This window comes from Trifolium pratense, linkage group LG3, assembly GCF_020283565.1.
Source record: "Trifolium pratense cultivar HEN17-A07 linkage group LG3, ARS_RC_1.1, whole genome shotgun sequence".
NCBI lineage: Eukaryota > Viridiplantae > Streptophyta > Magnoliopsida > Fabales > Fabaceae > Trifolium > Trifolium pratense.
In genome coordinates this window covers 11,445,548-11,584,302 of record NC_060061.1, presented here as the reverse complement: position 1 = coordinate 11,584,302, position 138,755 = coordinate 11,445,548, and the positions used below count along the sequence as shown (strand labels likewise).

General features: G+C 32.4%; 15 protein-coding genes and 3 long non-coding RNA genes across 28 annotated transcripts; 6 read left to right on the top strand and 12 right to left on the bottom strand.

Annotated features, from left to right (window-relative positions):
- The first annotated feature begins 12,162 nt into the window (after positions 1–12,162).
- On the top strand, positions 12,163–14,571 carry LOC123914275 (cytochrome P450 78A5-like). The gene is made up of 2 exons (XM_045965366.1): positions 12,163–13,222; positions 13,657–14,571. The coding sequence occupies exons 1-2, from the start codon at positions 12,242–12,244 to the stop codon at positions 14,269–14,271; spliced, it is 1,596 nt and encodes a 531-aa protein (XP_045821322.1). The 5' UTR covers positions 12,163–12,241; the 3' UTR covers positions 14,272–14,571.
- Positions 14,572–20,472: 5,901 nt separating this feature from the next.
- Positions 20,473–22,712, top strand: LOC123914274 (REF/SRPP-like protein At1g67360). Its single transcript, XM_045965365.1, has 3 exons — positions 20,473–20,732; positions 20,821–21,051; positions 21,933–22,712. Exons 1-3 carry the CDS (start codon positions 20,715–20,717, stop codon positions 22,428–22,430), a joined length of 747 nt encoding a protein of 248 aa, XP_045821321.1. The 5' UTR covers positions 20,473–20,714; the 3' UTR covers positions 22,431–22,712.
- A 2,167-nt stretch (positions 22,713–24,879) lies between these two features.
- Positions 24,880–26,487, bottom strand: LOC123914273. The gene is made up of 2 exons (XR_006811788.1): positions 26,117–26,487; positions 24,880–25,079 (listed from the first exon to the last, which is right to left on the bottom strand). It is a non-coding gene; the product is annotated as an uncharacterized LOC123914273 (long non-coding RNA).
- Positions 26,488–31,310: 4,823 nt separating this feature from the next.
- On the bottom strand, positions 31,311–33,259 carry LOC123914272 (F-box protein At1g67340). Its single transcript, XM_045965363.1, has 3 exons — positions 32,724–33,259; positions 32,473–32,635; positions 31,311–32,363 (listed from the first exon to the last, which is right to left on the bottom strand). The coding sequence occupies exons 1-3, from the start codon at positions 32,975–32,977 to the stop codon at positions 31,635–31,637; spliced, it is 1,146 nt and encodes a 381-aa protein (XP_045821319.1). The 5' UTR covers positions 32,978–33,259; the 3' UTR covers positions 31,311–31,634.
- A 25,839-nt stretch (positions 33,260–59,098) lies between these two features.
- Positions 59,099–62,421, bottom strand: LOC123914271. 2 transcript variants are annotated; one of them, XR_006811787.1, is made up of 5 exons: positions 61,962–62,421; positions 61,303–61,456; positions 60,250–61,077; positions 60,061–60,152; positions 59,099–59,435 (listed from the first exon to the last, which is right to left on the bottom strand). It is a non-coding gene; the product is annotated as an uncharacterized LOC123914271 (long non-coding RNA). The 2 variants fall into 2 exon arrangements; XR_006811786.1 differs by having other exon boundaries at positions 60,250–61,456.
- A 9,653-nt stretch (positions 62,422–72,074) lies between these two features.
- Positions 72,075–73,362, bottom strand: LOC123914270 (probable methyltransferase At1g27930). Its single transcript, XM_045965362.1, has one exon. It carries the CDS (start codon positions 73,122–73,124, stop codon positions 72,231–72,233), a length of 894 nt encoding a protein of 297 aa, XP_045821318.1. The 5' UTR covers positions 73,125–73,362; the 3' UTR covers positions 72,075–72,230.
- A 3,657-nt stretch (positions 73,363–77,019) lies between these two features.
- LOC123914268 (squamosa promoter-binding-like protein 2) lies at positions 77,020–81,030 on the bottom strand. Of its 2 annotated transcripts, none has more exons than XM_045965361.1 (5): positions 80,811–81,027; positions 79,066–79,703; positions 78,823–78,953; positions 77,773–77,985; positions 77,020–77,648 (listed from the first exon to the last, which is right to left on the bottom strand). In XM_045965361.1, the coding sequence occupies exons 2-5, from the start codon at positions 79,671–79,673 to the stop codon at positions 77,347–77,349; spliced, it is 1,254 nt and encodes a 417-aa protein (XP_045821317.1). In that variant the 5' UTR covers positions 79,674–79,703; positions 80,811–81,027; the 3' UTR covers positions 77,020–77,346. The 2 variants fall into 2 exon arrangements, with proteins under 2 accessions (XP_045821317.1, XP_045821316.1); XM_045965360.1 differs by having other exon boundaries at positions 77,021–77,648; positions 77,773–77,988; positions 80,811–81,030.
- An 835-nt stretch (positions 81,031–81,865) lies between these two features.
- Positions 81,866–87,573, bottom strand: LOC123914267 (protein HEAT STRESS TOLERANT DWD 1). Of its 2 annotated transcripts, XM_045965359.1 has the most exons (12): positions 87,219–87,573; positions 86,970–87,121; positions 86,504–86,582; positions 85,969–86,145; positions 85,778–85,876; positions 84,057–84,216; positions 83,842–83,948; positions 83,565–83,704; positions 83,405–83,477; positions 82,845–82,963; positions 82,583–82,700; positions 81,866–82,245 (listed from the first exon to the last, which is right to left on the bottom strand). In XM_045965359.1, exons 1-12 carry the CDS (start codon positions 87,270–87,272, stop codon positions 82,096–82,098), a joined length of 1,428 nt encoding a protein of 475 aa, XP_045821315.1. In that variant the 5' UTR covers positions 87,273–87,573; the 3' UTR covers positions 81,866–82,095. The 2 variants fall into 2 exon arrangements, with proteins under 2 accessions (XP_045821315.1, XP_045821314.1); XM_045965358.1 differs by having other exon boundaries at positions 83,405–83,704; positions 87,219–87,383.
- A 6,550-nt stretch (positions 87,574–94,123) lies between these two features.
- On the top strand, positions 94,124–94,705 carry LOC123914265 (60S ribosomal protein L30). The gene has a single exon (XM_045965356.1). The coding sequence runs from the start codon at positions 94,204–94,206 to the stop codon at positions 94,540–94,542; it is 339 nt and encodes a 112-aa protein (XP_045821312.1). The 5' UTR covers positions 94,124–94,203; the 3' UTR covers positions 94,543–94,705.
- A 214-nt stretch (positions 94,706–94,919) lies between these two features.
- Positions 94,920–96,855, bottom strand: LOC123914266 (stress-associated endoplasmic reticulum protein 2-like). The gene is made up of 3 exons (XM_045965357.1): positions 96,664–96,855; positions 95,959–96,115; positions 94,920–95,110 (listed from the first exon to the last, which is right to left on the bottom strand). Exons 1-3 carry the CDS (start codon positions 96,664–96,666, stop codon positions 95,064–95,066), a joined length of 207 nt encoding a protein of 68 aa, XP_045821313.1. The 5' UTR covers positions 96,667–96,855; the 3' UTR covers positions 94,920–95,063.
- A 2,340-nt stretch (positions 96,856–99,195) lies between these two features.
- Positions 99,196–101,266, top strand: LOC123914264 (nuclear transport factor 2A-like). Its single transcript, XM_045965355.1, has 2 exons — positions 99,196–99,540; positions 100,851–101,266. Exons 1-2 carry the CDS (start codon positions 99,244–99,246, stop codon positions 100,923–100,925), a joined length of 372 nt encoding a protein of 123 aa, XP_045821311.1. The 5' UTR covers positions 99,196–99,243; the 3' UTR covers positions 100,926–101,266.
- A 1,202-nt stretch (positions 101,267–102,468) lies between these two features.
- LOC123914263 (calmodulin-binding transcription activator 4) lies at positions 102,469–110,589 on the bottom strand. 2 transcript variants are annotated; one of them, XM_045965352.1, is made up of 13 exons: positions 110,217–110,589; positions 109,563–109,694; positions 108,894–109,009; positions 108,171–108,259; positions 107,876–107,921; positions 107,317–107,764; positions 105,935–106,035; positions 105,723–105,816; positions 105,390–105,613; positions 104,354–105,027; positions 103,489–104,071; positions 103,015–103,314; positions 102,469–102,743 (listed from the first exon to the last, which is right to left on the bottom strand). In XM_045965352.1, the coding sequence occupies exons 1-13, from the start codon at positions 110,230–110,232 to the stop codon at positions 102,657–102,659; spliced, it is 2,910 nt and encodes a 969-aa protein (XP_045821308.1). In that variant the 5' UTR covers positions 110,233–110,589; the 3' UTR covers positions 102,469–102,656. The 2 variants fall into 2 exon arrangements, with proteins under 2 accessions (XP_045821308.1, XP_045821310.1); XM_045965354.1 differs by having other exon boundaries at positions 105,723–105,813.
- A 1,708-nt stretch (positions 110,590–112,297) lies between these two features.
- LOC123914261 lies at positions 112,298–112,746 on the bottom strand. Its single transcript, XM_045965351.1, has one exon. It carries the CDS (start codon positions 112,635–112,637, stop codon positions 112,428–112,430), a length of 210 nt encoding a protein of 69 aa, XP_045821307.1. The 5' UTR covers positions 112,638–112,746; the 3' UTR covers positions 112,298–112,427.
- Positions 112,747–113,431: 685 nt separating this feature from the next.
- On the top strand, positions 113,432–113,885 carry LOC123914260. Its single transcript, XM_045965350.1, has one exon. The coding sequence runs from the start codon at positions 113,521–113,523 to the stop codon at positions 113,731–113,733; it is 213 nt and encodes a 70-aa protein (XP_045821306.1). The 5' UTR covers positions 113,432–113,520; the 3' UTR covers positions 113,734–113,885.
- Positions 113,886–116,127: 2,242 nt separating this feature from the next.
- Positions 116,128–116,484, top strand: LOC123914262. Its single transcript, XR_006811785.1, has 2 exons — positions 116,128–116,383; positions 116,442–116,484. It is a non-coding gene; the product is annotated as an uncharacterized LOC123914262 (long non-coding RNA).
- Positions 116,291–119,283, bottom strand: LOC123914258. The gene is made up of 2 exons (XM_045965349.1): positions 118,542–119,283; positions 116,291–116,787 (listed from the first exon to the last, which is right to left on the bottom strand). Exons 1-2 carry the CDS (start codon positions 118,930–118,932, stop codon positions 116,774–116,776), a joined length of 405 nt encoding a protein of 134 aa, XP_045821305.1. The 5' UTR covers positions 118,933–119,283; the 3' UTR covers positions 116,291–116,773.
- Positions 119,284–121,677: 2,394 nt separating this feature from the next.
- Positions 121,678–128,981, bottom strand: LOC123914256 (MADS-box transcription factor 1-like). Of its 3 annotated transcripts, none has more exons than XM_045965341.1 (9): positions 128,721–128,981; positions 125,193–125,271; positions 124,557–124,624; positions 124,353–124,452; positions 124,217–124,258; positions 124,077–124,118; positions 123,824–123,969; positions 122,206–122,250; positions 121,678–121,943 (listed from the first exon to the last, which is right to left on the bottom strand). In XM_045965341.1, exons 1-9 carry the CDS (start codon positions 128,903–128,905, stop codon positions 121,913–121,915), a joined length of 738 nt encoding a protein of 245 aa, XP_045821297.1. In that variant the 5' UTR covers positions 128,906–128,981; the 3' UTR covers positions 121,678–121,912. The 3 variants fall into 3 exon arrangements, with proteins under 3 accessions (XP_045821297.1, XP_045821299.1, XP_045821298.1); XM_045965343.1 differs by having other exon boundaries at positions 122,206–122,218; XM_045965342.1 differs by having other exon boundaries at positions 123,824–123,966.
- LOC123914257 (MADS-box transcription factor 1-like) lies at positions 121,678–135,011 on the bottom strand. 5 transcript variants are annotated; one of them, XM_045965347.1, is made up of 9 exons: positions 134,573–134,830; positions 131,916–131,994; positions 131,280–131,347; positions 131,074–131,173; positions 130,953–130,994; positions 130,815–130,856; positions 130,561–130,710; positions 129,693–129,774; positions 121,678–121,906 (listed from the first exon to the last, which is right to left on the bottom strand). In XM_045965347.1, the coding sequence occupies exons 1-8, from the start codon at positions 134,755–134,757 to the stop codon at positions 129,724–129,726; spliced, it is 717 nt and encodes a 238-aa protein (XP_045821303.1). In that variant the 5' UTR covers positions 134,758–134,830; the 3' UTR covers positions 121,678–121,906; positions 129,693–129,723. The 5 variants fall into 5 exon arrangements, with proteins under 5 accessions (XP_045821303.1, XP_045821301.1, XP_045821300.1 ...); XM_045965345.1 differs by lacking the exon at positions 121,678–121,906 and having other exon boundaries at positions 129,463–129,774; positions 130,565–130,707; positions 134,573–135,011; XM_045965344.1 differs by lacking the exon at positions 121,678–121,906 and having other exon boundaries at positions 129,463–129,774; positions 130,565–130,710; positions 134,573–135,003.
- Between the last annotated feature and the right edge of the window lie 3,744 nt (positions 135,012–138,755).

Here is a 138,755-nt window from a genome sequence, read left to right as displayed (position 1 = left end):
AAGGTCATCCTTGTCGGGGAGATGCTATGCCCTTCCTGAGCCAAAGTATCTCCTTTCCAATAATTGGATCGAGCACGTGTGCCCGCGTGCTCTCCGTTGTCTTGCTGTCGGGCTCGTTGCTTGAGGATCCGAGCAGCCTCTTTTGAGAGTATGTTTTTTTTTTTTTTTTTTTTAGTTCGGCAATAACTTAGCTGTAATATTGTTTTAATTTTTGGGCGTTCCAAGGTCGAGGAAGTTTCTTTCCTCGAAGATCCTCGAGATAATACGCGCCATTTTCTGTTTTGTCAATGACGCGATATGGTCCTTCCCAGTTGGCCGCCAATTTACCATCCTGGGAGTCCTTAGCATTTCGTCTTAAGACGAGGCTGCCCACTTCAAATTCTCTTTTGATGACTTTGACGTCATGTCGGGCAGCTATTTTTTGTTTAAGGGTGGCTTCCCGAAGGGATGCCCCCGTGCGGATCTCTTCGACGAGATCAAGCTCTTCACGGAGAGCTTCGTCGTTCATTTCTTCTTCGAGCGGTTGCTCGGTTCGGCGAGATGGCTCGCCCACCTCCACGGGGATGACTGCTTCTGTTCCATATACCATTCTAAATGGAGTCTCCCCGGTTGTGGAGTGTGGTGTTGTGCGATAGGCCCAAAGGACGCTTTCGAGCTCCTCGACCCATTTCTTTTTATTTTGGTCCAGTCTTCGTCTTAGGCCGCGCAGGATTACTCTGTTGGCGGCCTCGGCTTGCCCGTTAGTTTGGGGATGTTCCACGGAAGTGAAATGTTGTTTGGTCCCCAGGGCAGCGAGGAAGTCTTGGAATCCCTTGTCCGTGAATTGTGTCCCGTTGTCCGTGACGACGGCTTGTGGTATCCCAAACCGGCAGAGTACGTCGCGTTTGAAGAAACGGAGTATCCTGAACGATGTTATGTCGGAGAGAGGTTCAGCCTCTACCCATTTGGTAAAGTAGTCCACGGCGACTATTAGAAATTTATTTTGGTGGAGTCCCTTTGTGAAGGGGCCAAGTATGTCCATGCCCCACCAAGCGAAGGGCCATGGTGACGACAAAGATTTGAGTTCGTGGGGAGGAGCTAGGTGCATGTCCCCGTGTCGTTGACATTTGTCGCATTTCTTCACATGGTCCTTTGCGTCTTGCTGCATGGTGGGCCAGTAGTATCCTGCTCGAAGAGCTTTCCTGGCCAGCGATCTTCCTCCCAGATGCTGGGCGTTGATTCCCTCGTGTACCTCGCGCAAGATATAGTCGACCGTTTCCTCGTCGACACATTTAAGGAGTGGGATTGAGAATCCTCTTCTATATAACTTTCCGTCGAGGACGACATATGCGCATGCTCGACGTCTAATTATTGCTGCCTCTTTCTGATCGTCAGGGAGGGTTCCATTCGCGAGGAAATTGTATACGGGGGTCATCCAGCAGTTTTGGTCGCCAATGACATTTATGTCGAGGACGTTGCTCGCCTTCTCGATGCTTGGTCGGGGGAGTACTTCCTGAATGACGGATTTGTTTCCGCCTTTCTTTTTTGTGCTCGCCAGTTTGGACAGGATATCTGCCCGTTTGTTGTGCTCGCGCGGAACGTGTTGCACCTCCACGGATTCGAACTTAGTGATTTTTTCCTTCACTAATGCTAGGTATTCAGAGAGATTATCATTTTTGGCTTGATATTCTCCCAATACTTGTGAGGCAACAAGTTGTGAGTCTGTGAAAATTTTTACTTCTTTTGCCTCCATGTCCTCGGCCAACCGTAGCCCTGCTAGGAAGGCTTCGTATTCTGCTTGGTTATTTGATGTCGGGAAGGATAGTGCTAGGGACACTTCGATGATGATCCCATTTTCGTTTTCCAGGATAATTCCTGCCCCTGCTCCCGTGGAGCTTGACGCTCCGTCGACGAATATTGTCCATTTGTCTGCCTCGCTTGTCGAGGAGGCTGGACTCGTCATTTCGGCCACAAAGTCTGCTAGGACTTGTGATTTTAGCGCTTTCCTGCTTTCGTAACGAATGTCGAATTCGGAAAGCTCGAGGGACCATTTGAGCATCCTGCCCGCCATGTCTGGTCGACCAAGCAATGATTTGATGGGTTGGTCGGTTCGTACTATGATTGTGTGTGCTAGGAAGTAGTGACGTAGTCTTCTTGCTGCGTTGATCAAGGCGAGGGCCACCTTTTCGATTTGTGTATATCTGAGTTCGGGCCCCTGTAGAGCCTTGCTCGTGAAGTACACTGGTTTTTGTCCTTCCGTTGTTTCGCGGACAAGGGCTGCGCTGACGGCCTCGGATGTGACGGAGAGGTAGATGTATAACACTTCCTCGACATCCGGGCGCGAGAGGACTGGGGTTTCGGACAGGGCCTTCTTAAGATGTTGGAGGGCCTGCTCGCACTCGTCCGTCCATTCGAACACAGCTTCTTTCCTTAGTAATTTGAAAAGTGGTAATGCGTGTTGAGCAGATTTTGCTACGAAGCGAGACAATGAGGTCAGCATTCCGTTCAAGGTTTGTATGGATTTTTTGTTGCTCGGAGTTGGGAGCTCCGTAAATGCACGACATTTGTCGGGGTTGGCTTCGATTCCTCGTTCTGTTAGGTAGAATCCGAGGAACTTTCCTGCTCGTACCCCGAAGGTGCACTTTTCTGGGTTGAATCGCATGTTGTGTTTTCTGGCCTGCTCGAAGACCTTACGTAGGTGGGCGGTATGGTCGATTTCCTCGTGGGATTTTACGATCATGTCGTCCATGTAGACTTCGAGCATGTCGCCTATTTCTGCCCGGAATACTTTGTTCATCATCCGCTGGTATGTAGCACCAGCGTTTTTTAGACCGAAGGGCATTACGTTGTAGTAATAGTTGCCCGACTCGGTCATGAAAGCTGTTTTTCCCCTGTCGGCCACAGCCATTGGGATTTGGTTGTATCCTGAATATGCATCCATAAAAGACAATAATTTAAAGCCAGAAGAATTATCGACTAATTTATCAATGCAAGGTAAAGGATAGGAATCTTTAGGGCAAGCCCTATTGAGATCGGTATAGTCAACACACATGCGCCATTTTCCATTAGATTTTTTAACTAGTACAACGTTTGACAACCAGGTAGTGTATCTGGCTTCAGAAATAAAATTTGCCTCTAGGAGGTCTTTTACAGCTTTTTCAGCAGCCTCCGCTTTTTCGGGAGACTGCCTACGCCTACGTTGCACTACAGCACTAGCAAGTGGGTCGACAGTAAGTTGATGACAAGCGATGTTTGGATCCAGCCCGGGCATGTCGGCAGCGTGCCATGCGAACAAGTCAGCATTTTCTCTAAGGCAGGCTTTCAGCTGCTTCCTCGCCAACTCGGGGAGCCCTGTCCCAATCTTGACTCCTTTTTCTGGATCCTCGCCAAACTGGACTATCTCGAAATCTCCATCTGGAATGGGGCGATAATGTTCTTTGCTCGCCTCGTCGTCCTCCTTCTCCTCCTTCTTTAACTTTTTCTCCTCCTTATGCTCTTTCTTGGAGGTGCGGCTGTCGAGGTCAACAGAGCTCACATTTGGGGCTGGCAGACTTGATGATGCTTCCGGGGAAGGCTTTGATGGCGCTTCCGAGGAGGGTTTTTGCTTTTTCGGCTCAGGAGCTTTGCCGATGAAGTTGTTGCCTTTGGAGGCTGCGTCAAAGCACCTTCTTGCAGCTTCAATGTCCCCGTGTAGAGTAGCAACCTGCCCTTTGTGAGTATAATACTTCATCTTCAAGTGGGCAGTGGAGGGGACAGCAACCAGGTCTGCTATGGCCGTCCTGCCGATGATGCACTGGTAGAGGCAAGGGCAGTCCACGACCAAGAATTTCACCCTGATCGACTTAGCAGTCTCTTCGGAGCCAAAGGTGACGATCAGGTCGACATAACCCCAAGGCCTAGTAGTTGCTCCATTGAATCCTGTGAGATCTGAGCCCAAGTACGGGGTGAGATGTGTCTCGTCCAGCTGTAAGGTCCTGAACAAACTGGCGTACATGATGTCGCAGGAGCTCCCCGGATCGATGAGGACCCGACGAACGTCCATGTTGGCCATGTCTGCCCGGACGAGGAGGGGAATTTGGAAATTGGCTGTCCCACCGGGCAGCTCTTCTCGATAGAAGGCTAAAGGCATTGATCGCCCCTTCGCCTTGTCCAGCGTGGCGTTCATATTCGAGGACGTATTTATGAGATCCTCGAATTTTCTTTTTATTGATCCGACGGTGTGCTTGTCCATGTGACCGCCGGATATGACGAGTGAGTCTGTGAAGTAGTCCCCCGTGGTAAGCGTAGGACTAGTATGGGTGTCCCCAAAACCGCTGGGGATAGCAAAGTCTTCTGGCCGGGAGACGCTCATGGCAATCTGCTTGGTGCCACTCTGCCCGACTGGTGGGGGAACTACCTCTTCGACGGCGCGAGTCTCCGCGGCCTCTGGTCGAGGGTCATTGTTTCTCTTCACGAACTCTCGTAACTGTCCGTTTCTTATTAATATTTCGATAGCATCCTTCAGCTGGATGCAATCGTCGGTCCTGTGACCGTAACTCTTGTGGTATCTGCAATACCTATTCTTGTCTTGGCCGGGCTTCAGGGGAGTCGGCTTAGGCTGTTTTACATTCGCTCTGTTAAACTCAGAGATGTGAACTTCAGCAAAGATTTCTCCCCGTGACTTGACGAGGGGGGTGTATGTGGCGAATGTGCTTGGAGGGCCACGAGATTCACGCCTGTCGCCCCTCCTTCTGTCTCTGCCCCTCTCGCCGCCCCGATCGCCGCCTCTATCATGTCCCCGGTCGCTTCCCCTGTCATCGTTCCTGTGGGTGGACTCGCGGGCAGGGTGGTTGCTCCCAGGTCGGGCAAGGCGAGCGACATCAGCTGCCTGGACCTCCTCGTAGTCGATGTACTTTTGAGCTTTTAGGAGGAGGTCGTCCCAGGTGGGTGGTTTTTCTATGCCCACAGCTTTAGCAAAATCGCTGCCCGGGCGAAGGCCCCTCTGCAGCAAGTATTTCTTCATGTCGTCGGTCGTCTCGACCTGCACAGCCTCTTTGTTGAATCTCTCGACGAAGTTGCGGAGAGTTTCGTCTTCGGCTTGGTATATGGCCTCCAAGGCGTGCACAGTCTTTGGGTGCTTGCGGGAAGCAGTGAAGTGTCTAGAAAACTGTTCAGTAAGATCCCTCCATGAATGGATGGATTGAGGGGGCAGGCTTTGGTACCATGCCATTGCTCCCTTCCTCAGCGTGGTTGGGAACAGTCTGCACCTAATGGCACCGCTAATGTTCCTGAAATCCAGGTTCGCGTTGACATTGGCTATGTGATCGTCGGGGTCGGTCAAACCATCATACGCGGGGAGCGTAGGAGGTCTCTCGAAACCCTTTGGGACGCGCTTCCTTAGAATGTCTGCGGACAGGGGGCATCGGGGATCGCCCTCGTCACTCCCGTTGGGAGAATGGTCCTCGGAAGACCGGGGAGAGTAGTCGCCGGGCATGGGCGTTGGACTGCGAGATTTGCGAGGACGGTAGCTGCCCGACGCGCCATGCTTGGCCATGTTCGCCAATCCTTGAGGTGAATGGCGGCGCGGAGCTTCGTGTTTTCCTTTCTTGCCCGGGGAGAGCCTACCCTCGCGATGTGGAGGAGTGCGGTCCTTCTTCCGAGGAGTAACTTCGACCCTCTCTAAGTCGGGGCGTCGATGTTTGACGACCGCCGGTCGAGGAGGGGAAGGAGTAGCCTGGTGTCTCCGCGGGGGAGAGTTGGTCTTTCTGCGACGCCGGCCTTTCTCCAGCGCGGCGATTCTTTCGCTCTGCTCGTCAAGTCGACGATTTTGAGCCTGCATGGCCTCCGTTGTTTGTTTGAGGGCAGCGATCAAGGCTGCGACCTCAGAGTTGGCCAAGACGGTGGGCTGTTCGGCGTTGTTTGCCGGAGCTTCTTGTTTCAATTGCGGGCGTTTGCCCATCCGACGATCGGTTAGGATCTCGACGTCCTCTTCATCGGAAGAGAGTGAGGCCTCCCGTCCGTCGCGGGAGTCGGTTTCTGGACCGCGTGTCACGGTGGTATCGTCACGCACCGGTGATAGGACGGTGTTATGTTGCGGCGGCGGAGAGGATGGAACGTTGAGGACGTTGTCGTCGCCGGCGTCGGTGTTGAGTTGCTGTGATGAACTAGCCATGATGAAAGTTGTTGAGAGAATCGGTTTTGATCTTTGTTTCTTTATGAAAGATTAAAGAAGGGGAGGAACTCAGTCCCCACAGACGGCGCCACTGATCGTACCTGGTGATCAGAATAGATTGATGGCCGGTCCGTTGAGCAAGCTTCCACACCGAAGGGGGGGGTTTGTACCTGCAGGTGCTCCGATGCCTAAGTCAGCAAGGTGAACAAGAGAGATACAAAGAAGAGAGAGAAAGTAAGGTATAGAATGAATTAGAATACCTGGCTCTCCTGTCTAGGAGAGCTTATATAGTGCCCCCAGCGCTGGGCCAAAGGTTGGTCTATTGGGCCTGGATAACCGGCCCAATAGACTCAACTGCCAAGATAGTCCCTGTATCGTAGGGGAAGGCCGTTATTTGCCTCTATCTTGGTTGGAGCCGTTCCGCTATTCGCGGGTAAGGGATAGGCTCGATGACAGATGCAGTTGGATAATGGAGCACGTGTTAAACGTGCAGCTTAGCTGTTAAGCTAAGGCCGAATGAGTTATTATGCTCGGATAGTCGAGCACGTGATTAGCGTGAAGCTAATCTGTTATGTCGAGCAGAACACGTCAAGGCTGACGTGTCGGGGAAACCTCCCCTTGTTGGGCTGTGCCCCAAATGTCGGGCATAAGTGATTGGGCCAGCTCTTGGCCCAGTCCAGAACAGTAACCAATTAGTGAATTATTACTACTAACTTCTTTCTATTTGTGGTACAATAGGGAGTGGTATAAACAAAATGTACAAGATTGCAACTCAATCCTTGACAAAATTGAAACGATTAATTAACCAGCAAAATGGATTCATGAGCCGTTGGTGCTTGTCGAAAGGAAAGCACGGGAGGCGGCAATGCATATGTATCGGAATAGCGCGGTGGAGCGGTGGAGTGTGCGAGAAAGATATATTGGCGCGTAATAGTTAAGTGCTTGTTGGTTTAATGGTGGCCTTTATGAATTACGGAGGATTTTCAAGTTTTGATAGAAGTTTAGTTCGGTAATTTATAAAAATCACAGTAAAATCATAAGGAGTGGTATCTTAAGCTTCTAATAAAATAAGCGGGGGTGAAACTTTTTTTAAAAAAATTAGATCAAAAATTAAGTTTATATTATATTTTGGTCAAGTGTGAATGATGGACAGCTTGTTTGTAGTGTTCACTATTTTTTTTTTTTAATTCAACTCCTAACCTCTTCATCTTCATTTCCTAACACATTCGTCCTTAGCCACCAAATCATCCGGTATAACTCTCAGTGTTCACTATCGTTAGTTTAGTCTTTTCTTTTGTTTGGTGTATTTTGAAGGAAAATGCTAATTATAGCAACAAAAAATATCACGAAGTATGACTAAATATAATCCGCCAAATCAGGAATTAAATGACATCACGTTTTCCAACTCCTCTATGGTTAAAATGAAAACAATATGTAAGTCACTAGGTTTGGTCTAGTGGTGAGGAGTTTGGGTGGTCCTGAGTTCGATCCTCAGCTCATTGTAAACAAAAAAAAATATGAAAACAATATGTATTGTGAAATTCACGAATTTCAATTTCTTTACATATAGCGGTGCTCTTTATTGAAAGTGTCGGTATTTTCATAAGTAATGACCTATCTAACTTATTTTGAGTATGTTTAGAGTTTTACATGTCTCATTGACATGATCTTTAATTCATTGAAAATTTTAGAGAATCATCTACAAGTTCACTATACCTAAATGAGTAAGGAAATTTACTTCATTTTATCCCTAGAGATCTCATGATCCTTTTGTGTGATAATATGAAAACCTCACACAATAATTACTATATATGTAAGATGTCAATTATAGATAGGCAATGCAAAAGCCATTGCAATGTCATCATGATTGTGAGTGTGACAAACAAGTTCAAGTTTGAAGTTTATTTTCTGATTCCAAGTGGGATGAGTGGATGATATGTACTTGGATACATAAATACTATTACTGATATGATACAACTCATGCATTATTAACTGGGAAAATATCATTCCGTATGATTTTCTGTAACACATGGCGATGAGAAATATCAAATATGGCTTGACTTGACTCATCATATATGATTGCAAAGGATTATTTTCCTTTTTCTATAAACAAAAGAAGAGAGAAGAAAAAGGAAAGCAGAGTAAAGCCTTGCTATAAAACAAGATTTATCATCTTAAAAGATAAAGTCTTTGCATTTTCACCACTCTTTAGATTTATCATGGATTTCAATTTGACGCAGCTTCAAGTAGTTAATCATCCAACGTCACCTAGTTATTCATTTGGACTGTCTGATCTAAAGTCAACGATTGAGATTGCTTATAATTAATTTTGTCTCTATAATTTGGACTGTCTAATCTCAAAATTAATGGCTGAGATTAAAAAAAAGCCAACATGCATCCATTTAAGATATTTACATAAATAAAATAAAAACTTAATTACTGTTTTAGACTCTATTTTTTCTCAACCATTGAATTAGTCTCCTAATTTTAAAATCATTCATTCTTTAGATTTTAGACTAAAAAAAAGGTGGATATGATATATTTTAAATGACGTGTCATACAATTTAATGATATAGAATGATCAACACCATTAAATATGATATATCATTATCTTTCAAAAAGTCAGAAGAACTTAGAATGAATGATTTTAAAATGGAGAAACCAATTTCATAAGCTAGTGAAAATAGGGGACCAAAATTATAATTATATCAAAAAAGAATTTACGATCTTACTTAAATGATATGTTTAATTGCAAATTTGCAATTGTGGCTGCCCATTTTTGTTTAGTGCGATTTTGCCTCCTACATTTTCCCTATTTGTAATTTGGCAATTGGTATCTCCTTTCTAAATAATTTCCGCCCAATTTTATACTTACGTGATCAAATTTATTGACCTCACACTCAATTTTATAAATATATTGTTTGGATGTGACGTCAAAAAAAAAAAGCTATCACTTTAACTTGCATTTGGGAGAAAATTGAGAGGAGCCATCCAATTACAAACAAGAAATACATGACAGACAAAAATCACAAGATTGCAGTTGTTAATTATGTGGGTAAAATTTACTTTTTAAATTCATTATGATGTATAAATATATCAAGTATCAACTTTTAAATTTATAATGAATTTAAAAATAATCTTTTCTTTATATATGGAACACAGGAGAGAATATATATTTGAGGAAAATGCTAGTATAAACACAAATATAAATGATAAGTGTTAGACACGTTCACCCAAACAAGACAAATTAAATAAAAATAAAATAAAATAATATTAATTGATGTGATTATATTATTTAGGTTTGTGCCTGTGCAAGACTTGCTCTCAATAATTGGTAACTAAGCGTGAGTACTGTAAAACATGGTCAGAAAAAGTGAGCATAGGATAGGATGTACAATTTCATTGAAAACAAATTGTACTTGAACCATGTTTGTATTGTGAGGAGGATAGATCATTCCCTCCGGTAACACGGGGAAGTGGAAACTTTATTTGAAGCAAGTTGTGGCTTTACTGGCTTCTCATCAAATCTTTAATCTCAGAGACAATAGATTGTGTGTTCTTGTTCTGCCTACAAAACAACCAGCAGAGACAGCAGAGTCTATAATCTACTACTAGTATGCCCCTAAAATATGATCAAGTGATTAATTAATGCATCATCACCATTTTCATTCCATGCCCTCGTTAACCCTAATTCTCGCATTTCAGATAGTGTCGGATTCACTTGCAAAGTTGAATTGTTTGGGGTAAGATCAACAAGACACCTTCCTCTCTTGGTTCCCTATTTTTTCTGATTTGAAAACAGAATATAGACATTGTAATCCTGGGACAACTTATACAAACAATTTATCATTTATATGAATACGTTAAGACATTTATGTGATAAACTTTTGATCAACACACCTCCTCAAATCTATCATTATTATTGGATTTGGTGCATGCATATAAACAGTGAACGGCTTGATAGCAGGTGGCCAACAGATCGTAAAAAGACTCTGATGCCATTTTAAAATTGAGAGTTTAGTCCAACTCAACGTTACAAAATCGATTTGTAAAGTGAAAATCACGTCTTACTTGTAAACTCATATTCAAACAAACTCAATTCCGATGTGACACTTCTTAACATATAACTTGATTAAATTATTTATTCAATCATGAAACGTTAAGACAGAAGTGCCAACCACCGTATCAATTGTAATTTAAAAACCTTGGGCAACACTTTTATGTTAGTGCTTAAAAGAGAAAAAGAAGGAAATTGATGTACGTGGTTATGTGGAAGGTCATGAGATTTTGACATGTGACATTGACAAAAACACAAATGGACATTGGTGCATTGCTCAGAATATATATTGGTACATGTCACAACCTCTTTATATTGGATTGAAGTACTCTTTATAAGGAACAATTTGAAAAAATCACACATACCAAGGAATCACATTTAACATAATTATTTTCATTTAATACTCTTATAAATTTAAATTTATTCCATATATACCCTCATTTAATTACTCTTTATTCAACTAATTTACTTATTTTTAAATTCTCTCTCATAATAAATAAGGGCATAAGTGAAATTGAACATTTAAAACATTTGAAAATTGGTCAAAGTTTCTTATAAAAAGGACCAAATTTTTTGTCCTAAGTGTTCCTTATAAAAAGGACCGGAGGAAATATGATAAAAGACTTAGTGTCGCATGTGTACGTTAAATTTAGTGCACTATCTACTTTTTGGACTTATATCTCTACAAATGAATTACACATTTTTTTTTTAAATAGTGAGAATCTCAACACCTTTGTACTAGGAATTTGTTTAATGAAATGGAGGGTTGGGAATTTTTTTAATGAAATGGAGGGTCTCAGAGAAAAGTAGACAGAAGGATTTGTTGAAATCAACTCATGTTTGAATGGATCTCATTAATCTTATATTTGTGTCAATTATTTCTCTTATAAATAGATCGACATCCATTGTTTTTGAGAAATTTAGAGGATGTTGACTCATTTGCACCGGGTAATGATTATTTCTATTTTCTTTACCAAAAAATATGACTATTTCTATTTCTCCAAAGAATTAATAGATGTTTCTATTACTATAATTACTATAATTTTGGAGTGATAAATAATATAAATGTTCATTTTTTTTTGGTAGAAAAAATGTTCATATTTTTAAAATGGTCAAATATATTCAGAGATTTTTAAGTTTAAAATTTATAACAAATTGGTCATTTTAATTTTTTAAGTTTCAAATTAATCTTTTAACTTTGTAACAAATTATTACACTCTTATCTTTTTAATGATCATTTGTTACAAAAATGTGCATGTGATTGTTTATTGAGTGATATGACATTGTGCGCTTGGCGGCTGTTACAAAAATACTTACATGATAGTTAGCTAGGAGAATCTATATATGTCTTGAAAATTGTAATCATAGTTTCCTAAAATGCAAACTATTCATTGAGCTTACTTAAACTTAAAAGAGAAACTTAGTACTTAAAAATAAATAAATTAAATGATCAATTTAAAACTTAAAAAACTAAAAAAATCAATTTTTTTTGTCAAGTAGTCTAGTGGCAACAAATTTCACCCTTAAAATGAATAAATGAGGTGTTCATAGTTCGAACATCGATCCTACATATATAATGTGATATCTCTATCAATTGAACTAAGGTCACATGATCAAATTTAAAGATCAATATATTACCAATATGTTAATCTTAAAAATTCCGAAGCTCATTTGGCCTTTTAAAATTAATTAAATTGATTAGACATTTATACATCCAAATTATTCTACTAAACACTCGCACACGATTTACAACAAATATAAACATATACAACCCCTAAATTAAAAATGATTAAGCACACACATGCACAAATAAAAGAATTAAAAAAAAAATAATTAATCACATCATTTAATATTATTTAATTATGTTATTTGTATGTGCGTTTGTTAACCATGGTCACATTCTTAACCAAGGATGCTTAACTTAGGTAGTCACTTTCCAAGCCCTATATATACACCAATGATCCCCACATGATGTATATATAGCCTCATCTCATGACACACACCTTTAACCATTAATTCCTCTTCCACACCTTTAAGCAAAAAAATTCATAAACATGAAACCCACGGTAACATTTCTTTGGCTCCTAATCACAACACTTGTCTTTCATGTTCTTAGATCAATATTTCAAATCACCCTCTCTTGGCCACTAATAATTAATACTCTCTTTATCTCTACCATCCTCTCTATTTCCCTAATTAATTACTGGCTTGTCCCTGGAGGCTTTGCATGGAGGAACTATAACCAAAGCATAAAACTCATTGGGCCCATGGGCTGGCCCATAGTGGGAACTTTACCTCAAATGGGTTCTTTGGCTCACGTAAAACTCGCTTCATTAGCCACTTCTTTGAAAGCGAAGAGGCTAATGATGCTGAGTCTAGGAGCCACACGCGTAGTTATAAGTAGCCACCCTGAAACTGCAAGAGAAATTTTATTTGGATCATCTTTTTCTGACCGTCCGATCAAAGAATCAGCTCGTTTACTTATGTTCGAGCGTGCCATTGGTTTCGCTCCTTCCGGAACCTATTGGAAAAAACTAAGAAGGATTGCAGCCTTTAATATGTTCTCTCCTAGGAGAATTCTCGGCTTAGAGAGTCTTAGACGACGCGTGGTGGATGAAATGGCGGTGAGAGTTTGGAAAGACATGGAGGAGAAAGGGATTGTTGAAGTTAGAGGGATATTGCAAGAAGGGTCTTTTAGCAATATTTTGGAGAGTGTATTTGGTTCCATTAGCAATTTTAATTGTTTGAGTTTAGGAGGAAGTGAAGAGTTGGGGAATATGGTTAAGGAAGGGTATGAGTTAATTGCTAAGTTTAATTTAGAAGATTATTTTCCTTTTAAATTTTTGGATTTTTATGGTGTGAAGAGAAAGTGTCATAAATTGGCGACTAAGGTCACTAGTGTTGTTGGTCAAATGGTGGAAGAAAGAAAAAGATCTCAAGAGTTGCTAATTGTGGAAAATGATTTTCTTAGCACTCTGTTATCTTTACCCAAAGAGGAAAGGTTAGGTGATTCCGATATGGTGGCTATTTTGTGGGTAAGTTTCTAATTCTTCTCTTATCTAACTAAGCATATGCATGTGTAGAAAATTAACTTATTCAATAGATATTAACAAAACTTGATTGGTGGGGGAAATTCCATATTATAAGTCCATTTTTGGAAAAAATATGGATAAAATATGTTCCGGATTGTTTACCATTTTTTATAAGATGCATTTTAATATGTTCCCTCCATATATAGTCCATATAATAAGAACTTACATATAATGTACCAAAAAAAAAACTTAAATATATATATTAAAAAAAAAAGAGTCCATGTTTTCTTAAAAGAAAATTACTACTAAATCATTCTAAGACTCGTGGGCATGCATGCATATATAAATTAATTAAACACCAAGTTAAGTTATTATAATATATTTATTTGATTCTTATAATAGCCATGCATGCAAATGTTTGGTCTTTAATTATGTAGGAAATGATATTTAGAGGAACAGATACAGTTGCTATACTCTTGGAATGGATCATGGCAAGAATGGTTTTACACCAAGACATACAAATGAAAGCCCGCCAAGAGATTGACACGTGCATTGGCCCAAACAGTCACGTGCAAGACTCAGACATTCCTAATCTCCCTTACTTGCAAGCGATAGTAAAGGAAGTGCTCCGGCTACACCCACCAGGCCCGTTATTATCATGGGCCCGTCTTGCTGTCCATGATATCCATGTAGATAAAACCCTAGTGCCAGCTGGCACAACTGCAATGGTAAATATGTGGGCTATATCTCATGACTCTTCTGTATGGGAAGATCCCTTGACTTTTAAGCCGGAGCGATTTCTAAAAGAAGATGTTTCTATTATGGGCTCAGATTTGAGACTTGCACCTTTCGGTGCAGGTCGCAGGGTTTGCCCAGGAAGGGCTTTGGGTTTAGCTACGGTTCATCTTTGGCTCGCACAACTTCTTCACAATTTTGTGTGGCTTCCGATACAACCTATTGATCTTTCAGAAAGTCTTAAGCTTTCTCTTGAAATGAAGAATCCTCTGCGATGTTCAGTAGTTCGTCGTAATCCTATGAATCCAATCATTTAAAATAAGCAATCAAGATTCGTCATCAATATGTTGATATATCATGTTTATTATTAAAAATAATGTCTTATCTCCTTTTCTTTTTTTATCTTTGATATTCCCTTAAAAGTTTAGTGCAATATTTGGTGATGAGTTTTAGTACAATAAAGAAACTTGTCCCTTATTTCACAATTTTAAAAGGGTATATATATATTGAAGAAAAAATAAGTATTGTGAGTTTATTAACGAAATTACGGCTCTTTCAAATTGTAAAATATAAACTGTTGTAATCTTAATTTTAATGTAATGAAGTTGCTTGTGATATTTCTTGCTTCATTTTTTATCTCCATGTTGATATTACAAAAGATTAGAGTCATAAGACATATGTTTTCGTTTCATGCATTTTTTTCCTTGTCAATTAGCCTAGTGGCTATAGACTCATACTTTAAATGTAGAGAAATGAAGAAACTTCATTCGAACCATAGCCTCGGCATACCTTACAAGAGCGTCAATTCAAGTTCAACTCTCACTATTGGTAAATAACCTAAAGATTTTTATCAATTACGTAATTCATTTTGAAAGTATCTCTATCAACACTCTCCACCTTGATAAACTTTTGCCGTTAATTCACCTAAACTTTTAATTTTAAAACAAGACTCATAATTAAGGTAGTCTTTTCAAAACAAAACAGATCAAATATATAGGGATAAACATACATATATTAAAGGATCGGGTTTCCTCGCAGGAACCTACATTCACACATTCATATATTGTAGACCGTTCAATTAACATTGGACGGTCATTGATCAGTCTAGATCTAACTTGTATTTTAAATGATATATATAAATAAATCAAATTTGTCTATTTTCTTAACCGTCTGATCTGAATCAGACGGTCCACATCATCCTAACTGCATAAATGCCGCCTTTTATTGACTATAGTGGATCCATTTTTTATATGAAAGGGGATTATGACATCCAAAATCGATCATTTGCCAAATATATAAAAATATAAAAGCAAGGTCACTTGCCAAATCTTCAGCCTTTATCTTAGTTATAAATTATAATCACATTTCAAAATCAAATCAAAGCAACTACCTTTGGTTCTCTCTATCTTTTTTGTTGTCCATTTGTTATATGATGGTCTTTTATGTAACTGTTAAACGCATTAAATTTTAAAGTTTAAATCTGTGAAAAACACATGTCTATTTTATTTTCAATTTTAACATTGATATGAAACCAATGGAAATTGAGTCGGATATAGTGGGAGAAACTAAATTTCCACGACGCATCGATCTAAAATTCAAATCCTAACTTGGTGAGCTACCTAATATTCCCTCCGTCCCAAAATATAAGCAAAAATGAGTCAAATAAACTTGATGTATTTAGTTCAAAATTTGGACCAAATACATTCATTTTCGTTGACAAACTTTTGCTTATATTTTGGGACGGAGGGAATATTTAATATCCGACATACTCACTCCGGTCTTAATATAAGCAACAAAACAGAAAAATTGTTAGTCTTAAATATTAGCAAAAATTTACTGCAATCATTATGTTTAATGTCATAATTCCAATTTTACCCAAAAGGAGATGAAGTGTTTGCAATTAATTACTTTAATTTAAAACAAAAAGAAGGAGAAAATTGAAAATGGAATACATTTTTTCAATCATTAAATACATTTTACCTACTTTCTTAAAGGAAATGTTTTTTTTATTTTTTACTTACATACAAGACTATAAGAAGTATTTCGAATATAATTACCTCTATTAAAAAAATGTATTAAAAAAAAGGATAATCATAGAAGTATTTGTAAGTACAAACATTATTCAAATAATTTTTCAAATGATTAATGAATTTCAGTTAAAAACAAATACTAATATATATCTTCACAATCACCAAATAGAATTCTCTATTTATTTTTATTTTTTTAAGATAGAGACTATAGAATATCAACTCTTTAACTAATTAATTAAAGTAATTAAAGATATATAGTAAATAGTTAAGTCATGTCCCCAAAGTTTTTGGCTTTTCCATTATTAAATACAGTATCTATATAAATCAATTGTGATTTTCTAGTAGTCTCCTACAGCATAAAAGGCAAAACCCATTTTTAATGATTATTTTCTTATGAACAAAGGCATAGCTCTTTCTCTTTATATTCCTTTTGAAGAAGAAGGAGTACGTACATACATACTCACACTTCCAATAACCTTGTTAATGCTCCACAAATCATTTGTCTTATTGAATTTGGTCCCCATGTAACATGAACTTTAAGTTTACATATTCTTTCATGCTTGTCCTTGTACAATTATTTGATCATTTTACATGCAAAAACTTTACCAAGATTCTGCATTATCCATTAGCCAGGAGTGTTATTATTGATATTAATAAATTTTAGATTATACTTTTATTTTGTTGCCCCTTTGAAATGTCCAATGCATATTCATATAGTGATTTCAATTTTTTTATTTATAATATTGATGTTGCACAGTCACGTTTTTGCTGTTGATAATATTGCATATTCACGTCTTAACCCTTTAATTTATAGGACAACAAGCACTGGTAAAGTTTAGTACAATAATCATTTGTGTTCAATCACTTTATTGTACAATAATTAACTAATGTGGTTGAGAGAGGTGGTAACATCGGTCACTCTCCTTTAGAAGAAGAATGGGTTTGATTTTTTGACTCGCTCATTAGAGAGGCAACCCGACCATGAATAAAATAGATCCTACTCGAAAATCATTCTCGTAGCAGATCAAATTGCCTAAACCACGTCATATATTTGATCGTCCACTTGAAATTAAAGACCTGATTACAGTTGGTTAAGAAAAAAACAAAAAGTTAAAAACTACAACAATTTCAAACATTTTTTTTTTCAAGTAGCTTAGTGGCTAGAAATTTCACCCTTAAGGTGAATAAATGAGATGTCCGAGGTTCGAATCCCGACTCCTGCATATATAATCTGATGTTCCGACCAACTGAGTTAAACTCACATGGACTCAAACACAATTTTTTGATTAGTTACAATTCACATAACTCCTAAAAAAAATTATATTGATACCCTCATAATTTAGGAGACTAATTTAAATTTAGACCAATATGAGTGAGAATTTCCATTGAAAGTGTGACTTATTTGGAGGATATACTAAGCTTGTTTGTTTGTTTGTCTCGAGTGAAGTTGAGGGATAAAGTAGTGGATGGATTGTCAATTTGCAATGTCAATTCAAATAATTCATGGGTTATCTTTCTTTCATGTTTAAAAAGTAAAATATTTGGGTGGAAGAGAGACTATGGAGTTTGAAAGAAATTAGTTTATATGGATAAATTTGAAAATTTCAAAGGTTTTTTCCTATGATATCCGGCAAAATATGTGTCAGACGCAATTTCCAAACTTTGTTATGGTTTGTTGAAGTCTTTGGAGCAGAACCATAGAAGTAATGAGAGTGTGGGAAAATAGATGAGTTCAAAATAAGGTAAACAAAGTAGAAGACAATGTCCTTCAAGTAGATAAAGTAGTGTGTAGCTCAAGTGAAATTTGGTGAGGGTAGACATAATTAAATAAATGCTACATTAATTTGTTTCATAGAAAGCTCTAACAATGAGTTTGAACACAATTATCTATTTTTTTAAAACTAAAGAGGTGCATAGACATCACAAGAAGATATCTCAGCTAGATTGATACTTCAACTTTTCACAATCATCTACCAAACATATTAATAAAAAGTAAGGGGAAAGAAAAAAAATTGAGGGATCGGAATCAAATGGAACATATAATACAAACATATAAGTGAGATGACCTATAAATCGAATGTCTTAAGGTTTTTGGTGAAGATGTGATGTTAAAGTCGCTTGTGTTGTGGTTGCTCTTAACCCAATGCGTTGATCCGACTCAATGAGGCTCCCTTTCACGGCATAATCAGAACCCAATTTGACTTGATAGAGGGGTAATAAGAGAGTGGTGATGAATCGCAGACACAAAGAGTCTCACAAGGGGATATGTTGAACAACATAAATCTAATGTCTTAAAATGTGGTGTTAAAGTCACTTCCGTGATTGCTTTTAGCCCAATTATTCAAATTTAACAATTTTTTTTGGTCTTCAACCATCACAAACCAAAATTTTAATTTTATCAGGCAAAAACTCAATCGTTATCTCCTTTTAATCGAATACCTTATTATTTTTTCCTTTTTGTCTGAGTCAACAACAAGTCATCCAAATCACAATAAAACAACAATGCGTCTCTTTGCTAAAAAGATTGCTATTGAAAGTTAAATAGCATAATCCAATTTTATTTAATTTTTTTATAAATGAATTGGTCAAAATTATTCTAACTTATACTGATATTGTTTAAGTTATTTGCCAACCTTATCCATCTTCATGGCACTAAGACATCTCTTTGGGATTGGGATAGGATGGAGGAGACAATGAGATATGGCTGCAAATACTTACAAAGGTTGAGCCTGTGTTTCAGGAAAATTTCTCATCGCACTACCCCATTTTCTCACCACACCCCTGGAAATTCCATTTTTGCCCTTGCTCAAAAAATTCGGAACGCATTTTCCGAATTTTTTTTGCCTTCAAAAACAACTTCGGAATGTGTTTTCCGAATTTTTTTCAAATTTGAACTAAAAAAATTCGGAAAACGCGTTCCGAATTTTTTGAGCAAGGGCAAAAATGAAATTTCCAGGGGTGCGGTGAGAAAATGGGTAGTGCGATGAGAAATTTTCGTGTTTCAGATTCATGTATCTTTTAGCAGAATATTTTTGTCTAGAATAAAAAATATCGAGATACGCTACCAATTATTAAATTACATATTTAACTTCTTTTTTTTTATATTGTTAGAAGAAAAAACATGTAAGAGTTAACAGCCCATTCTTGGTTGTAGTCTCATTTCAGAACACGGGCCCAATTCAGTCTAGTAGAGTCCTCGCAACTTAATTAAAGATATTTTTTCTCCCGACTCCCGTGTTTCTTTTATACCTTTGAATTTTCAATTTTGCCCTTAAGAAACTTTGGTTTGTAGAAACCGAAGTTTTTTTTCCTAGAAAACAAATTTCGGTTTCTAAAAACCAAAATTTAAGCTTGATTTGCACTAGAGAAAATTCGGTTTCTGCGAACCGAATTCTTCTGCAAGGGCAAAATTGGAATATTGAGGATATAAAACAATCACGGGGTCGGGAGAGAAAACATCCTAATTAAATACAATAGATTTAAAATTTGTTCAATAAAAATGAAAATTGAAACTGTTAAAATGGCAAAACAAAATGAAACTAATTAAAGGTATTTTAATATTTAAGTATATATGAATATAATAACAATATGTCAAAAATAATCTATATACCCATTATAATATAGGGAAACAGCTATTTTTGTCCCTCAATATATGCAACTTCATTCTAGTCTTTCACAGTGGAAAAACTACTATACGATCCCTGCATTTTGTTAGTTAGTTTAGTCACCGACGTTAAATTTGGCTGTTAAGTCAACAAAAAAGTTGATCTGAAATTTTTTTGGTCACACATCAGCTTGATGAGTCGGCACAAGGGACCAAAGTGAAGAATCAAACAAAAATTTAATTGTTAAAAAATAAAATAGAATACTACCATTTTAGTCCCTGGATGTTTGCATCACTGTCATAGTAGTTCTCGACTCACATAAAAATACAAAATAGTCTTCGACTCTTCAATCGGTTAGTCATATTAGTCCATAGCGTTAATTCTAAAAAAAACTCACGTGTCCGTTTTTTTAATTCACTTTATTAAAAAAATCATAAAAATACATCTTCATCACTTTGTTCATCACCGTTCATCATAAAAATCATAAAATTAAAAGGGACTAAACAAGATGGTTGTAATGGAGAGGTTATGTGGCTGAAGGTGGTGGTTATGTTTCGGACATGAAGGGAAAGATAAATGTAAAAATATTAGCACTCCAACGCTCAAGTCAGTATTTAAAAGAGGGAAATACTAAGGAAATTGGGTAAATTATCATGTACCCTAGGGTTTTGAGATATGTGTGTATCCTAATATGTTTTTATTTTATTTCTTTAGATTTTGAGTTATGCTTGTTATTGTACCCTCTCCGGCCTTATTTATAGGCAAATTTCTCTTGTTTCACGCATATTAAGAAAGTTATTATTTTTACTAAACTACCCCTTACAATACATTAAATTTGCATTGGAATTACAAAAGTAAAGTGTTATTCATAGAACCCGATTCCACCGCATATGAAACCATACATATTTAATTTTTATTTTGTTTATTGCTATTTATTGAGGACATAGGAACTAACGTCAAAACTAACTATATTTTAGTATTTGGATGTTAATACATTTGCCCTTGTCTGTTTCATTTTCATTGCTTTTGTTTTGATTCCAATTTCCACCATAACTCTCTCCTTATAATCAGTAACAAGTCGCAAAACTGTTTCCATTTCAATTCATCGGAAGGAATTTCATAACAATGACCACCACCAAACAGGTTAATTATATATAATTTCCATTGCATGTTATTAGATCTCATAATCATGTAATTAATTACTATTACTATATTCAATTTGTTTGTGCAGAGTGATGGTAATAATGATGATGAAGAACTTAAGCATCTTGGGTTTGTGAAAATTGCTGCTATTCAAGCTTTTGTTTGCATGTCAAGTCTTTATGATTATGCAAAACAGAATTCAGGTCCTTTGAGATCTGCTGTTTGTACCGTTGAAGGTACTGTCACTACCGTTCTTGGTCCTGTTTATCACAAATTCAAGCCTCTCCCTCAAGATCTTCTTGTTTTTTTCGACAACAAGGTCTCTCTCTCTCTCTCTCTCTCTCTCTCTCTCTCTCTGTTCTCATCTCTGTTTTATTGTTTCCTTCTTTTATTAGATGATGATGATGATGATGATAAAAATCAACAACCCTTTTGTTTGTGTGATTTTGTATGCATTTTTTGTTTCTTAATAATTCGTGTTTCCTTTGAAAAGATGAATTTTTTATTCAGATCAGATCTCTTTGTTACGTTCTGCCATGAAAAACAACCATCTCCTTATACCTTAATAGGAACATGAGAGTGAAAGAGACAACATTTTTGTATATAGGAACATATTGTATTTGCATGCATCTATATATAGTAACAATGTTTGTTTTTTATACTACCATGTAACTAAGTCTACTGTCATGAGAAGAAATGTTGCCTTGAAACTTGACATGCATGCAATTTGATTCTTATGCATGCAATTTGATTCTTATGTGTCAACTGCATTTGGCTTGGTGATTGTTAAATATGCTTCGATCAACCTCAAAAGTTAGCTCATAGGGTGAGGTAGCCCTCGCATATTTATACACTTAACTTTTCGGGAACCTAAGGAATATGAGACTTCAAACAAACTCCAACAACACAACTACATATTCAACGGTGATAACATTTTATAAATACTATTAATAAATAAGTTTTAGTCATTGGTTTGTGGGTCGAAATGTTAAAGGCTTGACGAGTTCGAATCCGGTTTAGAATAATTTTTTGTCAAGTTTTACTTACATCTGGTCAAATTTTGGTAATCGGAGAGTTAAGACCTAAAAAATGTAAAGGTTTGAGAAGCCATATGTTTGGCCTCGAAATTTATTGAATGAGAAATTTTGAGACAATGTTAAACAATTTTTGGTTAAAATAGCTTCTATATGATTGTGGCAGGTGGATGAAGCAACCAAAAAATTCGACGAGCATGCTCCGCCTTTTGCGAAACAAGTTGCCAACCAAGCTAAAGATTTGATTCAAGAAGTAACACACAAAGCTGAGAAAACTGTGAAAGAAGCTCAATCTGGTGGAGCAAAAGCAGCTGCAAATTATGTAGCTACAGAATCAAAACAAATAGTTCTAACAGGTTCAGTTAAACTATGGTCAGGTCTTAACCACTATCCACCATTTCATGCAGTGGCAGAATTAGCAGTTCCAACAGTTGCACATTGGTCAGAAAAGTATAACCATGTTGTTAAGGACATTAGTGGAAAGGGTTATGCTGTGGTTGGATATTTGCCTTTGATTCCTATTGATGAAATAGCTAAGGCATTTAAACAAGGAGAAGGTAAGGTTCGTGCAGGTCATGAAAAAGCTTCTAAGAAAGATGTTTCTGATGAGGTTGGATCTTCTCCTGCCATCGCTCTCCAACCTTCAAAAATATATGTGCAGTAGGAGAGAGAAAATTAATAAAAAAGAAGGAAGAGTGAGAAAATGTAAGAGAGTTAGAGTGGGAGAGAAATAATTGAAGGAGAGGATCGAAGATTGAGTAATAGTCCTAGTTATTTTCTTTAAAAGATGTGGTGTGGTTTGAGAAAGCTTAATGTAGAGGGTATGAAGGTATGAATGGAAATTAATGTAAGAAATCATGGAACAAACTATGTAAGCTTAATTTTAATCATGTGTGTGGAACATAATATGATTATGTCAATGCTGAATTAAATGGTCATTAAGCTAGGTTTGTCTTTTTCTTGCATAAAATATTGTTTTGATTATGTTTTGTTCCTATTGATTATACTTTGGGACCAATTGACTTTTGGATCAATTGAGCATTGGTCCATAATGGACTCATAACAGGGTACTTATTTTGCCTTAACAAAACTGATTACTATTTAATTTGAATGACAGAAACAGGCAATTTTAACATAACTTTATCACATGAAAATTTCAGTTTTCACATGAAAAAAATCGTTTCACGGTACCCCCAACCTTATTGCAAGTAGAAGAATAAATGGGCAACCTTGGAGCAACAACATCGTTTACTTCTCCCTCCACACCTTTGTCAACATTCATCTACCCAGCCTGTCTGCCTCCATCTTCATCCATAACTCCTCCTGACACTCTCTCCTAACTTCATCATCTTCAATACTACTTCTAGGAGAGATACATATTAACACTCTAAGAGTGGCTTGCCTTATTCCCTAACATAATTATCCCTTTGAAATTCCATTTTTACCCATGGGGATAAAGGTCAGAACGTAAATTTCAATCTTTTTTTTAGTTTTAAAAAAAGTTCATAACGGCAAAACAAATTCAGAATCTACACTTCGAACTTTATTCTCAAGGACAACAAGAGAATTTCAGGAGATAAGAGAATGATGAAGTGGGTAGGGAGAGAAACCTTCCTTTGGTTTTCACATGCCAGACAATAAATCCCAGTGTGACAAACATGCTATCAGTTGCTTCTCCAAGCTCAACCGAATTTTGCACTTTAAGCCCCATAAATTACTCGGGTCCATAAATTTTACCCTTAAACCTAGATTGAAAATTACATTCCAAATTTAATGTTGGTTCAGAACATAACTTTCGAACCAATTTTACATCGACAAATTTTGGATTTTAGCTTCCGAACCCATCTTATTTCATATATAATCAAAATTACTCTGAAGAAAATAAATTAATCTATTGTTTTGTGTGTTGTGTGAGTGCGAGATAATATCACCGATACTCACTTCAGAAGATCACCGTCGTGAGAGTATCGAGGAACCGATTCAAGTACTTAAGACTAGAGCTGTATATTTAGAAACTACATTAGTTTTATTTAAACACTAGATTTTGGAAAGGAAAAAAAATTAAAACATTTAGTTTCTAACTTGATTAAATCACCAAGGATGTTCCGAGGAACTGATTCAAGCATTACTCAAGACTTAAAAGAAGAAAAACCCTTGATAGAAAACAATTTAAATTTTTGTTCAGAAATAAAAAAGGTAAAAATCACACAACAATAGAAGAAGAGGAAAACTGTGAAACAAAAAAGGAAGAAAGTTTAAATGCCGGGAAGAAATTAGAAAAGGAAAAATAGAGAAGGCTTGCATCTCAAACAGTAAAGCTACTCCCTTCTTATACATCTTTTTCCCTTACCCTCCTCCCTGTGCTTCACTTTCTTCTCTACCGATGATTTTACAATGTCATTGATCCCAGACTTTCATCCAACGGGTTCTGGTAAGCATTAAGATTACTAACAAGCATCCAATGTGCTGACAGTGAAAAAGCGGTCAATTATAAAACGAAACAGATGAAAAAGTGAAAGCAAAACTTAAGTACTGTACTCTACTAGTTGTAATGCTCCCCGATAAATACTAACAAGTGTAATATCTTCTCTCAACTAAGTGAAACAAGTTTTCATCTTCAGCCTTGTTAAAGTTTTGCAGCACTCATGCATTCGGCACATCTACGGTCATTGCATTAAGATTGAACGGTTCATATTTCATATATGGTACTCCCTCAACTAAAATCATAAAAGGACCAAAGTTCCGGGACGGAGGGAGTATATTACACTTGGAAGCATTTACCAGTTATGAAACAGCAACATATTGTTACATTATGTAAAAAGAACTAGCGCAATATTTTGAATTAAATCAACCATATTCAACATAATAAAAAGCAGAAAATATGATATCTTAAACAAGATTGAAACAAATAATCTGACCAACTATGTAAATAAGGAGATGAAACACCTTGGGGATATAAGGTTGGCTTGACTGACGATTGCAGCGGGGGAGTTAACGAGTGAAGTGATAAGAAAGTCGAGGGTTCTAACATACAAGGCCACATCATAACACTAGCATAATATACTAACATACTAAGTTACTAACATTTGCCAGGAAAAGCTATTGGGCAACAATTTAAATCCTCAATGGACAAAAGTTTAATATAACACCATAGTTCTATCGAACCTTTATTTGAAAATACCAATATAGTGCATTACAAACCCGGAATAGTCTATGCAACATGCAATCGGACAGGTAATTAAACAAGGAAATATGACAAAGATTCCCACTTTTTCACTAAGAACGCTTGTGAGTTGAAACAAGTTCAGTACCACTGCAATAAAACACAACAAAAAACCAAAAGAGTGCATAAGCATAACAAAGGTATTGCAATTCTGACTAAACCTACTAATCAAACTTACAACATACTATGTTGGTGTCCAAAAATGGCATTGCTTGAGAAGCAGCTTCTGCTTTCAAGCATTACAATAAAGAAGCAATTTAAAGCAATATAAAATTATCATACATGTCTATCATTAGTTAAAAGGAAAAAAAGAGAGAAATCAAGAAAACAATACAGCAATCCTAAAGTTAACAACCAATAGAATTTATTTGATACATGCAAAGTTTCATCATCAACTCTAATTCTAATAACCAAATCCCTTTTAAGTAAACAACTTAATTTAGCGCTTATAGCATATAAGCAAGTATAATATAAACTATTTCTATAACAAATGATAAAATAAAGTCAAATTGTATTCATATAAGCTATAAGTTGTTTTCATAACCTATTCTAGAGAGCACATGAAAATAAGCCGAAACTAGCTTACAGACACAAAAAATAAGTTATAAGCTCGTGAGGAAAACTGTTACTATACAGTTCCTTTTTTTTTTTTTTTTTCAATATGAGCTTATAAGCTATAAGCCATAAACTCAAAATTTAGCATTGCCAAACAGAGCCTATAGCTTAAAGCTTATAATTTTTTCTTCCAATTTTACCCTATCATCTTACTTGAAAAAAATTAAATATTAATTATATCTTTTTCATATCATTTCGTATGTAAAAGTTATTTCAACGCCATAAGTTATAAGCTAGCTCATAAGCTATAAACTATAGGGTCATCGACTATAAGTTAGCTTATCAGTTATCCGCTATATTTTGTCGGACTCTCCTAAATAGTCGTGCAAGTGCTTATGTCACTACATGAACTCAAATAAGTCAATTGAAACGAGTATCACAGTCCAAAACAGGTTTAACCATCAAATAAACAAATAGATCATCAATGATAATAACATGTAAATCAACCCTTATGCATTTACAAATTTCACATAGAAATAATGATATATATTCGAAATTTGAAGAACAAAAACCTCATTTAGGTGGTTGAGCAGGGTAATGTTGAAGGATATCATCATAAGGATCTCTTCGACCAGCAACTTGACTAATCTGTGCATCCCAAGCAAGCTGAGAATTGTGGCGTTCGAATGTCCAAAACCCATATGGTCGCATAGGGTAACTCCACATTTCCTTCGTCTTTGCGCATCTATCCTTCGTTTTATACACGTGTTCTCTGAATCTACGATCTCTTTCGTTTGGATCTTCCATCAATTTCAAAACTAAATTCTCAGCGAATTCCATTATGAAAGCCATTTTCTCTTCTGGTGAAAATTCCCAAATTCGATTGGTTAGAAACCCTAAATTGTGAAATTAAACCAAGATGAAGAAATTGATAAAAGAGAGTGCGAAAGTGTTTTTTACCTTTGCTTTTATCAGCACAGCGCTACTAGCCAAAGCCACGTAAACCTGAAAATTATTAAGATTTTTTCCCAATTTCTATATTTATTTATTTATTTGAAGATTTTTTAATTTCATTTTTGGGTTAAATGAGTTTTTTTTTGTACTAAGGTTTTTATTTTTTTACGAAATTTTGCACTAGTTAAATGAGTTTTTAATCCATATGAATATATCAATTTCATTTCTAATTCTTTTTTTAAAAAAAACTATTTGAAAAGGGCATTCAAATATTTTTCATAACCAATTTTCTATTATAATTTTTTATTATAATTTTAAATCAACTCATGTGTATCTTTCATATTTTTTATGAGTTTTTTAGATAATTTTAAAATATTATAATTATCTCTTCCACATTTTTTTTTTATCGAAATGTAAATTTTTAAGCATAAAACTCTAAAATTTCTTATTTAATTATTTCTTGTTTATAAATTCTAAACTTTTTCGATGAGTAAACTAGATCGAAGAAAGAAAATGAGGAATATTCGTAAAAAAAACCTAAAGCTATTACTCAATTATAAACCATACTTCAAAAATCATCAACAACTTAATCAGTCTCGCGAAAACCATGTTGCAATTCAGAATAAGAGAAACAATAGCTTCAGGGAAAATTCTTTGATAGACATAAATATAAATAAGAGGTGTTAGGCACACTCACAAAACAAGTAAAAACTAAAGAGAAAAGAAATAAAATGATGTTGATTGATGTGATTATATTATTTTCGTTTTAAATTTTTGGATTATTGTGCGTGTGCCCAAATAAAATATTATTTGGGTTTGTGCCTATGTAAGCCTTCCTCATAGCTTCAGAGGTCGATTACCTTTCAAAGATCTTCAAAAGCTTCAATCTCAACATAATGACCCAAAGCTCAACCATTGTGATATAATCACTACCAAGATTTAACGTAAACTCACAATCATGGATCTGAATTCACTAAAGTCAAAAATATGTACAGTCATGCAGTCGTCACTCTTAAAGTTGTCGGATCTCAAAATCGAACGATTCATATTTCAATTTCAAGTTTTGTGTTTAATAAAAAAATTAAAAGTTTTCTTAAGATCTGAACTGCCTAATATTGATATATGATTCATAAGGAACGACTGCAGCTAAATGTAGCAGTCAGTAACTACATTTAATTCGTTTCCCACAATCATACTCACAAACAAAGTTTCTATTGTATTTGCAAAGGCCCGCCACTATTGTTTATTTTTTAAATGATCAATGTTTATATTGTTGATTTTTTTTTTTGGTTACAAAAAGAGGGCAGAGCCCAAATATATTGTTGATTTTTATTGAGGGTGAAAATCAAATCTTCCATCTTTTTATTATTTGACACATAACTTCGCCACACCTTAATTTTTTTTTTTTACGAAGCCACACCCTAATGTTATATCCCCTAAAATTCATCTATTACTACATTCAAATTTTAAAATCTGGATGTATAAAATCAACTTTTTACGTTTCTCAATTTTAAAATTCGAATGTACAAAATGCTAAAAAAAACAATTATATAAGAGGGGCTCGAACAATGTATAAGGACTGTTGAAATTCTAAAATCCGAAATTATATAAATGATTTTTTTTTTCATCTGGCTTTTAAAATCTAGAAGAAATAAATTTGGCAAAAATTTTAAATATAGAGGATGCACGAGAATTATGGGGGGCGGGAAAAGAAACCATCTTCAACAGTTTGTAACATGTTTTGACATTTGAGCCCAACCTTTAATTTTTTGGAAAATTTGGGCCCAGCCTGTTGCTAAAGACATTTAACAAATTTATGGGATGATTTAACAAAAGACATTTTTTACCTGTTTTTCTAAATACTAAAAAATTACAAAAATAATTATACTACCATGCATTATAAATCTTTTCAAACACTTTCTGACATAAAAAAATACACCATCTTACATTGAATTTCATTATTTTATAGCTATTTTTTAAATTATTATGGACATATAAAGTGAGCTGACATTATCATTAGATCTCATTGAAGGTCATTCAAGACACCACATATATTTGATTTAACAATTTCGGTATTTGACTATTGAGCTAAGACTTATGAGTTACATTAATGATATATCTCCGTAAAGCTATATCTATAAATCGATAAATCAAAATAAAATGAAAAATAATAATCAAAGGCGATGCTCTAACAAAGTTGGTTTGTTCTACCAAACTCTACAATTTTTGGCCTACCTCTTATTTTTGACATAAATTTTGTTTACAAAAGAAGGTATAAGATGGTGACAATCGATGTGGCAATAACTATGACATTCATATTGCAAAGATACCAAATGTAAGAAACAGAAAAGTAGAAAGGTATGAAAGAAAAAACAACAATAAAGTTGTTCCTTATCAAAAAACAATGAAGTTGCTCAAAACTAGTATTTTTTTACAGCAATAAAGTTGCTCAAATAAAGGAACTCATTTTCAATTTAAAGGCATTTGTTAAGAACTATGTCTGCCACCTATGTTTGTGGTGGTAGTTAGCACATAACAAGTAAACTTGTCTCCATACCTGACCCATTAGGAAAATTTGTTTTTTTATGCTTGAATTTTATTGAATCCAACATTCATGTTCCTCCATTCTGATTTTATTTTTCATGTGAATTTTCAGTTTTCAAGTGCATTTTAAATGTGTGTAAAAAAAAAATAGTGCATTTTAAATGAGAGGCTAACTTTTGCTTTTAAACAAAATTAATTTAACCTTTTTTTTTTTTTGGTTTTTGGCTCAACTCCTAGTTCACATCACAAATGCCTAATTTGTTTCCCGGGGACCAAAAAAATATACCTAACCATGTTATAAAAAAATACCAAACTATATTTTCATTTTATTCTTATCTGTAGTATTTTTTTAGGGCCAAAATTATTCTATTTTGTTTGATAAGAATAATTCCAAACAATGGGCCTAATTATTCAATTGGGCCAGAGTCACCCATTAACGCATATAGGGTGTCAATAAGAATTAATTGAATAATTAACATTTTGGGAAGAATAAGTGCGCTCCCACCACCATCCCATTACCTTAATCCCAAACCAATTAGATTAATAATTAAGTTGTCTCCCCCATTTGACATTATTAATCTATAATCCATGTAAAATGGAATCAATTACTATTTAAACTTATATATGGCATGACTCCAGCCAGATAAGCTGCTGCAAAACAATCTCTATGATATCCATATATGTTAATCCCACATAAACAACTCTCAATTAGATGTGGGAATATCTCATGCAAACCGATCGACAGAGGCTTGCGGTTTAGTTTAAGTCGGTCTCAAATCAAACTTAGATTTTGAATTTTTTAATTAAATCAGATTTCAATTGATAAAGTCTAACTCGATCCAACTTATTTACATTCATACTTTAACGGCATGTTTAATTTTCTTGTTTTATTATCTATTTTTAAAATTCCTTATAGGGTAGTCACTAAATATGCTTGATTCCTTTTGCCATAAAAAAAAACACAATAATAATTAAAGCTAGATTAAAGCAAGTCATGGAAGGGCTAGTTTTGTCTATAATTGTGTGGGGGTCATACGTATATTTCATTGGGCAATTTTTGTGAATTATTATAGAATTATAGACAGCTACTATAGCTCTTATGGGACTTCTTTAAAAATGTCATTTATTAATTTATTTATTTTTTTTTGACTTATAAAAATGTCATTTATTAATTTTCTTATTAATAATAGTATCTGATTTTATTTTTTAAATGAAAGTTCGTTAATGTGGTTTTAATCCTAAACCTTACCAAATTACTTATATAAATGATAGGGTCAAAAGGCTTTGGCATATATCTCTAGATAGTTTAGGGAGTTTCAAAATACCAGCAACATAGTATTCTTTACATGAACAACATTCTTTACATGAATAATACTGAATATTAACCAATTAAGCTTTTCAGGAACTTGTTAGGTCATCCAAATGTCTGGACCCTAATGCTATTATCCAGATGTAAAATATCATATTTTCCAGATAATTAGTACCATTAAAAGTCCAAAAGTACTTTAAAATTTGATTAAACTAAACTAAACAAAACAGAAGTACAATAAAACACTAATCCTTGTACACATGTTGAAACTACAGAGAGATGCAAACACATCTCATACAAGTACCATCAAGACTTGATAGACTCTTGAACTACTTATGTTACATATGAACACTTTATTCCTTAAAGCTACAATCCAATTGGTTTGAATTAGATGGATAATCACATGTAAACTTTTACTAGTCCTTATTTATTTTGTTTCTCAAGCAAAATAAAAAGGGAAACTCGTTATATATATTGAGATTTGAGAGACACGGCTCATACGTTACCAAATCCCTAATTTTCATGGGTGTATTTGATCTGCTAAAAAATAAGGGATCAAATCGAACAACTTTTATTGTATCATGTTGTATCATGTTTAAATTAGAAACTGATTATTGGGAGTGAAAAAACAGGTAACTAATTTTTGGTCAGATGTAGTTTACAAACTTGTTCAAAACCAAAATATTAGTTTATAATTCAATAAAATTTCTTTCCACTATACTCAACTGATTTTTATATTAAAAAGCCAGTAAACTTTTCATCTATTATTGGAAGCTAAAGAAATATATTTTCAAAACCTATAAAAAGAAAATTCAACCCATACACCTAAATTTACAATGCAAATAATTCATAGTCTTAAAAAGATTTTTCATAGAACATTATTTTATTATCAATGCTGAAATTTATTAATTATTAATTTAATATAATTAAACAGATATAAAACTGAACGCAGAATTATGTCTTTAAGAATTGAAATTCCGATTAACCGTTCGATTCATTTGGCACAAAAATTTCAAGGAAACAAAAAAGAAGAAAAGAAAAGGGAAATCAACCCATTTAATTTTTTTGGGAGAATTTTCCTTCCAACTATACAGGGAAAAAAGGAAGACATGTACCAATGTACGATTGTACGTATACAAATACCTTTTTTATACGGCCAAATAAATCAGGTATATAATTTCTCAAACACCTCAACAAAAATGGATTCATTTCGCCGTTAGAACAACCGTGCGAATTAACCTCCGTTACAGTTACCATAACCATAATCCTATTCCGAAAATTTTCTAACTATCTTCCATAACCATTACCTCACGGTCGCCGTCATCTTCACCGTCGTCTTCACCATCCTCATCAAGCCACCGTTCCACCGGAGCACACTCCGCCTTATGTCGAAACTTCCAATCAAGCGCTTGACAAGCGCGTGAACAATAATTCACCGCACCACAAACGGAACACCTTCGAAACTCATGTTTCCGTGTCTCCGGTCTACCACATCCGGCATGTGAACAGAGTCTCAAACCCGAATCAAGCGAATCACTCCGAACCGTGAACCACTCCGTCAAAAACCGACTCGCCGGATGTGGCTCCGGCGCCGGGACATTACATCCAAAATCACTTAACAACGGACATCCAGTCGCCGCAACATATCGAAGCTGTGACTGGAGATTTGAATTAACTAACTGGCGCGCGGCGGCGTTGGTTGATAACACGGCGGCGAGTTCACGTGCGTTTGCTTGAATAAGAAAACGTCTTCCCTCGGAGATATTCTGTTTAACACCGTAACCGTCTTGTAAACAGTGGCCAAGCTCACGCAACGCGTCGATGTGGCCGAGAAAAGCGGCTCTAGCGCAGAGAGCAACTCCGGCACGGAGGTCTTTGTCACTTTTGGTACCGCCGCTGCCGTTGAACTGTATAACTGCAAGCGAGTAAAGAGCACGCGCGTGTGAATTCATTGCTGCTTTCGCCATAAGCGAAGCACCGCTCCCTCTGTTTTGCAAACAGTAAAACCGAATCTGCATAACAAAAAAACAATAACCGTTTCTGTTAGAAATGAATTCATAGATCTCAAACTTTTAATTTAATTTTTTTTCAATTTTAGATTAATTTGATTTTAATACTAACCATGCCTAAAGTATAACACGCTTCAACATTCCCTGCTTCGGCACAGTTTTTGAGAAATTTTTGTGCAGAATCGGACCAATTTTTTGCTCTAATGGAGAAAGTTCTCGGAGAAGCTTTTGATAACACAAGAGAATGAAGTGCTAAACTTTTTAATCTCTTACACCTGTTTCACAAAATCATCAAACTAATTAATTAATCAATTAATTTAACCAAACAAAGCCTTAGAAATGAGAGAAGTTACGAATACTCACGTTAATAAAACGGTTACAAAATCTGAAGGGGAAGTGGCTGTAGAACTAAGCCTACAGAAGATAGAAATAACGATGTCATCTGGTAAAGATTCAAAAAAATCATAATCCGTTGTTGTTGTTGTTGGTTTCTCAGAACATTTCTTCTGTCTCTTTGCATATGAAATAGTCTCTTTTGGTTTTCTCTTATTACCAAATGAACACATCTTTGTCACTATTCCAGATTCTGGGTAATAACTCCCTCTTCTTGTTCTCATATCAGTGTGTGTTGTGTTTTTTCTCTCTTGTTTGAGAGATAAAATGAAATGGGGAAAATACTAATGCAAAGGGTTATATATATAAGAGGGAAATGGGTAATGAGTAATGAATCTCTTAACCCAATAAAAGGTATTGTTGACCCCAGACAACAACAACAGCAACGACACAGCCGAACTCACAAGGTTTTTAAAACATCTTCAAAATATTAAAATAATGTTTTGTTTTTTTTTTTTTAATTATTATCGGACACAACAATAATAATTAAAATATTTAGGTGTGGTGGCAGAACAGAAGTAGTACTAGTACTTAATTAAATTACACAAACGGCCCTAAAGTTGTCGTTTATTTGGGTCAAACGTGGTTGACCAAGATGCGCATAATCTTGGGTGTGAAAAATGTTTAAATACAGTAGTACTCCTCTTTTTTGTACTGCAAAAATGCTTCTCCCTTGTCTGCACGCATTTGATTTTTATTTTGAACACTCTTCTCTCCTTTTCTTTGTCTTTTTATCATCAAAATAAAAAGAGAAATAACTAAAACATTAGATGAGTGTTTAATGAACTCCTCCAGAATTGCGATTATAAGAAGGTCGAAATCACTTGATGTTAGAACTAACTTTGAATTAGATTAACTTCCTCTAGATCGGATCGAATTGTTCGGGGAAGCGGAGTTTGAGACGCAGTGGGATGCGCAAGGATTAACAAACGCTAATCCTAGAAACAAAAAAATAGGTTTGCAACCGTCAAATCTATCAGATAAAAACTCTGGAATTCACCAAAAAAAAATTCCGAAATTCACCATAAAGAGAAAAGAACTCTAAAAAATTTATGATAAACGATAACTTGATTTCTTTTAAATATGTCAGCCTTTAAATAGGTTTGCAATTGAAAAATTAACTAACTAGCTTAATAATCAACTTATCTTAAATTCATTGTTATTTAAATTTAAAAGATAATTATCCTAATAATAACAAACTTTTTAAAAAATATAATACGTAATAAATAATAGCGCTGGAAATAAAATAAAACACACTTAAAAAGATAATAACAACTAATCTTAATGAGCGGGGTTAGAGCTTATTAGTTTCTGATGACGCACAAATTCTTCGATACGTGTAGGCTTGCCTCCTACATCAATTTGATTTTTGGGGAACAATTTTTAATAAAGTTTTATTTATATCGCGGCCGAATAATTATATATCGGAGTTCTTTATTCTAAGAGCCAGAAGATTAAGTGTGTGTTTGGTTTGAGGGAAAAAAAAAAGAAAAAAAAAATCAATAAATGAACGAAAAAAAAGTTAATGAATTTGAAGAAGGGATGAGAAGAGTAAATTGAATTGTCCTCTCTAAATAAGTTTAAGTTTGTTTCAAAAGCGGTTAAATATGTTGCGAGTGTAACAACCAACTTCAGTTATTAGTATTTTCACAAATTCAACTTCACCCCAGGTTTCAAACAACGTACGAGATTCACGGGTGCGCGTGCTTATCACTTCCGGGTTTTGGCGCGTGAAGAAAGTGGCATTGAAGTGGGCAAATTCGGGTAGCGAATCCTGGGCACTGGAAACAGGTTTCAGGGTCAAAATCAAAACTACGATTCAACGACTAGTTCAGTTACACTCGTTTGTTTTTCTGTTTCACTCGTTTATGTTTGCCTTTTCTACTCTCTATATTTATCATCACATCCAATTATGTAAGAAACGTGATGTAGAGAACAAATGTGTGTAATGAAGAATAGTGTATTTTTATCTAGAAAACAAATACTGTCACGAAACTGTTGATGACATACTTTAAATAGAAAAACAATTGATGACATAAATAACGGTGTCTTTTAGCATGAATCTTAAAATTAGTTTATTTTTTTAAGAAAGAATCTTTAAAATTAGTTTACCGAGTGTATAAATGAAACAAAAAAGAAAATCTTTTATCATTTATAATTCTGTTTTTTTATTGGATTAAATGGTCTTTTTATGTGATATATTGATAGATGAGATTTATAGATATTTGTTTTAAAGTGCATGATAAAAGACTCATTAAATTTGTGCATGTTAGACAAAAGCTATTTAATTTATATGTTTAATTTTTTTCTGACGTAAAAAAAAACATATTAATTAAATAACTTTGAATGAATTCTTTATGAACGATAAAAATTGTTTTTGAATGAATTGATTATATAGGATTGATTTTGGTTAAATGTGTGTTGGGATGAGTTATGAATCACCGTGATTTTGTCAAGCTACAAAATGCAGCTTTTGACAATATAACCATGATTTACCGTGATCTTGTCAATTTCATTGCTCATTCAAATAAGTGTTAATTAAGAGCGAGATAAATGCAAAGTGAATACATGATATATATGTCTATACATTTATATAATTCAATTTTAACTCCTCCAAAAATAAAATTTAAAGTGATTTTTATTTGATTATGTGTTCATAAAAGTGAGTTAAACATGTTTTGCGAATGAAGTGGCAACGTTTCTATCTATCTAGTTTATATTGTCCGAAGCTTCTTTCTAGTTTCTACGTTCCATTTTTGTCCTGCCATGCCCATGGGGAGAGAGACCCAGTAGGGTTTGGACTGTCCGCCTCTGAGCGGATTAGATAGACCAGGTCATGGGCTAACGGATAGACGCGAAGTTATAGGTCTTGTGGGCCAGATATTCGGGAGAGCGGGCTCAACCTCCTCTCCTGCATAATTGCGACCACTAGGGGGAAATGCACATATATATATATATATATATATATATATATATATATATATATATATATATATATATATATATATATATAGTGTGCTTGTTATGGACCGATAAAAACCTAGTTTATCCCTTAAGTCTTGAATCCTCTTTGACTCGTAATGACTCGTAATAATAATTCAAGGACTCATAACGATTATTTGATCTTGTAATTTACGGGTGTCGTCTTTAACGACTTCTTCACTACTACACAACAACTCCTTTTTAACGCCTATTCAATCTATTTTTCACAACCTCATAAGGTATATGTCTTATATTTTAAACCTCTCTCATCCAACTCGAGCTAATATTGACTTAAATGTTGAAGTATTTGGAGATACACTTTCCATCATCGTCCTTCATCTCAAATTATAGCCTCTACCTTTCACTGATCCACAATCAATATGAGCCTATATGTTTGATATCACGTTACAGTGACCCCTGTAGAGTTAATTACACTTTGTAATTTTTAAAAAATTACGGTGAATCACCATAATTCTAACATATTCATCGTAAGAAAGTTATATTGATTTATGGTCGTGGGTCAGAACATCCATTGTACCCTTGTTTTATTTCATTATTATTTTTTTACACATGTTATTTCGAAAATCCTTATGGATAAATCCCGAATTTAAAATGGAGCCCTCAAATCATCCTCTAGATGATGATGAATCTTTCAAACACCCTATAATCCCACGAGATCTTTTCAGTTTGGATTAAAGGCTTTCCTACTACGGGACACATGGCGATGGATCTGCAGCTATCCTACATTCATGTATCTCACATAGTAAGAGCTATTTAAATCTCATTTTTGTGTAAAAAAAATATATTTAAATCTTATATCGATAGGTAGTATACAAATAATGTTATCACATTATTTATACACCTCATTATGTATATTCCCATAAAACCAACGTTTGTCCTACAAATGACAAAGCAAATTGACTTTACGCAGTGTAACATCAATTTCTATTTATTAAGAGTGTAACATCAATTTAATTGTTCATATTTAATTTTCATTATTAAGAAATAACAATTACATGTTTAAATCAATCACCAAAAACAAAAAGTATACGCTTGAGTTTAATTAGTAATTCAAGGAAGTTGAAGTGAAACATATTTGTTACATTTTGATCTGATTAAAGCAAAAGATAATGGTCGGGTTCGTCACTTAGTTTGGTTGACAACCATTTGAAATATATGGAAACACAGGAATAATATTATCTTTAAAGGATGATGATTATTTTTTAACTCACTTGGGTTGGTGCATTGGTATTGGCTTGAGACCTGAGAGTGTGATCCTCTTGAGGTCTGAGGTTCGTTTCTCTCTGGTACCAATTTGGGTGGACTAATTTAGTTTTTTCAAAAAAAATATTATCTTCAAAGGAGCCCTGCATTCCGGACGCGTTGTCTCTATTAGAGGATATTAAACTTTTTTCTTGGCTATGGTTTTCTCGTCGTTATGGCTGTAATGCTTGTATTCCATTTCCTAGTTGGTGTTTAGACCCGATGTCTTATATTCAAAGTTCTTGACTTTTTGATGTCAATTGTAAGAGTTTGAGTACCCTCTGTACTGCCTTATAATAATACTCTTTGCTTATAAAAAAAAATATTTGTTACATTTTGGAATTAAATGACTGGCCAACCATAATAGGTGGAGATATCATATTTTACACCTTACTTGTATACAATATTAAAATTAAAATATCTCAATTAGTTAAAAAATAATAGAATACAAAACTACTTGGAAATTTTATTAAAATAGATATATAATTGAATTTGTCCATTATTCATGTTTTTGATTAACCTATGCCAGATTGCCAGTCCATTTTTATTATTTTTTTTGAATGGCAACTATGCCAGTCCAGTAGTCCACTGTGTATCCGGTGAAGGAGTTTAGCAGGCAATCTTGACTTTGTAGGGAATTGGCCATTGGGTCTTCCATTCTTAGCCTTCTAGTTAGTTGGGGGCTGATAAGTAGATCAGGATCAAATTGATCTTTTCGTATTTTAATTGGTTGGCCTTTGATATGTGTTCAATGATTTTGAAATTTGAACAAAACAAAATTTGGACAAATCATGTTGAATTTATTTTGTAACATAGTAATTTCCGTTTATACTTTTTTTTAAAAAAAATTTAAAGGATGAATTATGTTATTGTCAAAAAAAAAAAAGGATGAATTATGTCAGCAAGTCCCAATTTAACTGTCATGTTAAAATTATTAGGCCGAATGTTATGACCCGAATTTGAACTCGGATCTCCTCATTTGTGTGTGTGAGTTTATGATAATTTTACGATTTTATCTATGTAAATAAAATACATTATTCACAAAAAAAAAAAGAATTATACGGTATTCTTTTAAAAATCTCACTTAATTAGATTTATCATAGTGTTTTTTATTACTAAGATTATCATAGTTGACAAACTAACTATTGTATTGATGAGTTCAGTTTTAAGTGTGAATGGATAAGTCATACATTGACAATAAATAAGAAGAATGTTAAATTTATAAGAAATGTAATTCATCAATATGATGCTTTAAGATTTTGGATGAAGACGGCGGCGGATCCACCGCCCAGCGAGCCCGATCACTTGTCCAGGTAAACAATTTGGTATTTTAGGAGTTAGTTTAGGGCGAAAGATTTTTATAGATTAATTTAGGGGGAAAAAACTGATTATTTTATTTGTTGTTCAAAACTAAAATTTTTGTTTAAAATTAAGATTTTGTCCCGACTTTATGAATTTTTTTTATAGTGTGAAGATGAGGTGGCTTGGCTCATAATTTTGTAATCTTGAAGTATTTTAGCCGATGTTTCTCTCGGGATTTCCGGAACTTTCCGACATGATGTATCAACAAATCTAACTTGTTATGACGAGTTTACTTTTTATTTTATATAAACAATATTGTCCTACTTAATTAGATTAATTCGTTATATTTAGCTGATTTAGTTAGTCTTGCTATCTTTTCATGCTTCAACACTCTTGTAATAAAGAAACCATTAAATTAGGATTTAAACATGCTAGATGAGGGTGGGTGCCTTTACATGGTATAATGGTACGTACGGTCACGGTTTGGTGACCACTACGTAATGTGAGTGTGTTCCTTTTGTGATAAACAAGATATGCATCTTATTCGTATTCTATCGAATGTGTCCTTATTTTTTCTTCTCCTTTTCCCGTTTGTGTCTTTTGTTTTTTTCCTGCCATCAAGAAAATCTTACTAGTTACTAGTACCTCTATTCTTCCTCTCCTTTTCCATTTTTTTTATAAGCAAAAGATATTTTATTTTTTAGTTTGATATAATATAAGCAAGATATTTATGTTTCACGCAAGGGAGATTCAAAGGGGAGCAAAGTAGGAGTAATAATGATGATGATATAAACTTCAATTATATACACATAAAAATATTGTTGATAATTAATTTTCATTTTCTGTTTCATTTTTACCACTAGTATCCGACCTACTGAACTACCTAATCTGGTTTGAAGGTCAGTCTAACATCAACTGATTTCAATCCGTTCCAATCGAAATTGTGAGGATTGAATCGTGGTCTTCTAACAAATCTAGCGTCAATCATCACTACCTAAAACTTCAACTAAGATTTTCATTTTATTGCAATGGAAAAATATATCTCTTATTAAAAAATAATAAAAGCCAATGGGGAGTTTGAAATGGAAATGGAAATTGAAATGGAGTGATTGAGATATTGACACTATTAATAACCACAAATGCCTAATCAACAAACTTGTTTGTTGGAAGAGATATGAATAAAAAGGTAAGCTAAGGATGCAATCCAAGTAAAGTCTAAATAAATCCAAAAGAAGAAGAGTATGCAATTTTGCAATTTCATACTACTATACTCCCTTTTTTCACTCTTTCTCATAGAATCTGAATTGCTAGTTAAGGAGAGTATTACGTAGGACCCATATTTTGTTGGGAGGTTTCTGGACAAATAAGTTGTTCCCTATCATTCATACACGGCACTTGTCTAAATATGCCACGTGTAATCATTTTATTATATGGTGTCACTAGTCTCATATGCCACGCAAGACAAATTTTTAAGACTGATCGAGTATGTGCTAAGTGTCGCAAAGACATGCTATGTTTCCTTTGTTCCATCCTTTCATTGTTTTTTTTTTCTTTCTTAAAATTCAAATTAAAGATGAAAACGTATGTTATAATATTAGTATATTACAGCTGCTATTGCTTTTATGTGTTACTATATAGTACATTTTCCCATCTTTGGTAAGGAAGGAATTACAGTTTTCATTCTTGTTTGAGACGCATTGCACTTTTTCTTTTCAATAAAAGCAAAATTACTGAGGTAGTATATATGCAAGGAATATTTTCACAACAAGATAAGGTTTAGTTAGGAGAAACAATATGGTAATTGTTGGAGAGTTGGGGAGCAGGAGCTAAATGTTCTAATGTTAATCACTATTTAGATTGAATGAATATAATGAGATAAAATGGACGGAGTAGAATAGAGTGGACTAATATAGAATAGGGTATAACAGAATAAATCTTTTTTGCATATTTTAGAATTGAGAAGAACAATACCTCATAAATTGGATGAGATCAAAATTGAAAGTACGGATTGTATGTAGGGTTGGGAACAGGTCAGACGGTCTACAGACGCCTTCGGCCTGGCCTGTATAAGTCTGGCCTGTTTATTAAAAATGTCAGACTTAGACTTTTAAAAAAGTCTGTTTACATAAATAAGTCAGACTCATGCTTCTAAAAAAGTCTACAAAGCCTGATAGACCGGCCTGTTTATATTTAATTATTATTATTTATATAATATTATTAATTTTTTTTTGCCAAAGAAAAAATATATTATTATTTAATCATATTTGTTATTTTATTTACTTTTAATTATTGTGCTAATCATTTTATTAGTTTTTTCTTAATGTTGAAGAAATTATAAATATTTAAATGTGAAATAGGCTTTTAAGGCTTGTTTAACCTATTTAAAAAGACTATATAGAGACCTTTATGTAACACATGCTTTTAAATAGGCTACAAGGTCAGGTCAGACTTTAAAAAGACTCAGGCCAGACCAAAATAAATAATATTTGATAGGCCGTAGGCCAGACTCAGGGCTGAAGAAAAATCGTAGGTCAGACTCAGGCCTATCAAGACCTGGCCTGTTCCCAACCCTAGTTGTATGTGATGAAATATATTCTGTTCTATTCTATTTAATTATTATTTTTGAAATCTAAACAATGAGTTTTTTGCTTGTTTGTTCGTGATAATGAATTCCTCATCAAGTCGGTTTGGAGGATGTGGACACACTTGCGCGACCGAGCCACTATTTTACAACTCCTAACCTCGAGTTTGAAAAAGACGAGTGAAGAGAGTATTGAGGATATTTTTTATGATACAATTTTTATTTTATTTTTGGAGGACTTAAAATTGTGTTGGATAAATATTTTTAAAAAATTATTATAAGAATTCTTTAAATTTAATCCATGTTATTATAATATATTTAAAATAAAAAATATATCAATGAAAAGAATTTATTGATCATTCCCTATAATAATATTGTCTCAAAATAATATTTTAAGTATTTCACTGATCTTTTCTCAAACTTCAAACTCGCAAATAAAATATATTTTTTTTTGTCTTAAATGAAGTGGTAATTCAATGAAATTAAATTCATATATAATTGTGAAATTTTGAGTTCGAACACGGGTCACGACATCTAGGGGTGCTCAAATCCAAACCAATCTAAATAAAAACCAAAAACCGATCCAAAAAAACCGAAAACCGCAAAAAACCGAAGTTTTTTGGATGTGTTTGGATGTTCTTTTGTGAAAACCGCTTGATCGGATCGGATTTCGGATTAATTTCTTAAAACCGATCCAAACCGAACCAAACCGTATACATATATTTTAATATTTATTTATCTTTTTATTAGTATAAATATATATATTACATTAACCTTTTTTTTTCATTTTAAATTTTGTTAATTAATTTAATCTATTTTAAATTTTGTTAATACTATATGTTAGTTTAATTTAATTTTTTTTTTACTTTTTATATGTTTCGAATATAATTGGTAATTGTCATTTCAAAATATTAATTTTCAATATATTATATGTTATATTTTACATCAAACTTAATATTTATTTTGTCAAAAATGTCAAACTATTATTTTGTAGCGTTTTTTATAATATTTATATTTATTAAAAAAAATTACAATTTATAATTTGGATATCCAAAAACCGATCCAAATTAAACCGCATAATATTGGATTGGATTGGATCGGATTTTTTTTATTTGTTATCCAAAACCGAACCAAACCGCAAATGAATTTATTTTTGGATCGGATGAGTTTTTGCCTCAAAACCGATCCAAACCGAACCGCGAGCACCCCTAACGACATCCAGTCTAATAATTTCGACATTTTTACCAGTTGAGTATGACTAATGGGGCAACTCACAAATAAAATCTAAAAGACTGCAAACCCATTTTTACTTGATATTTTAAGATAATAGAGTGAGACACCTCTTTTATATTTTAATATTTTCTTTATTTTTAGTCAATGTAAAATTTAACCGTTTAAACTTAAATTCCAAATGAAAATCTAAATTGTGACATTATTATTTGAGAAGATATTTTATTGGTTCAATTTTCTTCGTCCTAAAATCAAACCAAGAGGTTGGGTGAAAGGGAAATCACGGGCAATGCTGTGGATGTCACAATTTTAATTTCTGGACGCCAAGGGATAAAATATTAAAGTTGTGTAATGTCACACGACCCATCCATGATCCATCCAAATAGATTTTCTATATCGGTAGGGTTGACTACGTGCCCCTATTAGTGCCATTCATGATAGAAGCGCATACATTTTGCCATGCATGCATCTGGTATTCAAATTCTATTGGGCTTCCGAATATCTATGTCCCACATATAATTAAATTGTTAATAATTTAAAAATATTGCTAAATAATTTATTAAAAAAATCGTCTGTTAGTTCAGTGGTGATTAACACTGAACTTAGTAGGGAGGATCACAATTCGAACTTTCGCAACTGTGATTGTGAGGGGGCTAAAATCACTTAATGTCAACTGACCCTCGAATTAGATTAAATTGATGGTGAAAAAAAAAATGTTGGCTTCACATATTTCCATAATTTAAAACCTTGAATTCTCTTCCTCTGTTCTGGCGAGTGACTCTTCCGTAAAATCCATGGAAGAAATCGATTCAAATTAGGGAAACCAGTATATCTATTGGGCTTCTGAATATCTATGTCCCACATATATATAAAAGTTTGTGATAGATAAGTAATATGGTAGATTAGAAGTTTATAGGACGGAGGATACTTCTCCGAATCCTACATCGAAGTATTTTTAGGGAAATTTTTTTCTCTATCCCAATTCCTATGGGGGAAAAATCTTGAAATCGGAGCACCAAATAGATAATTTTCATAGAAAACAATCTCGTTAACAGATTCATGAATCGACGTCTTTATAATTAAGGTAGAAGCGATTTTTTTTAAGTGCAAAACTTGTACTATATAATAGACGAGTCAAGGTAAACTCCGGAGGCTAAAAGTTGGGCTTTTATGCAGATATATATAGAGCAGTGGCGGCTTAGCTACGTGTGCGAGATGTGCGACGGCATCGGGCCTCAAAATTTTGAGGGCCTCAACTCAAAATTTTGAGGTCATATAATATTACTTATATATTTTTTATACCTATAAAATATCAGATGTATATTAATAGATTAATTTTTAGGCCCTAAAATAATAGTTATATATTGTTAATGTTCATAAAATATCATGAGTATCAATATATTAGTTATCTATACTCGTAAATATAGTTCTAGTCCATTTTAATCTTTACATAAAATTTAACCTTAGATTAGGAGGTTTATATACAAAGATAATTATTTTGTATTTCTTGTCCATTTGATTTAATGCAATTGATTTAATATTGATAATTTATATGTTTGCAAGAATAAGAATGATTTTTTTATGTTTCTTCAAAAAAAGAATGATTTTTTTATATATATTATATGCAATTTAAATCGACAAATATCTTTTTTTTAAAAAAATTTATATTTTTTTATTAAGGGTCCACTTTTATATTTTGCACAGAGTCTCCTAAAACTCGGAGACGCCCCTGATATAGAGTGGCCAAGTCTAATATGCACAAGCTACTCATGTTGTGTATGGTGCACAAGTCTCGAGTAACATTATAACGAATACGAATTTTACAAAATCGATCGTTGGATTGAAAGATTATATCAAATAGATCATTCATAGGAATTTTTAGAAAAATTGTAAATCATTTGATATGTTATTGAGACCCCTCAAAATTAACTCTTTATGAGTTTTTATTAAATACCGTTAATTTTGATGAGTCTCAATAACATATCAAATGATTTTTAATTTTTCTAAAAAATTTATATGGATGATCTATATGATATAATCTTTCAATCCAACGGTCGATTTTGTAAAATTCGTATTCGTTATAAAGTTATTCAAGACTTGTTCACTTTGCACAATATGAGTAACTTGTTCATGTTAGAAAAAGCCATATAAAGTATAAGATAGTACGAAAGTTTGTCAAAGCTCAAGAAAAATAAGTACCTCTAAAGTGATTTAAACAACTTTTACGTTCTAGCCTAATTGTACTATGTAGGTTATTCCACTTTGGTTTGGGCGTGATTGTAGTTGCTTTTTGTGGATTTCTTTTAGGAGTAGTTTGTCTTCAAGCTAGGTGTTTTTTTGCCTAGGTGTTTCGTTGTTAAACTTTGTGGAATAAGAGTGTCATTAGGTGTTTTTTGTCTGACCTTATATTAAAAAAAAATTCTAAAAAAAATATAAAAAAATGTATTTTCAAGTGAGGGTATTCATTGGAAATATAATGTATCTAGTCTATATTATAGGACAGATACATTAGATTCTTAATGAATTTAAAAACCAAATTTTCGCTTATATAAAGGACCGAAGTGAGTAAATGATTGTAAACTATAATCCATTGTGGACCACCTAATATAAATTATTCACATTATAACTTTCCTAATTTAATTTTCTTTAATATAATTTGGGAGGTAGTTAGGATATACACTTTTGGAGTATGTGTATGTGATCATGGTTTAACGTACAAATATATCAATCTCTTTCCTCATTCCGTACGCTGTTCGATTTATTAAGAAAGATTAAACTAACCAAGTGAAGCAACAAAGATCACTTCATTTTTAAACCACTTCACGGTGCATGCTTTCGTTCATGTATATCTAAATACTAATGATCGAAGTGAAGAGTTTGAAGTTTAACTAGATAACAATGCAGATGATGTTGCTTAAAGCATTTGCCAAATCCCACTTGCTCGTGTTAGGGACCCTCGTGACTGGTTTGAGCATGTGCACGTGATGCCTCTAATGAAAGTTAAACGATCGTTGAGTTGAGTATTGCATAAGTTACATATTGCTTGTTTAACTTGGATTACATAACTAGGATTACATGTACACGTGATTACATAATTAACTAGGAGTACTAGTAATTCCTACCATCACTTCAAACTTGTAACTCTATCGATCTAGAATACTACGTACATTGGTTTTGATTGTAGTATTAGACTTAATTTGTTTAATAAGTGGTGTATGATGCATCCGTCACAAATAATATTAAGATTTTGCTAACGAGTGTCTCGAATAAATAATTTATTCAAAAAGTGAAACATTTTAATTCTCAATGTGTTAACTTCACATAATTCCATAAAAGTTTTACAAAAATTTATTATTGCTATTTAATATGCTTAAAGAGTTTTTCGAGGGCACTCGTTAACATTTTTCATAACATTATAACGAATATGAATTTTACAAAATTCACCGTTGAATTGAAAATTTATATTATGTAGATCATTTATAATTTTTCGTAAAGAAATTAAAAATTATTTGATATGTTATTGAGACCATCAAGATTAATAGTTTATATATATAGTTAGACTTATCTAGTTGGTAACTTGGAATAAAGTCTCTTTCTTATTAATCACTATTCCCTTCGATTTTATACAGTGGTGGATCCGTACCGCCCGACCACTCCAGGCACTTGCCCAGGTTCTGGTGATTTTGTTTTTGGTATTTTATGGGTTAATTTAGAGAAAAATCTATTTTTTTTGTTGTATAAAATTGATATTTTGCACAAACTTTATAAATTTTCTGGCTTTGCCACTGATTTTATATATAAACAAAAATTTATTTTTTTTAGTTTCGATTCAACAACCAATATATTTAATTTAAATTATAAATCACATATATTAATTTTTGAATAAGCCTAAAAAACTAAATTTTGTGCTTATATATAAAATTAGAAAAATCACATACATTTTTATATATAGCACCTGGTGTACCAAATGTAAAACACTATAATTTTTAAAGCAAAAGTGAGGATTAAAACCGCCAAATATAGAAATTTAATTAATTATCACTTGACTATTCTTTTTTTTTTTGACACAATCACTTAACTATTCTTACTAAATTAAAAATTTGTAGAATATTGAAATTGATAATGTAAATGATTAAAGTTTTTTTTGTTAGAATATTATGATATTGGTATGAAGTTTTCACCGTCGTCAGTAATGACTAATCTCCGTCACGAAATTTGTGCAGCATATAAGGTACTTTCTCCCTTACCAACTGCATTTTCTCCGTACGTTTAACTCGTAAAAAGTCAATTTTTTCTTATATATAAAAATTCGAATGGAATACTATTGTATTTGTACCGATAATTCCAATAAGTTTGAACAACAGTTGAGTCTACTTTGAGGTACAGCAGTGAGTCAGAGGTCAACGCGCGATGTTGGGCACGATTATCGGTCCACGTCCATATGCTGCTGCATGCAATCCAAGAATTGTCAGTTTTGTCATTGTATTGTAACTTTTGTGTAATCGATCAGGAACCACTTTAACCCGTACTTGTGTCTAGTAGTACTACTATGAAAATCAAAAGATCTAATGAGATACTGTACACATACCCGTACGTTAGTGTGTATAGCATACGTATTTGACCTACTCGATCGTATTCTTGTGTTTAAATTAATTTTGCTTTAGAGTGAGATGAGATCAAAAGTAGTTCGTAGTACGCACAAATTTCCCTCTATTATTACTAGCCGGTACAGTACAGGTACAGCATGTGAAACTTGCTTTCTTTTTTGTTTGTAAAGTTGCTACGATGTGTACGCTACCTAATATTTCCTGATTCTACGTATTGCCATTTACTACTACTAGGAGTACTATGCAACCAAAATATGGTAGATATTTATTTCATTTCTTGTCTTTTACTGAAAAGCAATTCATTTGGTAGTAAGATTCTTTGAATTTGACTTATTTTTTAACTTATAATGATAACTATACAAATAAATAAATGTTTTTTTTTGTATAAGGAGAGAGAAAGAAAAGGGAAAACAAACAACAAACAAATTATCTAGAAAATAAAGTCTCACTAGCATCAGCTAACACGATGAGACACATTCCATTAAGTGGAATAGCCGCTATAGGAGAATAAATTTCAGGGTTTCGTGCTCCAAGTATGACTAAATAGTCTGCACAGACGTTGCCCTCTCGAAGAATGTGAACAACTTTAACCCTCCGGTCCTTAGCAAAGAGATCATTGATATTGATATTATAAATAATATATGCATATAGTGGTGTCAATCATTAATAAGATATGCTAACAACTTGATAAATAAACGTGTTTATGTTAATTTATAAGTTTTTACTAAAAAAAATTTCATAAGCTATTTTTTTTAACTACCTTGAAAAATTATAATCATACATAAAAATTTATTTATTTGCATAACTTGTTTCATATACACTAAAAAATAAATCAATTCAAATGGACTCTAAAGCGATGTAAAACTAAAACCACTGGTAATGAGGGGTTTATGTGGTATGCTAAACGTCATAGGTTCGTTCTCTATTGTAAACAAAAAAAATGTAATAAAACTACGTACGATTAATACTCCTAAAATAACCGTCACTTTAAAAGTAAAATTTTGTTTTAAAATAAATGGCATGTTCATCTTCCAATATAATATTTTTCAATTATACCCTTTAATTTATAAGACTTACTTTATCTTTTGACAACTTAATTGCAATATATTGAATATGTACGCAAAAATCTTAAACGACATTCATTTTAAGACGGAATGAGTATAATCGAATTTTCCTTTGTTTATATATATCATTTGTAAATTACTGAACTTGGATAAACTACAGTAGAAAACGAGACTTTTTGGGAGTTTTCTTGCCAATTCAACAGATGAATTGATCAATTCTCACGGCATGGCCGTGTAAGGAAGAAGTAAGTTGCTTTATGCCTCCCATTCATGGGACAAGCAATCCTTCTTTAAACTTTACGTGCATGATAAGTGAACTAACTACGTCGACAATTTTAACCACGAATTAACGTACGTACGCAAACAAAAGAAGCTTAGCACCTCCAAAATTTAGCAATAATAAAAACAAATTAATGGAAAAAAATTTGAGGTCTGAAGAATGAACTCAAATTATGTTGAAGTTGACTTGAAGGATATTGCGGTGCAGCAAGTTAAAAATATAAAGACCTATTTATTATCTAAAAAAACTTAAATAATTTAACCATTACCTACACAAGTTAAATGACTTAACTATTACAAACACGAAATTTTGATAAATATCTATTAATTTCATTTAAAAAATAATTTCATACTAGTTCAAAGAAAATGAGCCTAGTCATACTCATAATCATCTTCCCGTAATTTTTAAACTTTTTTTCTCGATGAGTACTTCAATACATATCTTATTTGAACATGTATTGATACACTGTTGATGTGTACGATTTTATTAGGTTCAAAAATACTAATATTTAATATTAAAGAATTTATAAACATATCATAATTGTCCACTTATCATATATATATAGAAGAATTCACATTTTTTTCTTATAAAGCCACAAACAGTGCGGTTTGACTGTTTGGGCCGGTACTTTTGTGGCACGTAGAAACATATACTACCTTTGAAAAGGAACCTTTGCATTTGTTTTGCAATCGAAATGAAAAATGTTTTTGGAAATGATATTATGTGTTCTTAGGGTCCGTTTTGTTGTAAGGAAAAAAAGTGGAACGAAAAAAAATTACATAAGATGAATGGACTTAACCTAAATTTAGATTCAAATTCATTCATCGATTTCTGTAATTTTATTTCCTCCTTCTTTCTTTCATTCAAACCAAACATACCACTAAAGCATATAGAACTGTTAGGATAAGGCCACATCAATGGTTTTATATTATCTAAAACCATTGATGTGGCCTTATCCTAACAAGAACTTAATAAACAACAACTAATAAAATTGTTTTTACATCTTTCCATGCAACTTATTTCAAGAAAAACGCACAAAAACATATTTTAAATTATCATGTTTTATTTTTTCTTAATAAGTATGATTTTTGTTTTTTCCCTTATAATTTGGGATGTAGGGAGCAACCTTTTGTTTTTTTGGTACATAAATTCAAATTACGTTTAAAGTGATTGATTTAGTTTATAGTATTAATAAGTAAATAATATATTGTTAATGAATAAATCAAAGGTATACATCATAATAAATCATGAAGTCAATAGAATCACAACTCTTGATCACTTTACACTTAATCCTTGAATTTAATATCTCATATATACAATTATTTAATTTTTTTACTACTAGATCAAATTTATTGACTTTACTATGAATAATGCTACCAAGTACCAACACATATTTTTCAACAAACTATTATTTATAATTTTTTTAATAAACTGTTATTTATAAATTAGTAGAAATGTTAAAATGTGTATATTAGAGTGCATTGCTAGTATTTAATGTACTAGTATACTTTCTCTGTTTGACAATATGTGTGGCTTTTAATTTTTTACATTTTTAAAGAAAAATTATTAGTTGTGTTGATTTTAATAATAAAATGAGTTTATTTACTAAAATACCCTTAGTGATAGTAATTAATAGAGAAATTTGGTGAATTGAGAAGTAATAAGTAAAAGTAGTTTATTAAAAAATAATAAAAAATATGTTGTCTTTATATTTTAAAAGGACAAATAAATTGAGACAGAAAAAGTTCAAAAGAAACGTCTATTGTAAGATAGAGTCGTAGAGAATTTTTCTCATGTATGAGAACTTCTAATCAAAAACAAAATAGCTAGATAAGGTTAAGATGGTGAGTGAGTGGAAGACGATCATTGCAATATTCAAGCCTCATCTCTACAATGCTCACATAGACCAGTCCATTGCAAGTGGTGGGGAATATTCATGTACCTTAACCTATAGCTAGCGAGCTAGCTAGGCTCAACATATATTTCTTCAAATTGGTCAAGAAGAAGAAAAAGAAATAAGTAAAATCCAAGAAATAATAATTAGACAAGTACTTTGTATATTAGAGTTGAGCACAGACCCGCAATCCGACTGGAAACCGACATAATCGCCAACATGTGAAAGTATTCAGTCGGGTGCAGGTTTGGTCTTGAGTCAACGATTGTGAAAGATCTATTATGAACAGTTGTATGCGAGCGGGTGCGAGTCTCTAAAAATTCATCTATTTACAAGAAACCGACCGAACAATTACTAAAATGTAATTTTTTCCCCCTAGTTTCGGGCACCTCCTCTCTTAATCTTTTATATTATTCGCTTTGTTGTTTTTATCTATCTTTGATAGAGGAGAAAAATGTTTATTTTACAAGATTTAGCTTGTAACATGTTGATAAAGGAGATGTGAAAGATAATATTATATATTTATCTTAAGTTTTACTTCATCTACTTGATCTATTATTATTCTCGATGTATCTATAAATTTGAAACAAAATAACTACATATTTCCCTTTTTGTTGTATCACATTTTGTATGAAATATTTAACTATTTGAAGAATATGAATTTTTTAATCAATCAAGTTTTGGATGTAACAACAAAGTTTTAAGCTCACACTTTAAAATCGAATGGTTATACCCGTCACTCGTATGACTCGACACCCGAACAAATCAAAGATGTAAACTATCGGAATTAGATCTAAATTAAGATAATTGCAATTTTTATCGGTTTGACAATTTTCGACTCGAATCCGATCGATGCTCAACCCTATTGTATATCCTCACAAATTGAAAACATGCATCACTACCACATGTAAATAGAATGTACCACTTATACTCTTTTCAGTCTCATACTATAGACTAAATATATCGGTTATTGGATGAATTCGAATTAATTAGATTATATGGAAAGTATTATCTTTGTCTTGTTAAATGGGTAAGCGATTTTTTCTTGTGTATATGTCTAGACATGTAACATGATAAATAAGGTTTCAATTTGAGGATAATGAAGTTTTTTGTCAAGTTGCAAATGTATGTTCCAGTTATGTCATGAGGAAAAAATCTGTTTCAGTTTCAATTATGTGATATTACCTATAAACCGGCCAAAGCCCAGATAGGGGTGGTAAAGAAAAGTTTCAAATATAATATAAAATAATAAAATAAAATATACCACACAGTAGACATGACAATAAAGTGGGATTTGATTAGGCAAAGCTGGTTTTAATGAAAAAAACAAAGGCTAAAGTTTCACGTTTTTATACAGGAAAAATAGTTTAATTAATTAATTAATTGTACTCCATGAGTAAATTAAAGAAACAAGGTATGACATTTGCTGGAAATGTTTTGCAAACGCATATTCGGTGACTAACCCTTACCAAAGATACCGGGATTGGCGTGGTACTGCAAATGCACTTTGGATAATTTTTTTATTACTATTTATTTGCAGAAATTAGAAATCAAAATTAAGAATGTACTTAAAAAAAAGAAAAAGAAATTGAACTTTAGAATACTATGTATAAAATTATATTAAATTTGTTACTATTTGAATCTGGTTGTACCTGGATCATAGATGATCTTTATCTAGTGATATTCCTCTTTCGTTTCGGTCAATGGGAGGATGGTTTGTTTTATACTTGCAGATGCTCTGACGTTCAAGTCAGTAATAGGTGAATAGGATTTTAAGAATAAAATACATGTATCTGACTTCTCTGCATGAGAGGAGTATATCGAACCTCTAACGCTGGATCAAGACCATTGATGAGTGTGTTAATGTCATTCATGGCTATCGAAAAATAGTCGATGATCCATGATAGGTAATAAATATCTATCATTCCAATGTCGGACGTGGATACGTCCGTTGACTTGAGCAGTGACAAAATTAATATCCATTGTAGGCTACAATGGATATTGGTAGGTAATGACTAGTATATAATACTCTTTGGTTAGTTTTATATATTATCCGTCGCAAATATAAGAAAAAGCTAAATCAATAAAAATTATTATATTTGATTCAAATTTTATATTTGATGCATCAATTTTTTTATTTATAATTTGTGGTTACCCAAAAAAATAAAATTTGTGGTTGTTAATGCCATGCCATAATTAAACTTAAAGTCAAAATTAATTTAAAATAGAGGTCACGCGCCTCCTAATTCATGTTGTCATCTCTAATTATCTATAATTAATTTTAACTGATTTTTATCTTATTATTACATTCCTATTAATTAATAGGTTTCAATGAACAAAGTTGTAAGAGACGGTTACCTGTCACACTAAATTAGCATTATATGTATAACAATATATTTCCAAAATGAAAGTATCATAATAACCTCCAAAAAAATAAAAAATAAAAATTATCAAATAGTTTTAATGGTTAAAATTTCACATATTAAAATGGATAAATAAGAATATCAGAGTTCGAACACCGATTCTAACATGTTTCGTACAATGTCCCTATTGATTGAACCATGCATAAGAGGCTATATCTATTATTTTACTTATACATATGGAATTAGAGGTGTTTCATAGTTAGAGGTGTTTATAAACTTGTTTCATATATAAAATTAGAGGTGTTTGACGAGTTTTTTTCATTAGCTAATTATAGTTTTTTCAAATATTATTTTCAATAGTGTTTAAACTTGTAGCTTATAACATTTTACCTTTCATTTCAAATGATTGCAAGCCAAGTTAATTGTCTCACCCACTTAACCTTCTTTCTCCTCAACACAACAACATAAAAGAATCCTATGCCAACCAACAATGAATTATACAATTGGTAAGGGTCATGGTCCCCTTAAGCATGTAGTCAGAGGTTCGATTCCTGACTCATGCGTATGGAGAAAATTTAGTTTTGAGGGGAGAACCCACCTTGTGTGCCCCACAGATTCCCCAACGTAGATTAGTCATCGCTAACGGCGATGGAAACCAGCATCGGACCAAATTCTAATAGAACCAATCCAAACATTTATATTTTTCACCAAATTTGATAAATTGATGAAAGCAAAACACACAAGAAAGATCATTGATTAATTGAAGAATATACTATCGGGAGATGATCAGAATTAGTGCAGGCAAACATCAAGCATAGAACTATCAAAATTGAAGTTTGTCGCAGTGTCTACAAATATTTCGATGATAACGTCACTATGAGAACGTAAAATGAAAAATTTGAGGATACAAATTACATATCTTAACCCCAAAGAGGATTGTTGGTCATTGATGGAGAGGGTGGTTATGAACGGCGTGCCTCATCAATGATAAGATTTGTGGCAATTAAAGCCTCTATTGATCGCAAAGGTATTATGGCTCTGAAGATCCGAAGTTGGTCGTTGCGCCTCTAATTATAGAGGCTTCCAGAGTGGGCCTATTGGGCCCTATATATGTTGATTTAGTTTTCGTGTTTTTGGAGCAACTTAGAAGTGACGAGTATGATCCTTAATATCTCCGAAGAAATAATCTATTGCTAAGTGACATTTTGGTTGAGATTTTAGATTGAAACAACTTGTAAAATGTGTCAAATTACGCTAACGATAAAATTGTATAGTTATCTTATTGAATTGTAACCACGGAACACTCTAATAATCTTGGCATTGTCAATTGGTCTCGACCTTACAAATATCTAATAGGATGTGATTTAATTTCTTTTTCAAGTCTCAACTCACCCATTTAAACTATTGGTGAAAAAGTTATCACAAATTCAATCAAAGAGATTAGACTCAAATGATTAATAAACTCTGGTAAATTTTATTTACATGCAATCAACACTGAATTATTTACTAGAGCACTTTCATCGCAAAGTCATCACAATTTCAACATGTGATCAAACAAATAACAACAAATTGGATATATATACAAAATAGTAGTACTATGTTTGCTGGCTAGATTGGAATAAAATCGAAGTAAATAGGACAAATCAGGAAAGAACCTGTGAGAATAATTTAGCTATAGTGACCAAGATGATTACACTAAAATTTTATTAAAACGTTGTGTCGGTTTCAAGTAACGTAAATTTATGTCATTCTCATTCATTCCTGAATATGCTCTTAAAACTACAGTATTTGGGATTTGCGAGATTTTAGCGTAACGAACCATAAATGGGATTCAGAAAAGGGAACCAATGTTTGAGTTAGTATATGATGTTGCTTAAACGCATTTAGCATTCTCATTTGGGCCCATTTCCCTTCCTCGTATACCGAATATATATCTCACTCACGTGCTTCACTACTGGCCCATGTTTTTGAGTAAGTTTCAAGCCATATAGCTTAAGTAACATTCTCTGTTATTTTCACTTCTAAGAATTAATTATTAGATTAGATTATCACTATTCACTTGGAACATTTCTGTTTTATTATATTTATCAAAATTATATTGATTATGTCTATAAGTCTTAGCTCAACTGATAAAAAAAATGTTGAAAATGTTAAGTCAGACGCTATGATCGGAGTTTATGATGACTTTGTCATTTTGTATGTCAAGACTCTTAAGCAAATTATCTTGTTCCGATGAATAGAGAAAATGTGATTGAGATGAAAGAACCCACTTAAAGTAATGAGATAAACTTACACAATTTTTTTGAAAGATTGTCAAAATCGGTAGATATTTCGCTCTAATAATATGATTTAAAAAACAATATTTTTTTTATTGCTATATCTATTATTGGTAAAAATACATTGGTGATAATTGTTCTATACCGAACTTTTTGTTTGAGCCTAGCTCAATGATACGTCGGTCCAATAATATATCTATTCGTTTATATAAGCATCATACTATAACCTTATATATCAGATAATATGTCTTACTCTAACCTGCCTCCACTTTAACCTTATACTGATTTAGGCGTCTCGAAGTATGTTTTGCAGGTACACCCACCCTTTTTTTATTCATCAGATTTCAGTCTAAACCTCCACATCTGAACATTCCTTCCACCAATTCAACACCGAGACGTGCATAAAAATATATCGTTTTAAATTATATGTTATTGAATTTTTTTATTTTTTTTTACCATTTTCTAAATATGCATATTTGCTTAAATAATGTGCCACCATTCATAATCTCTCTCCTATTATTGTACTACTATTGTACAGTGATAAACATAAAATGAGGAAACAAATACTAAAAAAAAAGGAAAAAATTGTTGAAAAAGGTTTGTATGAGTGAGAGTTGGTCAAATAAGCAAAAATGGGTGGTGGCTAGCTACCTAAACGCACTAATGCTCCTCTTTTTAACTGTCATCATTCATGGTCAATAGAGAATGATAAATTTTGGTATAAGAATGAAAATCATAAAGGTGAATAATAATGAATTCTAAAAGCATTTCAATTTGGATTTCTCTTTGCCATGTTAATTTACTATAGCTTAGGAGGCGTAAACTAATTATTTCCACAAACATAAGCAAAAAGTACAAAACTTGTTAAGTTCAAATTGAGAAACCAATGTGATGTGTTTTAACATAAATTGCTTATTGCCGGCAATTTTTAAGACAACCCTTTACGTGAATGGTAAGTGAAGTTAACCTTAGTTCAATTAACTTTCCATGCAAGTGTTAACAGCTGTTTTCTTTAAGAATAAAGGTTTAATTTACTTTTAATTTGTGGTTCACATTTTTGGTTAAGGTAAGAAAACTTATTAGGCCGGTAATCACAATTGGTTTACTACTTTCAATTTTTTCTTTTTGGGTGTTTATATTTGTCTTTGACTGAGCTGATCCAAAAAAGTGCATATATACACACTATTAGACAATTACGTTAATCCATTTATTAAATTATCTTGATTAGTTGTTTTAGTTAATTAAGACTAATCACGCACTTTGGTTTGATAGTGACCGATATGACCCAATGGGCCGCCATCTTTTATGCTTAAAAGTTAAAATTGGACATCCACACTTTAACTATAATTGTACACTATTAATTAGAGGATGTTTGAATCAATAATTTTTATTAGGTATTATTTGAGAGGGTATTTCAAGAAAATAACTTATCAAAGTTTTATAGTTTGAATGATTGATTTGTAGAATTTTTAAAATACAAGGATTTTATAAAAAATAAAAAAATTTGGGAAAATTAAATTAGTGAATTTTAAATATCAATGTTTTTTAACAGAAATATCAAATAAAAATTAAGAATTGTGAAATTTATTCTTTACTAAAAAATTACATGATTCTCAAATCCCCGTTACAATTGTTTTAAATTATATATACTGGTTCTTATATGCTTAAAAAATTGTCCCATTAGTCCTTAATATTTTGAAATTGTGCACATTTGTCGTGATTGTTTTCTCATAAATTAGAAATTTTGGACCCCTATGAGTTTTAAAAAAATGCAAATTGGTCATTAAATTTTTTAAGTGTAGCAAGTTCATCCATACTATTTATATTTTGATCCAAATCTTTTTAGATTTATTTTTTTTATTATTATGTTTACATACGTTTATCTTATTTTGACAAACTGACTTTTAGAATGTTTATTTCTCTAATTCTCAGTTAAACACAATCGACACACATCGTTTTCATCATCATGCCAACATGTTGAAACTAATTAGATATATGTAACAAAAAAAACACTAATTAGATATTACGTGATGAAAAATTGAAGTTTAATTTACTATACATTAATGTAATATTGCAAAGTTGAAAGCTAATTGTATGAATTTCTTTGATTATGTGTAATAGTGTGTTTTTTTTTTTTTTGCTTTCTGTTAAGGAGTTTAAATGAAAGATCTCGAGTTTGAACTTCAGTCATACATATAAAATGCAATATTCATACTATTAATTGAGTTATGGGGACAATGTGCCTTTTATATCACGCAAATAAAATAATACTGTAAATATTTTTAGGCGTTTCAAAATAAATTAATGCAGGATGTTATAATCTGTCATCCCATGCAGTGATTCATCTTCAATGTACTATTTTTTTTTTTTTTGTGAGTTCTTCAATGTACTACTTTATCATTATTGTAACAATGATATAGTATCAGTAGTTAGTTTAGTATAAATAATTTCAAAAGTCAATTACCTAAATTATAATATAATTCCGACTCATATGTCAAAAAAAAAAAAAAGAATATATAATTCCGACTCATCTTAATCCATATTGCGCATACACTGAATACCGGAATTAGTCTCATTATAGTTGTTTACTAAAAAGCTTATATTAAATTTGCCATAGATATTATAGAGCTTCTAGAAATGGCTACATTCACAATATATTTATACAAAGTATTGTTTCTATGTCATTTTTTGAGGCAGCATGAAAACCCCACGTCACTATATACAAAAACTATATGGTAAAGAAATGATCAAAGATATAGCATGCTTAATTTCCAATATTAACAACAAAAGAATAAAACAAATACAAACCACCACAAAAGCTACGAATTCGAAAGATATTGAAACCTTTTTATTATCATCACATCATTATCTTCAATTTATAAAATAATTATATGTCTTATGTAATGTTGGGTGGCTTCAATTGGTGTTGTACCATTATTATTATTTTTTTTGCTGAACTAGTATTGTTGTACGTTACCGTATATATGCATGCATCTTGACAAATACCATGTTATATGTCATCACTGAAACTTACTCTCCATCTAACTAATTGGGATTACAAATGATTTGTCATTGTGACTAAAATATAAACCGATAAAGCAGCTAACTTGTCTGCAACTTCAATTGTTAATTCAATTATAAATTAAATTAGTATCTTTTTAGTTAATTAACACTCAGGTTTACAGGTTAGGGGGATAACGACATTTTTCATTGAAGATGTGTGTCGGTGTTGTGATGTAATTATTTTTAATTACGTCATTTTAAAAAATAATTATCAATGCCAATTGGTTAGTGTTAAGTTTGATGTCCTAAGTTTGTGTTGATGCTTCTAAAAAGTTACGTAAAATCTGACAAATAATTTTTTTATTTAAGAATCAAATTTAGGTTCTTTCAAGTGAAACATTTGAGTTAGATCACTTGATTTAATTAGAATTTTTTTAGTAATATTGTTCTGAACTGATCCAATGTCCAGACCTTCATCATAACAAGGTCCAATTTGATGAGGTCTTTCTAATTATTGAAAATCCTTCGACTCATAACGCATCAACAACTAGTAATGTTTTCAAAAATTACCGGATTCAAACGTTGATGAGGCATCGTTTGTAACAAACTCTCCATTAATGTTCAACGGGTCTTCTCCCTGATCACTTAAACAAAATGGCCATTCACAAGGACACAATCCTAATCACAAAAAAAAAAAAACACTTTTTGTTCGATTACTGATTTGAGAGTTAGAGTAACTGTATTTTAAATTATATTTGTCGAATAATTTGGTTCTTCCGTCAACTTTTAACATATAAATTATATCTTTTAGTATCTTCAAGTTAACACAAAACCAACTTACCTAACGTAATTCAAAAATAGAATTTTATTTGCCGATTTTTAAATTTTAGGAGAAAATATTCGACCCCTACAATTTCAAGAGACGCGGTTTGATAATTTATTCTCATAATTATTGATTATTAGACAGAGGAAATATTAATTGTAATTTTTTTTATTAAATATCGTTAATCTTGCTATGTCTCAATAACATATCAACACTACAACAAATGAAGGCCTTTAATAGCGCTTGTTTTGGCTTTTAATAGCGCTTTAAAGTGCTATTACTGATACCGCTATTATAAGTCCGCTGCCTATAATAGCGTTTTTAAAGCGCTATCAAATATCAACATTTAATAGCGCTTCAGGAAAAAACCGCTGTCGTATGTAAACTGGCATGACCATTAGTGCCTATAGAAACGGGTGTTTTATAGCGTTTTATGCTGAAAACGCTATGATATGTCAACCTTTAATAGCGCCCGTGCCTAAAAACGCTATGATATGTCAACCTTTAATAGCGCCCGTGCCTAAAAACGCTATTATAAGTCCTTGTATTTTTTTTTACCGTAATTTGTAATTTTATTTTAGACTTTCAAAATATATAATATTATTAATTATTAATTTTCTAAAAACTAGTGCTGTTCCATTATACATACTCTATAATATAAACAAAAGCTCTTGAAATACATTAATTCATTTCATAAACAAAATTGATCCAAGTACAAGACAAATCTGAGAACACAACCAACATATCGAGAACACTACTTGGCCCCCCACTAATTAACAATCTACCCCAAAATTAGAAAAAGCACCCCAATAACACATGTCTAGTAGTGTAACTCGAATAAACAAACCAACATTCCACAAACACCTACCAAACCTATGATGTATATCAATAGACTACAAAAGAGCAGGGAACAAGAAACACTACAGAAGCATCAGTCCACAGTTCCAAGCGTGACAGCAAGCTAACTTCAAGCACATAACGCAAATAGCTCAGGGAGAATACCGAACATCTGTACTGAAAAAAGCAGAAAACTAGTAATGAATAATGGAAGTATCTCTAGCTGGTTGTGCATTGGATCAAGATCATTCTCTTAAATTATGCTTATAATCCCATAATGCAAAGTATGTCTCATTCTCATTAGCTAAAAGAGAGCTCTTTCAACTAGAAGTGTCTCCAGCTCAGTTCCAAAAAAAAAAAAGAAGTGTCTCCAGCTAATGTTGCATCTGAGATCACAAATTTAGTTGTAAGGGCTAAAAATTTCAAATAGCAACCACAATAGTTAGATACTTAATACTACAAAAACACCCCACATTATAACATGATAATTTTGGCACTAATAAATTTTGTAGAAGATTGTAGTAATATATTTTGTTAAATAGACCACTCTTAGTAGAAGATTGTGACTACAAATAATGTGAGAATTATATTAAGGAATGCAAAGATAATTAATAGTTTAAAATTCAAATTTGAGTCACAATGTCACATACATAAAAAGAGGAGCTAATTCTTCCATGGATATTTCTACAATCGAATATGGTAAGCTTTCCTAACTTTACTATATAAGAAACCTAACTATGGTAAGTGAGCTGAGAAAGGGACATAACATGAGGAATATTGCGTGTGAAATAGTAGTACAAACCTCAAATTCTTGCTATTAAGACTCAAGGACACCAATATTATTGAGTAATTCAATTGGGACTTCCTGACCTCCTTTCTTAAAAGAGTATGAGCCTGCATCAGATTTGCAAAATCTAGATTACAACAAAAGATTCTAAAACTTGAACCATGAAGTGTTTTCTTAAATTTCAAAAGGATAATATTTGCTAACCATAAAAGACCAGGAAATGGTAAGTTTTTAGCCCCTTACAGTTTTGAATGCATCCAGTGCAGCTGTTGCATCAAACATAATGAACGATTCTCCAAGTTCAAGAAATGTATGTCATATAGAGAGAAATAAGTTCTAGCTCCAACTTAAAATGAGAGAAAGAGAAACAAAAATAACAGGATCATCAAGACACGTGTATGTCTAGTTCAAATATCAAGTAGCTAAAAGATTAGCCAATACACATTTAGTCCCTGTGCTTCAACAAACCCCTTATGTAAGATTGGACTTAACCTCTTAGAATATAAAAGAAATGGAATGGGAATATTAGTACATGAATGAAAAGAAACATGTTATAGCATATTTGTTTCAAAAACTGTACAAAAAGTGTAGGTAAACGGATCAAATGTTATTTTGTGTCTTTTTACAATGGTTTATACATTATGTAATGTAGCATGTACACTTTTTATTAAAGGCATGTCTAGTGTATGACATGTCGCTGTTTGACACCGACATATATAGTTACATTCAATCACTTTTGTTTTCTCAAATTGTTACTAATATGGTATCTGTGATTCTATTTGTTAGCATCATGTCCTGTGTTTATGTCGTTGCTTCATTAGAACGAGCAGTGGAGAACAATGATCATTATATAGAATTGTAGAACAGAATTAAAAGACTTCATGTGACAATTTGTTCCGGCCAGTAATTTTTTTTTTGTAGTGTCTAAAGAAGACATAAGATTAGGCTTCAAACTTCCAAACTGCACTCTGTCATAGTCACTATGCCCTTGGTTTTGCATCAATCCATTCTTTCCAGAAACCCTTAAAATATCTGATAATAAGGTAATACTGAATATAAGAACATACTTAAAGTAGAAGAATTTAAAAAAATAAAGGGTACTGCAAGCACATGAATTTATCAAGAGATAAGTAACTTCACTGTTGTCAAATATATATAGGAGACTATTCCCTTTTTTCATAATAATAACTAGATTTTAGTTCATTTTAAAGGAGATAATAATCTTCAGAACATTAGAAAAATGAGATAATGAAATACCAGTAGATAACTAACTTCACAAGTGTAGTAAATTTAGACTCTCCGATAACATTTGAATATTCTAGCAGGGACAATTGTTTCTTGACTATGTCACACACATTCTGCACATTTTCGGATTTAGCCTGCACAAAAGTCCATTCTTGCCCTATATCATCTTAAATGTTACAAATGTTAAAGATCAGGCCACATTAAACTGCCAAGTATAATTATTATGAGAATAAGACACCATTAAATAACTCTAACACAAAAGAAAAGCTGCAATGGTTAACAACAAAATAGCAGATTTCATGATTTCATAATGGAGATAGCTTAGATATCAAATGTTGTAAGTAATATTTAGCATCTTCACTAAAAACAGGAGCCTACAAGCTCTATAATCCCTATTCCATTCTCACCTATAAATCAAAAACAATAGAAGGAACCAACAAACATCTACCACACTAAGAATATATAGTTTCTTAATTAAGCTGATAGTAGTACTAGAGAATAAGGGGTACTGCTTTGCCTGTAGCTTGACCATTCTCTTATACTCTGTTGTATCCTGGATAAATAGATGATATAGCCTTCTAATTTAAATCAATTTTGCAAATTCAATTTTTTCAAACTTTTATAATGTGAGCTATAATGCAACATATACTGTAACTTATCCCTAAGCATACCTTAATGACGACAGTTTGAGTTGTGAGAGCATGGCGACGGACAGCGATGAACGGTGACGAACGAGTACAACTTCTGACAGTGAAAGTAGTGGGTAATTGGATTAAGGTTCTTGGAGAGAAGAGATTTATGGGTTATGGGTTAGGGTTCACAGTGGTTTCTGGGTTCTTGGATATTAGCTAGGATTGACAATAATGTGAGAAGGATATCTACTGCACGAAACAATTGTAATTGGAGAAGAGGAACGATTTCTCTAACTTCGAGTTCCGTTTGCCGTGAGTTTGATTACAGAGGAACGATTTCTCTAAGTTCGATTCCTTTGGGTTTGAAGCTAGAAGATGATCGATTTCAATTCTAGGGTTTGAGTTCAATGTTTGCTGGGAATTGTTTGAAGAAGCTAGAAGAAGATTGATTTCGTTTCTAGGGTTTGAGTTCAACCTTTGCTGGGAAGTGGTTTTGAAATTGCAAGTGAGAAGTGTGTGAAATTTTCTCTGTTTTTATTCATTTATTTTTACTTTTATTATTATAAGCAGGTCAAAGGTTCGATACCCGCCCACCACAGGTTTTTATTTATTAATTTCCTTTACTATAGTGGTTTTGTAAAACGTGTTATTATAGGCTATAAGCTTTAATAGCGTAATTTCAAAAGCGCTACTATAGAGTTCCGCCTTTGAGGCTTTAATAGCGGTTTGCAGCAAAGCGCTATTATAGTGTACTTTAGTTCAAGGCTTTAATAACGCTTTTTGTAAAAGCGCTATCATAAGGGCTCCGGATTAAGTTTTAATAGCGTTTTTTAATAAAGCGCTATTAAATGGGCGCTATTAAAACTCATTTTTGTAGTAGTGCAAATGATGTTATATTTTTTGTAAAATTTAAAATAGATAATTTATATGATACAAACTTTCAATTTAACAATGAATTTTGTAAAGTTTGTATTCGTTAAAGCGTTATTGAGAAGATCCTTAATTTGTATATATTGTAGTTTTTTTACAAATAATTATGTAGTAGTTGGTTAATTTAATTTTGTTTATATTTGCATTTAGATGAAAATATAGAAGTTCTATTATAGTACTTTGTTAATGTTATTGTACGTTCTCATCATAATCTAGATGGTGCATGTTTCCTTAATTTCTCTATATCTAGATAGCAAAAGTAGAATTTGTTAGCTCATTTCTGCCAACAAGAAATTAAGGAGAGATTATTAAAAGTTGTGATGGCAACAAAAGTTGCACAATTTTAATTTCACATTCATTAAGTCATTATTATGATTTTTTTGAAGTTCAATTAAGTCATTAGGGTATTAAAAAAAATCACTTCCCACTAGATTAAAATGTACATTGTTGAGTCCCCATGAGCTTAGCTCAATTGGTTGGGACATCAGCATTTTATATGCAGGAGCCAGGGTTCGAACTCTGGACACTCCACTTATCCATCTTTAAAGGTGGAATTTCAAGCCACTAGGCTACCTGACCAAAAAAAAAAAAAAAAATGTACATTGTTGAATACAAACTATATATTGCCCCACTAGTAATTAGGCTACCAAGAATTGCACCCACATCACATCCAAAGACATGCCACGAGAGAGTCTCTGACAATTTAGGTATAGTTTCCTAGTTGGGGCCATCATCATATCAAGTATGAGTTTGTGACCACAAAATTAATTGAAGAACAATTTGTAAAATTGATCTTAGGTACATTCTTGCATTGCACTCACAAACATTAATGAACCTATAGTTTATTGCCATTTGAATTTATTTCACGATCACATCTTAATAAAAAGCTAGAAATCTCATACTTATATCTTCAGAAGCAATTAAAATCACCCCTTTTAGCATGTGACTGAGTAATGAACTTTGTGAATTTGAATTCAAATAAACATAGTGATAATTTTTTGGGGCCAACTTACCAATAAGTCAGACAAAATAATGTCAGCTTTTTTGATCGGTTTTTATGATCAATCAAATTAAATGTTGCATAATTTAGAACTTAAGAACAAGTTCACATTAGTAGTTACTGAAAGTGTTGTTCTTTTTCCCACACAAGTCAATGAATGATGCCCTTTACTTGGAATGTTCTTTGCTTATTGACTCCGCAACAACAACAAAGGAATCCAAAAGGATCATATGCATGAACTTAATGGAAATGCATGCCTTGAATAAACTCAATTTTAAGTGGTTTTGTCTGAAAATAAATAAAAACATTTTTAAATGCTTGTGTTTAAAGTTTTTTACGTACCCTCATTTTGCATAATCAACATTTTTCTCAATTAAAATAGATAGCATATATATAGTAAACAAAATTACATACATTTATATTATATTTTCAAAAAAATAAAATAAATACATATTGGTCCTTTAAATTCGACAATTTTTCGGAATGGTCATATAATTTTTTTTTAATTGATTTTCATGACACATTCTATTTAAATTGTGTTTCTTTTGTGCCGTTGTCATCTATCATATATTTTATGGTTGTGCAAACAATACTTTTGACCCACAACAATATTTAGATATCCATTTATCATGTCTCACACCGTCGGTGATGAAAGATTCACCGTTTTGGGTTTGTGAATTCAACTATCGTTTATGAAGATATTTTAGGTTTAATTATATGATTTTTAGATTTGAAAACTTAGATTAGAGGAAGAAGTGAATGAATAAATAAAAGGAAATTTATATAAGATATTTATGTGAGTTATCTTAATATTAAAATATTACATGCACATTTTTAAATTAAATTTGTTAAAAACAGTAACAACGCAAATCAAATGCAATGTAAATGTCTAATTCGGAGAAACAAAACTTAGTGACCAATCTAGGAAAATAGTCAAATTTTAAGGGCTTAAATCGTAGTTTTGCCTATACAGTATAGATCGTCATGCAAGAAAAGTATTCTAAAGATTAATGGATTAAATATGAAAATGGTTCATATTTATATGAAGTTTTTTTTACTCCTTATAAAAATATTTGTTTGGTTTCATTTTCATAGTTAATCCAAAGATAATTCAAAATGAAATTTAGATTGAAAAATGTATAGTCTTTTAGAAGAAGGAAAAAATTGGAAGACCCCACTTCTAAACATAAATTGGATATCTTAAATCCTCAATTATGAAAAGTGTGTTTGTATCATATTATGAGACACGACATAATTCAGTGAGAATGCTGATCTGAGTTAAATTTCTAAAAGAGACATAATTTGATATTAGCAGCACTAATTGCTAGCACATGGTTGCATGAAAAAAGTATATATCACACAAGGAAAATTCAGTTAAATCACAATCATGGTCCCTTTATAAGCAATGCAATATAATAGCTAAGTCTTGTCTATTATTTGTAAAACATTGTTATGGTATTGTAGACCTCAAACATTTATTGATTGCAATAGCATGTCGATCATTCTAACCACCATTTGCTTCCTTAAAACAACTAGTTTCATTTCCACTCACCAAACTAACATACCCTGGTCGGTGTTTTACATGTTTAAGCAATTATTTGAGGATGACTTATTATCAAATCTAATTGGGCTTAATGCTTTATTTGTTATCAAACTGCTGGCATTAATTTAAGATATTCAAATTAGTTTTTTTTTTCCTAGGTTAAGGGAGCTATAAAATATTTATTAAAATAAATTAAGTGTGATTAAAATATTGTATGATATTAATTAATAGTTATAAGGTTCGTCAATAATTAATTTATTAGGGTATTTTATGATGGAAGATCAAGTAGGAGAGATCTTCCGTAAGAAAAAAAAAAAGTAGGAGAGATCTATTTTTTTTCCTTTTTAAATAAAGGAAGCTATAAAAAAAATTAAAAATTACATCATAACTTTATTTTGTAAAATTTGACGTATTTTTGGTTCCTATTTTATTTAAAAAAAATAAAGTTTCCATCTTCCTAATTTCACTAATTTTTTTTCTATTGAATTTCCGCCCCATCCAATTTTTGGGTTATTTTGCTTATGTGACATAGTATTTATTAATGACATGGCATTTGCTTATGCCTCATTTTATAGGCACCATCATGTCATTGATGAATATATTACAGCAGCAAAAATATTCAAAAATGGAATAAGGGTCAAAAGTTTAAAAAAAAAAAAGTGTAAAATTTGGTGAATAATAGTTTTTCAATTTGGACCAAAGCTTCATCTTATTTTAAAAGAAGCGGACCGAAAGTCAATTTAAGTAATCAAAGTTTTTAAAATCTAAAATTTTGAAAAAATATAGATTAAATCCTCCAAAAGTTTTTTATCCTAACCGTTCTTACTAGAACTGTGTTCACAACGGTATTGGTTGACCACGGTGGTGGTAAGCTTGTCCATCAATGATAGTGGTAAGTAAGACTTTTGAAAGCGACAATGAAAGTTCTTGAAGGTAGGCAGTTGATCAAAGAATCTCGAGGGGGTATACCTTAGCCTAGACATGAATTTAGTAAGAGAATTAATTAGGGTTACTAGGCCCTGAAACCTTATATTGGACGATTGTCCTAGTGGACATGTGTAGGAAGATTGTTAAAGGCCTTCAATCCAATAGACTTTGCAGATTTACAAGTTTTACTCTTTTGTGCCTCTAGAGCATCTCTACCGTATGATATGTTTTGTCTAGTGTGAACCTATAACCCGGTCCAACTCGCGGATGAGTCTTTAGTCCAGTCCTTTAAGAATCAAATCATAAATTTATAATAATCTTAATAACTAAAAATAATTTATTTTGTAATCAGTAATGGATATCTTCTATCTTGAGCTAGAAAATTATTTTAAGTTAATGCAGTGTGTGTCAAGTTGCAAGGAAGAGTTTTATCAACAAATGAAAAATGCTTTTGTCAAAAAGAAAAATGCAAGTGGTATGGCCCATTAGTTTATGGTTTCTTTAGTATGGCCCATTAGTTTATGGTTTCTTTAGTATGGCCCATTGAAGAAATGGGCATGTAACATGTGGATATATATGGTCTAGTCTAGCATTCCACTTAAGAATGACGCAAATGGAGTTTATGATTTTTTTTTTTACCGCCAGTTGAATCTGTTTCGGATTCAATTCTGACATTAAGTGGTTTCAGCCTCCTCCTGATCGCAGTTGCGAGGGATCGAATTGCGGTCCTCAAGTTTATGATTTTGCTTCACACATGAAGATAAGAATGAAGTTGTGGCAAATCTTACTAGTTTTTTTTTTTTTTTTGCTAACATTATTATTAAAATTTTAGATTGGATTTAACCCTCTCATGTCCATAACAAAACATCTGGAATATGATTTGAGAGTCCGATTTTGATAATCCAATAATAAATGGCTTAATAGATTTTCAACCGATTTAAAATTATATTAAAATTTTAAATTGAATTTAATTCACCTTTACAAAACTAACATATATAAATTGATGTTTGCATCTATCATAAACTCACACTCGTGAGCTCTATTTCATGTAGGACTGATGATGTTCCTGCGACATTCAAACACATAAGAGCACAGCATCGATGAGTGTCGTCTTGTGATTACCTCACTTCAATGCTTCAACGGCCTCGACATCCATCTATAAAAGGTGTTAATTTAATCTTCAACACCGCAAAGTATACAATCTTAATCTTAAAAACCTCTTATTTCACATTGTAATACTGACTTGAACATCTAAGTGTTTGCAAATACTCACACCAATTTTAACGGTTCATTGCTTGACGTCGATCATTATTCTAATCACTTCAAATCAGTACCTAAACTTGATAAGCATATACCACATAATTCATAACTACATCAATAAAGTTTAGCTGATCATTTTCATATCTGGAGCGAGCATTTTTTTCTAATACGTAATTCTACGAATTTAGTAATAATAATAAAATCATTTGATAAGTTCTTGGGGCACCAAAATGAGGTGTAAACTTTAACCTTTTATTTTTATCAATATCTAACATATTTATATTATTAAGATCACTACTCAAATTTTGTTATTTTCTTTGAATTTATCTTGCAAAAAATACGGAGTATTTTATTGCAGTTTTGTCAAATATACTTAAGAAGTTATTTTATGTTTTGTGATTTTCCTGTAAAATTGAATATTAATTCAGTTTTGGGCCCTTATCTTTTTTTTTTTTTTTTTGACAATCAAAAACTTAATTCAGTGATGTTTCCTCTTCCACCTTCCTGTCTCTTTTATACCTCCTGAATTTCCAATTTTGCCCTTGCAAAAAACTTCGATTTCTAAAAACCGAATTTTTTTTGCTTTGAAAAAAAAAATTCGGTTTTTAAAAACCGAAATTTACTCTGAATTTGCACTAGAAAAAATTTAGTTTCTGCAAACCGAATTTTTCTGCAAGGACAAATTTAAAATATTGGGGATATAAAATAATCACAGGATTGGAAGAGAAAACATCTTAATCAGTTTGTTACGACCCATCAACTATACGAGAAGCAGAGTTGTTTATCCAAATACTACTTATAAGGGGATTACTATACACACCGTTGTTTTTGCTGATATACCTCATTATAAGGTTTTCATATGTTCCTTCCTAGATGTCCTTATTCTGCAGAAGCTACTGACATAGTACACCGTGAGGAAATTTGTTGTCTGAAAGTGTTTGTAGATTTTACAACTTTCAAAAATGAAATCCCAAATAGTATTTTTTTAGTTTTGTTTGGACATATACAAAAACACTTATTCGAGAGCTATATTTTTCGGAATGATGTTAAATACGCCACAGCTATATATAATGTTGGAAAGGTAACATTTTTTTTTAAAATATATTTTCAAGGTATTAAAAGTTCAAATTTTAGATCAAATTTTCTTATTAATATATTTAAGTATTTAACTAGTGCATGAGGGTACTGTTTAGTGTTCTCTTTATTTTTTTCATATTTTTAGAAGTCTAAGATAATTGTCTTGTTAGTATTATCCTTAAATCGATCCTGACCTTCCATACAATCATCTAATTCATGATCTCTCTTAATGTATCTCTACTTAAATTACTCTCACGGTCATTTATCTTAAATTTTTGTTCCATTATTCTTTTATATATTCTTTCAAGTCAATATGTTATTTATATTTACAAATGTTTGCATCATCCCGCAACTATTTTTTTTTCTATCCACTTTATTGGATTGTGTTAATTTAGAGGTTATTTGAGGATTAAATATTACATCTTTTATTTTGAAGTGTAATTTAGTGTGGTTATTTTGAATGATATAATGATGTGATTTTTAGAATGACCGAATTCAAAAATCTATAGCGATAGTAGACGAAAAACTAATGTTGATCTAACAATGTATACTTTTCAAACCCTAATTGATTGATTTGATACAAATAATAAGTAAATAATAAAAGTGTGTTTGAATTTCTCAATAATCACATTGGATTCGACTTCGTACATTTAGTATGAAACTAGCCAACCACACTGTAGTAATGACTCACTTAGATATTTTTGGCAAAACTAGCCTGTCACATAGTAGTAATGATTAACTATTTTACAAACATACACACAAACACACAATTACTTTGATACATAAAGCATAAGACTTTGTCACAACTTTAGAGCTTGAATAATTTTGGCCTATTTGGCTTGACCAAATATATAGCTTATGGCTCAATTTGATTATAAAAAATAAAATAAAAAATAGCTTGCGGTTCAATTTGGACTAACTACCAAATATAGCATATGGCCCAATTTAAATCGAGTAACCCATATTTTATCATTCTATGTTATTAAAGAGTTTTTTTGTCGTTCTATGAGTTTTTCGTGTATTCTATTTTTATTTATTTGTTATTTACGTAGCGAATGAATAAAAATATTTTTTTAAAAAAAAAAATACTGTCTACAACTTAAATACTGATATTTAAGAAAATAGTAGGACGACAAAAAAAAACTCTCACGCATACTATTAAAGGAATTTTTAAGTTCTTCACCCAACAAACCCAGGAGCTGCATCACCATTAATTCACCATTATTATTTCTTTTAAAGTGTCAAAATCAAATGCAGTACTATCTAACAAATAATTACTAAAAATGAGTTGCATATTTTCTCCTCAATGCAAAGTCCACTCTAAGCCTAACACGATACAAATACAAGTTATCAAATACAATACTATAAAAAAAACGGAATTATCTCTATTGCGGTAATGGGAGTTTCCACATTAATTTTTTCTCCATAATCCATCATATTGCCAAAGTCAACAGAGCCCACTAAAAGCCTACAACCACTAAATTTGTACATTAAATAGGCATCATAAACATCAACTAAACTAAGATTATTTTTCACATGTTATAATCTTTACATAAAAATAGGCAAATCAAACTTGATTATTTTTTAGTTTCCCATTTATTTACTACTAGCTGTAGGTGTTTATTATACAAACTTATGTAAAAAAAAATACATGTGTAATGTTATGGTGAATTTATTAATAAAAGATTTTGTTGTTAAAAAAAAAAAGTTAAGGGTATTGTTGGTATTATGAAAAATCTACACAAATTTTTTTTGTATTCACTTTATATATAGGTATAGATTTCTACCTTTTTTGTTCAAAATAATTTAGTAGTTAGTTAAAGGTGAATAAATGAAGTGTTCGAGATTTGAACTCCGACTCCTACAAATATAATACGATATTCCTACCAACGAAACTTAAGCTCATGGGGACATTGAACCTCCCCTTCTTCTTTTTGGTACAAACAGAGCTTAAGCACACGAGGTCATCATCCTTGTAGCTCGAGCATGACGACTTGGAGCCTCCTGTTCTGGACTTGGCCTAATGCCCAATTACTGAGGAGTTCTCCATCATCTGTGCCAAACTCGGCCCAAATTGGACGGATGCCCACTATCACCTTCTCCTACCCAATGGTCAAGGAAGCTGGTCTTCCGTAACGGTCAACATCATAATGATTGACATTTACTGTCAATCATAACTTTTTAGTTGTTATTTCGACAACCATTAATGGCGAGGACGTATCCGTCTTCATATTAATGATATTGACTCCGCGTTGGGGACTATATATATACCTTGTCACACAGAAGGCTCAAATATTTTATCCTACCTCTCTAAAACCTCCACTTCACACATAAACTTACTTGATTGTCAGAGTGTCAAGAGGTACAACCCCTCCTCTATTGCAACTGTACTGCTGAGTATCACAACCGGCCACAATCATTATGATTAGGTAATACAATATTAGTAACCAAAATTTTGAGGTGAGGTTTATTAGGAGACAAATGATTCTATCATTTTTTTTTCCTCTTAAGTATCTTCTTTTATAGTCCATCATCCATTGACCTAATGAGCTTTCCTCATATTTGGGTGTCAAGTCCAATAAGTCATGACTCGGGTTCCATATGCAACTCGTTCGTAAAAGACAAGTTGAGCTAGCACGTGTAGCTCACGCCGTTCGTCCGCGCAGATCACGCGTAGCTCACTATATTCCTTCCTACAGGCGGACCAAGATAAAATCCAAATGCCTTGCATAGTTGAACTAAGGAATGCGTTCAACATAACCTGAATGATCATGATAAGCTAGTCGTGTTGAGGGTGAAATTCTTGATTGAATTGAAATAGACTTAACATGAAGCTGATAATGACATGTATGGTCAAAATGTGATAAGATGTATATGGTATGATCTTTACCAGTCCAAAATTATTTTCATATGTTATACTAATCTTTACATAATTAGACAAATCAAACTTGACTATTTCCATTTTCTATTTCTATCCTCATTTGTTCAAAATAAGCAAAGTTTTTCATTTGCCGCATAAAAGTAAACACGTTAATGAACCTTCCCTTCTAACAATGTGAAATAAAAATTAAAATAGTGGATAATCAAATTCCATAAAAAATGGATACCTATTCCCAGCCGGCTATTCAAATTTGAAATTCCAAAAAAAATAAAAAATTATAATAACAGAAGATAAATCAAAATCAGGAACAAGCCTGTGTCAGCAAACGAACGGTTGAATGGCAGCATCAATCACAACCGTCCACCTATAAAATCCCAATCCACCGACAACCGTCATTATGCCACTAATCATAATTATCAATCACAGTATTAAAGTCCCAAAGCAAAACTTTACTATAATCACGCCAAAATGTTAGAAAACAAATTCAAAATAGAATCATACTAATAAAGCTGTAAAAATTGTAAAGGTGTATCATACAAACAGTGTTTTCTATCATCACCGCTCATTTTATATCATCAAATAAAGAAAAACAAATTAAGCAGTGAAAAATCCGAAGCCATGATGATCCAAAATTAAGGCTAAGAAAAAAATTAAATGAAACTAAACACTCTTAGCTCATTAATTAATCAATTAACAGTATCCAGAACCAATAGAATTATCACTGGTGTAATTACCAGCAACAACAGAAGCAATTTCAAAGTGCCAAAGTCTTCCAACACCTTTCACCAAATTCTTTTTACAAAGAAACTCTTCAGCAAAACTCTTCTCAACCTTCCGATCCACATCGTGCAAAAACACGTGTGTCACACCGGAACTTTGTCTATTCCTCGCCATAATATTCATCGAGAAAATCGCCGCCATTCTCCCCGGCGCCTCCGCGAAATATCCTCTCGGCGCATCGATCATTATCAAATCCCATTCAGTATTATAAATCTCATCAGGTAGATTATGAAGAGCTAGCTTACATTTCTCGTTTCCACGTAACGTAGCTTTCGCCGGAGAACATTCCGGCTCCGATCTATAACTTTTGAGAAGCTCATCGGCTTGTTGAAGCTGCGTCCGGTAATTGACGGTTATAGCGTGTAACTCCGGTGCGTCTTTAAGAACAGTTTGAACCCATTTCGGATCTTCTTCAAGAAAAATAGTTTTTCCTAACGGGTTAAACCCGGCCCACATAAGTGAATCATGGCCCAACCCGAAAACGAGGAAGTTGAAGGGTCGATTTAACGATTTGATTACGTTTAATGTGACGCTGATTTCGTGGATGGATTGTTGTGGAACAACGCGTGAGGTTGCGTAGTGAAGAATCGCACGAAGCTGGATCGGTGTTGGGTTTGTGTTTTGGTTTGTGGTTTGGAGTTTGGTTCGGGTGAAAGAACATAATAAGGTGTTGTCTGAGGTTTGGAGTATTGTTGTTATGAAAAGTAATGCTCCGATTATACCTAAAAGTGTTAAGAGAATTACTGACCAACGTTTTTCACCAACGAGGTTGTAATGGTTTCTCATTTTTTCGTTTAGTTGCATATTAGATTTTTTGGGAGTGAAATGAAATGATGAAAATGTTGATGAGATTGAAATAGAGGTATGAAATGGGTGTGATGTGATGATAGCGTTGTGAGGGTTGAATTGAAATAAATAAATAAATAAATAAGGATGAGGTTGGAGAGTGGCATTAATTAAATAATGAATATTATTAAAATTAAAAAAATTAATGTGATGAGAGATTGGGATTTTGATGATGGGGTACACGACTGCAAAATGTGTTGTGGTGTTGTGTTGGTATTGGCTAAGTTTTATAGATTTTTGAAATTTACAAGACGTTGTCTCAGTGACATGTGTAGGGTATTTTTGTCAGGTTGCAATTTGAATTGTCAAAAAAAAAAGGTTACTATAGGCAAAATATCTTTTGAGTGTGTTAGAGACGGAGTTTGATATTCGGTGAAATAAAAATAGTTCGGCAAACAATTACTCTAGTCTTAAATACAAAAAAAAATACATTAATAATTTTTTTTTTTTTTATATATTTATGATAGGAGGGAACAATTTAAAAAAGGTGATATCATCGATAATGAATGTCATTAAAGAAGGTGAGAACATCGATAATGAATATTATTTTATTATTTTAAGTACTGCTTCCGGACTTAATTATAAACAAATATATTAGTTATTCAATGAATCTAAAAAATAAAAATTAGCTTATAATTAAGGTCGTGGAGAACGTTGTTAGAGATTTTATTCTCCACTCATACGCATGTAAAAAAATTTAGTTAGAAGGAGGATAATTCACATTGTATGCTCATAGGTTTTTGAGGGTTTTTCAATAGAGAGTAGTTATCTTTAAATATGGTGGAAACTTCATACAAATATTATGGTAAAAAAAATGGTAAAATCTAGTAATATCTTAGGCGTACTTACTCAATAAACAATTGATATTTTTTTTTAAAATTTAAATAAGTACTTTTCATGTATAGTTAATTCATTTCTCTTTATTGTTTTGTCATTTTTTTCTTTTTAGCGCAACATTGCTTCTTTTTTTTCATTTTTTGCATGAGGTTTATTTGATTCAAATTGAAAGCTTAATTTTAAAGCAATACATATTGAATCAATAACTTTCATGTACACTTCAATATGTGAGGGTTGCAAACAATCGATCTATGTTTAACCACAATGTCTCTCTATTGTTCTTGGTGAAGCATGACCGTTGTTTTCCCTCGAGTGGGTAACAATTATTAATGTCGAGTTAAGCATTGTTGATGTTTGTCATAGAATTCTTATAAGTAACCAAAATTTTGAGGTGAGATTTATTAGGATACAAATGAATTAAGTTTCTCACCATTTAGCAACAGCAATTGCATTCACAATTTGTTTCAATAAAAAAAATGAAGTTTACATTGTTTGAAAACCGAGACTGAAAATAGTTTATATGACACAAACACACACTCTTCAATCCAAACGATAAACAGCTTGTATAAAAGACAAACTCATGGGAGCTCCCAAGTTCTAAGGCAGATAATATCTTGAAAGCACAATGCTACATACGTGATTCACGCTAGCATTATGTCGGTATAGAGTTTTGTTTTATATGCTTAATATTTTTATAAATGATAGATGCAAATATTTTACATGAAATAATAATATTATCTAAAGTCAAATTAGTACTTTAGTAATTTAACCGTTGTTATCGATTGAGAGTGTAAACAAACTTAACAATATCATTGTTAAGATTTTTGTCATATTTCAAAATACGAATATTTACAAATCATGGCAATGTAATGACAAGCTATGATATAACATATTTTTACTAAGATAAATTTATCCGTGCGATGAACTAATTAAGTTATAGATACAATTTAAAAATCTAATGAAAAATCTAATTAAGTTATAACATATTTTTACTTTCGGTGCATATTCTTTTTTCTCTTCTTTTTTATATCAAACTAGGAGGTATTTTTCCTTAAAAAAAATGGAAGTATTTTAACGTTGTTCTCTTATTTCTTTTTTTATTAAGGCAGACACTCCATATAACGTGCCACGTTATGCCAATTTTTTTATGTTAATCTGAATTATTATTATGTGATATACGTACACTGGATTGAATGATTGATACTTGAGAGAGGTTTTTATTTTTTATTTTTTATTTTTCATATAAAATGAATGTACTATGAGAAGTTGAGAACTAGTACATGGGCACGATAAAACATGTCCCTACTTAATTAAGGAGCGTAAATAATCCAACTCTACTTCATTAACTAATATTGATAGATCATCAATGTGGTTTTGCACTTTCTGTGGGACGAAGCCACCAATTACTTTGAGTGACGGAAGAAGATGAAATTTCCTACGTACCCAACCAATGGAATTTAGTATTTTTTTTTTTTGATAATCAATGGAATTTAGTATTTAGATAGAGACATTTCTATTAAAAATATCAAATCAAATATCATTATATAGACTAATCATCGAGTTAGATAAAAACCAAATTACACCCGAAGAAAATGGTCATATCATCGCGTTAAGTATGTAGATCTCAATTTTTTTTTTACCCTAAACTAGGTCTCAACTTGAACATTAAAATATTTTTATTCCAAAAAAAACTTAAAATATAAAATATTATGATTTTAATAATTTGATAATACCTACCAAAAAAATAAAAATTAATAATACAACCATTGGAAACTTCAATCCTTCCAGATGCGCGCTTTGACTCTGTCTACTACATGACTACATTATGCAAAAAATTAATCAATAAACATTGAAGCAAGTAATCAATAATAAGATTATGAATTGGTAAAAAATATATTATGAAAGTGTCAAAATAATAATAATAATAATAATAATAATAATATAAGATTATGAATGAGAATATCAAATTGCGTCTTGGCATCTTGTCCAACGATATGTAAGCATGTTCTAAATGAAAATGTCCAACTCCATTTTTTTATTAGTTTATACTGTATAGTTTTTTTTAATGATAAATTGTTATTATTTTAATTGTTATGTTAGGATTGTACATTTTCTTTGAATTCGGATAGGTGTAGAGTTTACTTTGCACATGATACAAAGAGACAATATCATGAAAATTTAATTTATTCAATAGGTAAAGAAATAACGAGAATAACCAAGTCATTGGGCTCAAGTGGTTAATGAGCTTCACCAAAAAGGACGGATTTCATGAGAACCCAAGTTCGATTTTTGGGTGGAACAATTTCTTGGCCAGACTTTAGTTACTACGCGGCCAAACTCTGAACTACTAGGGTCTCTTTCTCCTACGAACAAGATGGTTATAAACTAAAAAAAGAAATAACGAGAATAAGATTAAAAAAAGCAGCTTAACTTATTGAATGTGAGTAAAAAAAAAATGAATTTATTTATTTCCAATCGGTTTCAAAGAAGAGTTCAGACATTAAAAAAACATCGCGGGATAAAAACTATTCATCTAACATTTTACTATTAAGCTAATTGAAATTATCCACTCCTATAAACCAGTGTCACATCCTAAGGAAAAACAATTGAGCAAAATGTCCATTTCAATGCTATACTCTGCAATAGAATAGATATCTAATGATCTCATCATGTTCAGTTAGCAAATTATAAAGCACAAATATACTGACATTGATACATCAAAATCGATAATTTTATAAAAAATGACAAGACATACTTCAATGTAACATATGTGTCATTGTCATGTCGGACATTGTCGTGTGTCCCACACTAAAACACGCATAATCCACAAAGTTCAATGCGCATACACTTTTACACTGAAATCCACTAAAAAACCATAATTTTTTCATGGCATACTCTACTAGTAATTTCAAAATACCCATGCATTAGTAGGTGGTATGGCAAAACAATTATGTTTCTTGGATGTCAGTGTAAAACTTTTACAGCGTCGGTGTATATCCTTTATCCTTTGTAGATGAAACTTGAATCATAAAATTAAAATAAATCCAAACAGGCTTTAAAGTGTTCAAAATTGCTACTGCACTAAAATTTATGACACACAATGACTTTTGGTATAATCAGATCAGAGTAAGCTTCATCACTATGAAAATGCATGCAGTTAATCGAATAGCAAGCAAAAATGTTTCCAGAACTACTTCCGGTTTCGATATGATACCACTAGGCACTAGAAGAGATAGACAAAGCCAATAAACATAGTCATTACAACAAAAGTTTGTCATAATAATCAGAAATCATAAGATGTAAATTTGTTATGTTGAAACTAATTGGGATAAGAACATTCATGTTAATCCATCTGGTGATGAAAACCAGACTCATAAGGTCCTCTGAACAGTTTAAATTCTTGAAAGTGACTGCCATCTTCACAGTTTGAGCTCCACATACTGGAATTCACATGTTGATCATCATCACCACACCATGATTCTGATGAAGCAAGAGGCATGCGCAGATTCATTGCATGTGTTACGGCTTCAGGATTAATGGTAGTGTGATTAGAATGTTCTAGAGAAATGGTTGACAGAAGAGAGAGAGCACAAGTAAAGTCTTGTGTAGCATTTGTATCAGAAAAGTCAAGAAAATCGTCTATGTCTGCAAGTAAAATCGTGGCAATATTTGCACGGTGTTAGCAATTGATATCTCCAAAATAAATAGATTATGTTTAGCATGATAATGTACCAAATGATGAGGCTCAATTATTAAGATGTGAAATAACCTGGACTGGTACTCTTGGTTTCGAGCGCTTTGCATGTAAAATGGACATCGGAATCAGCAGAAAGCATAGCGAGGGAACTTGGTATGTCATTGTTGTATTTTGAAGGCTTCAAGAGAAAATCTTTTGTTTGAGGGAGTTTGCTGTTAGGTATGTTTTGCAAGGCTAAATTTCTATCAGTCTTTGAATGAGCCAATGGATTCATCTGTTGCTTCCCTGCTGCAGAACTAAAATATATTAGACGATAGAGTAAAATTTGCATAATAGCAAAATTAATGACTTGCAATTAACTATAATTAACAATAATAAACCTAGAAAACAATTAATAAAATACAACTAAAATTGGTCGTTCTTTCGCCTAAATTTTGACTAACTGCTAGATTTGAACGTTGTATTTGTAGCACATCAGGTTTTCAAGAATATCACACTCATACAAATTCGGCTTAGCAACGTGATAATCATAATCACATTCATAATCAAATTCAAGTCCAAACAATCATGATAATTATTTGTATCATGCTATAATTAAGGGTATGCTAACCTAATAATTCTCTAAAGACTTAGGCTGAATAAGAAATGATCAAAAAGTATGGCTATTAATCTGCATGGTTATTATGAAATTGTTACAATACCACTTTTGAACATGCTCAACTTATTCATTTTACAGAAGATAAAGCATCATATCCTCGAGACTTGTGACATTTGAAAATCCAATAAGATCCATGAAATGAACAAAAAATGAGATGAACTTTCACGAGGTTAAAAAGATAGGAATTTGTAGAAAATTAAGAAGTTCTGTCACCTTACATTTAATGTCTGTTGTAACTTGTAAAGTAAACTCTTAAGTAAATAAGCAGGACACCAAATAAAAGCTATGTTAAGCGTTTCAATTTTACAAACATTTTTCATTCAGCAATGTTAATAGTTAACGAAGGTATGCATAACATGGTCTTAGATTTCTACATTTCATTTTTTTCAGATTTAACAACGAAAAAAATAGATAACAAGTAGAGAATGAGATAAACTGTTAAAGTAAAGAAAAATAAGTATTACCACGTCGTGAGGCTGATCGACTTGACTGGACAGCATCAAGAGGACCATGTTTACGACGCCTTGCATTGTGATGTGCAAGACGTCGTCTGCAGCTTCTCTTTTCTTCATCGAATTCAAACAGATCATGGAACCTTCAGCATTTAAAGCAAATTATTCAACACCAGCCACAAAAGACAGGAATAATCAGATTGAGTAATGTTCAGCTTTTATCGAAACACTCATACATTTGTTAAGAACCTTTACCTGCTACATTGCTGGCAAAATCGACGTTCCAAACCAGCTACAACCACCATACGAGATTTGGAATGAATTTCACAAATGTTATGGCTGCGATGATATTTTTTAGCCGATGAAAGGTCAAGGCCACAACCTTCAACCTGGCAGCGCGGAGTTTTTAAGTTCTGACCATTGGACTTCAATTTCTTTCCAACACTTAAAGATGACATGAGATCCCTCGAAAAAGATAGGTATTCGGCATCACTTTCGGGACATACATCCTCGGAGTACATTCTTTTACCGAGTCTTAGAGTGAGCAATGGTTCACCAGAGACAGAAGAAAGCTCCGGTGCATGAGAACTTTCCATCGGATATTCTTTGGTTTCACTGTCCCTATTTAATGATGAACCAATTGAAGCTGATTTTGAACTCCTTGACGTAGAACCGAGAATTAGCTCAGAGCCACAACAACCACTTCCACCAGGCGTATCGAACAGCCCAACATTGTTTTCTCGGTCTAATTCGATCAGCCAGTTTGGTGGTTGAAATTTCGGACTTTCAGTTGCTTTTGCATTGAAAAATGATAGGTGATCCAACCCCCACCCTGAAGAGGGAGATTTTGCATTCCAATCCATCAAAAAAGCTTAGCAATTAAGGAACCTAATCTGCAAAGTATAAATCAAATGAGATTGCTAATACTATATTGTTGTAGCTTATTCTAGAAACAAAGGTAAAGTATAAATCAAATATACATTTTAACAAGTCAAAGAAATGAAACACTTATAAACTGCATTAATGATTCACAAAATGTAATAGGCATCAAGAAATCAACCTTTCATAAAAAAAAAGACACATATTTATAAGATTTGAAATATCTAAAAGGTGTGAGAACATGCTAAATATATAAGAAGATAATCAACACTATTAGTACTAATTTCCAAGGCAAAAATGGATTAATCATACAAAGACAACATCAACTCAACAGTCACTGAAAATGATAGAAGAAAAAAAAGTCATGAAATTGAAAACCTATAAACTGCATTAATGATTCACAAAATGTAATAGGCATCAAGAATCAACCTTTAAGTATTCATTACAGAAATTATACAAAAAGACACATATTTATATGATTTGAAATATCTAAAAGGTGTGAGAACATGCTAAATATTTAGAAAGATAACCAACACTATTAGTACTAATTTCCAAGGCAAAAAAGGATTAACCTTGCAAAGATAACATCAACTCAACAGTCACTGAAAATGATAGAAGAAGATAAAAAGTCATAAAAAATTGAAAACTTATCTATCTCAGAAAATGATAAGCAAAAAAAAGGTAGAAACACATTTGAATCATGAAATGAAAAAAAGACAGAAAAAATCATTTCTTTCCCATAAAAATCAAGTCTTTAGTGACATTATTATTATCTAACTAAGTGTTTTGAAAATTGAAAACCTATCTATCTCAGAAAATGGTAAAGCCAAAAAGGTAGAAACACATTTGAATCATAAAAAATCACTTCTTTTTCATAAAAAGTTCAAGTTTTTACTTACATTATTATCTAAGTCTTTGGAAAAAAGAAAAAAAAAAAAAAAAAAAAAAAAAGGAAAATAGTTAGTAACACTAACATGAATCTATCTACCATAAATGGAGCAAAACTAAGTAACCAATTTGAACAATAGCAATAATAGAATGAGATTGTTAACATATAAACATGTTGATTTAGAAAAATGAAATTTGCAAAAAGAAAAGAATAGAGAGAAAGAGGAACGTACTAGAATGTGGAAACAAAGAAATGGTTTGAAAGTGGCGTTTCATTTCATCCATTTGGAATGAACAGAGAAAAGCAGAGAGAGTGGAACGGTCAGTGTGTGTATGTGTGTGTATGACAGTGGACAGGTGGCTCACAAACGACAACAGCTATCCATTGTACTATGAAGCAGGCAGGCAAGGCACCTTCACACACTCTCCCCCACAACAAACAGCACACATTTCATTCTTTTTTGTTTCTTTCTTTTTACAATCTTTTGTTTCTATCTCATTCACCTTAATAAAAGATAAGATCAAATAACTATGCTATCTTATATTTTATACTACTTTAATTTAAAATTTCAATCTTTATAAAAAAAAAAATTGAAATAGTTATCTTAGTTTAATATCATTATTAATTATGATAAAATAAATAAATTTGTTTATTTCTACTTTTGTGTTTGCTTGAAATAAGTTTTTATACAAGTTAACAGATATTGATAATAGTGTTAGAGGAAGCTTCGCGAATTGGATAAATACATTGAACTATGAGTAATCATATAAGTGACTTATAACACGGCATTTTTACTCAAAATCTTAAGATATTATATTTGCGAGTCATCTCGCTTATATATATATTGTTCAAGCTTAACTCTTCTAATTTATGTGTTTAACTCACACTTAATATATTTCGACTATATATCGTTCTAAGATATTTTAATATATGTATATTAGAAATTAATTGAAGTTATGACATCTCCTTGTTAAAATTATAACTGAAATCAAATAAACAAAACATAAAAATGGAATAAGATTGTGCAAAAAGTGTTGAACAAATCAAAGACATGGAATAATCCCAAGTTCATGCAATAAAAGAAAAGGCTGAATGAAAAAGAAATGAAAGATCATAAAGTATTAAAAAAATAAAATATTCATTTTTTAAATGAAACTCATTAATTTCTTGAGTCTACGTTGAAAATTGGAAATAAATACTTCAGGATCCTCAATTTTTTTTTTCTTTCAAATATTTGCTAATTAATTAACATCCAACACTAACAACAAAAATAATCGAAAAGAAACATAATGCAAGCAAAGTTTGCATAAATCTCTGCTTAGCTTCCACCACCATCTTAAAACAACTCAAATATTCCAAAACTTTAGCACAAGCAGATAAGGAAATTAATAAATAACAAACAAAAAAGTCCAAAAGCAAAATTTCTTTGACATAACTTTAGATAGATTCTGGATGTTTGCACCGCGAAACACCGTATCCAAACTAAAATAGCAATATCTATAGCAGATATATCTGCCTTATGAAGTGATGCTTGAAATCTCAGGCTCTGATGGCAAGGTGTTCTGAATATTTGAAGGCATGAGGACGTTGAATCCATCTGCTGCAGTACATACTATCATTCCGGGAATCTGTGTGTGCCAATGCAGTTCTTTCGGGTCTTTTTGTCCCTGTTTCAAGTTAAAGGAAACAAGAGGATAAATATTAAATATAACTAATCAAGGAGTTCTATCACCGTAAACAGATAAATTAGACATTTATATATAAGCTTTTGTATAATCAAAGGAATGTGGTTAAAATGTTATCATACAAGTTTTAAGCAGTTTTCATAACCTAGCTTATATTGAAATAAGCTGAAAATAGTTCATAAACATTAAATAAACTATTTTCATAACTTATTTCAAAATCTTACGCAGGTGTTTATGTCATAAGATAGGTTCAACTAAGCTGTATATATAAGTTTTTTCAAACGTACTCAAAATGTTGAGCCAAGTGATTCAAATTTACCTGGTGAATAAACAATAGTTGAGGAGGCAGATCTTCAGGAGCGTTTACTAGTTCTTTGGTTCTAGCTTTAAATTCAGCTTCCTCTTCCTCGTCCTTTTCTAAAGAAAGGTCCCATATTCTGTGGCAAAGGATTACAAAACTTGTTAAAATCCAAAGGAAGAAAAAAGGGCAGTTTCGTAATATAAAGCTCAACTCAAGTTATTTGCAGTTTCGACTAACAATTTGTGGAAGGTGTATCACTTTTAATACCGCAGTTACTTACGTAAGCTGATTATCAGCAGATGAAACAGCCAATGAAGAAGATTCGTGCGGACTCCACTCAATGGATGTGATTGGATGCTTATGATAATCAAACCTCGCTACCACAGCAGCATCTCCGTCCTATCCAAAAAATAATGCACTTTCACATCATCTTTAATAACAGGCAAAATAGTGGCGGAAGAAATCAGAGAATATGAGAGTTTCTTTCAAAATCTAGTTCATGTCATGATAGTTCTTCACCAAGTACATCTAGAAGGTCTTTAAAAAATGCATTTACGGGTACTTGATTCAAAGGAACAAAATCAAAGGTACAAAGGTAATGAGATAATGGAAGAGAGTTTGTTCAGATAAATTTAAATTGTTGATGTGTAATACGCTACTAGGACATAAGGAAATTTTGTCAGAAAATGGAAACTGGATAACACATAACTAAGGCATCATTGACATTTGAGAGCATCATACCTATACAGTAAGTTTGGCATTATTAGTGTACAGTTTTGTATGGTTTTTCTGTATAGGAAAAAGGGAATATATTCACAACTACAGTCAGGCTATTCATACCTTAAGCATTCTGAGATCACGAATAGATATATTCCCATCATCACTACCCGACGCCAACATACAACTGACCAACCTACTCAGTACAATGAGGTACAACAACATGAGGAGATATAAAATGGAAATTGAGTTGATGGAACACCAGAAGCCAATGCTATAATACCTGTTCCATGACAATACATTCACATCAGCTTTATGTGCTTCAAAAGAAGCAGCTGGTGACCTCCCCAAACGAGTATCCCATATTGCAATGCTTTTATCCACAGAACAAGAAGCAAAAACATGAGGTTCTCCAGGGCTCCACTGCAGTGATTCATTGAACAATAGAACTCTCATTATACATAGAAGTAAATAAAAACTAGTTAAGTTAGAGATTGGAATGCGTTGAATATTTAATCAAAACCAGATCATAAGGTATTGCTTTGCACACAAGTACATACTTGCAGATCTTCAACACTACCGGTATGTCCAGTAAAAGGAGTTTTGTCAATATTCCATGTTGCCGCAGATGTAGGCTCCCAAAGATAAATATTGTTATTGCAATCCCCTTCAAACATGAAGATCAACATCAAGCCTCATATCTACTTGATAACTAAATATAAAGACATGCGAGAGAAAAATATAGCTAAATATAAAAAACAAACCCAGTGATTACCAGATACAAGCCTTCCTGGAACAAGAGGACTCCAGTCTATAGCATAGCCTTCATCTCTGTGCTTAAATTTTTGTAATGGAACCTGAACTGCATCAACTCCTTGGACACCTTCTATTTCTGTCTCAGCTAGAGCAGTAAGATGAGCGCTCATGTCCCAGATCTACAAATTTATTACTCAAAGTATCAGATTTATACAGAAATATATGACTCGGTAAGAATGTAGAGCTTAACTTCTTTGACAGAAAGAGATGATGCAGAGAAATATAAATTGCAACACTTAACATTAGCTTCTGCTAAAATTTAAGAACATTAAAAAATTTCAATATGTTGCAATTGCAATATACTTAGGATTGAGTAACCTCGTCTGTATCCAAGAGCAAAACTTATACCTGGAACAATAATTTATTTATCATATCAAATTGAACTAGATACTAGCTTTGAGTTTTGTCGGAAGTATTAACTCCCGACCAGTTATAGAACCGCAGAAGTATTATATATACTAATGTTGGTAGGATTGCAAAATTGATCTATGCAACTATTATAGTACTAAACAAACTATGGGCCTTGTTTCAAAGATTAGTTTATAAGGTTTTGTGATTCCATATTACTATGTTTCACAATTAGTGTCTGCATGGTTTGTAAAAGCAAGACCATAACTAAAACATCGAAGTCCAACCACTATCATGTAGGCTTTAGCTAACTATTTTTTACAGACACTTCAATCTTATACATTCTACCATCAAAGCTCAACACATTAGAATCAAAATGACAATCTTTGTGGCTTTTATGTTTTATCAACCAAAATACATCCAAAATGAGTCCTCAGTTCCACCTCCAAGCTCTTAATACTCGTTTTACTAGCAAATTTCAATAATTCAATCATTCAACTGTTAATGCGGAGGTTTCAGTGTTCACTCTTTACTTCTTAGTAGAACATCATCAAATGGATGCTTGGGTAATAAGTGCTAAAACAATCTGGGACATCAGCCCACAGCAAAAATAACAACATTCAAAACAAAATCAATCGGTACAATTTGCTGAAAAGAACTTGACCCTTTTAAAATTCAGCCACAACATTGAAACAAAAAAAAAACCTCTGACCCAGTAGATAACTTGGTTCAAGAGAAATCATAAAACCTAATATGATAAAATAAAATTAGTACTTCTAGCCTCTAATAGCATGTCGGAAAGATTTGATACGACAGACAAGTTCAACGGTGCCAAATAATGGCTAATTTCCTACACTGACATAATCATAATCTCTAATTAAATTACGAACAACTTTTTGGTTCCACAAATCAATAACTAAATATGATCCGTCAATTCAGAAAATAAGTTTCTCCACTAGCTTGCCTTAACCAAACATTTACTTAGTTTAAGGTCCAGTTTGTACATAACTGATCGTAGCGATGCTGCACATGGGTCACACTTGTTATAGATACATGTTCTAAAAGGGCTTGTATATAAAATTGAACTGTTATGTTAAAATCAAATATAGGAGTCCTAAACACATAATAGTTGAACAGAACAAACTAAAACTCGAAGTTTCCCCAACTAACATGTTTTGTTATAAATAAAAATGACCCCATTTTAGTATTATATATTTTATCATAACATATTGAACACTGACACTGCCATATAACATGAATTTTCACAATAATTCAAAAAATAAAAGTTCACCACAAATAAAAAAACTAAATCATAAGGTTTTTAAAAGTAACCTGCACATAACCAGATTCTCCCCAAGATGCACATATGTGGGGATTTTGTGTCATGGAGCGTATCCTGTTGATACAACCTTCGTGAGTTACCCTCCGCAACTGTAGGTGTGAACAGAATGAAAATGTCAATAAGATCACCTGCAAAATGTCAAGAAGTGAAATAATAAAAACTCAAATGAAGAAGATCTTGCCTGCAAAGTAGGACCCCCAGCACCACCTTCTTCTTCATCTTCACTATCATCCTCACTATCACTATCCTCATCATCCATTGAGTCACTACTTCCATGTTTCGGCAACAGCTCACGTCTCTTCCCAGAAATATTGGATGCTTTAAAAATTCCAATATAATTCCAAGAATATTTCTCAGCCTGGCCACATGCAACATCATATCAATGAGATTATCAATAACAGCAAAATACGCAAGAAACGAAGCTAGTAAAACATGACTAGGAGGTGCTAATCGTTATTCTTTATGGTAGTGATAGTCACTAGTTACTATGATGATAATACAAAAGCTGTGATAGTCACTACTATGATGATAATACAAAAGCTGGCAGATAGCATCACAAGGGGAGGATACCGCTTCCCTCTATCTGATAAAGTGAATTCCAAACCCAGAAGTCCATTAAAGGAGAAAAAATTCTCCTAGATATTCATCTACGAACTCAAAATTGATTCATGAGACATGCTGGAAAAGAATAGGCACACAAAAGAAATAAAGCTAACCTGTGTCCCTGTCACGAAATACATTGTGTGCGGAAACTCAGTTCGAACCAAGCCCAGGGTATCACGTAAAATATCGAAGCTGCCAAAAGTCCCAAAAAATCAAAATTCATGACACGAAGATCATCAAAGATACTAATCAGAAATCAATTAAAGTCCCAAAAACTTGAATTAAAATGCCGACACCAAAAGGAACTTAACAAATGTATTGTCTAACTATCTAGACACTCCTTGGATTAGATGTGTCCCGGTGTCGGACATGTGTCGGTGTCAGACACCAACACGACACCGACACTTACATTGAATTATGTTACTTTTTTCAAATTATTATCGGTGTCAACGTGTTTGTGTCCACTGTCAGTGCTTCATAGCTTACTATTAACATTTAACAATAATAACTCCAGCAAAAAAAAAGTTGATAGCTTTATTCTTTTCTCTTTATGGGGTTATAAAAAAACATGGAAATTACCTAAGACAAGACCATCCAATATGAAAACCATGAAGAGAGTTGTAAGCAGAAGGATCACACTGAAGCTCTTCATCTTCTTCCAACTTATCAACACCAGGTTGCCACACTTTAACCGGAATTTGTGGCCCTGAAGAAGATGCTTCACCCCGTTTCTTCCAATTTTTACACAAATACACAAAAATTAGAGGTGCCAACAAAAGAAAAATATGAGACTATAAAAAAGGTTGAAAATGAGCAACAAAATAATACCTTGGCTTTGTTCTTGTTCTTTGCCTTTTGGCGATTTTTTATGCCGCGAGTCATCTTCGATTAATTCAGAAAAAAGGAGACCGTCGTAGAAGATGATGGGTTGCGGCGGCCGTGAAAACACGGTAGAGATGAAGGTTTTAAGGGTTTTGGATCTGGATTCACTGCATTCATTATTGATTTATTTCCATGCAGTCAGTGCACTCAAATGAATCTGGACCATTCACATCATCCAAGGCTCTATATACTGCCACATCACCGTCAAATTATCAAAATTGCGTTTGATCACACTTTTTTTAAAAGAAATAGAAAAATAGAAAATAAGTAGAGCCAATTTTATTTATATCAAAATTTATCTAACAAATTTTGAATGATCCATCTCTAAGAAACTTTGAAAATCATTACTTATGTTGTACCAAAAAGATAGAATATTATTCATGGTAAAAAAAAAAAAAAGACAGAATATTTATTACAAATATATTAAAATCGATTATTACCAATACCAAAACTTGAACACTGAACGTCTTGCTTAATTCTTAGTTCAACTAGTTTTTCCAGTTGAGCTACTCGTCCCACCCAATAATATAATAAAGTTAATTAGTATCGAACTTACTAAATTACCTTAAAATATACACGGAATGATTATTTGTCACTAATATATAAAAAATTAAATAAATAAGTTTACAAGAAATAATTAACACAATAATTTCACTTATATTTTAACAATATTATATAACAAATATTTAAATATTTAATTTAAAATAAACTTTTCTACATTAATATAGTAATAAATTCAAATATCGAATAAAAATTAGTGGACTCGTGCGAATGCACGGGTCTTTAAACTAGTTATTAAAAAAAAAAAAAAAACTATCTCTATCTTTAAGGATAAATTCAATTTGCACTCCGTTTGATTCAAAAAATTCAATTTGCACTCTATATATAATATAATAAACCAAATCAATTAAAACGCTATTTTAGAAAATTTATATCGATCGAATAACAAATTTTCTTTGTAGCATCATGGAGCTCACCATGACAAAAATGTCTATTATTGTGATAATATTTGGAATACTTTCTTTTCTTCTTGGCATTGTTGGTGAAAACAGAAAGGTATTGTTTCATATATACAGGGTTCAAAAATAATATTTTAGCTTCAAATTTTGTATATAATTTTGGTAACCATGTTAAACAATTTGTTTTTTTTTAACCTTCCATGGGAGACTTCCGATACTCCCAAAATGGCGAACTATCGTATTCAATATGTGTCTGATACCGATACTCGTCTGATACGTCCTGATACTCGTATCGGAGAAGTATCAGACAATTAATATTATTTTATAAAAAAATAAATTATCGATACGTTCAGATACTTCTCCAATACAAGTATCGGATAATTAATGTTCTTTAATGATAGAAATGGAGGAGAATAGACTGGTATAATCTGTATTTCTTCTTAAATAATGAAGGTTAGAGTATGATGTTCTTTATAGATTGTCAACTATATATTTTTTGGATGGTATGATGATTTTTTTGGAATATTACTAGTTACGTTCTTTTTTAGTAGTATTTACTTAACTTAAGATATATGATATGTAATTGTCACTTATTTGCTCAGTTTGAGTAATTTTGAATGTTACTTTATTATCATTGTCGATTTTAGTTATATTTATATATTGTACATTTGTATATTTAATTTTAAATCTAATTTTTAAATAACGTATCACGGCCGTATCATATCGGAAGTTTTGAAATTTTTTCCGTATCGGTATCGTGTCACGTACCAGGACTTCATATATATATATATATATATGGGGAGAGATCAAATTACACCGGTGTAACATTTGAATAATGTTACATCGCTCAATAACGCTTCAACGAATACATATTTTACAAAATCCACCGTTGGATTAAATGTTTATATCATATAGATTATTCATGTTCAATTCTATAAAAATCTAAAATCATTTGATATGTTATTGAAATTGATCAAACTTAACGGTATTCAATAAAAACACATAAAACGTTAATATTGATCGGTCTCAATAATATATCAAACGATTTTAGATTTTTGTAAAATTGAACATGGATGATCTAAATGATATAAACTTTCAATCCAACGGTGGATTTTGTAAAATTTGTATTCGTTGAAGCGTTATTGAGCGGTGTAACATTACTCAAATGTTACACCAGTATAATTTAATCCCTCCCATATATATATATATATATATATATAGGGGTTTTTTAACTTAGACCCTAGTTAGGTCTAAGTTAGCAAGGTGCACCTTTTGAGTTGGACAAAAATATCCATTTTTTTTTTTTTGAAACAATAGAGCAACTGGGGCATGTATGTAATTTGCATCATAAAATAGCGCGCCCCCCATGCAACAACAACAACTATTACATTTTTTAAATTTCTTCCAAATTTCGACCTCATTTTACGTGCGAATCGAACGCCGATTTCAAAAACTAATACCGGAAACCTTTGTAAAATTGAAAAACGATCAAAATCCATATAAGGAACGTCGAGTTTCGTTGAGTATTGAGGGAGATCGAACCGGGTCAAAAACCGGGTCGCGCGACCCGTTTCTGCATAAAACGGGTGGGGGGGACGATGAACAGTGCGCGTCGCCCACGCCCACTCTCACCGGAGGCGCGTGGGGGTGCGTGCGGCCTCAGGGAGGCTCTATTTTTTTTTATTTTTTCATAATAAAATAGTAGATAATATTCTGGAAATTTTGGTATATTGTATGAAATTTTTGGAGACCTGAAACTATTTTTAGTTAATTAAATGATTAAAAAGGTAATTAAAAATATTATAATTCCATAAAAAATTTCCAAAATTTTATGTAAAGTACTATGAATTATTTAGAACCCTCTTGTGTACCTCACTCTCCCTAGTTCAAGTCATGAAATTATTTTCACAAATTCCGCTGATTATTTAAAACCATTTAACAAATAATAATAATAATTTCATAGATTTGTACTCTGAAACCAATTGTTTTTTTATTTGTTTCTAATAAAATATTAGATAATATTCTGGAATTTTTGGTATATTTTATGAAATTTTTGGAGACCTGAAACTATTTTTCGTTAATTAAATGAGATAAAACGGTAATTAAAAACTATTGTTTGCTTCTGAAACCATTTAGCTGGTACTATGGTTTCAGAGAGTTGTACTTTGAAACCATTTTACTGGTAGAATGGTTTCATTGAGTTGATTCTTAGTTATTTGCTTATGAAACCATTTAGCCGGTAGAATGGTTCAGAGAGTTATATTCTGAAACCATTTTGCTGGTATAATGGTTTCAGTGAGTTGATTGAGTGGTGCGTGTTAAATTACAACACACAAGTAACGTACTTAGTACGATACACATAATTTAAAATGCAATAGAACATATAAATAACGAGATTAAGGAACTGAAAAATTATGTTTATATATTACTATGAAACCATTTAGCTGGAAGAATGGTTTCGGAGAGTTATACTGTGAAACCATTCTAGCAGTAAAATGGTTTCAGAAGCAAACAATTAAGAATCAACTCCCCTGAAACCATTCTATCAGTGAAATGGTTTCAAAGTACAACGCTCTGAAACCATTGTACCAGCTAAATGGTTTCAGAAGCAAACAATTAAGAAATTACTCACTGAAACCATTCTACCAGTAAAATGGTTTCAGAGAGTTATACTGTGAAACCATTCTACCAGCTAAATGGTTTCACAGTATTATATAAAGATAATTAAAGGTAGTGAAAAATTGAGTTTTTTTTTTTGTGTCCAAATCAAACGAACCAAGTCTCTATTTGTAGACAAAAAAAAATTATGAATTTTGGTATAAAAATAAAAAAATAAAAAATTAATTTACAACGAAATAATTGAGTTTAAAGTATTAAATGAAAAAAAAACACGCCAACCACCCAGCAGTTGACACGTGTCCTGCTTTTTTTAAAATAAAATTTTCTCTCTCCAGGCGCAGATCTAGTGTGGTGCACGCTCTGGCTTATCATGGATCTGGATGATCTAGACTGTCTGATTGATCCGACAGCCATGATGAGATCATCTCTTGGCCGTCTGATGGAAATCAACGGTCTGTAACGGTGGTCCTGCGGTAGGCGCGCGACACTGGATCAGCGCCAATATGTTTTTTTTTTTTTTTTATAAAAAGAAAGGGTATTTTTGTCCAACTCAAAAGGTGCACCTTGCTAATTTAGACCCAACTGGGTCTAAATTAGCAGCCCCATATATATATATGTATATATATATGGAGTCCTCGTACAAGGAAAAGATGTTATGATATGCAACTATCCGAATGATTCAACGGTGGTATTCGGATATTCTTTTATAGGATTTCTTGTGGCATCATCTTTAATGGGTTTGGTGTCTATTATATATTTTACTCATACGACCGTACCACTGTTCCTCATTCAGTATTGTTCAAATACACAACTTTATTTATCTTCTTCATCTTAGCTTTGTAAATTTCTCAAATCCAACACTCTTCTTTATATTGCTTTGTATCTATTTATAAATATAAATTTGTTTTTATCGTATATAGAAGTGAATGAGCTGGAATAATTTAATAAATATAACAACTTTTGTGTTTCATGAGTTTAGGGGTTAATAACAAAAAATATTTTCCTTATTTGCAGAACTTGCAGAACTTGAAGTGTATGATCCATTGACAACACACTTTACTACAAGCATGTAGCTCCAAGAGGGATTGTTTCATGCGACATGTTAACTAGATTTTGGACACAACACTTGATCCCAATGCCATCGCATTCGTATGACTTAAAATTGGCCGAGTGTGATGGACGGATCATGTTTGTGTGTCTGCTCACAAAAAAAGACGCATATTAGGACTTGGTTGATCATGAGTCAATTATGATTCTATTAGGTTTGTTATAGTTAGTTATCCATTCAGTTGATTATGTCACTACTTTCTTCATTGCAATGTGAGGTTTTAAATAACTTTACTTTGATTTATACTGAAAATGATTTTTCAAAAAACACATTATTAGAGCATATATTATTAAGGTTCTGCAGTAATAAAATATATAATAAGTAGACTCTCTTTGCTATCAAAAAAATAATTAACGGTGTATAATTATCTAAACTCAAATAGAGTACCCAATAAGTAGACTCTCTTTGCTATGACATTGTCTATGGTGACTTAAGTGGTGGCTGGCAATGACATGGTGATGGAAGGTTAGGGAAGATGGTGTTTTATTTTTTTATTTACACGGCAAATCTAAGAATTTGATTCAGATAGCAAACTAAGTATTGTTGTGTTGTGCTTCTAGGTTACTCGACAAATTGAAACTATTTTGCCATTTTGGTACACCATTCAAATCCGCTAAAAAATAGTTGGAAAATAATCGTGTCACTTTAATATCCCCTTCTCCATTTAAGAATGTTCTTGTACAAATATTTTGACCAAAACCTTTTAATTTGTCTGAATATATCCTAAAAGCTCCCAACACACAATGGATATATTTACTTGGTAGGGAAGTTTTAGGGTCTGTTTGGTTCAAAAAATGAGAGGGAAGGGGAGGGAAGATCTTTTAATTATTTATATGTTTGGTTCAAAAGAGGGAAGGGGAGGGGAGAGATTTTAATTACAAATATGTTTAGTTCACGGGGGGAGGGGAGGGATGATGAAACTAAATTACTTTTTTATCCTTATAATCATATAAAGGTTATCTTAATTTTAAAATTACTCGAATTAAAAATAATTAAATATAAAGACTCGAGAGTCGAAAACTCCACGAATCAAATCATCTATTTTTGTTATCTATAAAATTAAACTCTACACAAAAATTTAAATTATTATGTAACTCAATTATCAAAAAAATTATTATGTAGCTCAGCCTAACAAAACAATTATAACGTTAAATAAAATGAACAGGAAAGAGAGAAAAAAAAAACAAAAAGCAAAATAAAATTATATGAAACATTTGTACAGTACACATAAAGAAAATGTGTATAAATTTTTTCGATCAAATGAAAATGTGTTATATGATTATATTTATACAGTAATACATTACATTGCATTTCTACCAAAAAAAAAGACATTACATTGCATTGCAACGGAGCAAAATAATTATATGTAGATAGGAGGATAGTTTTAGACTTTTGGCATAAGTTATGGTGCATAAGCCTTAAAAATTAGTACAAAATTATTTGGAAAATTTGGAAAAAGAAAAACTGGTTAGGAACATAAAAAAATAGGATAGTTTTGGCATTTTAAAATAATGATGAGGACAATTATGTCAATATAATTAGAATTATAATAACACATTCTCTCTCCCCTCCCCTTCCCTCCAAATCCCCCCAATTTGGGGGAAAGCAAAATTTGAGTTTCGGAGGGATTTTACTCCCCTCCTCTCCCCTCATAAAAATTGAACCAAACACATTTCATTAAAAATATTCTCTCACCTCACATCCCCTCCCCTCCATTTACCTCGAACCAAACACACCCTTATATAATGCCAAATTTGAGCCTTGAAAATTTCATGAAAAGGGTTTCTTATTCGTCTTTCCTCTATCTTGGCAGACTGGGGGGGGGGGGGGGGGGGGAAAGCAAAGACCTTTTCACATATCAATGCAAAAAAAAGAGACCTTTTCACATTTCATTTCATGTTTGCATTTCAAACTAGTTCACCCTATTCGCCTAACTCTTATTTCTTTATGGACTACACTCGGCACCTCACTCACCCAGTCATTAGCGCAATAGTAGTCTCAAGTTTTTCCATCCATTATTGGGGTAAACTAAACTATAGATAAGCTAGCTCACACCTCAACTTATCTTTGGATGCGTTTGCTCTTTGCTCTTTTTATTTCACCGTCACTTTTCTTAATTTTTTTTTTTTGGTATTTGTCATTTTTCTGAATTTTGTTTAACCAAATATAGGTGATTAATTGAGGGCTTCTTGTTGAAATTCAGAAATCATCTCTCCCTACTCGCAACCCTAACTTCATCTCAACCATGGTTGCCGCAAAGAAAACCAAGAAGACCCATGAGTCTATTAACAACAGACTCGCTCTTGTGATGAAGAGTGGGAAGTATACTTTGGGATATAAAACTGTTCTCAAATCTCTCAGAAGCTCCAAAGGAAAATTGATTATCATTGCTAACAATTGCCCACCATTGAGGAAGTCCGAAATTGAATACTATGCTATGTTGGCTAAGGTTGGAGTTCATCACTACAATGGAAACAATGTGGATCTCGGCACTGCTTGCGGAAAGTACTACAGAGTGTGCTGTCTCAGCATCATCGATCCTGGTGATTCTGATATCATCAAGAGCATACCTGGCGAGCAGTAGATTTGTTGTATCAAGTTCTCGATTTTGGCCACTTTTTCTATCAAAACTGGTTTTATGTTTGCTTGTTTTTTGCTGATTAAGACATTGTTAGACGAATATTTATGTAGACTTCTGGATGTATTTCGGTGTTTGAGTATTAATCGACTGCAAATTATTTTCTTAACAAAAAAAAAAAAAAAATATAGGTGATTAAATAAAAATGTTTTGCACTTAGTGAAAAACATCACAAAAATGGTGTAGATTGACTTGGGGGTGTAGGAATTAATTGTGCTGCTATGTGATATCCACATTTCATAACTACTAAAACCAATTCGTCGCATTATATTAAATTAAAGAGAAGAGGTGCAAAAAAAAAAAGAGAAGAGGTGCAATTATAGTTGTATAATTAAAAACTCTTAACTTAAAACTTCATCAAAACATGAACAGGAACCAGGTATAGTCCAAGTACATGTAGAAAAGTATACTCATATTTTCTACAGGGCTAAGAAAGAGAAAATGATACAGTACAACTCAAAGCTCCATTATGCCATGCCTCCACTTGTTGCTGTCCTGATTATCTGAAAGAGAGCTGTGCAATAAAAGCAAGCAAACATGTCAATGAAACTACAAACATAGAACATGAAAATGCTAATGGAGGAAAGCTAAAACATACAATCTACTGATCTAGTACATTATAAAGCATGTATCAATGTATCATCCTAATCCTTATGGAGGTACATAAAACCTTTGCTCAAGCAGAGTACCGATTCCCAAGCTTAACCCCAAACAGAATTCCACTTGAGCAATAACACATACCCTTTCCCTATAAGCATTCTACTCCTTAATATAAAACCACACACACAAAGTTTTTTGGTTGTGAATGCATATTAGAACAACAAGAAATGCAATCCAAATATTTTTCACCAATGTTTTGCAAAGGGCATCGGAAAATATAATTCAATTCAGGGCACAAACAATGAGCTACAGCCTACATGTATCACGTACTTTGGTCATATAGATGTGTTATGTTCTTGTTAATCATTAATATGTTGGAAATTGGAACAGAAGACATATAGTACAGTATTCATCAAGCAATGAAGTAGTACTAACTAAATGAAGTAGTATGATTTCTTGCTTATTCTCATGACTCGTGTGTTAGACATTTATGGAACCCAGTTCTCAAAATAAAATAATGTTCACAAAAACATTTCAAAAACTGAATCAGACATCAGACCAATAAGACCTCTGAGTCATGGTTCAACCGTTTGAACAACAGAACAATCAATTTCGGTTTTTAAAACATTAATCCGCAATGCATGCCAAATAAATCACACGACAATAAATATTTACAATTCATCACAAGAATTAGGAACATGATTTTAAGGAAAACAAAAATCAATAAAACACATAAGAACAATATTGAAAGGATAATCTTACATGATCCAATGACAACAAAGACGAAGAAACCGAGCAGCACAGGGCCAACTGGATAGTCTTTTCCTTTCTTAACAGTTGTTTCTGGCACACTTCCTCTTTTTGTAATGTTTTTCTCAAACTTCTCCACCTTCCTAACCGCAAGGCGCTTTGACACAGTCTACACAAACAAGCAAAAAATCCCACATCTTATTTTATACATTAGTTCTGTGATATACCACCACATCATGTATTGTTTTTAAAAAACACACGATGTGTCACGTTCATTAAATGATGTGACAACACATCATGTGTGTAAAAAAAATTTACACTAAAAATTCAACACATCAAAATTGCAAGCATCATCAGATAAGATTAAATTCTATCAGATCCATAAGCTTAAATCAAAGTAACACACACATTAATCCTTCAACCTATTGTTGAAACAATGAAATTCAGAAACTAATCTAACATCTTACATCTAATACACATCAAAATCTTCTGAATTTGACCTAATTCACGTAATTGACCTAATTTAAACAAGTTTCTGATTTCAATTATGAATTTGTTCAAATCCTATAAGAAATGAGATAATTCAATTTCAAAACAAGAATTCAGATTTATTATTCAAAAAATTAACCGAAGCAAAACAAAAACAAGGTAAAATAACTACTAGATCTAAACGAATAGGTAAAGTTATATGAAAAAGGAATAGTGATGAAGACGAACCATGATTGATTGCTATGATAATGGATCGCCGGAGGAAGAAACGAAGAGATCGCCGGAAAATTGAAAGACGGTGGTGTTACCTTCCGGCAGTGGCTCTCTCCGACCTTTTATTTAGAGTTTGTGAATCTGCGATCCGTGTGAACGATGGTGGTTATTATTAGCGGTTATTTATTACAAAAAATAATATTTATTTATTTACTTGCTCAAATTGCATAATTGTGTTGAATATAATAATGGAAACCCGAGTATAACGTCACGGCTTCTTTGCGATTGGTCAGAGGTTTTGAACGTGTATACGTGGCGTTGGGGTACTGGTTCATATTTTATTTATTACGTGAATAAGTCTTGTATTAGGTGCTGGTTTTTTAATGTTTTGTTGACTTTTTTAAAAGGAATTATTTTTTTGATTAATTGTTTTTGGATGATAATAATAATTATTTTAATATTTTAAGACAAGTGTTTGATGATGGCTATTTGAATGGTGTGACTTGTCGTTGTAAGGGAAAAACGAAAACCATTTGTCATGGCCCATAGGAAAAATGAGTCTGTTGTTTTAAAACCGAAAACGGTACGTTATGTTAAAGCTTCTGCTATGTTTGGTCTAGTAGTAAAAGATTTTGACTTATATTTAGTGGGGTATCCATAAAAAATACATACAATTGTTAGAATAAAAATTCGTATTTTGGGTATGGGTATGAATATGGCTAATTATCTGCAAAAAATAAATGATTATGAGTGCGGGTACGAATACATTAGTAGTCACTCTGACTCATAGGAGCATGGATAACATTGTGCTACTATGTATATTCTTTTTCAATACTTTTGAAGCTACGAAAAGAAACAAAGAGATAAAACATAATGTAAATGGGGAAAGCTTTGAGAAAATTTATCAAATTTTCATGTTCCCATTCTAGTGATGACAACGTATGTGATTCAGGCGACACATTAGTAATGCCTAAGGTGTGGGAATGGATGGATATGTTTTAAAATCATTTGAATTTTGAAGCTGAAGTGAACAACTTTATAAAGAACTTTCTCGGTTTTTTTCCATCATCTTAAAAAGAAGATGCAGAAATGTTTTTGGTATTTTTGTGAAGAATGTTTTCTATCTTATCACAAAAAGGGAGGACGCGTAGAAATGCAGAACATAAATGGTTCATTATACCTTTTTGACCCATTTCATTTTATTTTTGTGCTGTTTATAGAAGCTCCTTTGTTAATTTAGAATATTTTTGTGACAGGGAATGTACATAGTATAGTAGGATCCATCCAAGGTTGCAATTAGCTGTAAAGGGTATCAATTATCAAAACCCATTAATTCTTCCATGTAAAGTCAATCTCTCACTTGTGTGTACTTGTAAAATATTGGTATATATTAGGTTGATCGAGGCTTAAGAAAAGGAACATATGTATATAGACTATAGACATAGTGGTGGAGCTAGCCTAAAAATTAAGGTGGGCTACTATAATATACAAATTGAGTATTAAAAAAATTACAAAAAAAATTATGTATATTATATAAAATATGTGTCTAATATGGACCTCTGAAAAATAGTCAAAAGATAGATCATTATCACTTTTAGTACTTCGTTATTTTAAGCAACAATAAATTATTGAATTACATAATTTTTTTTAAAAAAATATACTACAAAACATTAAAAGAGATGTTTCAAAATAAAATTAGAAGATAGATTTAAAGTACTACTAAAAGAGATTTCTTTTAAACAGAACAATATAGGGGAGATTAATAATAAACTCCACAAACTTCAAAAATAGATTAGCGGGGGTTTATAACTTCAAACTAGAGAAAAATGGATTAGAGGGGGTTTATAAAAGTAAGATAAAGAGTTATGACAAAAAAATATCCATGACCAAAACTTATTAAAAAAAATTTATAAACTGCAAACAAAATTTATAGTAACTGGCTACCGGATAGGACGCGTTTCGCGTCCGTATGTGTCTATGTAAATTTATATAAAAAATAAAAAAGACATGTCATATGTTATGGTGAGTTTTTTTTTTGTGTACAGTGAGCTGAGAATCGAACTCAGGACCTATTACATACTATCTAAATCCCTCACCACTAGACCAAACCCAGTGGCTTAAAGTTATGGTGAGTTTGTTAATAAAAAAATTTTGTTACTAAAAACAAATCAAGGATATTGTTGATATTATGAAAAGTTCACACAAATTTTTTTTTACGCAACCCAAAAAACTTTTGTATCCTATAGTAAAAGTAATATAGGTATAGATATACGAATCAAAATATTATTAAATGCAAAATTTAAAAAGTAAAAATAAATAAATTGAAGAATCCAAGTATACATATATAGGGGAATGAATTCTCTCAAGTGTAATTTATACTTGAGGGAATAAAGTGTGGTTTGTTACCATTGATCAAGAGAGAAAAACATATAAAAATTTAGAGAAAATGAATTTAGATAGTGCTAGATTACGCTTTATTCTCTCAAGTGTAAATCACACTTGAGAGAATCCATTCCCACATATATATATATATATATATATAGAGAGAGAGAGAGAGAGGGGTTAGCGTAGAGAAAGAAAGAGAGAGATAGAGAGATGGATCCAGACGCGTTGGCAAAGGCATTCGTGGAGCACTACTACACCACCTTCGACACCAATCGCGGTGGACTTGCTACTCTTTACCAGGAAGGTTCTATGCTCACCTTCGAAGGTCAGAAGATTCAAGGTTCTTCCAACATCGTCGCTAAACTCACTTCTCTCCCTTTTCAGCAGTGTCATCACTCCATCACCACCGTTGATTGTCAACCTTCCGGTGTTAACGCCGGCATGCTCGTCTTCGTTAGTGGTAATCTCCAACTCGCTGGTGAACAACATGCTCTCAAATTCAGCCAGGTCACCTTTCACAACTTTTTATTATAGAATTATCGTCGTTCATAATTACTTTAACTATTGTCTGTCGCATTAATTGTTGATACCATACGATACTATTGTCGCATTAACTACTCTACTTGATGATTACAATATTCGATTATTACTCATAGGACAAATTGTTCGGGAGAACCTGAAACAATTATTTGTTAGACTTTACTTGCCTTGCCGCCGAACTCTGGATTACCGGACCCCTTTTCCTGGAAAGAGATTAATGATTGTGAATTCTATATAAGCAGGATTGATATGGATTGAACCTAACTCCACCTCAAAATCATGGTTCGAAGGGGAGGCTTGTCCAATCCTGCATAAACCCTCACACCAGGTTCATGACTCCGGATGTGGGACTCCAAGTTGAAATTGGTAGCGAGGACGCATTCAATTGTGACCTATGTAAGATGAGGGAATTTTGAGAATTGTATTCTCAAGTTTGAGTTCCAGATTTGAATCATATAATCAAGGAGTTAGTTAAGTAAGGAGAGATTGTGTCAATGATAGTCTAATAGTTAGAGAAAAACTGAAAAAATTTGTAGGGAAAACAATTGAAGGAGACTATGTGGTGTTTGTCGAAAGTCGAAACCATTTGATTGACCTCGTCTGCGAGGAAAAAACTATTGCTTTGTTAAATTGATTAATATTGACGATTTATCCTTTGACCATCTATTTCCCTATAGTTTAGAGCAACTTTTCTCCAACTGTGAGAGTGAGAGATTTATGATATTGATTGATCTTTGTAACAAAACATCAAAGATAAGGATCAAATTTGTGAGGATAATTGAAGCTGGCTTTGATTACAGAGAACATAAACAAGGATTTCATGTGATTGCGACAATTTATGCCTTGGTCAAACTTAAAGAGGTGGTCTATAGTATGGAATATTGACTTAGTATGTTTATAACCTAGAATTTGATATAGTAATTAACTTATAGTGTTATCATGTCATATTTCTTTTCTCAAAACGATGTTTCAAATCGCTTAAAGTTGGTATATATGGTTATTTAGTGAAATAACGGGATGTCCATGTCGTGTCAAATGGTGCTTACATTTTGAAATTTTCTGGTACTTTTGCTTGGGATGTTTTTTTTTGCCATTGTTATACAGATACAGTTATATTACATATGTGCTGGTAAGTGGTAATAGTATAATTTATGTTTGTTTCCTGTATAAGTAGAAATATTTATTGTATTCTGGTGAGCTTTCGATTTCTTTCTTTTTTGGCCTGGTCGCATTCGTAGTTTCGTTTAATGACAAAGTTTGTCACCTTCTGTTTTCAGATGTTCCATTTAATACCAACACAGCAAGGAAGCTATTATGTGCTGAATGACATATTCCGTTTGAACTATGCTTGAAGACGGACCTTCAAATATATGACCTGAAAGGCCATAGAAGATGTTTGCTTATAACTGTTTCAGATTGCACATTTGAAAATGGGTTCATTTTGGTTGGTTGTGTGGATTCTTTAATTGTGCCTGTTGTGTTTAGAATTTTCTGTTGTGATTTGTCAAAAAAAGGCTTCAAGGATAAATTGTCGAAATATTTATTGGGTATTGGGGATTTAAAACTCAAATATATTTCTGATACGAGATACGGAACTCAATCATCTGTATCCAGTTTACCTCTCAACAAATTGGTTTATGCATGTTATCATAATGTTTGTTTACTGAATGAAGGTTTGTTATTTTCACCAGCAGGACTAAGCTTGCAATTGGTTTTTCTTAGCGGCACAAGGAAACTGATTTCTTTTCTCTCAGTAATGAACTTTTATGCAGTTTATCTTGGTTTTTCTTCTTTTAAAAAAGATAATGTTGGTTTATTAATGAGCATAATTGTGGTTAAAATGGTATTAAGCTATAAATGTATTAACTTTTATAGCATTTTATTGAGTAGTCCTATTACTTGAGAAAAAAGTTTGCAACCTCGACTGCAAATAGAGATAGTGGTCATTTTTTGGGGTCATTGCCCAAATTGAACTCTTTCACTTTTACTTTTACTTTTTTTGAAGGCATTTCCATGTAGAAAGATGAGACTGAAGAGTTGTGTTATTCAGGTGTATAGTGTAAAATGTTTTTTTTTGCATACGTTTAATTACATATCAATAAATTTTAAATGAAGTTCATAAGCTCCTTGTGCTATCATTTTTCTTTGCAAACATGGCAGCCCCAATGCCATGTTGAAAATGGTTTCTTTTGATTATATGCAAGCTAAAATGTCACAATGTCATCCAAGTGGACCTCTCTTCCACTTTCAACTCTTTGAAAGCTTTTATGCACCCCATGGTTGGAACATTGCTTTAGTACTATTATTTAGATTTAATTGCACTTTTGCCTCTCAATATTGAGATTTGACAATTTTGGCTCTCCGCTTTTAAAATGAGCAATTTTGACTCTTAATTTTTTTTATCTCCAATTATAATTTTATACCCTCTTTGATTTTGGCAATGTCAAAGTCTATGTAGAGGTTTTTAATCCTATGCGAACGTGCTTGCATGATTTTTAAAAGAAATCCACGTTGGATCATAAAAAAAGGCTTTGAGGTAAAATCCTATGCTCAAGGTGAAAATTTGTAGTTGCAAAACTTATATTCATATCACATTTTTTCTTATGTATAAGCAGAGCCACATCTTTAGTAAAAAAAAAAAGCAGAGCCACATCCATCAATTTAGCCATGGATTCCATGGGATACATCCATGCCAAGTATTCTTGTTTCTTAATAAAAGGGGAAAAAAGAATTCATGGCATGAACCTGGCATGGATAATTTACTAGTTTCACAAAAGGAAAAAAAAAAAAAAAATTTGGTCCGTTCACATCCATGCCAAGTATTCTTGTTTCTCAAGACCATTTTAAACTTCACAGTTTTTTTTTATTAATAAAAGGGGAGGCAATTAGGCCAAATTACACACGAATGCAACAATTAATTTTCATTATCACTAATATACATACAATCTACTGTTTCAACACCTAACATGTCAACTTGTTCTAAGCATTAGATACAAATACACAGACCAACAAAATGTTGACGTCAGAAACTGATAATTCGATAGAGTTGAAATTAGTAAGGCTAGCATTGCTCCCTAGGGATATTAATAAAAATCATCATCATCCATGTTCAAGTAATCTTCTATAGAAGTTGTTAACGATTTTTCTTCACTCGTTTGTGCAAGTTCGGCCTGCAAAAGAGTTGTCAAGTTATGCATTGTAACAAAAAGCAATGACACTCTAAAGTCGAAATGGTTTATAGATCTGCATGGTTATTTCTGACTCTCGCAGTATAAAACGCCCTATGGAAGCCTCATGCAAAACAATATTTAATTAACTAGTGAGAGGCTAACTATAATTTTTTTGTGATGACGGCAAAAACTCAGATGCTAAAGAAAAGAGGCATTACTGCCGAAATATATATCGAAATATTTCATTTTGTTGCTTTGCAGACCAACTTACCTTGGCTTGACGATACTTCTCAAGCATGCGATGATATTGCTCACGAGCATCAGGAGATTTGACCATGGACAGCACCCTTGAGACAGCCTTGTCAATTTCGCCATCCACTTTCTGTTTTCGGAACACCTTGAGAATATCTTCATCTTCATCTTCATCTTCGTTTTCATTAACCGCCACCTCTGGTTTGAAACCTCGTAAACCAACTCCTTTTCTACGCCATCTTAGCACAACCTTGTCCAAGATTCCAACTGCCCATAATACTTTGTAATGCTTCCTAACTTGGTAACCCCTCACATGAGCCTGCCCAAATAAATTAGAAATTATTGAAGGTTGGTAATAATGCCGTTAAATGTATGCATATGCACTGTTTGCCTATAACTTTATTTCTTCTTTTTTAATGACAAATGTTAGTATAGTTTATTTCTTCTCACTATTAATTTTTTTCCAGTAAAACTGTAAAGCAACTTCAATTACCTGTATCTTCACTACTTTTTGGCGCAATGATAGAAAATCTTTGCGACCTTTCCAACCTCGATATTTCTTCTGAATTGATAACGCAGCTGAATTACTTTCACGCGAGTTCCGAAAGGCAAGTTTTGACATAGCATAAAGCTCTGGCATGTCACCAAAGCTACTTGCACTGATATCATGTCCACTCATAACCGCATTTGTTTCTTTTGCTCTCCGTTTTCTAAATGAATGTGAACGAAAAGCAGCTTGTATCCGTGCAGCTGCCTGAGTTGTATTTCTGACAGCAGCTAAAGAATCTTTAAGTGAGGCCCGATCCTCACTGAAAGCAATATTTTCCTTGGAGACATTACTAACAGTTAAATCTGCTTGAAGCTCCGCAGAACTTTTAGACAGCTCACTCTCTTTCAGTGTAAGCGATGACAGATGGCTTGTTAGAGCTACCTCTGAAAGATACCCTGCCAGTCCCTTATGCCCACTGCTAGATGCAATTGATGCTGCAGTTTTACCAGTTGGATCTTGTGCACTTGGATCTGTCACAGCTCCAGCAGATGCACCAGAAGCTATAAGCGACGCAACCATTTTTTCTCTGAATGGAATAACAAAACACTTCAGTCAAAAAACATCAAGAATACTCTAAAAAGGATCAGCTACATTATGAAAGTGTCTTCTAAATAAATAAGGTTTTTGTTGATTATTCTGGATAAGACCATCAGTCTTGGCAGATGACTTAATGAACCAATATATTTGTTTATTGAAAATAAAACTATGTATTTGATTTGATTGATTAGGGATCATATAAATGTTTAACATCGAATGAACGATGTTCAAATAATTTTTATATGAGAAGTGTTTTTGAGTTTAAAATTACCTTCCAAAACGTGCAGCCCAATGAAGGGCAGTCCACCCGTTGATGTCACGGAAATTAATATTCACACCACAACTGAGAATAGGGTTCAAGGCCCACTCAAAACCCAACCCAGCAACCATGTGAATAATCCCTTGCTCTTTCTTGGACAAAGAACAGCCCGTCTCTTCATCTATTTCGCGGGATCTGTATGTAAGCCACACCTGTAGCTTATCCTTTAGAAGCTCTTCAAGAAGCCAATTGATAGTACCAGAAGAAGTTCCACTGCCAAATAGAAGAGCCTCTATAATATGGCTCCATGAATTATCATCAGCTTTCTGTTTTATGAAAATTCCCGATTCGTTGTTATCATTACTTACAGATGACGCAGAAAGGAGCATTTGCCCAAATCTAACAAGTAATAACAGCTCTTCTGGAGTTCTGCTGGCTTCAGTTTCAGATGGAGTATAGTGGGTGTAACTCTCAGTCTTATCACGATACTCAAATTCTCTTACTTCACTGCACGACTCCCGGTTTCCAGATGTAATGCACAGAGTAACCTTTCCAGGAATATGAGATGGAACTTCACAACACATTACACCATCCTGAATTATCTCCACAGGAACTTCAACATCACCAAGCATACAGGCCCAAGCAGAATTGGAAGGATGACAGAGAAAAGACCCAATAATGTAAACCTGTGCATAGCACATCAAGCTTTAGGAATCAAATCAGGAAAGTATTGATAATACCAAATCATTTTAAGACAACGAAGTTAGAGAAAGATGCTCCCAACTAGTTAAGCTTAAATGTCCAAAACCACAAAGCATGAACGGCATATTCTAACCTAATTATTTATAAATAGACCGGCCTTTATATATAATTGCATAATACTAAACCAATTTTATATAGAACTCCACCATGTAATATATAGATCCTAAAGATCTTCAAGAAACAAAACTATTAATTACAAGAATGAGCTCTTTCATTGTTCAGAGATACCACTAGTCGTAAATCAAAGTGTAGCACATGCAAGCAATAAGCCTTGAAAGGCACAAACCTTTGTAGTCTCAGAGGCATAACCCCATCCCGGTGAGACTGCCTTTATGGTAAATTTTTGTTTTTGTGAAACAGTTAAGCTTGAACCTGCATCATGAGATGCTCCGATTTGGCTTGGGTTAAACAATGTCGCATAGTAGCCAGAACTAGCTTCTTGTGTTTCTACCATAGAAGAATATGGAGGAAGTGTGACTCCACCAACAGCTTGAGGTAGTGAGAAAACAGCTGGTAACATGTGATGAAGGGCATCAGAAGTGGAAGCAACTCCAAAATAAGCCACACACACACACACAAAAAAAAAATGTTATATTGATAAGCTGAAAGTAAATCATACAGTTTCCAGCATTATTTGTGTTGAAATTTGCCCAGCAATCGTCTTCCAGGTTGGTAACTGGTTCCCTTATTGAAGAAGATGGTGAACTCTCCTGCTTTAAGTACCAAATTTTAAGAATTAAAGAAACACAAGAAACAAATTATTTCATCATCGAGCAATTCTAAATTGGTAAATGATACAAATTTTGTGAAATATGTTCTAGCAATACTTACATTTCCAGCTGGAATGTATACATTTTTCCAAGATAAAGCCTTTTCATTTCCATCAGGGAAATCATGGTCTAGTAATTCACGATAACTTTCACCATTATCACCTACAAGAATATACACCACTTTTAGCATTTATACTCTCCTCTTAGCAGTTGATGTTTAATTTAAAAAAGAGGACAAAACAAGCTCCAAACAGCTAAGATTCACTTGAAATTCAAATTATGAAATATGAGGTTTACGGTGGATGGATAACTAGCTTTAGGAGAAAATTCGAGTAGAACCAAAACCGCAATAACTTCATGAGCAAACCTTTGGCAACTAGTGTGGTGAAATGGTTCCTAGAGAAGGCTAAGTGTCAGCAGCCTAAAAGTGCTTTTGTACTTTCCTTGAACTTTCCCGTAGTCTTAGTATTTTCCTTGTTTAATCAGAGGTCCTAATTGGGGCCAAGTCAGCTTTATTATACAACTATAACTTTTGATCTAAGCGGAGTTACAGAGCCTATACAATATCAACTAAAAGCTCCTTTCAAGCCTGCCATTGTTGCAGCTGGGGCATACTTGATTGAGCATATTTTGGGTCTAAAATCCATTTTTTAAGCATGAGCTGTGGTTTTTTATTTAATTTTTCCTTAATTTTAGTATTTTTCTTGTTTCATTAGGGGTCCTAATTCAGGTCAGCTGTCACCACCCATCACCCTATAACCAAGTCCATGTTACATTATCTTCTTTGCAGCATCTTTTTTAAATAATATCAAGCCTTTTTTTTTCCCCCTCAAACTCTGATTTTTATCGTTATCATTCGAGACTTAGTGCTAACCTTTTCTTCATATGACTCATCAAGCCACATGAAATGTTTCAAGACAGGAACATTTATTTTATTTTACTTGTCAACCATGAAATAGAGAAAATACAATTTCAAACATTATGTAGCATAAGGAATTTCCAATTAGATCACTTGAGTTTCAATTGGAATAGTGTGAAATACAAGAAACCTAATTGTGAGGGAGTGGTTTCAAAGCTTTTATATATTTTTTCCTACATTTCTTTTGTTCACACAAAACAGCCGCGTATAAATTATAACAATTGGGGAATTAGGCTTCCGCCTTTCGCAAGAGAATTTTACCACATAAGGAAGCAAGTAAGATTTAATATGGCTACGATAGCTGTTAAAAACTTAATTAAAACAGTCATGCTACAAATTCCACTCAGCAATGACAGAAAACTATCCATGCGGGAGAAAGATGTCACAAGCATCAGTTAGATAAGTAAAAGACAGACGTTTATAAGAGAGCACACATACTAAAACACCATGTAGATTGAGAACCCAGATATTTCACTGATTTAATGCATGTATACATTCTCAACATTTCAAGTTTTTTATATTACCTTGCCTTCCGTTATATCCATCATATAATAGCCCTTGATCATCCGGTCCAGACAGAGCAGCAGACTCCTCTTGCTTGCAGATCACCGCTTGATGGTTTTGTGCTATTGAATCATGGGTAACTTCATGCTCATTGCGGAAGGGAGCAATTTCTTCGAAGTTGTCCTCATTCAAACTTAACTGAACCTCCAATCGGCGCAAAACTTGAGTAATCTTAAGGTCAGCTGAGGTTCCAGATTCTGCTTCTGTTCCTTCCGAGTGACTCATTCCACTGTTAGCAGAGGTAACTTCAGCAGATACAGGACTATAGAAACTCTGATTAGGTTCATATGAATCATCAATAATGGACGTTGACCCCGGGTTATGATTACTATATGAGCTAGGACTCTGACTGTATGCAGAAGAAGAACCCGGTGACAGTTGTGTACCAGGTCCAGAACTGAGCCTTCCCTGCAACATGTGAGTGAAAACGGCAATGAGGAAACCGTAGCTGGAGGCACACTATAGAAAATACAAAGTACTACTATTATGCTTATCTGAAATCATGTTCTGAAGACTCACCTCACTTGTGTCTCTGTAATGCACGAGAACAATATGGTCAAATGCCCTGCCATGAAACAACAGAAAAAGTGGTTATGGACAACTTCTACAATGACATATAGATGATCAAATTATGTAGTTGAATGCATTTCAAAACTCTATAATCTTGACAATTCATTTGATACTTGCTACCTTCAGTATGTGCTTTTACCAAAAAATGAATATTGTATGTTCATTTTAAAGGATATACAACATGCGGTAATAAGCTTGATAATATGAGGGACAAGCAGTTAGGTAACAGCAAAAGTTTACTCACGGGTCCAACATCCAATAGCTCCGCCTCTGGAAAGTAGGGTTCTGTTCTCCATGTGCATAGTAACAATTTATGGCTTCAACATTTCCAACCTATTCATTCAGATTAGTATGATTATTCAAAGTGAAAATAAATAAATATTTGGAATATCATTGCAAAACAAATGTTGGTCAAAAGTCATAAATATAGCCAAAGTGAATTATGTTTTGAAAACAGATTAAAATAGTACCAGAAAACGGGAATAGTTTCTGTCTAATGTGTAAAAAGGGAAATTGACAGATCGATTTATCAGTTTTCCAAAAGCATCGGGAAAACAATCAAACATGCTTGTGGGATAGGAATGTTATAAAACTTTAAACATCGTGTTTCATATTCACATAACATGAATCATTCATAATAGGATCATCGCTCCATGAATTAGAACAACATTATGTAAAAAGAAATGGAAGATGGTAAATACATCTAGAACACATGATTTATGTCATGACATGATGTTCAAATAATAAAAGAGGAAATACAATTGTGTTTTTGAGACATCTATCAAAGTTTTAAATATGTATTTTTTATTTTAACAATTCAGGAGTGTTATCCATTTTGTCTAAACACCAGTTACCAATAAATTTTCCTTTTTCATAACGGGGACTTCCTCTAAACACCAGTTACCAATAAATTTTCCTTTTTCATAAACAACTAATAAACATAAGAGCATAAACACTTATAATGAACCTTCAGCCGTTCGTGGGCTTCTCCTACAGCTCTTCCATCTCTTTTCTTCCGCCAGGCATGACCATCTCTACGGAAGAAACGCAGTACTCTTCTGTTAAACAGAAACAGGGAACCACCTGTTTAGAAGACCAATTAATAATGTTAACATGCAGTAGCAATTATAGTCACTCTAAAGAAACAAACAGGATCTTATGAAATGAAATTGAACTAGAAACGAAACAACAGAAAAATTGATGAAATGATTTTATCCCTCTTAAGGGTCTGTTTAGATCAGTTTATTTGAACTTATCAACAAAACATAAGCATTTGTAAGACTGTTTAGGAGAGCTTATGGAAACAACTTGTGCATGTCCATAAGCTGTTTTTTCAGCTTATAGCTTATCTGAAAACAATATGACTTTATTTTATCTTGTTATAGAAACTGCTTATACATAAACCCTTATATGATAAGCTCTTAATTAACTTGTTTATAAAAACACGGCCTAAATGTAATGCCTCTAGTGTATTCACCTTATATACACACACAAGTAAACGAGCTACAAGGCTACACACTAACACCAAATAATTAGCTGACTCAGCTTATAACTAACTAACTAACTACAAATAGATACTCGTAACGTAACCAACAGTTCATAGCTTTTAACACAGTAAAGAGAACAAAGATGTTACTTGTGGGCTGTTGCGGGGGCTCTTGAGTGAACTGATACTGTTCATGATTCTGTAAAATGTACATGACTTCTGCAGGCTTCAACCATCTCCTTTGAGCTTCTTGATACAAATCATTAATATTGTATTCCAAACCTAATGAAACAACAATGATAAATAAATCACATATTTCAATTAAAAGTCAAACCTTCCTATCATTTTCCCCCTTCCTTCTATCAATTTTTTTTTTGTCATAGTAGAAAAAAAGAATTATTTATCTTTCTAATCTACTTTGATTAAAAAAACACTTAGCCGATGTTTGGCATCACAGTGAATATGCCAGAATCACACCGTGATTCTGACATATCCACTGAGATACCAAACATACATTTAGAAGAACTCAAGATTGTAACTAAACTAAGAACATACTAACTTTTTGTACTATAAAGCATGATATAGAGAATATACTAAACTACTTTAATGTGATGGTCCCCTATACAAAGTATCTATCAATCTTAGAAAAAAAGATAAAACATCAAACATGTGATGTGCTTAATTTCAACTACCCAAAATCTATAAATTAAACTAAACCAGGTCAAAATTGATTCAACGCACTTTCATTCTCAAAAAAATAAAAAGACATATAATTGATTAAACAGAAAAAGTAAAGATGATTACCAATAGATATTGTCATGGTGTAATTGAATCTGGAGAATGAAAATCAAAAGGAAGAGAGCATTTTTGGTTGTACTGAAACAGTAGAATTTGATTGCGTAGTAGTGAAAATTGAGACGCGAGAGAGAGAAAGAAAGAAAGAAGTGGATTTGGTAAAGTACGGAGTTGGAAAATTGAAATGGATCAGAGTTTCAGTTATGAACAGAGTTGAAGAAAGAAAAAAAAAAAAAAATTGAAGTCAAGAATAACGTGCTTGGATTTTCTATGATATGCAATAAACAAGAATAACAACGATGACCAAGCAAAGACCAAAACAAGAGTTGTAGTAAGATATTTATTTATTGCTATTTGTTGTATACTACTTTATGTCCTTCTTGTTTTCTTCTTTGTCGCTTTCTTTCCTTTTTAAATAAAGATAAAGATGTTTAACGTTGACAAATCTTAGCTCAATCGATAGAAATGTTGAAATGGTTAGCTCAAATTCATTTTGCAGTTCGAAATTTTTTTTCTGCTTTTATCTTAGACACCATCACAGTCACACCATTCTAAATTTATTGTTAAAATAAAAAACCTAAATGTTAATATCCATATTAATGTCAAGTCAAACCATTAAATTTGGTCCGTTTAAAAGAAAATATTAGATTTGGTCTACTGGTGAGAGGTTTGAGTAGTATGCTAGAAATTTTGGGTTCGATCCTCAGCTCTATTGTAAACAAAAAAAAAAGTCAATAAATACATACATTAGCTCTTTGATTTACAATTGAGATGATAATCGAATTCATGACATCTAACATATTACCCAAATCTCTCACCGTTATACCAAACATGATGACTTTTAGAATACATACATCAGTTATAAAACATACTAATTTCTTATTAAAACCAAAACATCAGATTCAAGTGATTAATGAACACGAATCGTTCGAGAAAGTCCGAATTCGATTTCTGATAGGACCAAAGCTCTTCTCGGGTCTTATTTTTTTCAACAGATTCTAAATGAACCCTTAATCAATTAGCACCAAACTTATTGGCAACTTGACCTTTACTCTTAATATTAATATAGCTAGCTGTAATCAAAGTTTATATATGTATTTGTCCCTTATCTCTTCTCTTGGGTAACCAAAGCAGGATAAGGGCGCATATTAATAACAAGTAACCACACAATACTAGTCACTGCTAGCTATTAAGCATAAAAGACAAGAGGTACGTTGAAGATGGTGAAAGCTGCTGGCAACTACTATAATCATATTTGGGGTAGTGAGTGAATGACTGATATATATTACTCCATCCACATGGGCATTGCCAACCACATTTTCCATGATCAATGCTATAATTTTGTATCTTCAATAGCTTTATCAATGTCGACAGTGACAACGACAACAAGGATGACAATACACATGAGAAAAACGGTTCAATATCAAAATTAGTATTTTATGTTAGTGGGACAACTAGCTAGCTTCTTTTTTTGAAAGGAGTGGGACAACTAGGTGTATACTAGTAGTATACTCCCTCCGTCCCAAAATATAAGCAAAAATTGGTCAATGAAAGTTGATGTATTTGGTTTAAAATTTAGTCTAGATACATTCACTTTTGTTGACCTCATTTTGCTTATATTTTGGGACGGAGTAGTACTTGTGTGTATAAGTTGAGTGAAGTTAATTATTAGGTTTCACTTTAATCTGTTAAATTTTTTTTTTAACCGGGTATCCTCTCGGTGCGCGCAACTGCAGAGACTAATCCCTCGAATCTTGTGGGATCCAAATGAGTGACAAACTCATCCTAAGAGTTTTAACATTGTTGTATGTCCAAGCCAGATGTTGAACCCAGAACCTTGGTTAAGTTAGAAGAGACTCGCGGCATCTCATCTTAGTGCTCTTGGGTAGCGTTACATTATTTGATCTCTTAATACTTATACAATTATTATAAATAAAAATAGTACTGATTAGGTTTAGGTTAAATTTCCATCCCCTAATATATATGTTGCCGATATGTTGCTTGCAAGTTGCAATATAATTCAAAATTAACATATTTGAATTGAAGTTTAGTTATCTCAATGAAGAATTAAGGATTAAGTAAAATAATGAAGTACTAGGATTCATTCATTCATTCAATGGAAAACTGAATACAGCAAGGATAACACAAAATAAAGTGTCACACAACTTAGCTGAACAAACTAATTAACAACAGAAACATGCATGAGTGAATTAAGATTCATTAGCCAATGTATAAGTGAATCTTAATAGCAAGGAAGAAAATGCAGACTAAGCCAAAATAGAGAAGAGAATGAATGAGTATTGAAGCACCACTTGTCTGAAAATTTCCAAACTCAACACATCTTGACCGTCCAGGTATCTGAAACAGCAATCCTGGGGTCAACAAAATAAACAGCACAATTGACACAAACACTGGGCCCCAGTCAGACATGTTTGTTTTCTAGTACTTCAATCAAATGTTGTCTTTTTGTGTAGTAAAATGTTGTTGTGTTCTATGAGATTATAAATTGGATGAGTTTGTGGTTGTGCATGTGATTGATGCTTTGATTTAGGAGTTGGATTAAGAATAACTTGCTTCATCTGTTATTTGCAATTGGGTGTTTCTACTTCCACTTACACCCACATTTGTGTGGTTTTCAAGCAAGGAATTCAATTCAAGGTGTGCTTATTAACTTGCACAATAGTTTCAAATTAATTAACTACTTTAGTACAAGTTCAAGACACATAAAGGCTCTCTAATGATATAGTATAAGACTTCTTGGAGGAAAAAAAAGAAGAGAGTTTTAATGGTGTAATTGAAAATACTAATAGAATTTAGGCAATTTAAACTTCAATTGAATGGAGTAATGAAATGCCTCATTCTTAAAACTTGTTTAGGTAAATCAACCGATTGAACTCAAGTAGTTGAATGAGTTTATAAAATTATTTCATTTTAAAAATTCTTCAAATTTATCATTTTAACAGGAAAAGTTATACTGAGTATCTTGAGTTATCCTCTAAAATTACATTATCTAAAAAAAATAAAAAATCTTATAAATTCAATCTTAAAGTTTAGCATCAATGTACAAGGCACCTCACACCGTCACAAACTACTTTTCATTTGTTTCTTTGTTGATACTCCTATTTTGGGTTGTCATATATTCCTTACCTCTATTCCCTTCAATCAATTGCCTCACACACAAAGTTCAGAATCACCTTTTAATCTCCTATTTAACAAGCTTACAAACACTCACACAATACATTGCATTATTCTATCAAGAATTAATCTTATAATTTAGTTGAAAAAAAAAGGTATCATCAATTTGTGCAAAGTGATGGCTGCTGATTGGGGTCCAGTGGTGATATCAGTGGTGCTGTTTGTGCTACTAAGTCCAGGGCTATTGTTCCAGCTCCCAGCAAAAGGAAGGGTGGTAGCTTTTGGGAGCATGCAAACTAGTGGTATATCTATTTTGGTCCATACCATAATCTTCTTTGGACTTATCACCATTTTTTTACTTGCAATTGGTGTTCATATCTACTCAGGATAATTAATCAGATCATCCTTTAACAATGTGGCACTATTAATTTCTTTTTTTTTTCTTTTTCTGTCCTTGGTTTTTTCATTATATATTCTTGTTTAAATTATGTGTTGTATTTTACAATATGTAACTAAGGATAGGTTACTTTCTTCTTTTATGTATCTTACTTATGGTATATTTATGTGCTTCTCTTTGTTGATGATTTTTAGTGAAGAGTAGCTTGATTAGCTAACTTCTAAATGAGTGTAATTTATCATGTTATATCCGGTGGAACTTGACTCAAATTTCTTTAACATTGCCGTTAATTTGAGTTGTGTAGATGCAGAGGTCTTGACTAAAGGTGTACAAGTTAGTTTTTTCGACAAAAATTAGTCATCAATAAAATTGGAGAATATTTTGCACTAATAATATAGTTAACGAAAACAAATTACGATTGTTTTAAAAAATCATAAGAAAATTTGACTGTTATTGTGTTTTGGATCCACAATTAATTTTTTTTACTACGCTTAACTTGTTTATTGACGGTTACTTTTAACTTGTTAGAGCCTATCGTTACATTCTTTCATCTAATTTTTTAACAAAATATGTTTTGTTGGATCATCTCAAATGATCATTTTGTAAGAAATCTACTTTTAAGTTTCATATTTATGTGATTTAGAACATCTCCAATGAGGGTATGTAACTAAATTTCATAGAATGATAGATTCCTCTTAAATTTTGTCTTATCATCAGAGAAACTATAATGTTACGGTGTGAATAACAAAGAAATGATTCAAATGTCTTATTTAAGTGGTCCGGTTTAAATAATTTTGTTTATAAAAATGAGTTGCTTAAGAGTTACATAATTTTATATCAATGGAATAAAATATGTATGAGTTACATAAATATGACATAGTATTGTAGGAACTACTTGGGTATGAAACTTAAAGCAAGTTCTTATAAAATATCTATGGGAGATGCTCTCATACACATTTTGGTGTTAAATGTTAATTCCTTATAAAATTGATTGTCTTTAAAAGATGATGTCATAACTATTGAAGATGCTGTTAATGTGTGTCAAAAAATTAAATGAAATTCATTTAAAAACATAAGAGGAAAAGAGTAACCCAAGAGAGATTAGATGACGCAGATTTGTTATAGCTTAACTAAAGTCATGAGTTTGATCTATGGCTTGAGCATATAACAATGTTAAAACTTTTAATAGAGTTTGCAACCATTTGAGTCTCACAAGACTGAGTTCGATATCCGGTCTAAAAAAAATAAAATAGAGGGAAAGCATATTTAGAATGTTGATTGGCTTTGGGTAAAATACTTAGGAGGGTGTATTGGATTGAGATTTCATGAGATTTTAAAAGACTTTTTTATGACAAAAAAATCTTGAGGTATTCAATCAAGACTTTTACAAAAGTTAAATAAATCTTGTGGTATTCAATTAAGACAAACATGATTTTTTTTTCAGGGCAATAAAATCCGTTGGTATTCAATTGAGATTTGGTACTACTTTTAAAATGTCTACTGGTATTCAAAAGTCTACCGATTTTGATGGATTCTTCTATGGAATGGATTTTGAGAGACTTTTTAGTTGAAAATACACTTGAAAGACTTTTTCAACAATCTCACCAAAAGCCTTGAGACTTTTTTGAAATCTCCAAGACTTTTTATTTTCATCATCACTGTATCAAATTTTTTTTTCTTTATTTTTTCATAGTTCATCATCACTGCACTCCTTCTTCTTTTCTTTGTTCACTTGTTCAAGAATCTCACCAAAAGACTTGAGACTTTTTCAAACTCTCCAAGATTTTTTACTTTCATCATCATTATATCAGTTCTTCTTCTTCTTCTTCTTCTTCTTCTTCTTCTTCTTCTTCTATCAAATATGTTTTTTTGCAAAAAAATATTTTAACAAATTCTACATCTTTTTTACAAACTTTTGATTCAATACAACTTTTTACGGCAATTTTTTTTTTCGTTACCTTCATCTGCTTCTTTTCCCATCAATGGTGATAATGATTTTTATTTGTGATTAGAAACATATACGTGAAAAAAATGTAAGGCTTTTTTTTTGTTTAAAAATTTGGATTCCCAAAAAAATATAATTTATTTTATTAAAATTTATTGATTCTTTTAAAATTTGCCTAATATACAAAAGTTTCTTAATATATAAAGTATTATGAAATCTTGATTGTAAAAAGTTTTTTGAAAAAAATCTCTCAAAATCCATTCAAATCATGTGTTAAAAATCTTGATTGTAAAAAAGTCTCTGTAAAAAAGTCTTTAAAATCTCACAAAATCAATATAGTCCAACAAAATCTCATAAAATCATCAAGACTTTTTTTGCCAAAATTGTCTCATGAAATCCCAATCCAATACACCCCCTAAATACCTTAATTGAATATTTTTTTAATAAGCATTTATTGAGGAAGAATTTGTGGACAAAGTCATTTTCATACTTGAATCAATGAGAGGGAACTTTTCTTAAGAAAATTGAAAGGGAAAATAAACGTGGCATACCTACCCTATAAAATTCTAAAAAAGGCATAACTTTAAGCCACGTCAATACCTGTTATAACAATAGTAACATCTCATATTATAATGAAACAATTTCGGATGCTTCATCTACAAATACCATAACCATCTGATCCGAAATTTGTTTCTTCCAGTACATCCATGTTCTCTGAGGCAAATCATGCATTGCCTCTCTATATATTGTGATGTAGATATGACATGTTTGGAAATGGAAAAAAAAAAGGAATTCTAAAACCTATAATTCACAATTTACAGATGTTACAATAGATATAAGATAAAACAATTGATAACAGGTGAAAGAAGCTTGTGCAGCAATGACTCCTCAATTCTTAATGCTTTAGAATCTCACATTCTCTATTGAAAGAGAAGTCATACCCACAAATTATGGTAACTTATATAAACGCGCCTTGTCCACGAATCCTGCTTCTAATAAGAGAAGTTTTGTGGTCTTCATTGTTCTATAGGGTGCATGAGCAGGCAGAAAACCAGTATCGTACTGCCCAACGCCATATTTATCTCTTCATCACAATTTCCACTCTGCAACAGTCAAAATCATGTAATGATGTCAGGTTCATCATCCAACATAACAGAATGGTGCAATCAAATATAAGCCACATAGTTAAGGTCTATTGAAGTAACCACAAATTTTTTAGCTCAGGATAGTCAGATAAGGCTAAATATTTGAATTTACGAAATGCAACCTGATCGATCAAGAGACAAATATGCTTTTAAGAAATATTTCATTATGTATAATATTGTAGTCTACTACACTACAATTTTCCACCTTCAAGATGATCGTGATCTAGATAGTCTTAAACTAACCTAAACTAAAAATTAATTGGTGGATTAAAGAAAAACATATCTTGTCATCAAACAATTTAACTTAACATTGAAACTTACTGAAAACTATGCCAATATCTTATTTGAGCCAAACTTCTATAAGGACTATTGAAGTTAAATTTTCAAATTGAATCAGAGACAAACCAACTGGGCCAAGCAAGGCTATAATTGCCAACTTCAAAAGCTCAAGCAACATTTACGCACAAGCATCAACCATTTCACAATAAGTATGTCTAACTCTAAAAAGAACATTTGCATATTTTTATTTTATATCTTAATGTTTGAAAACAAAAACTAATATCGCAGATAAAATATTTGATTGAAAAACTCAAAAAAGCATCAAAACGATAGTCTGTCTCATTCTCATAAATTTTACTCAACTTACTCTCAATATAAATTGAAGTTTGGACCTAGACCTGTTAAGGATGGAGTTCTTATTCTCAACCATATGAATATCCCTTTTAAATACCTAAGGGGTGTTGCAAATTCTACACCTTCAGTGGTATAGATGCAGGACATCAACCTTAGCACATGTGGCAATACTTGTCTTCCAATCTTGATTTTAAAGAAGATAAATGTGTATATGGGTATAACTTCAAGAACTTTTCCCCATTTGCTCTTTCCATCCTATGCATTTGTTGGTCTTTTTGATCCATAACCCAATATAAGAGGGTAAATAAGTAACGATTGATGGAACTTCAGGTTTTCATCTGAAATTTTCAACTTCAACATGGCAATTAAGGTGCTGGTACAACAAGTTACCAGTGATCTGTTTTCCTTTCAATTTTGCCCCTGATAAAGCTCAAATTATCCAGAGGTGAGAAAGAAAATGATAACTGCTGAAGGCCGAAAAATTCTAACTACCCGGTAGCATGTTTCATCTTGGTTCCCCACAAGGCTTTTAAAAACACATATTCGGCCACAATTTGTGCCACAAAGAGGTAAAGGCTTTGACATCTCTTCAACCGAAATGTGACCCCATCAGCCACATTAAACTACAATTATCCTCATTAGCAAAGATCACTTCACTACCACAATTTAAAACCTTTGATATCACAAAGTCAAACAAATTTGTTGCTCGAAAGAATCACTAATACTACTCCACCATAGATAAGTAGTTCACTACGCCTATATTTGGCATCATGCTGATCCACCGTGATTTTGCAAAAACTGCACTACTCACCGTGATTCTGACATACTCACCGTGATAACAAACATACACTACAACACTACTCTAAAATATTAAATATGAACATATGAAAAAATTCTAGGACTATATACTGTCTAGTTTCTCAGGGGAAGGAGACTCTCTTAATTCAAGAGTTCAACCGCGATATAAGTAAAGTCTATCAAAAATCACACACAACATGATCTTATAATATTTCAAATTGCAACAAATTCTAACAAAATCAATGATTAAAGCTTAAGCAATATTGATTATTGATTCATACCATGAAAATCCTTACGTGGCGAAGCGAAGCAAAGAATAGAACGACCCAAAACAGAAAGAGAAGACACAATACCAGCAACATAAAACACCATAACCAAACCAAGAACCCATGGCATCAACATAAACCCAATTATGAAAGTAACTGATCCACACAACATCAAAGCCATTGAAATTCCTAAAACAAACGACGCAAATCCCGCCGGCGTTATTTGACTCGCCGACACCGAACGTCTCAACGCCGACGGATGTACCGGAACGATCGGAGCTCGATCGGAATAAGATAACTGCGTTGAAGGAGATTGTAGAAGATTGAAAACTAGAGATGATAATTCACAGATAATCTTCGATTGTTGATCTTGATTTTGATTTTGATTTTGATTTCCTCTCATCATTTTTTCGAAAATCAGAGGGGAAAAAAATGGAAAATTATATTATCTGCAAGAAAATTAAAATTAAAGAATATGTATGAATGAATATTTGAATTTGAAAGGGGAATAGATTTACACGCTTTTTGATTATTTTGAAAATTGAAATGGTTGACGACGACGTTTTGAGGAAAACTTTGATTAGAAGGGTTTGTTTGGTTTGAAGAAAAGAAAAACTGGGTTACGTGAGGAATGGATAATTGGTTTTTGAAGATGAGGGAGGTACTTTTATTTATTGTGAAAATAAATAAAAGCACCTACCAAGCAAGAATTGACATGAAAGATTGAGATAGATAGATAGGAATGGGATCTCATGACGTGGACCTTATGTTATGTTATGGCTCTTATCTTCTTCAGTTTTTTAATTAATTACTAGTACTGTATTTCTTTTTTCATAGAGTAGATTGGTAGGATATTTTAATTTATGGTCATAAATAATTGGTACTTTATAATTTATTTTTTCTTTTCATTTTAGTTTTATAAATAATTGAAATTTACTCTTCGTTTTATGTAATAGTCAACGGCAATCATCAAGGTGTCCATGGTTGGTTTGGTACTTTGGTTAGTAGGAATCAATGAGAGATGATTCTCTCAATTTCTAAAATAAATTGAGGAAATAATGTTGTTTTTTAGACTATTGGATTATAGATGTAGGATAATATTTATATTTAAAATAAATGAACAAAAGTTCATTGATGGCTGTGATGTGAAAATTGAGGAAAATTGAGAATTTTTTTTTTGTAGAGGATCCATTCTCGGAAACAATTATGTTATTACCAAAGTTATCCAAGTAGTAGGAGAAAATTGAAATCATTTGATACAAGAACTAATTTTTGAATTAGATTAGACCGTTCAATGAGCTGGATATCGATGGTAAAAAAAGTTATCCAAGTATGAGATAGATGATTTATTATCTATTTTAATTATTCAAATTTATAGTATATAGATTTTTTTAAGCGTCAGATCCACTGCCAATCACTTTCGGGTTCGGTTGCAACAAACAACCAATTATAAGCATCTTTAGTCGGGTAAACACTAGCACTAAAATTTTGCCACACTCAAACGTTCAGGATACTATTAATAATAAGATGTCCGTCTGAGGGTACTATTTGTCTGAATGTGGATGGGAGTCTTTTGGGGTCAGGTGGATCTGTCGGCTTCAGTGGGCTTATCCGTAACAGTGATGGAACTTTCTTTGGCGGCTTTTATGGTGTTGCGACACATGCAAGTATTCTGTATGCAAAGATAATGGCTTTACTCCATGGGTTAAAATTATGTCGGGACAAGGGGTTTATGAGTGTCATTTTCTTCTCAGACTCCTTGCAATATGTTACTCTTGTTAAGAATAGTGTTTCTCCTTACCACAAGTTTGTGAATGAAATTATTAACATCCGTCAATTGCTGGATAGAGATTGGATTGTAGCTTTTGGTCACATGCTTCGACAGGGCAATGTGCGCTTATATTTTGGCCAAGATGGGGGCTAACTCTGTTTCCCCTCGTGAAGTTTGAAGTTCCTCCTGCTGAGTTGTCTAGCCTCCTCCTTGTTGATGCTTTGGAATTTGCTTTTGTTAGAGAGTAGCTTTTTCTTTTGGTTTTTGTTATGTTAGTTTTTCTCTCTTGTATTCAAAAAATATATATAGATTTCTTTTAGATAGTTTAGTGGAAAAACAAATCATATATATTATGTGTTGAGAAATGAAAAATTGTAAATTCGAACTATACTTTTGTTCCTGCAAGGATTTGAAGGAGTATGCACTTAGCTAGATAGTGTTCTAGGTCTAAGTCTGAGAGTAGGTGAATATGTAAAATGTGATCCTTTAGAAATGGAGAAGAGCCTATATATAATAGGCCTAGGAATAACGGCTTGGGGCGAGATATCCTCGTTACGATGTGGAGATGACTATTATGCCTTTTGAGGAACATATATTCCACACGAGCTATAATTTTTATCCTTAATCTCCCGGGGTTTGATGGAGTCCATTATCCTACCCCTTCTCATATATAGGGAAAATATCTTGACCTAAATGGTGACAAACCCTCCCTAAAATTTTATCACTGCTGCATGCCCAAACCAATGATCAAATTCAGGACTTTGATTAAGTTAAAAAAAATCACTGTCATCTCATATAAGTGTTGTTGGGGCAATGATCGAATTCATGATTTTCACTCGAGTTAATTGAAGTTGTTGTGCAAAACAAAATGTTTTTTGTTTTATTTAGTTTTGCATTCGACAATTTTTGTTTTGCACAACAACTCCAATTAACTCGAGTGAAAATTATGTTTCTAATTACTAATATAGTAATATTTTGCAACTAAATAAATAAAAAAAAAACCCTCATATACAAGGTCAATAAGCATAAGATGGATCAGCCCTTCACAAAAATATTTTGTTTACTCAAAACCATGTCTCATAATATTGTTATTATGTTATTAGTTTTTTGTTTAGCCACAAACCATGTTATTTTGTTAATAAAAACAATGTTCGGAGTGATGTGGACATGTAGTAATAGATAATTTTTGGGGTTATAAACACAATTTGATTTAGAAAATTTATTATTACATGACATATTACTGTTAATTTTGTAGTAATTGCATGTAATTGTGATTCATTATACAAAGTATCCAAATAAGTCTTTTTCACACACACAAAAAATCCAAATCAGTCTAGTAATTATTAGTGTCTCAGAATAATAAAAATTCAGGGAAATAAGTTGATGAAAACATATTATTATTTAGATAAATCTAATTATGAAAGGGAAGGAAACAAAGTGCAGTTTTATGAAAGCCCACACATAGAAAATAACTGCTTACATTGTTCCTACACAGTAGAAACTTACTTAGTAGTTCATTACTTGTCAAAAGAAATTAATTTTTCTAGTAATTTTTTTAAAAAATAAAATTGGAACCACAAATTTGCTGGTGGAGTGGATATTATTGGGCCTCCAACTATGGTAACCATCCCCCCATGTAATTACTCGATGTTTTCTCTCCCCACCCCCCGTGAATCTTTTATCCCCCTGAGTTTCCAATTTTGCCCTTGAAAAAACTTCGGTTCGTAGAAACCGAAGTTTTTTTTTGCCTTGAAAACAAATTTCGGTTTCTAAAAACCGAAATTTACTCTGAATTTGCACCAGAAAAAATTCGGTTTCTGCGAACCGAATTTTTCACAAGGGCAAAATTGGAATATTGGGGGGTATAAAAGAAACACGGGGGCCCGAAGAGAAAACATCTAATTACTCATGCTTGGGCCTGCTGTAACCACTGACCCTGGATCGGCCTGGTAACTGCGTTTAAACACAATTTCATTTTATTGAAATCAAAATAAATCAAATCAATATCAATACTAAGTATTAAAATAACAACAATTTACATTAAAATCTACCTTTTATATTCAACTAACACAAAATTTATAGTAATATAATATAGGCTAAATTGTACTTTTGGCACCTTAAGTTTCAGAAAGTTGCGATTTTGGTCCCCTATATTTCAAAATAGCACTTTTGGCCCCCTAAGTTTCAGGAAGTTGCAATTTTAACCCCCTATGTTTCAAAATAGCACTTTTGGCCCCCTAAATTTCAAAAAGTTGCAATTTTGACCTCCTATATTTCAAAATAGCAATTTTGGCCCCCCTATGTTTACCCCTTTTGCAAAATGGAAGTTCAAGACACTTTTCTAAATGGAAGTTCAAGACACTTTTCTAAATCAAAATGACATAACAAATCAAGTCATTACATATATGAAGTCATTACATAATTAAAAAGACATAACAAAAAGCATGAAGAGTTTTCAATTTCCATTGTTTCCTATTTTTGGATTTGGAATTAGGTTTTTTTTTTTTACGTATAGTGAAAAATCATTTTGAATAAACGTCACGAAGTATCTAGAAGTGCTATTTTGAAACATAAGGGGCCAAAATTGCAAGTTTCTGAAACTTAGGGGGCTAAAAGTGCAATTTAGCCTATAATATATTATACTAGAAGGTGTACCTTATATTGTAAAAATATTATAAAAATATATAAATTGTCAGAACCGGACCGGTCATCGAACCGGCGAGCTCACCGGTTTAAGGTTCAATTGGTCGGACCAGGTTCAATCGGGGTCGAACCGTTTTTAATTAAATATATATTTTAATTAATATATAAATAAATATATATGAATAATTGCTCAATATTTCATAATTTCACACAATAAAAAAATAAAATATCACAAGTCAAAATAAAATAAAATTTATAATTCAAACCAAATGAAAAATAGATGAAAAACAAAAACTTTTCCTATTCCTACGACGTCGTTGTTTTGTTTCAGATTTTTTTTTTTAAAAAAAAATTAAAACGACGTCGTTTTGCCCTATTTTTTTTTTAAAAAAAAAACTGCAAAACCGCTTGAACCGTCCGCCCGGTTCGCCGGCTCGACCCGGTCCGACCCTAGTTCACGCGTTTTTTTGCCGGTCGGTTTCCTATCCGTTTTTTGCTCAAAACCGAACCGTTTTCATGACCGGTTCACGGTTCGACCAGTCCGACCGGCCGGTCCGGTCCGGTTTTGATAACCTTGGAATTAAGTATCATGCCATATCCCCAATTTCCTTTAGTAAAAATTCAAACTCATCATAAATTCCTAGTCTATAAGTCCTAACTCAAATGACAACACCCATATTGTTAAATTAAATGTCTTCACCGAGTTTAAACTTAGAACTTCATAGTTCTACGTAAATTTTAGATATATTTGTCACTTTGTATAAACACAAAAAAAAAAAATCCATCTTAAGAAATAAAACGTGTCTACTTAGTGTAAAATCATGATGTTTGATTGAGTAAAGATTAGCCATAATGAATGATTGAGTAAAGAAAAAGTGCATACCCAATTTGTAATGTTGGCTCACACTCAAGTTGTTGATAAAGGCCATCACCCTGATGAGTTTGACTTGGATGTGGATGCCGACCATAGCTCATTTCTTCAACACAAGCATTCATTTGGAGTTGATTTAATTGATACCCTTCCAACTGCTAAATAACAAACAGAGTCACTTACTGATTTTCAATATATAGGACACAAATATCAAGTTTTTGGTCATGTATTTTTTTGCATGATTGTTGAGGTGTTTTTTGCATACCCTTTGTCTGAGGGACCTGTTAGCCTCACTTAGCATATGTTCCTACACAAGTAACATTAATTGGTGAGTATAAGAAGATTGCTAGAAAAAGATAGCATAGAATGGTAAAAGGTAGCAAAATTGTTCTCATTCTCATATACCTTGCGTTGAAGATCAGAGAGCTGGTCCAGCATGAATTGGGTCTGCAAAGGAAACAAATTTACAAATTGATTATTTTTCCTGTGGAATTTCATATAGTAATTGGCAATTGGCAAAAGTTCAAAAGTTGCTGAGTACCCTTGTTGATCTTATTTTCTTCAAGGACGAATCTAGCTGCCTTTCAAGTGTCTCTAGCTCTTTACTGCTAAGAGGGCCAAGATCTTCTCCCATAAGGTTCCTAACAAGGTAAGGTATAAAGGTCAAAAACATTTTTAGTGACTTTGTTTATATAAGCTATATTTAAAGACAAAAGAAAAATATAGCATAATCAGTAATCACTACCTCTGGGACCGTTGTAATGCTTCAGAACGTGCTTTCAGCTTCAAATATTCCTGTTGACTGCTTAACTCCTATATTCATAGGCAGATTATAGGAAAAAAAGTACTTAAGGCATTGCTTACAAAGAAAAAGTACTCAAGGAACATGAATACACACACAAAAACAAAGAATCTTATATATGATTTATGAACACACTAACACACTCTCAAATTGATTGAAATTTATGTGTCCCAGTAAATCTTGTAGCACCAGCCATGCATAAATTTAGAAGAATCTCTTTAAATTTCAACGAAATAGAGAATATATGTTGAAAAACAGGCGAAATTTAATGACTATGTTCCTTTTGTGACACTTTATAAGCAAATTTCACCTTTCTAATTTGGGGATCCAACTTTCTAATAGATCGCAATTACTTGCATGACATATGAGAGAATGAGAATACACAAGAAATGTGTCATCTGTATTTTTTGACATTCCTAGGTTTCTTTTTGACAAAATTGACATTTTATGTTAAAAATAGTATATCATTTTTTGAAAGTAAAAAGATCATTTTTATATTTTAGTGACTATTTTATTAATAAAAACAAATTAAAAGGACAATTAGCATGAGATCAAGAAGGTAGGGCTATTGAGTATTACCAAGGCTTCTCTTGCAGATACATTAGTCTCAGGTGCACCATAGTTACATTTCTGATACCTCTCTAGCGTTTTGAGCATGCTGCAGAACATTGACAAAATAAATTACATATTACATACAAAATTTAGAAAAATAGATTATTGCTTAATGGTTATATTTTTATTAAGTGAGGACAAATTAACCTCTCAATTAAAACACAATTAAAAAATTTCCATTGCCAACATCAAATTATTTAGACCAAAATGACAAAACATTTAATTAAGGACAAAAATGAAAAAGAAGAGGGCAAGACAAAACCACAAGGAAATGCACAAATATTTTTCAAAAGTTGTTTTTTTGGATGGAAAATGACTTATATGTAAATATTTACATTTAAGTCACTATGTTTAGTTTAGTGGTGATGAATTTGGGTAGTATGCTAAAGATCGTGGATTCGATCATCAGTTTCATCGTAAACTAAAAAAAATTATTATTTACATTTATTTTCTAATATAATTATGTAAGAGTGAGCCAAACAATAAATTTGAGGGTAAAAAGCAATTGTAGAGTCAAAAACTTCAAATTCTAGCTTGCAAAGTCAATTCTACTCATATGCCTAGCACATCCAAACACCTTAAAATTAATTTTACACCTCTAAAATCAATTTTGGTTCATCTAAAAGTGAAACCAAATATACAGGTGAGAATTGATGGAAAATAATATTGGACAATTTTCTGTACAAAAAGTTATATAATTTATATTATGTATACTATTATAGGCTTTACAGAAATCAGTAAGCAAAAAGTTAATTTTTTTTTTTTTGAGAAATCAATTTTTAGGGCTATAATCACAAGGCTTCAAAGTTCAAATGACATCAATTCAACCTCAATCTCTAGACCTGATATAGAGATTCTTCAGTGAAAATATTTCATATTACACAAAAAATGAGGAGTCCTAAAAAATTTACAATGACATCACAAACAAATACAAACTTTACCAATAAATTGTAAAAAAATTAACACATATTTTACCTGGTGAATCATGACGAGAGAGATTGCTAAATATGAAACATTGTTATGACCACCAAAGAGAGCAAATAATACACATCAACTATACCCTTATGTGGAAAAGAAAAAGAAAAACCATTGGAATGTTTGTGTGTATGTGGTTAGATTTAGACCATTTATGAGGAGTGTCACTTCTTAATCCAGGAGAAAAAACATGTAACATGTTACCAAAAATAAAATTGTACAAACAGATCTAAAAGGATCAGAGTATTTTCCTAAGGAAAATATGAAACAAGTCATGAAGTGATTGAAAAACTTGTATTGACAGAAGAGATGATAGAGGTCATTCATCTTATTATCCATTGATGAAAATGTGACTGCAGAAAAGACTATTCTTAAATCTTATTCCAATTTTTAACATAAAGTCACTATCATAAATCCAAGGTTTTAAATTGCAGTTGCGGTCGTGGATACGGTTGCGGTTGCAGGTGTTGCAATTGCGGCTGACGCGAACACTGCGATGCAACTGCGGCCGTTGCGGCGTGAAATAATTTTTTATCCGCACAAACACAGAAAAAATACTATAATTATTGTAATTCCTTATATATGTTTTACTTATAATTCTATATAAATTTTAATTCATTTTTAAGACATGGTATCATGTTTATGAATAATATAACTTTGACTCCAATGGAAGAAACATTAACATATATAACATTTATAATTGTTATAGAATTTATGTTCTTAGCCAAGATTCACAAATCTTCTTCTTTCCCCTATTTTAAGTTCTTAGAATTTATGTAGCAGTACCTTCTTGTTGATCTAGATCCAAACTTTCTACCCCATTTTCATCTTCACATAGCGAAGCACAATATGAGTGAAGGGAAGGGAAGAGTTACATAATACATACATTAGCATAGAGCAGCAGAGCACAGTGATGCAAAGAGGAAAGATCAAAGGAAGCTGAAATTGATGAATATTGATATTCGGTGAAACAACTAATTGAACTCACACAACAACACATCTAGTCATCTCCTCGACAACTCATTGAGACATAAGAAGACAGAAACTCTAAAATGAAATGACATAAAGGAAAAAATAAAGGTGAGATTCTCTGAATTTTTACGAAAAGGAATATTGGATAGAACCGTTGCGGTCGTTGCGGTCAAAACTCTGTTGTGTTGCGGTGAAATGTTGTTGCGTTGCGGTTGCGTTGCGGCATCACGTGTGATTTGAGTTCACACCGCAATTGCGGTCCGATGCGGTTGCAGTGCCTACCGCATCCGCAATATTGCGGCCGCATCACCTGATGCGGTCCGCAATTTAAAACCTTGCATAAATCCATCAATCGAAAAACAAAAATCTTCTTTCAAGATGAAGAAATTATTCTTTTGACACATGATGAAATGAAAATATTAAGGGTCCGTTTAAATGAGCCGTGAATCGACAAAATCAAAGTGAATGAAGTACTATATTTCTCACAAAATCAACACTTTGTAGTCTCTTCCTCAAAAAATAAAATGAAACACATTGTAGTCGTACAAAATCACCATAATTTTTCGATTTCACAACTCATAAATTGATGTGACCATTTTTGTAAAAAAAAAGTTAAAAATTGATGACACCATTTTGCTCATTGGACTTATGAAAGATTTTGATTTTTGGATCCAAGACAAGCCCCATGAAATTCAAGGGTTTTAGTGCTTAAAAAAAAAGGGAATATATATTACTATAGTATTAAAAATAATATTAAATAATATACTACTACAGAGTAAAAATAATAAAGAATTTTGAAAAAGTTGAGAAGAAACCCTAGGTTCAGAGAAGTAGGTCATAATTTACATTGTTTGAGTGATTTTGAATTTTGAGCTGCAAAAGCAAAGTAACTACTTAAACTGAAAATGGAAGAAAAAATTGATTTTACACAACACTTAATTTACACAAAAAAGAGACCTGACTCTAGACTTAAAAATTGCTTTTGGGAAACGCTTTTGAACCAGATCTGTTTCAAACGCTGGCAAAGCGAAAAAATGGTAAAATCAGAGTCTGGGTTTAGACCCAAAAGAGGGTAAGAAAGAGAAAGTAACAAAACAAACAAAGCCTTAGCCACACAGAATATATAAAAAATTAAAAATACATAAAATAAACACAAAAATAGATTAAATATACAATATAACAGTGATTTTTCTCTTGTGTTTCTAGTTTAATTGTTTAGTGTTTCCAGTTGCAGATCTAACATGAATATGATTTCAGAAATACTCAAACTTCTATAAACGCCGAGACATTCACAAAAATAGATAAAAATCAAACAGTGAAAATTGAAATTCAACTTTTTCATGTTTTCACAAAATAATATATTACTTATTAAAAAATGAAAAATATCCTTTCTCTATATATGAAAACAGCAAAAATCGTTTTGAGTGAAATCACACACAAGATGTTTTCAAAATAAAAAAGAGTAAGTAAAGTAATCAAGTTTTCTTTCTAGGTTTTAGGGATTTAGGTTTTTGTTTGTTGCATATTTTAGTGTTAATAAGTAATTACCTTGAACTGCTGCAAAACTCGTACAATTTTCCTCTATTGGAGAAGATGATAAGAGCAACTTCAGCATCACAGAGAACAGAAAGCTCATAAGCTTTTTTCAAAATCCCGTTTCTACGTTTAGCGAAGGTAACTTGTCTGTTGATTTTGTTCTCAATTCTCTTCAACTCAACTCTTCCTCTTCCCATATTGCAACAAAATTGGAATAAACTTGTCAAACTTTTTTCTGCTTCTGTTATAATGAGATTTTTTTTTTTTTTTTTTGGTAAAGTGTTATAATGAGATTTATATTTAGGAAAATTCTAGGATGAAGTCACAAATTTCACTCCTTTAAAGAAGTTGCCACTATGGCCAATGAAATGATAAGTTGGACTGATCCACTGCCACATAGGATTATATAGTACATAAAACTTACCATACATCTTCTTATCAATTTTCATTGCAATAAAGTCCCTAACAAATTAAAACTTGCAAAATTACCCCAACTTAATATTGTTTTATTAATTATAATTCACATCATTATTCCCAAATAATCAAACCAAATAAAACAAAAAGAAATTACAATATCGTCAACTTCACTGTTCTTGAATATTACTGACATATTACTGTTAATTTTGTAGTAATTGCATGTAATTGTGATTCATTATACAAAGTATCCAAATAAGTCTTTTTTACACACACAAAAAATCCAAATCAGTCTAGTAATTATTAGTGTCTCAGAATAATAAAAATTCAGGGAAATAAGTTGATGAAAACATATTATTATTTAGATAAATCTAATTATGAAAGGGAAGGAAACAAAGTGCAGTTTTATGAAAGCCCACACATAGAAAATAACTGCTTACATTGTTCCTACACAGTAGAAACTTACTTAGTAGTTCATTACTTGTCAAAAGAAATTAATTTTTCTAGTAATTTTTTTTTTAAAATAAAATTGGAACCGCAAATTTGCTGGAGGTGTGGATATTATTGGGCTTCCCACTATGGTAACCATCCCCCCATGTAATTACTCATGCTTGGGCCTGCTGTAACCACTGACCCTGGATCGGCCTGATAACTGCGTTTAAACACAATTTCATTTTATTGAAATCAAAATAAAACAAATCAATATCAATACTAGTATTAAAATAACAACAATTTACATTAAAATCTACCTTATCTATCAATAATATTGCCTATATTGCTTCAAATGACTTATGCTTAATCTAAGTAAAAAAAAAACTGTACTTCAATTTAAATTGACATGAGTATTACTATAATTTGTTCATATTTAATGACACTTATTATTACTCAATTTTCAGTTAAATAAAATATAAATAATCTTGCTTCAAAAAAAAAAAAAAAAACTTTTGGTAAAAATAAATAAATATAAATAATCTACTTTTCTTTTAATGTTTTATTTATAAATGAGTTAAATAAAAATACCTTTTATATTCAACTATCACAAAATTTATAGTAATATAATATATTATACTAGAAGGTGTACCTTATATTGTAAAAATATTATAAAAATATATAAATTGTTTGGATATCAGATGAATTAAGTATCATGTCATATCCCCAATTTCCTTTAGTAAAAATTCAAACTCATCATAGATTCCTAGTCTATAAGTCCTAACTCAATTGACAACACCTATATTGTTAAATTAAATATCTTCACCGAGTTTAAACTTAGAACTTCATAGTTCTGCGTAAATTTTAGATGTGTTTGTCACTTTGTATAAACACAAAAAAAATATCCATCTTAAGAAATAAAACGTGTCTACTTAGTGTAAATAGCACATCATGATGTTTGATTGAGTAAAGATTAGCCATGATGAATGATTGAGTAAAGAAAAAGTGCATACCCAATTTGTAATGTTGGCTCACACTCAAGTTGTTGATAAAGGCCATCACCCTGATGAGTTTGACTTGGATGTGGATGCCGACCATAGCTCATTTCTTCAACACAAGCATTCATTTGGAGTTGATTTAATTGATACCCTTCCAACTGCTAAATAACAAACAGAGTCACTTACTGATTTTCAATAGGACACAAATATCAAAGTTTTTGGTCATGTATATTTTTGCATGATTGTTGAGGTGTTTTTTGCATACCCTTTGTCTGAGGGACCTGTTAGCCTCACTTAGCATATGTTCCTACACAAGTAACATTAATTGGTGAGTATAAGAAGATTGCTAGAAAAAGATAGCATAGAATGGCAAAAGGTAGCAAAATTGTTCTCATTCTCATACCTTGCGTTGAAGATCAGAGAGCTGGTCCAGCATGAATTGGGTCTGCAAAGGAAACAAATTGATTATTTTTCCTGTGGAATTTCATATAGTAATTGGCAAAAGTTCAAAAGTTGCTGAGTACCCTTGTTGATCTTATTTGCTTCAAGGACGAATCTAGCTGCCTTTCAAGTGTCTCTAGCTCTTTACTGCTAAGAGGGCCAAGATCTTCTCCCATAAGGTTCCTAACAAGGTAAGGTATAAAGGTCAAAAACATTATTAGTGACTTTGTTTATATAAGCTATATTTAAAGACATAAAAGAAAAATATAGCATAATCAGTAATCACTACCTCTGGGACCGTTGTAATGCTTCATAACGTGCTTTCAGCTTCAAATATTCCTGTTGACTGCTTAACTCCTATATTCATAGGCAGATTATAGGAAAAAAAGTACTTAAGGCATTGCTTACAAAGAAAAAGTACTCAAGGAACATGAATACACACACAAAAACAAAGAATCTTATATATGACTTATGAACACACTAACACACTCTCAAATTGATTGAAATTTATGTGTCCCAGTAAATCTTGTAGCACCAGCCATGCATAAATTTAGAAGAATCTCTTTAAATTTCAACGAAATAGAGAATATATGTTGAAAAACAGGCGAAATTTAATGACTATGTTCCTTCTGTGACACTTTATAAGCAAATTTCACCTTTCTAATTTGGGGATCCAACTTGCTAATAGATCGCAATTACTTGCATGACATATGAGAGAATGAGAATACACAAGAAATGTTTCATCTGTATTTTTTGACATTCCTAGGTTTCTTTTTGACAAAATTGACATTTTATGTTAAAAATAGTATATCATTTTTTGAAAGTAAAAAGATCATTTTTATATTTTAGTGACTATTTTATTAATAAAAACAAATTAAAAGGACAATTAGCATAAGATCAAGAAGGTAGGGCTATTGAGTATTACCAAGGCTTCTCTTGCAGATACATTAGTCTCAGGTGCACCATAGTTACATTTCTGATACCTCTCTAGCGTTTTGAGCATGCTACAGAACATTGACAAAATAAATTACATATTACATACAAAATTTAGAAAAATAGATTATTGCTTAATGGTTATATTTTTATTAAGTGAGGACAAATTAACCTCTCAATTATAACACAATTAAAAAATTTCCATTGCCAACATCAAATTATTTAGTCCAAAATGACAAAACATTTAATTAAGGACAAAAATGAAAAAGAAGAGGGCAAGACAAAATCACAAGGAAATGCACAAATATTTTTCAAAAGTTGTTTTTTTGGATGGAAAATGACTTATATGTAAATATTTACATTTAAGTCACTATGTTTAGTTTAGTGGTGATGAATTTGTGTAGTATGCTAAAGATCGTGGATTCGATCATCAGTTTCATTGTAAACTAAAAAAAATTATTATTTACATTTATTTTCTAATATAATTATGTAAGAGTGAGCCAAACAATAAATTTGAGGGTAAAAAGCAATTGTAGAGTCAAAAACTTCAAATTCTAGCTTGCAAAGTCAATTCTACTCATATGCTTAGCACATCCAAACACCTTAAGATTAATTTTACACCTCTAAAATCAATTTTGGTTCATCTAAAAGTGAAACCAAATATACAGGTGAGAATTGATGGAAAATAATATTGTACAATTTTCTGTACAAAAAGTTATATAATTAATAATGTATACTATTATAGGCTTTACAGAAATCAGTAAGCAAAAAGTTTATTTATTTATTTTTTGAGAAATCAATTTTTAGGGCTATAATCACAAGGCTTCAAAGTTCAAATGACATCAATTCAACCTCAATCACTAGACCAGATATAGAGATTCATCAGTGAAAATATTTCATATTACACAAAAAATGAGGAGTCCTAAAAAATTTACAATGACATCACAAACAAATACAAACTTTACCAATAAATTGTAAAAAATTAACACATATTTTACCTGGTGAATCATGACGAGAGAGATTGCTAAATATGAAACATTGTTATGACCACCAAAGAGAGCAAATAATACACATCAACTATACCCTTATGTGGAAAAGAAAAAGAAAAACCATTGGAATGTTTGTGTGCATGTGGTTAGATTTAGACCATTTATGAGGAGTGTCACTTCTTAATCCAGGAGAAAAAACATGTAACATGTTACCAAAAATAAAATTGTACAACCAGATCTAAAAGGATCAGAGTATTTTGCTAAGGAAAATATGAAACAACAAGTCATGAAGTGATTGAAAAACTTGTATTGACAGAAGAGATGATAGAGGTCATTCATCTTATTATCCATTGATGAAAATGTGACTGCAGAAAAGACTATTCTTAAATCTTATTCTAATTTTTAACATAAAGTCACTATCATAAATCCATCAATCGAAAAACAAAAATCTTCTTTCAAGATGAAGAAATTATTCTTTTGACACATGATGAAATGAAAATATTAAGGGTCCGTTTAAATGAGTCGTGAATCGACAAAATCAAAGTGAATGGAGTACTATATTTCTCACAAAATCAACACTTTGTAGTCTCTTCCTCAAAAAATAAAATTAAACACGTTGTAGTCGTGCAAAATCACCGTAATTTTTCGATTTCACAACTCATAAATTGATGTGACCATTTGTGTAAAAAAAAAGTTAAAAATTGATGACACCATTTTGCTCATTGGACTTATGAAAGATTTTGATTTTTGGATCCAAGACAAGCCCCATGAAATTCAAGGGTTTTAGTGCTTAAAAAAAAAAGGGAATATATATATTACTATAGTATTAAAAATAATATTAAATAATATACTACTACAGAGTAAAAACAATAAAGAATTTTGAAAAAGTTGAGAAGAAACCCTAGGTTCAGAGAAGTAGGTCATAATTTACATAGTTTGAGTGATTTTGAATTTTGAGCTGCAAAAGCAAAGTAACTACTTAAACTGAAAATGGAAGAAAAAATTGATTTTACACAACACTTAATTTACACAAAAAAGAGACCTGACTCTAGACTTAAAAATTGCTTTTGGGAAACGCTTTTGAACCAGATCTGTTTCAAACGCTGGCGAAGCGAAAAAATGGTAAAATCAGAGTCTGGGTTTAGACCCAAAAGAGGGTAAGAAAGAGAAAGTAACAAAACAAACAAAGCCTTAGCCACACAGAATATATAAAAAATTAAAAATACATAAAAAAAACACAAAAATAGATTAAATACAATATAACAGTGATTTTTCTCTTGTGTTTCTAGTTAAATTTATTTATTATTTAATATTTAATTGTTTATTTAGTGTTTCCAGTTGCAGATCTAACATGAATATGATTTCAGAAATACTCAAACTTCTATAAACGCCGAGACATTCACAGAAATAGATAAAAATCAAACAGTGAAAATTGAAATTCAACTTTTTCATGTTTTCACAAAATAATATATTATTAAAATTAAAAAATGAAAAATATCCTTTCTCTATATATGAAAACAGCAAAAATCGTTTTGAGTGAAATCACACACAAGATGTTTTCAAAATAAAAAAGAGTAAGTAAAGTAATCAAGTTTTCTTTCTAGGTTTTAGGGATTTAGGTTTTTGTTTGTTGCATATTCTAGTGTTAATAAGTAATTACCTTGAACTGCTGCAAAACTCATACAATTTTCCTCTATTGGAGAAGATGATAAGAGCAACTTCAGCATCACAGAGAACAGAAAGCTCATAAGCTTTTTTCAAAAGCCCGTTTCTACGTTTAGCGAAGGTAACTTGTCTGTTGATTTTGTTCTCAATTCTCTTCAACTCAACTCTTCCTCTTCCCATATTGCAACAAAATTGGAATAAACTTGTCAAACTTTTTTATGCTTCTGTTATAATGAGATTTATATTTATACTAAGAAAATAAGATTATTATTATTATAAATGATTTGTTAAGATTATGAGCAAAACCATCTTTATCAAGCCCTAATGTATGTAATGAAAACTAAGAAATTAAATTTCTCTCTCTATCTGTCTTTTTCTGGCTGTGTTGTTGTGGTTAACACACTGCTAACTTAGTGACAGTGACACGGCCAATCAAATTTTAAAATTGTGAAAATTTATATAAACCGTTGTTTTCTATTGTGAGTGAGTGGGTAACAAAATTTTCTGCTGCACGTAAAGTGTAACAGTACCTAATCTCTTTAAGTTGAGAGTAATTTACTAGATTATTTTTATGAGAGTAAAATTTATCGATGTAATTTGGATGATTATCAATTATTAATTTAGTTTAGTTTTGATTATCAAAACTTGGGATTGGATGGGGATGGGGTGAATATGGGGGTAAAAATGAAAAAGCCACCAAATTCAATAGAAGAAAGGTCTAGTGACGATTTTAGCTCTATTTGGTAATAATTTTTTAGGCATTTTATATTTATAGGGTTCGTTTGGTCCATCTTTTTTTTAAGTTTATGCAAACAGTTTATGCAATATAAATTAGTTTTTATGTTATTTTATAAGTTCACACTAGTGAAAATTGTAATTTTATAAGCTATTTTATCATAAACTAACTTAACAAACTTATAATATATAAAAATTGCATAAACTGTTTGTATAAACTCTAAAAAAAAGTTTGGTCAAACAAGCTCATAAGCTAGTTCAACCGCTAATTTTACTAAACACTACAAATTCAATCAGATATAGCTTATTCGCTATAAGTTGAAAGCTAACTTATAAGTTATTCGCTATAAATTCATCCGCTATAGACTAACTTATCAATTATCCCCTATTTTTTTTACCGATTTGATCACTTTAAGAGCCTTTTCATTTACTTATGAAATTGGTCTCTTCGTTTTAAAAACATTCAATTTTGAATTACTTTAAGAGATTTTTAACATGAAAATGGTGATATATTTTGGGTCTGTTTGGTAAAAATAAGCTATAAGCTAGCTGATAGCTGAAAAGCTAGCTTATAGCTGATAACTGAAAAGCTGGCTAATTGAAATTAAAGTGTTTGGTAAAATTAGCTTTTGAAGTGGTTAATAAATATAAAATGACATAATTGATAGTGGGTAGTTTATTTTTTAGAGTGAGTAGTTATTAAATTAAAGGGTAAAAATGGAATAAAGCGTAAAAAGCTATAAGCTATAAGCTCAAACACTACTTGAAATAGCATATGGAAAAAAGCTATAAGCTAGTAAAAAAAGTTTGTTACCAAACACCTTTAATATTTTGAAACAAGCTTATAAGCTCATAGAATAAGCTATAAAGGCTCTGTTTGGTAACACAAATAAGCTAGCTTATAGCTTATTATATGAGCTTATAAGCTTGTTTCAAAAAATTAGAGGTGTTTGATAACAAGCTTTTTGTATTAGCTTATAGCTTTTTTTCAGATGCTATTTCAAGTAGCATTTGAGCTTATAGCTTATAGCTTTTTACACTTTATTCCATTTTTACCCTTTAATTTAATAACTACCCACTCTAAAAAATAAACTACCCACTATCAATTATGTAATTTTATATTTAATAACCACTTTAAAAGCTAATTTTACCAAACACTTTAATTTCAATAAGCTAGCTTTTCAGCTATAAGCTAGCTTTTCAGCTATCAGCTAGCTTATAGCTTATTTTTACCAAACAGACCCAAACTAGCTTATTTGTGTTACCAAACACACCCTTTATTTGAATTGATGTTTTTTACTTTTTAGGAGGCTTTTACGTCATTTAAAATATGTCACTTTAATATGAATAGGTGAATTTTATGAGTGAGTAAAATTGAAGGCTAAAATCGTAATTAAGCGAAAAATGAATGACGATAAAACACACCCTTGAACAAATTGGAGTATAATAAAAGACGAAGGGGGTAAAATATTGTTGGGTTTCAAGTGTGATTATTTAAGATTTTTGGTTGAGATGTGGCGTCTCTCTCTTGTGTGGTCCTGAAATATTGACCCATTGTTTCTCACAAGCTTCCCGAACTCCCCAACAAATATTTAAAGAATACTACTAGTGGTAATAGCAGTAAAAACCTTAAATTTTGGATGGGGTAATTATCAAGAAAGATAAAGGAACATAACAGAGTAACGTGGCAAACCAACGAAGGAGTTGGAGCGAAACTGATTTACTCCTGAATGATATCGTGGTCGTGCAATCATGCGACCTAACCTTAAGGAGGGGTGTGTGTGTGGACTCTTGTACTCATAGTTCATATGTGTTTACCCAAATACCCCTCATCATGTTCATGTTCATGTTCATTGTTAGAATTCAGATTCCAAGTTCCAACTCCATCACCTGATATGGCCAAATTGTCAAAATTAATAGTCGCTTTAAATTCTTAGACAAAATTAAATCCTCAATCTTTTACCTACCTTATGAGTAAAACTTATATTATAGTAAACTAGCATATAATTTATTGAATTAGATTATAAATTTTGTTCGATAAAAATAAGAATTGTTTGATAATTACTAATTAGTTTCTCTAATTAACTTAAAGGCGTTTTTTAAATGTTATTTTAAGTAGCATTTTTTTTAATCAATATCTCATCTCAAGTAGTTTTTTTTTGTTACAATCTCAAGTAGTGTTTGAGCTTATATAGCTTATAGTTTTTTAAATTTTGTTCTATTTTTATCCTTATTATTTTCATTTTATTATTTCTTTATCTAAAAAAAAAAAAATATATATATATATATATATATATATATATAATAACTACCCAATAAGATATATTTTTATGTCATTTTATACTTATAACAACTAAATTTGTTAAATATTTTAATTTTATTCTATTAGCTTTTGTCAAATTTGTCAGTTACAAGATATAAGCTAGCTATCATAGCTTATAACATAATTTTAACAAACACGGGTAATTTTATTTCCAGCCTTAGATTCCCAGGAATATGTTTAGAATCCATGAAACAAACACACCCTAAAGCTACATGTGTAGCTTCGTTCTCGACACATCTTAGTATGTATTTGGTTTTGTGGTGGACAAAATTGAGTTTGACAGAATTGATTTTCATAGAATTAAGTTTGACAGAATTGATTTATGTTTAGATATATTCATACAAAAGTGAGTTGAACAAAGAATTTGAGTGTAAAAATCAATTATAGAATCAATTCTGTCAGAATCAATTCTACTTTTGATAAACCAAACAAGTCAGAATCAATCCTACACGTCTAGAGAATGAACTCTGGCTGCTCCATAATTGAAATCAAACATACACTTAAATGTCGATGTAATATGGGTGTTTCTTTAGAAGAGGATATATATAAAATTATAAATGTCGGTTTTGCCCTTTCTATGAAAATTTAGTGTTGAGTTTGTAAGGAGACAAATAAATTTATTTGTTAAGAGTGAATTGATGTGGTGATTTATTGAACTTTTTGTTTGGTTAATTTCATCCCCTTGTCTTTTTTTGTTTGATTCAACAATCTCTTATACTTCTTGTTTAAGAGATTTGTCTATTAATAAACTTTAGCCGATTCAAAAACAATAAAAAATAAATGAGGTTACTCACGCTCTTGCTACGGCGGTCCCATATTTAACTAGTGTCCAATTTCTAGTTGATATTCCTGATTATATTGAACACATTTTAATCGATGATAAGCATTTTACAGTAAAAATGAAAGGGAAAAAAATATTCATAAAAAACTACTATAAATGTGACTCTCGCTTATTTTATTTATAAATTCATGGATTTTTAATTCCTTTTACAGTTTGCCCCTTCTTAAATCTAAGCCTCTGAATAAAATAATCAATATATAATGGAACAAATTTCATTTCCTGTCATGGGAAAATTAGTACCAACCTTAAACGTCATCTTAATTAAAGTGAAACAATATA

Bases quoted from the DNA above. Each gene is read 5' to 3' on its own strand.
- LOC123914266 (XM_045965357.1), bottom strand. The intron at 95,111-95,958 runs GTAAGATTATCC...TTTATTGCACAG, and splicing joins CTTTGTTGTCATTGGATCAT to CTCTCTTTCAGATAATCAGG.
- LOC123914275 (XM_045965366.1), top strand. From the start codon at position 12,242: ATGAAACCCACGGTAACATTTCTTTGGCTCCTAATCACAACACTTGTC. The intron at 13,223-13,656 runs GTAAGTTTCTAA...TTAATTATGTAG, and splicing joins ATATGGTGGCTATTTTGTGG to GAAATGATATTTAGAGGAAC.
- LOC123914274 (XM_045965365.1), top strand. The intron at 21,052-21,932 runs GTCTCTCTCTCT...TGATTGTGGCAG, and splicing joins TTGTTTTTTTCGACAACAAG to GTGGATGAAGCAACCAAAAA.
- LOC123914256 (XM_045965341.1), bottom strand. From the start codon at position 128,905: ATGGGAAGAGGAAGAGTTGAGTTGAAGAGAATTGAGAACAAAATCAAC. The intron at 124,119-124,216 runs GTATATGAGAAT...TTACTTGTGTAG, and splicing joins TCTCTGATCTTCAACGCAAG to GAACATATGCTAAGTGAGGC. The intron at 122,251-123,823 runs GTATGCACTTTT...GTTTAAACGCAG, and splicing joins GAGCCAACATTACAAATTGG to TTACCAGGCCGATCCAGGGT.
- LOC123914264 (XM_045965355.1), top strand. From the start codon at position 99,244: ATGGATCCAGACGCGTTGGCAAAGGCATTCGTGGAGCACTACTACACC. The intron at 99,541-100,850 runs GTCACCTTTCAC...TTCTGTTTTCAG, and splicing joins ATGCTCTCAAATTCAGCCAG to ATGTTCCATTTAATACCAAC.
- LOC123914265 (XM_045965356.1), top strand. From the start codon at position 94,204: ATGGTTGCCGCAAAGAAAACCAAGAAGACCCATGAGTCTATTAACAAC.
- LOC123914257 (XM_045965344.1), bottom strand. From the start codon at position 134,757: ATGGGAAGAGGAAGAGTTGAGTTGAAGAGAATTGAGAACAAAATCAAC. The intron at 130,711-130,814 runs GTATGCAAAAAA...TTTGTTATTTAG, and splicing joins ACAGGTCCCTCAGACAAAGG to CAGTTGGAAGGGTATCAATT. The intron at 129,775-130,564 runs GTATGCACTTTT...GTTTAAACGCAG, and splicing joins GAGCCAACATTACAAATTGG to TTATCAGGCCGATCCAGGGT.
- LOC123914258 (XM_045965349.1), bottom strand. From the start codon at position 118,932: ATGATGAGAGGAAATCAAAATCAAAATCAAAATCAAGATCAACAATCG.
- LOC123914261 (XM_045965351.1), bottom strand. From the start codon at position 112,637: ATGTCTGACTGGGGCCCAGTGTTTGTGTCAATTGTGCTGTTTATTTTG.
- LOC123914268 (XM_045965360.1), bottom strand. From the start codon at position 79,673: ATGGATTGGAATGCAAAATCTCCCTCTTCAGGGTGGGGGTTGGATCAC. The intron at 78,954-79,065 runs GTAAAGGTTCTT...TAAATGCTGAAG, and splicing joins TTTTGCCAGCAATGTAGCAG to GTTCCATGATCTGTTTGAAT. The intron at 77,649-77,772 runs GTTATTTCACAT...TTTTACTTGCAG, and splicing joins AACCAAGAGTACCAGTCCAG to ACATAGACGATTTTCTTGAC.
- LOC123914272 (XM_045965363.1), bottom strand. From the start codon at position 32,977: ATGAGAACAAGAAGAGGGAGTTATTACCCAGAATCTGGAATAGTGACA. The intron at 32,636-32,723 runs GTGAGTATTCGT...TTTGTGAAACAG, and splicing joins TTTGTAACCGTTTTATTAAC to GTGTAAGAGATTAAAAAGTT. The intron at 32,364-32,472 runs GTTAGTATTAAA...TTTGTTATGCAG, and splicing joins CGTGTTATACTTTAGGCATG to ATTCGGTTTTACTGTTTGCA.
- LOC123914263 (XM_045965352.1), bottom strand. The intron at 107,922-108,170 runs GTGAGTAAACTT...GTTTCATGGCAG, and splicing joins AGCTATTGGATGTTGGACCC to GGCATTTGACCATATTGTTC. The intron at 105,614-105,722 runs GTATGATTTACT...ACATGTTACCAG, and splicing joins CACAAATAATGCTGGAAACT to CTGTTTTCTCACTACCTCAA.
- LOC123914267 (XM_045965358.1), bottom strand. From the start codon at position 87,272: ATGACTCGCGGCATAAAAAATCGCCAAAAGGCAAAGAACAAGAACAAA. The intron at 86,146-86,503 runs GTTAGCTTTATT...GCATGTGGCCAG, and splicing joins ATTTCGTGACAGGGACACAG to GCTGAGAAATATTCTTGGAA. The intron at 82,246-82,582 runs GTAAATTTGAAT...AACTTGAAACAG, and splicing joins AACTATTGTTTATTCACCAG to GGACAAAAAGACCCGAAAGA.
- LOC123914270 (XM_045965362.1), bottom strand. From the start codon at position 73,124: ATGCAACTAAACGAAAAAATGAGAAACCATTACAACCTCGTTGGTGAA.
- LOC123914260 (XM_045965350.1), top strand. From the start codon at position 113,521: ATGGCTGCTGATTGGGGTCCAGTGGTGATATCAGTGGTGCTGTTTGTG.